The following is a 114024-nucleotide window of genomic DNA, read 5'->3' on the forward strand; positions in this document are numbered from 1 at the left end:
CCAACAAAAATAGTCAGTTTCATACAATATTTAATTGAACAACTAAGAAAGAACATATTGCTAACATATAGCTGCCACCCAAGCCAAGGACATATTCAAACACCATCATTTTTTTCCACACACAAATTAAGGTTCATGTAATGGCTTTAAACATTGATATTTTTTGCAAGCCTAAAACTCATTACTGTGCTGCAAATTGAACAGAACTAATATTCATTAATAGTTGGTAATATACCCTGAGCTAACTGTCAGTCTTACTGTTGATATGTAATTTTGAAGCTGCGTGTAAAATACAGTAAAATATGAGAAAAATGTATATTTCTGGATTAAAAGACATAGTAACTCGTGTGAATTGCAATTGATGGAACCAAATAATCATGCCATCGTGTTCAGGTTGTGAAAATGCCCAGGTACTCCAACAGTTTGGGTTTTGGCAAAATCGTACCAGCCCTAGCGCCGAGCCTAGTGTAGTACGTGTAAATGCAAATGGCTGCTATAAATGGCGGATCATGAAATATCGCATATCAAGAAGCCATCTCAATGATACAAATGTTTTTATAATAGACACCATAAGGTACTCTACTCTGAACATAACAAGAATACGTCTTCACGAAAAAAATAGTTCAAACAATCTGTTTGGGGCGAAAAATGCAAAGTACCCGGAAAGAGCCCTCAAAGTCCACATTTTAACTATTTTTTTCGTAAATATTCTTCTTGTCATTTTCAGAGTACCTTATAGTGTATATAAGAGCACTTGTATCAATTAAAATGTCATCTTAATGCTATATATTTGTGATCCGCCATTTAAAAGCAGCCATTTGCATTTACAACAATAGGCTCCTGCGCTATTCGGCTGGTACGATTTTGAGCAAAACAAACTGTTGGAGTACCTGGCATAGTCACTACTGAACACGATAGCATGTTTATTTTGTGCCATCAATGCAATTCACACGAGTTCTATGTCTTCTCCAGAAATATACATTTTTACGCTTAAGGCTATATAGCCTTACAGCGTATTGTCATTGCCTTCGATACCGGAAATACTGGAAATGCCTTTTCGACTACGACACCACCTAGCGTGAAAAAAGTACTACACCTCAGGTCCAAAAAATCCGCTTTCTAAAGCAAATATGCTGTCATGGTGTAATGTATTATCGATTGCATGAAAAAAATCTGTAGTATTTCCTTAAGTGTTATAGTTTCAAAAATGTGTCCAAAGCTAAAAATATCATTGTCTATTAATGGAAAATAGTGAGAATAATTTGCATGAATGATAGCGATCGATGACCTAAATTCTCGCCAATCATTTGCATATAGGATGAACTTCTAGTTTAGATAACACTAAATAAAGGAATTGACAGGATTTAAGTATGTATAAGTAGGTTGGTATGTAGTACTAAAATTTTGTCCTCGTGTACCCGAATTTGAAGTATCCCGATTCCGAACCTAGATACTCGACCTGTATTCCTACAGTATGTGAACGTATTCCTATGTGAACGTATCAACTATCGTGAGTTAGCTTAGTGGTACAATTTACCGATGTTGTTTGGGGCGATCTGCAGATGGAGCAAATTTCAATGTAATCATTAATGAAATGTGAGAGAGATTTATTCTCCAATACTGCAAATGGCATTGGTTATATCAATTTAATATCAATCGGTAACATCATACAATCGTAATGTAACAAGCTGACAGAGCCCAGAATGTCCGTGACAGATGTTGTTTATACCGCACATGCGCAACAGGAAGTACAAAAGAGTGACGTAGTCTTCATTCGGATAGCCTCTGGTGTTGTCATAATACAGCATACCGATAGTGAAAGTAAACATGTGCGCCATTCATGATCACTTCTCCGATCATGGGAAATAAGAATTTGCAACAATGTTGCTTGTGAACATGTCGTTAGCAGATGAAGTGTCATCCTTTGTGAGTAAAATAGAACAAAAGAGTGCTATTTTGTACTTCTTGTTACTGAATTTTACGTTTACACAGACATCTAACACTCAGTAATCAGTATGTTTCGTCAGTATTTTGACGGATGCCCGGCCGGGTAAGCCTACACATGGTTCCTACGTGTATTTTGACGGGTACCCGGTACTTCCCCAACACGACCCGTGTGGCAATAATCAAGGCCTACAACATTCCATTCGTATTTGGACACAGAAACAGCAAAAATCGTAAGTGTTCGTTTCGTTTTGCTTATACCTGTCTACAGTGGGAGTACGGTTAAAAACGGCCCCACTGCAATACGCGCCCCAAGTATAAACGCCGCCCCAGTCGAAATCGTGCGCTCACTTTTATGTAGGCAGATATAGAAGACAAAGCTTATGACGTGAACACAATTGAGATTAAATTAAAAGTAAATTTAAATGAATGAACATGTTTTTTATATTGTTGTTCCTATCTTATTAAAGATGGTTGGTTAGTTAATATATTGTAATAACCTACATATACAAGTAAAATGATGTTTCAAATGATATGATTTTTTTTATACGTTCACGATCACAAAATAACTAGCAGCGTTTGATAGATCTAATAATCAAGTAAGAAATCAATTTGAAATGTATTCTTCACAATACTTTTAGTATTGATTTCTCATCGATTCATGTATGGTTTGAGACGAAGATACATTGTTGAAAAAGGGAAAGTGCTAGCATTTCAAACTGGGAAATTACTTGTACTTGTTTAGTAGGAGTTTTTGATATTTTGACAAACGGAAAAATATTGAGAATAGCAGTTAAAGTAACTAAATATATTATTCAAATCTTTAATTATTGCAAATATTTTTTCAATTATGTTCAGTGTGTTGATTATATACATTTGTCTTCTAAATGTTCACTGTAAAATATGTGAGGTAAGTTTTTGCTTGTAACATTATCTTACAAAACAAAATTACATGTAGCTCACATATCAGTATCTAAGAAATATACAAGAAATAGATTATCTTTCTCATTAATTAAATAGAAAACGTCCAAATGATAGTATGTGAAACATTTTGTTTAAACTATTAGAAATCAATATGTCATGATGTGTCAAAAATTTAGTGAATTTGAAGCAAATGTTTTTGAGGGCCATAGTTTGAAAGATTTAAATAAGTTTTTTTTAAACAATTGATTATTATGATAACATGTATAACTAAAATCGATTTTAAGAGAAAGTAATATACATTGAGTTTTACATGAGGAGTTACCAATGAATGTTAGGCAAAATTGAATTGTATCCTTTTATATAAGACATGTATTGATTTACTAATTATTCATGATTTGATTTGTTTTCTTTAACAGTTTACCGTAATCAATGTGGGATATCATGCATACAATTTACAAATTTATACACTATAAATTAGCATATAATTAGGGGAAGTGACATACAGCTGGCTAATTCATTTGTGGTGACAACTGTCAATCATAACTTTTTTATGGGTTCAGATTCTATATTTGCTTTGGGTTTACAGTGACGATATACGCCACACTGACACACACAACTTTGATAAAAACATAACATGCCTTGATAAAATTCGAAATGGTATTGCAGTAGAGAAGAGAGCACAAAACTTGGTCTTAATCTTAATTACAGTATAATGTACTTTTCTTAGGGCTAATGAAATATAGTTTACAAAGATTATTTTATTCTTTTTATATTTTGATGCATATAAGTAATTGAGCATTAAGTAATTGAACCAACTTAAACATGTTGGAATATCGGACAAAAAAATGGTTTTCTAATATGAAATCTTCATACACTTTGCACTTTTAAGGAAATAAAATTTCACCCTCACTATCGTTATTGCAAAATGCAATATTCTCCTTTCTCTCCCTCCTTTCTATATATATTTACAGCCCTTACATTATGCAGATAACCGAGATGTATGCAATAATAAGATGTTTGTATGAAGTTAATTCGAAAGTATATTCCAGCAAAAGCCATCTGTATTAATGTTTTTTTTTTTTTTACCGAGGCTATGGAAAAATGTGATAAATTAAAGCTTTCGAATGAAATATGATTGTGTCCTATGACCCACAGTCCGTTCTTAGTCTCCGTGCCAATAAAAACTATATATTTCATTGACTATATTAAAAGACTAAATGTACATCGCGCTAGAACCGGACCAATTTCACGGCTATTTGCGTCCAATTTGATCATTCGTTGATCTAATAATAAAAATATCAGAAACAAAAGTATCCATAATTTACATTTATTCTGCCAAAGAAATGTTTTACAGAGGTGTAATAATTTACAATGTAGTGTTGTAAGAAAAATAGTTTCCAATTTGAAAAAAAATACGTTGTACAAAAGAAAGAACAAAACACAGCATAGTGAAAACCTATCAAAGAATAATAAACAATTTCACTGTAAACAAGCCTGTCATAGAATATCAAGGCATAAATTCTACATGTATAATGAAATGATTAGTTACAAATTAGTGCCGTCAAAGGATGTTATATTCTCATATGTACTGTCCCTTGTGCCGTGTTTCGTATTTTTATCTTTCATTATAATGTACATAGACAATTATAAATTTACTTATAAATAAACGATAACCAAAATCAACAGCTGAATATAAGCTGTTAATCGTTCCTTTTGTAAAACATTTTTTACGTGTATTTTGGTACCCGTTTTGACTGGGGCCGTTATTGCAGTACGGGCCCGTTTCTGACATGTAAATCAGTAATGGGCATTTCGTTTTAAAACTGGATCGTCTACGGATTAAATAAATTACACATGAAGTGAACTTACGTGTCTCTGTGTATTTCTGCTAACGTATGTGATATTGATGTTTTATTTTATTACAAGAACAAGAACATTACTTTATATATTTTGGAGCAGTTTCCTTTTCAGAATTCGAAGTTGACAAAAAAATTAAACTGCTAGCATTATTTTCTAATTTTATGACATACAATTTAATGCATTTAATTCAGTAGGTGTAACAGATTTAATTTGCCAAATTGTCCATATTGATACCGTGTAATGGAGTGTCACATCACAAAACATAACAGTATGTAGGATTTTGTATAGTGTGTAACATACATGACAATGAATTAGCATATTGATGTAATCAATTAATATATAGCTACTGTTGTAGAGGAAAAGATATCACCTTCTGACTGACTCTGCTACAACAGTAGCTAATCAATATAGAGATACAATTGTAGCGGGATTGGACTGGGTCGATCGGTGACCAGGTAGTCTCAGCTCGGTAGAGCACCATCGGTCAGTGTTCTTGATGGGTCCCGGATTTGAATCCCGGTCTGGCCGCTACATTTTCTCCTCTCCTGTTACAAAATTAGCGCGCCCACTAAATTAACCCATGTTGGTGGTATTTGAATAGATTCTCGTATGTCTTCGAGGGTGAAGACTTTGAGACATTGGAGGGAGGAGTGTAGCAGGATTGGGACTGGGTCAATCATCGGAGACCAGGTAGCTGCAGTCGGGTAGAGCACTCAGCTAGTGTTCATGAGGGTCCCGGGTTTGAATCCCGGTCTGGCCGCTACATTTTCTCCTCTCCTGTTAACACATCATGTATACACAATACATTTGTACATAATATACATGTGGTGTATATGAAGTTTAAGAGACAAGTGTAATCACTAATAAGGCTAGATTTTATTAAGACAATTTTATCTTGATTTAAAAACTGGAAATATGAGCTAAAGAATATTGAGTTAAAAATTTTAAAATAATAAAAAGATTAAAATGATGATTAATATTTTTATCTCAAATTAATTGTTAAACAAGACATCCACAACTGACTTCGAAACTTAACCAAATCTCTTAACAGGTTATGTTTAGAGGACTTCTAAACTTTTTTTATTGAAATTAATTGATTTATTTTGTTAATTCGCTCAAACAACAGGATCCCAATATTTGCTAGTCAATCACAAGCAGAACTACGAAAAATGGTTGAAGAATTGGGATTATCAAGAACGCAGTTGAAAATAATTACCTGGCATATATTAACTAGCTGCTAATGGCAGATATTTGCATGCTATAGAAACAACTTGTCGTCAGAATCTAGGGTTACAATTTCTGTCTACATTGGACCTGTAGTTGTTGCAAAACATCTTAATTGATGAAAATGACATAATTAGCGGACCTGAAGGTTTCATACGTAATTTAGCAATTGAAACATGATTTAAGGTATGTAAAAACCTATCAAATAAGTTTACGTTAAGTATGGACATAGTCTCACTACAGAGATAAATAAGAAAATAATGTTTTGTTATGTTCTGCTATGTTATTTTATACATGTATTTTTTGACCACAAACATTTAAAACACCAGTTCCATTCTACTGTTGATAGGGAGAAAGATTTGTTACGTTGCGACTATGTCCCCTTGAGATAATTCTCGATTTGGACAATATGATCAGGGAACAATTGCTCCAAATACAACAGTTTATAGGTCATTGAGGCGGAAAACAAAATAACTTAACATCAGCATGTTATCATCAGAATGTTTTATTAGTCAAATACTTAAGTTCAGTGTTACTGTAGGATTCTGGCAATCTACGTAAATAATGCTTGCAGATGAATTTGTTAACTGATCATTTAACCAGAAACTGCTTCAAAATTAGAAGTAATATTAAACTTTTTTTTTTTCTTGTTGTAAAACAAAACATTGATTATATGTATGTTAGCAGAAATACACAGACATGTTACCTAGTTCACTTCATGCGTCATTGTGTTTGTCAAATACAAAATCAGAAACATAAGTGGTATGTAGTTCATTTATACCGACCCAAAGACCAATTTATTTAATGTAGAAACAAAACGAAATGAACGCTTACAAATTTTACTGTTTCTGTCTCCAAATACGGAAGGGATGTTGAAGATTACTAGCGTAATGCACGTGGTTGCGTTGTTCAGGTGTTCTTCAGATAAAGTTACGTGAATGTGATCGACCGCATCGGGGGGATGCTAAAGAAATTGTCTCTGTCGCTTTCAAGCTGTTGAGTGAAAAGAATGGAAATTATCTCTCATAGATGATTTCGACCAGCAAGTACAGTATCAGATTTACATCTAGGTTCTAACGCAGGGAACTCCCTGAACAGTATCAGATTTTGCGTTATGACATCTTTGTTTACATCGGACCGCTTATACCATTGCTGAGTGTCACGTGACAAGTCGCTTATTTAGATGAAAAACGCTTACACTCGAAGGCAGAACACGATAAATAGTTACATTTTTCTTAAAAAACGATAAACAAAACTCGATATTTCAATGCATTAGTGGTTTGTAATACATGTCATATAACCTCTGTATACATTTGACAAATCAGCGGGTGGGGAACCAATAAAAAAAGATCTTACGTCATCGTGTTTAGAAACCGGGGTCCGTCTCAAAAACCATAATATCTTACCGATGATCAATCAAAATGTCTAAGTATGTTTTTTGATGCGTCATTTATCCAACAAATGCGCGTATGGCGCAGGGCGCGTGGCCTTCCCTATCACTGCACTTTGATTGGCTTTCCCAAATGATTTACGTGTGTTGTTTGTTTGATTAATTAACGTCCTATTAACAGCTATGGCCTCCTATGTATGCAGTGTGTTGCGTGAATGTCGTGTGCGAGGTGCGTGTTTTGGGAGACTGCAGTAAATTCATGTTGTGTCTTCTTGTATAGTGGAACTGTTGCCCTTTTTATAGTGCTATATCACTGAAGCATGCAACTGAAGACACCAAACAACACTCCCCACCCGGTCACATTATACTGACAACGGGCAAACCAGTCGTCCCACTCCCCTTATGCTGAACGCTAAGCAGGAGCGGAAACTACAACTTTTATAGACTTTGGTCTGTCTCGGCCAGGGGACAGAACCCAGAGCCTTCCTTACAGGGGCAAACGCTCATCTCAAGGCCAAAAGTGAGGGGCGGTGCCAATGGAGGCATTGGGAAAGATAAAGTAAGTTAGGAAGAATAGAAAAGATAAGATCCTAAATTTAGTCACCTTTTACGATCATGCAATAAGGGCAGCAGGTACAATTCTAACGCCCTACCTGCAGGGCCAACAAAAAATTGGTTACTTGTTGTTGAAGATTTCATGTGTGTAAGGGGTACCAGTGGGGAAATCATTGCAAACAAATTATCATTAGATAAAAACCCAGAGAAGTCTGAATGTTTTTTCTGGTTGTTGGACATTATTCTCAGAAATCACATAAGGCGTCGCTACACGTACTGAATAGAAACATTGCCGGGAGCACGTGGAGCATCTAGATATAGCCTAACTGGTACTGTACGCTAGATGGCCATGACCTACTTGTAAAAACTGTCGGTACATGGGAGATGCTGAAACAAAGTTAGGCTTTACTTAGGGGATATTTGTGGATCTGTATGCGCTAAAGTAAAGTACAGTTTTAACGAAAAGTTATGCTTGTATACTATGTATTTCACCAACTTGTCCAAGTACATGTAAATGTATATCAGTATAGTGTATATTTGACGGAAAACTTGTAAGCATAAGGAAAAGGCCCTCTTCACATTATGAACAACTTTATTGAAATAAATAAAAGGTTAAGTTTCATATCGCAGGTTGTATTATGTTCCTGGCGTCGTCATAATTACAATGGGTTAGTTGACCATTTCTGCGCCACAAGGCAAAACTTCAATTTATTATATTATAATTGTTATAAAAAGATTTTTAATTTTTTGTTTCGGAAAGGTAGCCTAGTGGCCCTTTCATGAATATCATGAAGTTGATAATCTTTTACATTGAATGTGAAAGCATTTGAATTATCATTATTCAAAAGCGAGAATAAGAACTATGGCAGCTACCCTAGGTAACTGCTGTATGGTAGCCTTCTTAGCTTTTTGGGTAGTTAACACTTGTTTTTTATGTCTACTCATCTGAATACCTGCAAATTAAATTTCTTCACTTGCCTTAAGCTCTCAGTACTTTCAGTACTTTGATTCTCTTATTTTACTGAAATTTACAAGCAGCTTCACAAATTACTTATCAACAGTAAGACTGACAGTTAGCCAGGGTATATACCAACAATTAATGAAATTAGTTCTGTTTAATAGCAGCACAGTAATGCGTTTTAGGCTTGCAAAATATCACTGGTTAAAGCCATTACATGAACCTTAAACAATGGAACATCCTACCGGTGGCTACAGTACAAAGCACTACACTAGAGGTCTTCAAGTCACATATCCTAAAAACAGAACTTGAAGACCTAACCCCCACTCCCTAAAATTACTATCATTTTTTTTATCTTATAACTGTCGACTAAGAAAATAAATAAAAAAAATAACACGCACCTTCACGATCACTGTAAATAACTTCACTCTTTTTTCCCCCACAAACACGCCCTTGCCAATCCGCACAATAATGTTGTATGAGGTTATATTGGTTGAAATGATTTTTTGCTGGTTGTTTTCTATAAGTTTGTTGGTTTTTGCTGAATACAGCAAATTAATTATATAAATTATTGACAATTAGTAAAGCTTATTAAGATATAGCTTTCTTGACTATTTCCTTACTTTCTTTTAAGTATTAAACATTTCTATGATTTGTCTTAAAAATCAAAATGTACCATGCAATGAAAGCATATTGTGTAATAGCATATTTTCAATACGGTAGCAGGAATACCTTAATGTTAGACCTTATTTTTTTTGACATCTTTGATACAATTATGAATGTTGAAAACACTGAAGAAAACAGCAAAACTCATATTTTAACATAAAAACCTTGGTTATAAAGTGTTATTTCACAAAAAAAATATAAAAGTCTAATAAGAAATTCTTTGAAAATATTCGCTCGCTCCAATTTTTTCCGATTTCAAAATAATTTTAAAATTCAAAAAATTTCGCTCGCTTGCTCCTATTTTAAAATTCCAAAATCCGAAGAACAAGAAATCAAATTGGAATGGCCTTACATGCACAGTTCGAATTCTGTAAACGTGTTCAACACGTAGCTATTTATACTCGTACCTTATGCACATTCTTGTATGTGAAGTAATGAAAGCGATTTTTCGCGGAAAATAATAGCAGAAACATATATGCATATATGATGTGAGTTTCTGATAATAATAAAAATAAAATAAAAAAATCACATGAAGTTTTGTGGTTTTGATAATTAATACATTTATTATTTCTGTAAAATGACTGAATTAAAAATAGTCTGTCATGTTCATACAAAGTATTTAATTAAGAACGTTTTTACCGATCAGAGCATCATGAACTGTGCTACATATTTTTATTTTTAGGAAATTTTAGGAAAAAAATAAACATTAAATCTGGATCGTCAAAGCGTTTTGCCGGCATTTGGTTCTGTTTTTAGTGGTTAGCGGATATGGATCCTGCTAACAATAGCAACAATTTCTAATACAAACAATTGTAAACGCAACAAACGATTAACGGTTGCTAACGCAACTGGTAACAATTTACTATAAAGCTTTGCTAACTCTAATGATTGTTAACGAAAATAACGCAAACACAAACGAAACACAACTTCGGGAATGTTAAAAAGTTCAGGTACTGTATTGCATTGGTAGCATCTTACTGTATACCTACTATATATATGGTGGGGATTCAAAATATTACAAATGGTGGGGCTGGTGATTTCCCTTATTAACAACTTCTCTGTATTTGAACATTGAATTATGATCGCTTTAGTACATCACATGATAATTACTAGGAATGCGATTGGATAACAGCCATTGTCTATTTTGCGACAGTACTCTGTCCTTCTTGACTACAGGAGACTATACCTGACTACGGGAACTATACCAAAGTATAGTCCCCAGGGAATGAACACGCGACCAAATATATGACGTCATAATGAATGTCATGTGACATACTAAATCTATTATGGCCCTTTCCCTCGGGAACAGTTCTCCTATAGTGTTGTCTGGCGAGGTATATATCCCCTCGTCTTCGACTCGGGGACTATACCTCGCCAGACAACACTATAGGAGAACAGTTCCCTTTGGAAAGGGCCAATAATAGTCAAATGTTATTGATTATATGTTGGGGATTCACTATTGCTATGTATAATTGTAAGAGCATATTGTGATGGTTACTAAAAAAGAACCAGGTGAGCGATACAGGTCCTATGAGATGCGAAAGTAATTATTAATCTTTTAAATTATCAATTGCTTTTTATTTTATTTAAGGAAAAGGTATCTTTGTCACAAGACCATTTCGAAAAGGAGATTTTTTGCTGGAATATCATGGAGAATTTATATCGTACAAGGAAGGGAAGATTAGGGAAGACAAATACCCAATGAAGTATGGCAGTTTCATATACTTCTTCAATTGGAATGGCAAGCGATTCTGGTAAGCATGCAGGTTTTCATGGATGTAACTTTTGATATATAAATATTATTAAGGCCACACCAAATAAATACATTTAGTAAAAATAAGTTGTTCATCTGGAAACAAATTGGGAGCAAGTGAGCAAATTTTTTTCAAATTTTAATAAAATATCCATTTTCAGATTTTTCAGAGGTGAAGGGATCCAATTGCATATCACAAGAGAAAATTTAACCGGGATCCCGCCAGGAAACCAAATCCCAGTGGGATTCCGGCTGGATTTGACAATATAGCCGGTGTAGCATGGTATTTTGAATCATGGTACATTGACCCGGGGTCAATATACCATTATGGTAAACCAAGATATCCCGCATGACCGGGATCCCGGCTGGGATTTCACATGACCGGAATCCCAGCCGGGATTTCACATGAACAGAATCCCGGCTGGTCACAGAAGAGTTACTCCCCTTTTTTGGAACTCTTTTGTGTTTGGGCAGTTCAAAATTAAGATGGAGCTACAGGTTGGGTAGTCAAAGTTTTGTGCATTTATTTGTAGATTTTAGGATATCAGCATTCTAGGTAAGTTTTATAATGTTACCAAAGTCATTTTATAAGCCTAAAAGAAAAGAAATTCATAGATTGCATTCACAATAATGTTTTTTATCCCCCGCCTTCCAGACGAAGTGATTAGTGCTTGGGTATATAGCAAAGTGGGTTCCGTCCGGTCCTTCCGTCCGTTTCCGCATCCGTCCGAGTCCGGACTGTCCGTCCGACCCGTACGAATGGTTTCCTGGCGCATATAACTCTAAAAACCAGAATAGATATTTCCCCACGAAACTTCAATTCTCACATTGGTCTTAAAAGTACTAGTATGCCTTTTGCTATTTTTTATAGTTTTCATTTTTTTTGCACTTTTTTATTGTCCGTAAAGACCATGGAAGACAATGCATGTAAATATCACATTTTACTGTTCGTGTACCAGGTGTACCGTTTCCGGAGCATAAATCTTAAACCAGAAGAGCATATTTTCCCCACGAAACATCTGCTTGCGATAACCACATTGGGTCTTATGGACTAGTAGTGCCCCCCCCCCTTTTGCTAATTTTAAGGTTTTCACATTTTTGTACTTTTTTTTCTTTAACCATGGAAACATTGGCTGAAAATGTCAGATTTTTGTGTAAGAAATCGTTTTCCGGAGCACAACTGCTAAAAACCAGCAGAGAATAAATCCAGCGAAACTTTCATAGACGACATTGTTCTTATGGTCTAAGGTATTGTGCCTTTTTTGGCGAATTTTTAGGTTTTCATTTTTTGCACTTTTTTTTACCTGAAACATGGAAACATTGCGAAAATAAATAACATATTTTTTGTAGAGGTACCAGGTTCCCGTTTTTCGGATGTCATTAACGAGAAACCGTATTGAGATATAATCGCAACGTAACACTGCATATTGGCACCTTAGGTCTTAATGTGTCAAGTTAAGCCCTATTTGATATTTTTAAAGGTTTTCCACACTTATGTGCTTTTTTTTTCTGTAACCATAGAAACAAACATTGAGCAGAAAATAATTATATTTTTTGTAAGCCTGTACATTTTCTCGAGCATTACTCTAAAACCAGCAGAGATATTTCCACGAAACTACATAGACAGCAATCTTTTTTATGGTCTAGTAGTAACCTTTTATGTCTATAATTAGTTTTTCATTTTTTTTCGCTTTTTTTAGATTTTTTTTTTTTTATTTTTTTTTTTTTTTTTTTTTTTATTTTTTTTTTGTTTTTTTTTTATTTTATTTTTTTTTTTTGTTTTTTTTTTGTTATATTCATTTGTTCTTTTCACTTTTTTTTTTTCTCACTTTTAAACCCACCATGGCAACATTACTATGAAAATAATCAAGGGTAAAATGGTAAGATGATTACTTTGCAAAAACTCCACCCATCCTTTGTGTATATAGTATCTAAATATAAAATGTCAAGGCTGTAATACCGATTCAACAATTGCAAAGGCCTGCGCCTCAGCCTTGAATTAATACTCACACTCCTGCGCAGTCTTACTTTATTTCAACTTCCTTTTTTCCTGGTTTTTTTTTCATACACATAAGTCTTCCCACAATCAAACCTTACTTTCAAGCTTTGAGTATCATCTACCATTGGGCTGTGGGATATTGCTGAAAGACTATGGTCCTAGTTGTTTTAAAGCAAATGACCATGAAACCTTGGAATGAATCTTTCCTGAGTGATGAAAGATGTGCAAATAGTGGCATGTATTGATGAAATAGCGTTAACAAGAAAGGCAAAGGTGGCTAATTAGTTAGTGTTTATTTAAGTTTTCAACTATGAATTCCAAGCAATATTTTGTTTAGTTGTTTAGCATTTATTAGTTTACACACTTGATAGCAAATAATAACAGTGAGCAAATTCAAAAATTCAATAATAGGAGTTGAAAGTTCTAAGGAGAAATGGGCTTGAAGTGAGAAAAGAATCGAATTGTTAATTGTCTATAGCAGTGTTAGACACATCTGAAGTTTTATTTGATGAAAACGAATTAAATTATATATTTTAAATAGAAATCGCATACAAATATGAAATTTTTTGTTCAGTTTGAAATGATTGTAAGTCCATGACCTAAAAGTGTCATATCAAATTGCAATCTGTGTTCATGATCATTTTCGAAGACTTTTGATCGCACTTGGGGAAGGGGCGGGATCCTTTGGATATGATCCGGGAAATGTCGGAATATTGACTTTGAGGATCATAAGGATCTATTACCATGTATTTGATACCGGGACCACTCGTGTAATAATATCCTCGTGATCCCGGTCAATCCTAGGCATCATTAACAGGTTCGAGATTTCATAATTTTCTCTATCTCTTCTAATGTAGTTTGTTGATACTGGCATTTTCTATTATCAAACTTTTTTTCATTTATTTATGTCATATGATTGACAGTACAAATCACTGTGTTATGTAAGGCTCCAAGGACATGGCACCAGTCCACATCTATGATTATTAAAAACAATGTTGTAATATACAGGGTTACCGAAGGATCCCAACACCATAAGTAACTTTTTTACTTATTTATAATATTGGATAAAAATAAAAGTCCATTAATTTAGGGCATGCCAATTTTTTTGTCTAATCCATGGAACAAAGTGCATAGTTTTTGAGTCATGTTCGGGTACTTATTATGAATACCATTGATCTAAATTCCAAGGCCCACAGTTGATAATAGGCTAAAAATTTTTAAACAAACTTCCTTGTCCAATTGTACCTAACTAAGAGGCCGAAAGAAAAATCTGATATTTGGCCTGTGTAACCATGCTTGGATGAACTACTTGAATTTGTTCAAACTATAACCCTTAACCTTCTTTAAGGGACACAGGGGTCGATACAAGTATAAAAACTCATTAATAGTTTATTGTTATGAAATTTTTGATAATCTGTAGTTTTACTAAAATAATACAGATATATTTAGACGTCTGTGATACATAAAGGTATTTGTGAAGTCATTGTGTTTGCGAGCGTATACATCATACATTGAAGATGACCATAACAAAGTGAATTTTGCACTTAAAAATAGATGATACCGATAGTACTTGGCCCAAGGGAAAGGTACCCTTGTTTATACATTGTGGTTTGCAAAGACTGTCTGTTGTTTTAATTTACAGTTGCATTTAATTTATCTTTTCACTGAGGAACTGGATACAATTTGCAATTTCAGGGCTGTAAGCGCATGAGTTACCATCATTAATACAAAATGCTTTCTGATTGGTAGCCCTAGATTCAGGCTGTACCGTACAATGCCAGTTTCAACTGGCTACCTTTTCAAAGTTTACTCGGGTGTTTAACACCAGTTTACGTAACAATCTTTTTGACTAATGAGGTTAAGCCCTGACATGGGCCAGGGACTACCAAGTTTTAAGTGAATGAAGATCTTTCAGATTGACAGAAAGATACCACAGGGGTCAAATACTTTACCTGTGAAAATTTTGTTGACAAATTCTGATAAATTGTAATCAACACCTGTTAGAATAGTCATAAAATGGACATATGCTAATTGTACAAGTTATGGACCAAGGGAATGCCCCAACATTAATTGTGGTCCGGTAATTCATCAATGTAAAAAACAATGCTTTGGTTCCCTGCTCTTAATTAATTGATTTCTTACGGGGAAGGTTTTCAAGTTGATGGTGGTACATGAGTATTAGTGCCAAAGACAGATAACGATTTTTGACATTTGGAAACTTCTTCTCCTTCATAAAAAACAGGTATTTCAAATCACATAAATCGCCAGTGGCTGAAGCATGTGAAGAGGAAGGATTCAATATTGTACAATGACTGGGTTTAAATGACCCCCCAATAAATACGACCCTGGGGCAGGGTCAAAAAGAAATTCAACTATAAGCTTTATATATCAACAACTTCTTTTCTTAAACCCAAGGATGCATCGTTTGTTATGCACTCATGTAATGCAATTATTTGGGCATGGTCAATCCATATAGGGCGGGGATTTCAAAATTGTACATAAAGTGAAATAGGGACATTGAGACCCACCGGAAATCTAGGGCAAGCTGATTGAAAAATGGGGGTCAAATTGCTATTTGAATATAAACAAACTCATCTAATCTGAAACTAATATCCCATGGAATAGCACTCATAATACAATTGGTCACTAAGCAAGGGATATCACTCATAATGCAATAGTAGCATCCTTAATAGGGTGGGGAATAAAATTTTTACTTAAATGATGGGGATAATCCCCCCGGAGGTGGGCCTGAGCAGGGCCCACAAAGAGATCAATATGGTGAATTTCAATAAACAACTTCTTTTCATGTAACTTAGCATTGACTAACAACTCTCATAGTCAATGATATTGATAGCATCATTGTAATCGTTCGGAATTTTAGATTTAAGCAAATCGTCGGGGTATTTTTGCTATTTCTCATTGTAATTTTTGTTTTATAATACCGGTAAGAAAAATGGTCTGTTAAAAAAAACCAGGTTAGCGATTTTCAGGAATTTGGCCATTTTGTTTAAAAAAGATGAAGGGAAATTATCAGTGTGAAATCCTGAAAATTATATACCAATCAAAATTCGATGAGGTGGGCCCTTAATCCCACTTTGTATGAGTCTACAATTACCCATATGAAAATGTCTGTTTGTTTACAATTGCAAAGTTTGACTTGTATTAGTTTTCCATGGAAAATTAATAACGATATATATGCTTAGTATAATTTGAAAATGTGAGTAAATCATTTACAGTTGTCAGTTAAATGTTTGTTTTTTCAAGTAAGATTTTGTAATTAATCACAAATCAAAATTACTTGACACAAATTAAGTTATCCTTGTAAAGGGCCAGATGATGATTGTTTACCATGGTCCAGTGCTCTTTACAATTGTGTTTGAAGAAATTGAAACGTGTTGGTTGCAAGGTTTTATCACATAAAAATGTTTAACAATAATTTTTGTATGGAAACGTCTAATAAATTCGGATTGGTGCTGATTTCATTGAAGGTGAAATCTGCAACGCTGACGATTTTTTACTTTAATTCATTGCACAGAGACATTTGAGGATGTGGGATTATCCATAAAAACAACTGATTTATTTGGTTTGAGCCCTATTCTTAAAACATTTAACAAATGGATTGAAAAAATCTTTTTAGTTTGAAGCCATATTTCCATAAGTATGATTTGCGTTGTTGAATTGTCATACAGGTCTTCGTAGGGTCAATTGTTTTCCACAATTAGTGTTGAGTATACACAGCAGAAGATGGCTAAGTAGTACTTATCGATGTAATATTGACCCAATTGGGATAATCTCGCAATGACAAACTAGATATCTGAGTAATGATTAACAAAAATTTTTGCCAACCCACTCAAATATTAAATTTTTAATGCAAAATTTAATTTTTCGAACCGGATACTGAACTTTCATCTAACTACATTTGATCATATCAAAATTTTGCCTTTTGTTTCAAATATATAGTAAGTAGAAACAAAATTATATGACCTTAGGATTTTTTAAAGAAATGTAAAGTGCTCATCTAAATGTTGTAGAATATATAGTTTACAGTCTTATCTATGATAATATTAATTGACAATGTATATGTTATTGATTATGTCATTTTAATTGATTTCATTAAAATTATTTGCAGGTCATTGATACAATCAGAGTGCATCGCTACAATGAGCGCTATGATCCAGAGGTGTGTTTGGTGTGCGTGAAGGAACTTTCTGTGCAAAAACTCTATGGCTATGGTTTTGAATCCTATGTGACCTATAATGTTTTTTGAATGTAATCAGATTCACATGTTATTTCCCTTACATGAAGGAAAATGCATGCACTTTGTGATGTCACAGTGAAGACAAAGGTACATGATTGAAAATCGAAATGCTCTTCACATCCTCGGATTACAATTTAAATATTATCTGTTATTTAACCTTTCCTGTTCATTTCATAGTGTTAATTTCAAGGTATTTTTTTACATTGAATAAAGCCGATTAAAAATCATAACAAATATCCTATCGAGAGAAGTAATACCAGATATTTCAATTGATTCAGTAAATTATGAATTTAAAGTTTAATATAGTAAAGTTTTGAATTAAAAGCTTTTTGAAATCTGTTTGCTCAAAGCTGACAAGTGTTTTGCTGCTGCCAAAATTATTTTAACTACTCAGTGCATGTGATCGAAATTGTCTGTTTGCACTTTACAAAAATTTGATGCGAACATTCACGCAAATATGTTTGATTTATTATCAACAAGGATCTGATAGCCGAGCTGGGCCATATTGGAGAACAGGAATGAGAGCCAAAGATCCAGACCTCTACATGGCAAAAGTTAAACCGAGATCTTCCTGGAGATTGATGATAGAGACAATTTTGGCAAGGCGTTTGAGGTAAAAATTATAATGATTCATTCTTTGTTTGTCCTATAATAGGTTACAAATGTCTAGTTACAACATTAAATACAATGGAAAGATTTTTAATATTTAAAATTTAATCCCACATTATTTTACTGATTTATATTAATCATCAATAGAAATGATATGCATGGAGATTACCAGGGATTTTTAAATTAATATCCATTGAAAAACATATTTATCATATTCTTAACTTTGTTGTGCTCTTATTTTTGATGTAACTATTTTCATAATATAATTATTTGAGTTTGAATTTCAAAAGAGCCACAATGTCCTGACTGAATAAACCAAATTCTGGAAGAACTCGCAATTACCACATCCAGAGTCTTATTGGTGAAAATAATGGACGCTTTCCACACATATTCCACCCCTATTGGACATTTTCTCTATGTGTTTGATCTGCGGGAGCTTCCCAGAAACAGCTTCAGATTTACCAGATTATTGATTCAGTTAAATTGAAACATATTTCACGATTTTTGAGTACCATATTTTTATGAATGCATTGAAAGATGTTTGATTACATACCAATGCATGATTCAATTTTATTGATAATCTGTGGAGTACTTATGCATCAAAAAATATTAATGTAGATGCCAAAATAAAAAAGTTAATTTTCTTTGCTTATTAATTTAGATTTTTGAATAAACTGAAAACAATTTGTCTGTTGGCAATATAGCCTAGCCTTTGTTTTATTTTAAATGTCCCTTTCAGTGGAAATAGAAACCTTCACATTATCAGGATGCCAAAGGTTGATGTATACAATGGTCATAGAACAGTAGGCACTGCTGTCCAAGAAAGTCACCATTTTGGCTGAGTTCAGTGCATTTATAAACACCAGATGTTTATCCTGAAGTAAGTTTTGCCTTGTGATAATATAAAACCTCATTGGTATTGGTCTCAGTTTTGTGATATTTTTCTTTTTTTTATTTGAAGTATTTATGATAATTTAGATTTTTCTTTTGATTTTAATTATCAATAGTTTGAAATGTGTTTTATTCTTTGAATTGTTTTTCTTAGTTTAATGATTTTGAATTTATTTTGGCTTTATCTTTGATTAGCATTTGTTCAGTTTTTCGTATTTGGAATTTAGGTTCAGTCCTTAATTAGATCGGTTTATTTCTATTATTTCTAATACGAAATAGCTAAGACTTCCGCACAGATGATAAATATATAAGGGGCGATTGGATTTTCTCGACGACAACCGCGCATAATATTAAAAATGACGACAAATCACCTCCTTGATTTATTGCAGAGCTAGCATTATGATGACTTTTATCATAAACTGTTTCCAAACAAATGTATGTTTCATTATTGTTCATGTAGGTTTTATTATTATAAATGTCATGTTTTAGTATTATTCAAGTATATTTCATTATTGTTCATGTATGTTTCATTATTGTCCATGTTATGTTTCAGTATTGTTCATGTATGTTTCATTATTGTTCATGTATGTTTCATTATTGTCCATGTTATGTTTCAGTATTGTTCATGTATATTTCATTATTGTTCAAGTTATGTTTCATTATTGTTCATGTATGTTTCATTATTATTCATGTATGTTTCATTATTGTCCATGTTATGTTTCATTATTGTTCATGTATGTTTCATTATTGTCCATGTTATGTTTCATTATTGTTCATGTATGTTTCATTATTATTCATGTATGTTTCATTTATGTTCATGTTATGTTTCAGTATTGTCCATGTTATGTTTCAGTATTGTTCATGTATGTTTCATTATTGTTCATGTATGTTTCATTATTGTTCATGTATGTTTCATTATTGTCCATGTTATGTTTCATTATTGTCCATGTTATGTTTCATTATTGTTCATGTATGTTTCATTATTGTCCATGTTATGTTTCAGTATTGTTCATGTATGTTTCATTATTGTCCATGTTATGTTTCAGTATTGTTCATGTATGTTTTCATTATTGTTCATGTATGTTTCATTATTGTCCATGTTATGTTTCAGTATTGTTCATGTATGTTTCATTATTGTTCATGTATGTTTCATTATTGTCCATGTTATGTTTCAGTATTGTTCATGTATGTTTCATTATTGTCCATGTTATGTTTCAGTCTTGTTCATGTATGTTTCATTATTGTTCATGTATGTTTCATTATTGTCCATGTTATGTTTCAGTATTGTTCAGGTATGTTTCATTATTGTTCCATGTATGTTTCATTATTGTCCATGTATGTTTCAGTATTGTTCATATATGTTTCATTATTGTTCATGTATGTTTCATTATTGTTAATGTATATTTCATTATTGTTCAAGTTATGTTTCATCATTATTCATGTATCTTTCATTCATGTTCATGTTATGTTTCATTATTGTCCATGTATGTTTCATTATTGTCCATGTATGTTTCATTATGTTCATATTACGTTTTATTATCATTCATATATGTTTCACAATATCTATTTATGTTAGTTGATACTACCTCTTTTTTTCTCAATATAATGATAATTCCTCATTGTTTTATTTCTTAGTCGTCAAGTACTCTGTTGATGTTACACTTTTGAATAGTTGATATTCCTTATTTTTAGGTTTTTGTTTAAATATTGTCTTAGTTTCTATTGTCTTCCGTTTAACATTTTAGTATATACAATTACAGCCTTTTATTAAGGTCACTGCTTTTAAGAAACGTCCCATGAATAGAATAAAATATTGACCAAGGGAGTGATTGTTTATTAGTATTATTAAATCCTAATTACCAAAATAAAAGAAAATGAATATATTATTTTCTTTATATCGACTATCTGTATATTGATTATTACAAAAAGAGCTTAACAAAATTTGCCCTAGTTCCAATCACATTCCTATTTTCATAAATACCAATAAATAAAGTAGGTTCCAGATTTATCAAATTCCTTCAGTTTAATTAAAAATTCTCAATAGACAAGCATTAATGAAGGTAAGGACAGTCTTATTAATAGTTCCGGTAACTCCGATAACGCTATTCTAAAGAGGAATATAATTTAAGGAATTTCTTAAAGATGCTCCACAGCCGACAGAGCATAAATCATACTCATCATTTGAACAATAATTGGTGTTTAATCATAAACATAAGGACATATATAGGGACACGGTCGAAACCTTGCGATCAGTTCGACGAATGAGGGATATTCGAGGAATCCGAGTTCGTGTTAGAGGGGTTATACTGTATATGCCTTATTAACACAAAAAAGAGTATCAGTTCATTTATTTTGCTTTCGGTGCATGCTCAATCAGTACTTAGATCCATATAGGGCATAATGCCACGGATTTTTTCAGGATGCAATTAGTTATATTTAATATTTTTATATTTAAGTAAAATTGGAAAATTTACGAATTTTTAAATGATGGTAATGGTGTAAAGTAAGTAACTTTTGTAATTGAAGGAAAATACTAATTTGTCTGCTCCTGCAATTCCAATTCTGACCAAATGAAATAAAAAACAAATCGATGACCAAATAATTTTTCGTACTCTCTATATTTAAAGGCCTAGGTATTGTCAATAAATCATACTACATAATGAGTTTCCAAAAGAACAATGCCTCAAACAATATGGATTTTGAATTGAGCTACATTTTGTATTAACATTTGATTCTGAAATGTACGTAAACTCGATGACCATTATAAAAATTACAACAGGAAAAAACCAGCCAATATATATTGTACAATTAAAAATTAATGATAGTATTGAAATCAAACAATACAATTATCGAAACTAACCTCTTTGGATTATAAGCAATCCACACCGACCATGGTGTAGGAAACGGGAAATAATACGATGACACATCGAAATAAACAGAGGTGTCGATAGAAATACGAAGATAAAACAAACCAACAGTTTAATAGTAGGTGTATGGACGGATGCTGAAAATCAGAGTTTTATCAATACACGGGCTAATAGCAATGAAATGATAGCTGACTACTGTTATGACGTCATGGTCGAAAACCACCGGGCCCTCATGTGTTCCGACGATGAACTACGTTTAACAAGTCATCGTTTGAAAATTACACATTATAATGCTCTCGGTCTGACAGTTCCCAAAAGACTTTGTTTTTGGAAAGTTACATCGTCAGCTAGATTATATAAACCCTGTCCCTGATCTCATTTTCATTAATCAATTAACTGACTATCGGTTTGGACAAAATGAAAGCAATTGCAATGAAATATTTTTGTGAAATAACAAGAAAAGATTTTGGACGCCGAGCCATGAGAGGTGTGATTTCAGAGCGTTGGTCGCCATATTATTCTCTACATCTTTTAGGCAATAAACAGCAAAAGTTTACCACAATTCTTTCTGTCGATGAAACGGTTTGAATTCGTGTGAAATTCTATCAAACAGCTATATAATGTCGGTGAACAATGAATGTATATTTTCAATATAATATGTGTAGCTTGTATTTTAACGCCCGGAATCCATTTCATTATGTAAAGATCGCGATTCAATCAAATATTCTACATTATTAATGATATAACCAATTATTTTAAGTCTATTATCATATTATAACCATTTTGACTGTCTGTATTGTCACCATTGTAGTTATATTATGATGATTTGTCCGACTAATAATATATACATATATGGCCATAAAGCATTGAATTAATGCCGAATCAATATTTTACATAGCTCACGAATCAGTGAACATTTTCATTGTATTCGTATTCGCTGTATTTCGACAATTTCTAATAGTAGTCTAAATAAACCATTGACGCATGTAAAATACATAAATTATTTGCTGAATGGAAATTTTGTATTTAACATATTTAGTGCATTATTTAATACTAACTGTACATATGGTTCATGAATCAGTGAACATTTTCATTGTTTTCGTATGAACACTTAATTTATGTCGACAATCTCTGATTGTAGTCTAAAGAAACCTTGGACAAATGTTCATATAAGTTACTTGCTGAATGGAAATTTTATATTTCACAGATTTAGTGTATTGTTTAATACTAACACTACTAGTTGTGACGGATGCGCGTGTCCTTGGCTCTGAGAGGTCAACATCATACATACCCCATGGCCTCAACTCCCCGTGCGGACCCAGTAACCGTGACGCTCCTCTGGTCACAGTAATTGAACCACTACAAAGGGACCATGTTCTTCATGAAGTGGAAGATGTACAACGAATAGCTAATCAGCTCATAGAAGAATATGTAAGTTTTAATTTGTTTTTCATTTGTTTGTTTCGATTGTTTATTTGCTATAGTAGTCTTTACTGCTATCTTTGTATTCTGTTTTGCCATTGCTGAATCAATTTGAAGTTTTTGCTTTTGTATGTGCTTTCTTACCATTTTGATAAATCAAAACATTTGTAAACCCATTTTACTATGTGATACTATATGAAGGTCATCAAGTATATGTTAAAACGGGCTACTCATTTAGAATCAAATTAAGAAAACATGTTTTGTTGTTAGAGAAAATATTTACGATAAAGAGATTAAAATCAGTATTTATGGAGTAATAAATTACAATAGTATGTGTCCTTGATACCTCATTTGCCATGTATATATAATAAGTGTCACTGATTGGTTATACAGGATATGACATTACTGCCCGACATTTACTCAGAAGAAGTGATAGGACTGCCAGGACCAGAGGAGATATCTGTATTTCAAAATGTAAGCAATCTGATGCCACAAATTCATGTCTAACTCCTGTGTTTTGTTTCTGTTTACAATCTGTTTTTATCGAATGGTAGTTTGAATTGTCATTATATTTTCATGTCAATGTACACTGTATTTTTTGTATGAAAACAGGTGATTTTTTGTGAGAAATGTATTCGATTGGTATAATTTACCATTCATTCAATGTTTACGTCATGATTTCCTTAGAAACAATTTTTATTTTTATATTCTGAAAATGCGGGATGCACGTGAATAAAACATACTATGTTTTACAGGTGACTGTTGACTACATTGTTGTCTCCCACCTACTCGTCTTTGTTGACATAGTTATCTCCGACAACGGAGCACCACGTGATACCGTGGACCGACACGCCCTCTGGCAGGAACTTCGTATACAAGTTCTGTCCCTTCTCTGCGACATGCGCAAAGCAATTGTTGATGTTCCTCAGGTCTGCAGTGACATCACCCCTCCCTGTGTCATCGAAGCCTCGTGCAATGGCCAACGCTCGAGATTTACACGTAACATAAGGAACCACGTGATCGTTAGTACCGTCCGGGACGTGTCAAGTCGCCTCCATCAGAAATATAGTTTGTTACCAGTCCATTAGGGGAAACCTTTATAGCTGCTACTGGCTGGATAGCAAAACATGTATACCCTATTTTCATAGGGCAGTTTTGTTATTGTAGTTATCGAAGTTTACTAAATCCGTATATTAGTTGGAGATGCTCAATTTATATTGAAATTTTTAATTTTACATTGTATTTTTGACGTGTTTTTACCTCAAGGCATATATTACATATTGCAGCAGTAATAGACTGCGTTCACGTTTATGAATCAAAATATCTATAAAATAATTATATCACAAATATATAACGATGTTGTTCAACTCATACTTTTAATATCGTTATTGCACCATAGATGTTTTTTAATATTGTTGATTGTGAATTGAAACATTAAATATTCCTTTTTATCACTTTCTTAGTTTTGCTTTCTTTGATCCTTTTGAATCAGAAAACCCCAGTCTATAATGATGATCTACCAGACCTGTTGTAAGGGACCATTGTGTTGTTGTCTGTCTGACTGAACAATTTTGTGCTCCAATACATAATTTTCATAAAGATCTACGTATAACAAATAAACAAAAGTGTTGTATGTGTCATATAGTAAAATATTGCTTGTCCGGATGTTTATTGTTCATACTTTCAAAATTGTATTTGAAATATATTTCCTTCGGTTATCATGTTAAGGATTCCTGTACAATCCTATTGTTCTTACACAGATATAATGCATTGACGCATCTGAGATATATAGAGGTTTCACAATGAGTGGTTGTTGAATATGGAATTTATTCCCCACTCATAAGTCATTTTTTGAAGTTACAAAAGACACTCGCTAAAGCTGGTTTCTTTTGTAACTTTTAAAACATAACTTACGAGTGAGGAATTCCGTATCGAACAACCACGAGTCTTGTGACCTGTTTCTACACGTATCACAACTATAACAGCTATTAGACTGTAGAAATAAGACGAGGATAAGTACGCTATCCAACAGCAGTTTTGACTTCAAGCGATGATCACCTAGCATGACGTCACTCGATTATTGATCACGATGATAAATGATGGCATGCCACTAAAATTTAAGTAGTTCGGTCAAAGTTCACCGTGTCACCCAATCAGAATGCCTACAGAGTCAATACCACGTGTGATATAACCAAATTGTTAACCAACAGCTGCATTGTTTATTTGTTACCATGAGGTTGAATAACACTAACTATTGTGGTAGAAACCCTGGTTAATAACTATAATTAGACGACATCTGCATTATCAAGATTATATCATATGCAATCACCACATAATGTCATGCAGTCCTTCGAAATGTGACGTCACGACCATCTGCGCGACGTAATGTTCCATTGAATCCCTCGTTTTACTATACCGTCGATTTCGTGGCGCATGAAGGTGCGACAAAACGGTATCTTTTTGCGGAACATAGTAAGCAATTTACAATATGCTTTATTGATTGATTTTGAACGGAATTCCCTTAAAAATTTGGTAATTTATTTCAGTGCTTGTCACGAATACCTGGGTTGATTTATCAAAGTCTCGCACCAAAATAAACCTACTCAAGGTAGATTTCTATTCAGAAAACGGGATAAATCATGTCAAGTGTGTATTGTAATATACGTCTTCAGAGCATCAGAATACAAAAACATAAACACTAGACCAATGATATACCAACTACAACAGTGTCAGAAAACCAAATAATAGGCGCCAAGTCAATAATATAACAACTTATACAGTGTCAGAAAACCAAATAATAGGCGCCAAGTCAATAATATAACAACTTATTCAGTGTCAGAAAACCAAATAATAGGCGTAAAGTCAAATATATACCAACTTACAAAGTGTCAGAAAACAAAAAAATCGGCGTAAAGTCAAATATATACCAACTTACAAAGTGTCAGAAAACAAAAAAATCGGCGCCAAGTCAATGATATCATAACTTTTACAATGTCAGAATTATAGGCGCCAAGTCAATAATATAACAACTTATACAGTGTCAGAAAACCAAATAATAGATGCCAAGTCAATGATATCTCGACTTATACAGTGTTAGAAAACCAAATAATAGGTGCCAAGTCAATGATATCTCGACTTATACAGTGCCAGAAAACCAAATAATAGGTGCCAAGTCAATGATATACCAACTTATACAGTGTCAGAAAACCAAATGATAGGTGCCAAGTCAATGATATCTCGACTTATACAGTGTCAGAAAACCAAATAATAGGTGCCAAGTCAATGATATCTCGATTTATACAGTGTTAGAAAACCAAATAATAGGCGTCAACTCAATGATAAACCAACTTATACTGTGTCAGAAAACCAAATAATAGGTGCCAAGTCAATGATATCTCGACTAATACAATGCCAGAAAACAAAATAATAGGCGTCAACTCAATGATAAACCAACTTATACAGTGTCAGAAGACCAAATAATAGGTGCCAAGTCAATGATATCTCGATTTATACAGTGCCAGAAAACCAAATAATAGGCGTCAACTCAATGATAAACCAACTTATACAGTGTCAGAAAACCAATGATAGGTGCCAAGTCAATGATATCTCGATTTATACAGTGTCAGAAAACCAAATGATAGGTGCCAAGTCAATGATATCTCGACTTATACAGTGCCAGAAAACCAAATAATAGGCGTCAACTCAATGATAAACCAACTTATACAGTGTCAGAAAACCAAATGATAGGTGCCAAGTCAATGATATCTCGACTTATACAGTGCCAGAAAACCAAATGATAGGTGCCAAGTCAATGATATCTCGATTTATACAGTGCCAGAAAACCAAATAATAGGCGTCAACTCAATGATAAACCAACTTATACAGTGTCAGAAAACCAAATAATAGGTGCCAAGTCAATGATATCTCGACTTATACAGTGCCAGAAAACCAAATAATAGGCGTCAACTCAATGATAAACCAACTTATACAGTGTCAGAAAACCAAATGATAGGTGCCAAGTCAATGATATCTCGATTTATACAGTGTCAGAAAACCAAATGATAGGTGCCAAGTCAATGATATCCTAACTTATACAGTGTCAGAAAACCAAATAATAGGCGCCAAGTCAATGATATCCCATCATATACAGTGTCAAAAACCAAATAATAGGCGCCAAGTCAATGATATCTCAATTTATACAGTGTCAGAAAACCAAAATATCAAAGTCAATGATATCCCGACTTATACAGTGTCAGAAAACCAAATAATAGGCGTCAACTCAATGATATACCAACTTATACAGTGTCAGAAAACCAAATGATAGGTGCCAAGTCAATGATATCTCGATTTATACAGTGTCAGAAAACCAAATAATAGGCGTCAACTCAATGATATACCAACTTATACAGTGTCAGAAAACCAAATGATAGGTGCCAAGTCAATGATATCTCGATTTATACAGTGTTAGAAAACCAAATAATAGGCGCCAAGTCAATGATATCTCAATTTATACAGTGTCAGAAAACCAAAATATCAAAGTCAATGATATCCCGACTTATACAGTGTCAGAAAACCAAAATATCAAAGTCAATGATATCTCAATTTATACAGTGTCAGAAAACCAAAATATCAAAGTCAATGATATCCCGTCTTATACAGTGTCAGAAAACCAAATAATAGGCGTCAACTCAATGATATACCAACTTATACAGTGTCAGAAAACCAAATGATAGGTGCCAAGTCAATGATATCTCGATTTATACAGTGTCAGAAAACCAAATGATAGGTGCCAAGTCAATGATATCCTAACTTATACAGTGTCAGAAAACCAAATGATAGGTGCCAAGTCAATGATATCTCGATTTATACAGTGTCAGAAAACCAAATAATAGGCGCCAAGTCAATGATATCCCAACTTATACAGTGTCAGAAAACCAAATAATAGGCGCCAAGTCAATGATATCCCGACTTATACAGTGTCAGAAAACCAAAATATCAAAGTCAATGATATCTCAATTTATACAGTGTCAGAAAACCAAAATATCAAAGTCAATGATATCCCGTCTTATACAGTGTCAGAAAACCAAATAATAGGCGTCAACTCAATGATATACCAACTTATACAGTGTCAGAAAACCAAATGATAGGTGCCAAGTCAATGATATCTCGATTTATACAGTGTCAGAAAACCAAATGATAGGTGCCAAGTCAATGATATCCTAACTTATACAGTGTCAGAAAACCAAATGATAGGTGCCAAGTCAATGATATCTCGATTTATACAGTGTCAGAAAACCAAATAATAGGCGTCAACTCAATGATATACCAACTTATACAGTGTCAGAAAACCAAATAATAGGACGCCAAGTTCCTTTGGTCAAAATCGAGCGAAAATATGAAAATACATTTTACTGGAGTGAAGAAAATCGCTTTTATGTTCACCGTAAAACCTGATATTTCATTGGGAAATGTGATAAAACATATTTTGACCATAAAACCTTGTTTCACTCTGAAAACATAAAACGAAATAATTTATACTGTGTCAGAAACCCAAATAGTGAGAATTAAACATAATATACTTTTCTTTTTTATGATTAATTTGACCTTGATCCATTGTTTTCATTGAACAATGTATGCAATAGGGAAAGAGAAACAATAGTACATTGTCTTTGGGAATGTACCATGGTAAAAACGTCTTTTGGGAGTTTGATCCTTTACTTGAAATTTAGTTTATTCTTTTCGTAATGAATAAGGCCACACCACTCTTTGGAGTTATCTCAACCACAGGCTAATGTGGCTGTTAATGAAATCTTACTAATCATCAAGCAGTATCTTTATGAAACAATATTTCTACAGAAAATTCTTCATATAAATGCACTTGTAAATGCTATAAAAAAACTATTACAATATCCAGAAATATATCGCATAAATATCACAATGATTTATATTTTATTTAAAATAAACTGTTAAATATGTATGCGTTAATGCTTTATTATAGACGACAATAAACATCAACTGTGCAATATTTAACAATTCCGTCTTTGCATATTACAGAGTTAGCTCCCTTGCGGGCAGGTATCGACTGTTACGTCATTATTTTGTGAGCGCAATTCACGCCGATTTATCAGAAACGTATGACGTTGCGCTCCCAAACACATGATGTCACAATCAATACCTTCCCGCAAGTGCAGATAACTCTGTAATATGCAAATTCGGGATAGAATCGAGGAACTAATAATCATATTGATTTGTTGTTCTTTAATTCCAATTCGAGATGGGGGATACCAAGTTTTAATCATTTCAGTGTATGACGAAAAAAAGTCTGATGTATATGTATAAAGTACTTCTGAAATTCAAAAATCGGATGGATAATGATTTGCATATATTATTACAACACGAGTTAAAATAAACGTTTTGATCCGAAACATTCTAGTTTTATAAATGTCTATGTCGTGAGGAATACACGACTCCAATTTTGTTGAGGTATTTGACGTAAAAAATATATGTAAAACAATGTATTTTGGAAAAAAAACATGTGTTGTATCCTAACGTATCTTGAACATTACCAAGAGAATGAATAGGAATTTTGCTTAATAAAAAATAGACCAAAATATCCTAATCTTGATTTTAATTTCCGGTAACGAAATCACACTCTGAATTCTGACCAGTGTTCGATGATATATAACGGTTCATTAAAACGACATCTAGTAAACAAGACAGTATTCGTTGACGGTGTTATCACGATATATGTTGTTTAAAACTAGTGTCCCGGTAAACCTGATACAATTTATATATGTAATTGATCAATTAGTGTATTTTAAAACAACTATGACATAACTTTATATCCTAAATATAACGTTGCCGTCGATTGTCGAAATGTTCGCTTTCCGCTTGCTACGACCTAGGCCGGGTACACCACAGGTAAAATATCACTTGACGCATTTTATATCTCCTATATCCGAAAAAGATTGTCATGGCCTATTGAATTGTTCGCATAATAAACGATAAATTCAGCAGCATTTACTCCTTCAAAATACATTAATTAGATATATATTTCGGTGTGAAATTAAGGTATCTTTTTAAGAAACACTAATCCATACTAATTCTTTCCCTACCAACGTTGACGTGGCACATTGTCTACAGTTTACATGGTATCGTTTATTATAAGGACATTTTAATGCATTTTTTTATCAAACACTTGTCTTTGATTACATTTATTTGATATCACAAATATAATTCAAAATATCTATTTGATATGACAAAACAAGGGAATAAACGGCACCATTTACTCCTTAAAATTACATTAATTAGATATATATTTTGGTGTCAAATTCAAGTATATTTATAAGAATCGCTATGAAGTTTATGAAATTGTGTACTTTAAAACAATATTTGTCTGACACCACCATATCACACAACTGATCGTAAATATAACGCTGCCGTCGATTGACTGATGATTGAAATTGCTATCAAGACCAAGAGTGATATTCGTAGCCAGTCTATGTTATCACTCGAAACAAAGCTCCCAAAACAGTACCCTATTTTTCCATTCCACGCCTTAATTAACTTTTCTGTATTTGAACTGTCCTCTCTCTTAACGGTATCACCACATTTTTTTATCAAACACTTGTCTTTCATTACATTTATTTGATATCACATGTATAATTCAAAGTATCTTTTTGATATGACAAAACAAGGGAATAAACGGCAGCATTTACTCCTTAAAATTACATTAATTAGATATATATTTCGGTGTCAAATTCAAGTATATTTATAAGAATCGCTATTTTTCAATGCGATTATTTTTTTTATGAAACACTTGTCTTTGAATACATTTATTTGATATCATATATATAATTCAAAATATCTATTTGACGTGACAAAACAAGGGATTATTATGGATTGTTTAAATAAAAAAAAAATAGACATAGTGTTGATTAGAACCCAGAACCCTTAGCGTATGGTGTCAACGCCCCAACCATCTAAGCTACACAGACAAACTACTCTGAATTGTTCTGACATTGATTCATAGGCATTTTAGCGTACATTGAATTATCCACGTTTTTCTCATTTTTCGGCACCAGTGCAATGTAGCAGAACCCCTTTTTGAGAACAGGATTTAAGTTGTGTTTTATTACACTGAATGAAATAATGCGCTGTATGAACAACATGGATTTTAGTTTTTGATTATAGTATAAAACTACTGAACCCTGTTAAACCTGGTACTATATAGTATCTTTATCGAGGAAGATAATTAATTAGCTTCCTCTTTTATTCAGGAGACTTAGAATTAGAGCTATATTTGAACCTGATGCATTTATCAATAAAATACTATTCATTCTATCTTTTTCAGTGTGTGACGAAAAAATGGTGATGTATTATAAAGGGGGAGTATCTCGGCCATTTACGGCCACCCAGTGATAAGCAAAAATTTTTGCATGAAGATAACTAAGAGTCGTCTGCATCTTGTATGCTATTCAGAACATTCGATTGATCTGGGTCCATTGTAATTTCAATAGGGGCCGCGGTAGCCGAGTGGTAAGATGTTCCGACATATTACCACAAGCCCTCCACCTCTGGGATGCGGATTCGAATTCCATGTGGAGCAGTTGCAAGGGACTGACCGCTGGTAGGTGGTTTTTCTCCGGGCACTGCGGCTTTCCTTCACCAGCAAACCTTGGCAGGCCTGACTGTTAATAGAACGTTAAACTAATAAAACCAAAAAGGTAATTTCAGAGGATAAAGATCAAAGGAAGAAAATGAAAATACATGTATGTCAACTAGACAAAGACTTACGTTTGGTATAATTCCTCATTGAATGCAATTTAACTAGATAATACAGTAGAAATGCAATCGAAAAAAAGTCAACAATGCTACGATTTAGTTAATTACAAGCTATGTAAAACACTAAACAATACAATTACCGAAACTAACCTCTTAGGATGATTAGCAATCGACACCTACCATGGTATAGGAAACGGGAAATAATACGCTAACACGTCGAAATAAACAAAGGTGTCGATAGAAATACCAAGATAAAACAAACCAACAGTTTAATGGTGGGTGTATGGACGGATGCTTAAACTCAGAGTTTTATCAATACACGGACTAATAGCAATGAAATGGTAGCTGACTACAGTTATGACGTCATGGTCGAAAACCACCGGGACCTCACGGTGTTCCGACCATAAACTACGTTTAACAAATTATCATTAGGAAATTTGGAAATTTGGTCTGACAGATCCCAAACGACTTTGTTTTTGGAAAGTTACATCGTAAGCTAGATTATATAAACCCTTTCCCTGATCTCATTTTCATTAAATCAATAAACTGACTATCGCTTTTGACGAAATCAAAGCAATCGCTATATTTTGGTGAAATAACAAGAAACTATTTTGGACGCCAAGCCATGAGAGGTACAATTTCTTCAAATAGGCAATACACAACAAAATTTTATCACAATTCTATCTGCCGATGAAACAATTAAATTTCGTGTGAATTTCTATTAAACAGCTTCATAATCTATATAATGTCTGGGGAACATTAAAGATATCTTTTCAATATACTATCTATAGCTTATATTTTAACGCCCGGAATCCAATTAAATATGAATGTTATAAAACTAGATAGAGTGTAGACTATAACAGAAGGGAAATGGAAAAATAAAAGAAAAAGAAAAGTGATCATCTTCGTTCTGTGAGATTGTGATTGAGTCAAATACTCATTATGTGCCAATCTTGTTAAATCTATTATCATATTACTAGTATAACCACAATGACTTACCGACTACCTGTATTGTCACCATTGTACTTGTATTATCCGGCTTCGACCGACAACAATATATATATGACCATAAAATATTTCAGTAATGCCGGGAAGATGTTTTACTTAGTTCATGAATCAGTGAACATTTTCATTGTTTTCGTATGAACACTTTATGTCGACTATCTCTGATTGTAGTCTAAAAAGAAACCTTGGACACATGTTCATATAAGTTATTTGCTGAATGGAAATTTTGTATTTCACATATTTAGTGCATTATTTAATACTAACTGTACATATGGTTCATGAATCAGTGAACATTTTCATTGTTTTCGTATGAACACTTAATTTATGTCGACAATCTCTGATTGTAGTCTAAAGAAACCTTGGACAAATGTTCATATAAGTTACTTGCTGAATGGAAATTTTATATTTCACAGATTTAGTGTATTGTTTAATACTAACACTACTAGTTGTGACGGATGCACGTGTCATTGGCTCTGAGAGGTCAACATCATACATACCCCATGGCCTCAACTCCCCGTGCGGACCCAGTAACCGTGACGCTCCTCTGGTCACAGTAATTGAACCACTACAAAGGGACCATGTTCTTCATGAAGTGGAAGATGTACAACGAATAGCTAATCAGCTCATAGAAGAATATGTAAGTTTTAATTTGTTTTTCACTTGTTTGTTTCGATTGTTTATTCGCTATATTAGACTTTACTGCTATCTGTGTGTTCTGTTTCGCCATTGATGAATCAATTATTATTATTTTGTGATACTTTTAATTCATTACTTCTGATATCTAAGTAAAATGATAATAACAGATGAAACTCTATTTCTATAGAACAGGAATCCATTTGTTATATTCCCGAACGCTAAGCTGTTCTACCGACCAGAATCTCTATTTATAGTACATTTGTAGATGTTTAATATTCCCCATACATTTCTACATGCCCATGGTCGTGTATATGTAGATCATAGACTTTGAAACGGGAAACCCTTTTAGTATCAAATAACAAACTTTTTTTTTGTTATTAGTGAACATATTTAAAATATAAAAGATTAAAATCAATAGTTATGGAGAACTAAAGTACAAGATTATGTGTCCTTGATGCTTTATATTCCATAGGAAATATGTATATATAATAAGTGATTGGTTATACAGGATATGACATTACTGCCCGACATTTACTCAGAAGAAGTGATAGGACTGCCAGGACCAGAGGAGATATCTGTATTTCAAGATGTAAGCAATCTGATGCCACAAATTCATGTCTAACTCCTGTGTTTTGTTTCTGTTTACAATCTGTTTTTATCGAATGGTAGTTTGAATTGTCATTATATTTTCATGTCAATGTACACTGTATTTTTCTGTATGAAAACAGGTGATTTTTTGTGAGAAATGTATTCGATTGGTATAATTTACCATTCATTCAATGTTTACGTCATGATTTCCTCAGAAACAATTTTTTATTTTTATATTGTGAATTGCGGGATGCACGTGAATAATATAATACTATGTTTTACAGGTGACTGTTGACTACATTGTTGTCTCCCACCTACTCGTCTTTGTTGACATAGTCATCTCCGACAACGGAGCACCACGTGATACCGTGGACCGACACGCCCTCTGGCAGGAACTTCGTATACAACTTCTGTCCCTTCTCTGCGACATGCGCAAAGCAATAGTTGATGTTCCCCAGATCTCCAGTGACATCACCCCTCCCTGTGTCATCGAAGCCTCGTGCAATGGCCAACGCTCGAGATTTACACGTAACATAAGGAACCACGTGATCGTCAGTACCGTCCGGGACGTGTCAAGTCGCCTCCATCAGAAATATAGTTTGTTTCCAGTCCATTAGGGGAAACCTTTATAGCTGCTACTGGCTGGATAGCAAAACATGTATACCCTATTTTCATAGGGCAGTTTTGTTATTGTAGTTATAATCTTATAGTGATATGTGATGAAATGATATGCTTTGGCCGCTGTAATAATTTTAAGTGCTTTTTAAAATTTTACAATTGTTTATTTTATCAAGTTTACTAAATCCGTATATTAGTTGGAGATGCTCAATTTATATTGTAATTTTTAATTTTACATTGTATTTTTGACGTGTTTTTACCTCAAGGCATATATTACATATTGCAGCAGTAATAGACTACGTTCACGTTTATGAATCAAAATATCTATAAAATAATTATATCACAAATATATAACGATGTTGTTCAACTCATACTTTTAATATCGTTATTGCACCATAGATGTTTTTTAATATTGTTGATTGTGAATTGAAACATTAAATATTCCTTTTTATCACTTTCTTAGTTTTGCTTTCTTTGATCCTTTTGAATCAGAAAACCCCAGTCTATAATGATGATCTACCAGACCTGTTGTAAGGGACCATTGTGTTGTTGTCTGTCTGACTGAACAATTTTGTGCTCCAATACATAATTTTCATAAAGATCTACGTATAACAAATAAACAAAAGTGTATGTGTCATATAGTAAAATATTGCTTGTCCGGATGTTTATTGTTCATACTTTCAAAATTGTATTTGAAATATATTTCCTTCGGTTATCATGTTAAGGATTCCTGTACAATCCTATTGTTCTTACACAGATATAATGCATTGACGCATCTGGGATATATAGAGGTTTCACAATGAGTGGTTGTTGAATATGGAATTTATTCCCCACTCATAAGTCATTTTTTGAAGTTACAAAAGACACTCGCTAAAGCTGGTTTCTTTTGTAACTTTTAAAACATAACTTACGAGTGAGGAATTCCATATCGAACAACCACGAGTCTTGTGACCTGTTTCTACACGTATCACAACTTTAACAGCTATTAGACGGTAGAAATAAGACGAGGATAAGTACGCTATCCAACAGCAGTTTTGACTTCAAGCGATGATCACCTAGCATGACGTCACTCGATTATTGATGACGATGATAAATGATGGCATGCCACTAAAATTTAAGTAGTTCGGTCAAAGTTCACCGTGTCACCCAATCAGAATGCCTACAGAGTCAATACCACGTGTGATATAACCAAATTGTTAACCAACAGCTGCATTGTTTATTTGTTACCATGAGGTTGAATAACACTAACTATTGTGGTAGAAACCCTGGTTAATAACTATAATTAGACGACATCTGCATTATCAAGATTATATCATATGCAATCACCACATAACGTCATGCAGTCCTTCGAAATGTGACGTCACGACCATCTGCGCGACGTAATGTTCCATTGAATCCCTCGTTTTACTATACCGTCGATTTCATGGCGCATGAAGGTGCGACAAAACGGTATCTTTTTGCCAGCGGAACATAGTAAGCAATTTACAATATGCTTTATTGATTGATTTTGAACGGAATTCCCTTAAAATTTTGTAATTTATTTCAGTGCTTGTCACGAATACCTGGGTTGATTTATCAAAGTCTCGCACCAAAATAAACCTACTCAAGGTAGATTTCTATTCAGAAAACGGGATAAATCATGTCAAGTGTGTATTGTAATATACGTCTTCAGAGCATCAGAATACAAAAACATAAACACTAGACCAATGATATACCAACTACAACAGTGTCAGAAAACCAAATAATAGGCGCCAAGTCAATAATATAACAACTTATACAGTGTCAGAAAACCAAATAATAGGCGCCAAGTCAATAATATAACAACTTATTCAGTGTCAGAAAACCAAATAATAGGCGTAAAGTCAAATATATACCAACTTACAAAGTGTCAGAAAACAAAAAAATCGGCGCCAAGTCAATGATATCATAACTTATACAGTGTCAGAATACCAAATGATAGGTGCCAAGTCAATGATAACTCGACTTATACAGTGTCAGAAAACCAAATAATAGGTGCCAAGTCAATGATATCTCGACTTATACAGTGTCAGAAAACCAAATAATAGGTGCCAAGTCAATGATATCTCGACTTATACAGTGCCAGAAAACCAAATAATAGGTGCCAAGTCAATGATATACCAACTTATACAGTGTCAGAAAACCAAATGATAGGTGCCAAGTCAATGATATCATAACTTTTACAATGTCAGAAATAATAGGCGCCAAGTCAATAATATAACAACTTATACAGTGTCAGAAAACCAAATAATAGGTGCCAAGTCAATGATATCTCGACTTATACAGTGTTAGAAAACCAAATAATAGGTGCCAAGTCAATGATATCTCGACTTATACAGTGTTAGAAAACCAAATAATAGGTGCCAAGTCAATGATATGTCGACTTATACAGTGCCAGAAAACCAAATAATAGGTGCCAAGTCAATGATATCCTAACTTATACAGTGTCAGAAAACCAAATAATAGGTGCCAAGTCAATGATATCTCGATTTATACAGTGCCAGAAAACCAAATAATAGGCGTTAACTAAATGATAAACCAACTTATACTGTGTCAGAAAACCAATGATAGGTGCCAAGTCAATGATATCTCGATTTATACAGTGTTAGAAAACCAAATAATAGGCGTCAACTCAATGATAAACCAACTTACAAAGTGTCAGAAAACCAAATGATAGGTGCCAAGTCAATGATATCTCGATTTATACAGTGTTAGAAAACCAAATAATAGGCGTCAACTCAATGATAAACCAACTTATACAGTGTCCGAAAACCAATGATAGGTGCCAAGTCAATGATATCTCGATTTATACAGTGTTAGAAAACCAAATAATAGGCGTCAACTCAATGATATACCAACTTATACAGTGTCAGAAAACCAAATGATAGGTGCCAAGTCAATGATATCTCGACTTATACAGTGCCAGAAAACCAAACAATAGGCGTCAACTCAATGATATACCAACTTATACAGTGCCAGAAAACCAAATAATAGGCGTCAACTCAATGATAAACCAACTTATACAGTGCCAGAAAACCAAATAATAGGCGTCAACTCAATGATAAACCAACTTATTCAGTGCCAGAAAACCAAATAATAGGCGTCAACTCAATGATATACCAACTTATACAGTGTCAGAAAACCAAATGATAGGTGCCAAGTCAATGATATCTCGACTTATACAGTGCCAGAAAACCAAACAATAGGCGTCAACTCAATGATAAACCAACTTATTCAGTGCCAGAAAACCAAATGATAGGCGACAACTCAATGATAAACCAACTTATACAGTGTCAGAAAACCAAATGATAGGTGCCAAGTCAATGATACAGTGGAACCTCCCAAAACCGAACCTTCTCAAAACCGATCACCTCTAGAAACCGAACATGGATGTCATGTACAGAATGAATTCCTCTTTATTAATAGTATATAAAACTTCCCAAAACCGATCCCTCCCAATTCCGAATACCGGACCGATTTTGAGATCGGAATAGTCAAATGTAACTAAAATACACTTCTGAAAACCGGCCTTACCTGACTCAGTGAGCGACGCCGATAGATTGCATTGAGGTCTGATCAACCGACCGTGAAATACACACGTACCTGTACCATAGTTGTTGCATGCCATGTCCTTGGGCATGTATACAGATGTGAAGGCTATAGGTACACTGTAATTATACCCGAGATGGTGGTGTAATTATTTAATCATGCCTATTGTTTAGATATCTAACGAAGGTCTACCATGTGCATGCGGTTTGTTTACTGTAGGAAAACAAGCAGAGCTAGTAATAAAGAGAAAGTTTCGTATTTAAATCACACTGTTTTTTTTTTATTTACTTATGTAGTTGTCGGATAACGTAAATTATCTGTATGAAGAAGCCGAAGCCATGTATTGTTTTAGAAAATGACTTTGTCATATAATGACTGGCATCAACTGATCATCGTGTAATATTAGACCATTAAATTTGATTCTTGACGTAACCGGAAGCGATCGGTCGTATGTAGGTTGCAGACGAGAACATCCCCAGGAACATTCACGCAACTAACTAACTAAACTACGTTTATAAGCGGTAACAAAGTCAAGTTTGCTGTAATCCATTCCTTTTAAACGTATGATTCTCTCTTTTGTGATAACATTCACATTAACAATCAATATCGGTCGGTTTTAACAAACACTAGGCATACGTGCGATGCACTAATGTAAAAAACGACTTCCGATCGATTAAATCCGGATCGTGATGATCGGTATTCGGTTCACTTCTCCAAACCGAACCCTCTCTAAACCGGCCGAAATTATATGCACCGACCATGATCGGTTTCGGAAGGTTCCACTGTATCTCGATTTATACAGTGTCAGAAAACCAAATGATAGGTGCCAAGTCGATGATATCCTAACTCATACAGTGTCAGAAAACCAAATAATAGGCGCCAAGTCAATGATATCGCATCATATACAGTGTCAAAAACTAAATAATAGGCGCCAAGTCAATGATATCTCAATTTATACAGTGTCAGAAAACCAAAATATCAAAGTCAATGATATCCTAACTCATACAGTGTCAGAAAACCAAATAATAGGCGCCAAGTCAATGATATCTCGATTTATACAGTGTCAGAAAACCAAATGATAGGTGCCAAGTCAATGATATCCTAACTCATACAGTGTCAGAAAACCAAATAATAGGCGCCAAGTCAATGATATCTCAATTTATACAGTGTCAGAAAACCAAAATATCAAAGTCAATGATATCCTAACTCATACAGTGTCAGAAAACCAAATAATAGGCGCCAAGTCAATGATATCTCAATTTATACAGTGTCAGAAAACCAAAATATCAAAGTCAATGATATCCCGACTTATACAGTGTCAGAAAACCAAAATATCAAAGTCAATGATATCCCGACTTATACAGTGTCAGAAAACCAAATAATAGACGCCAAGTTCCTTTGGTCAAAATCGAGCGAAAATATGAAAATACATTTTACTGGAGTGAAGAAAATCGCTTTTATGTTCACCGTAAAACCTGAATTTTCATTGGGAAATGTGATAAAACATATTTTGACCATAAAACCTTGTTTCACTCTGAAAACATAAAACGAACTAATTTATACTGTGTCAGAAACCCAAATAGTGAGAATTAAACATAATATACTTTTCTTTTTATGATTAATTTGACCTTGATCCATTGTTTTCATTGAACAATGTATGCAATAGGGAAAGAGAAACAATAGTACATTGTCTTTGGGAATGTACCATGGTAAAAACGTCTTTTGGGAGTTTGATTCTTTACTTGAAATTTAGTTTATTCTTTTCGTAATGAATAAGGCCACACCACTCTTTGGAGTTATCTCAACCACAGGCTAATGTGGCTGTTAATGAAATCTTACTAATCATCAAGCAGTATCTTTATGAAACAATATTTCTACAGAAAATTCTTCATATAAATGCACTTGTAAATGCTATAAAAAAACTATTACAATATCCAGAAATATATCGCATAAATATCACAATGATTTATATTTTATTTAAAATAAACTGTTAAATATGTATGCGTTAATGCTTTATTATAGACGACAATAAACATCAACTGTGCAATATTTAACAATTCCGTCTTTGCATATTACAGAGTTAGCTCCCTTGCGGGCAGGTATCGACTGTTACGTCATTATTTTGTGAGCGCAATTCACGCCGATTTATCAGAAACGTATGACGTTGCGCTCCCAAACACATGATGTCACAATCAATACCTTCCCGCAAGTGCAGATAACTCTGTAATATGCAAATTCGGGATAGAATCGAGGAACTAATAATCATATTGATTTGTTGTTCTTTAATTCAAATTCGAGATGGGGGTAAATACCAAGTTTTAATCATTTCAGTGTATGACGAAAAAAAGTCTGATGTATATGTATAAAGTACTTCTGAAATTCAAAAATCGGATGGATAATGATTTGCATATATTATTACAACACGAGTTAAAATAAACGTTTTGATCCGAAACATTCTAGTTTTATAAATGTCTATGTCGTGAGGAATACACGACTCCAATTTTGTTGAGGTATTTGACGTAAAAAATATATGTAAAACAATGTATTTTGGAAAAAAAACATGTGTTGTATCCTAACGTATCTTGAACATTACCAAGAGAATGAATAGGAATTTGCTTAATAAAAAATAGACCAAAATATCCTAATCTTGATTTTAATTTCCGGTAACGAAATCACAACTCTGAGTTCTGACCAGTGTTCGATGATATTTAACGGTTCATTAAAACGACATCTAGTAAACAAGACAGTATTCGTTGACGGTGTTATCACGATATATGTTGTTTAAAACTAGTGTCCCGGTAAACCTGATACAATTTATATATGTAATTGATCAATTAGTGTATTTTAAAACAACTATGACATAACTTTATATCCTAAATATAACGTTGCCGTCGATTGTCGAAATGTTCGCTTTCCGCTTGCTACGACCTAGGCCGGGTACACCACAGGTAAAATATCACTTGACGCATTTTATATCTCCTATATCCGAAAAAGATTGTCATGGCCTATTGAATTGTTCGCATAATAAACGATAAATTCAGCAGCATTTACTCCTTCAAAATACATTAATTAGATATATATTTCGGTGTGAAATTAAGGTATCTTTTTAAGAAACACTAATCCTTACTAATTCTTTCCCTACCAACGTTGACTTGGCAAATTGTCTACAGTTTACATGGTATCGTTTATTATAAGGACATTTTAATGCATTTTTTTATCAAACAATTGTCTTTGATTACAATTTATTTGATATCACAAATATAATTCAAAATATCTATTTGATATGACAAAACAAGGGAATAAACGGCAGCATTTACTCCTTAAAATTACATTAATTAGATATATATTTCGGTGTCAAATTCAAGTATATTTATAAGAATCGCTATGAAATTTATGAAATTGTGTACTTTAAAACAATATTTGTCTGACACCACCATATCACACAACTGATCGTAAATATAACGCTGCCGTCGATTGACTGATGATTGAAATTGCTATCAAGACCAAGAGTGATATTCGTAGCCAGTCTATGTTATCACTCGAAACAAAGCTCCCAAAACAGTACCCTATTTTTCCATTCCACGCCTTAATTAACTTTTCTGTATTTGAACTGACCTCTCTCTTAACGGTATCACCACATTTTTTTTATCAAACACTTGTCTTTGATTACATTTATTTGATATCACATGTATAATTCAAAGTATCTTTTTGATATGACAAAACAAGGGAATAAACGGCAGCATTTACTCCTTAAAATTACATTAATTAGATATATATTTCGGTGTCAAATTCAAGTATATTTATAAGAATCGCTATTTTTCAATGCGATTATTTTTTTATGAAACACTTGTCTTTGAATACATTTATTTGATATCATATATATAATTCAAAATATCTATTTGACGTGACAAAACAAGGGATTATTATGGATTGTTTAAATAAAAAAAAAAAGACATAGTGTTGATTAGAACCCAGAACCCTTAGCGTATGGTGTCAACGCCCCAACCATCTAAGCTACACAGACAAACTACTCTGAATTGTTCTGTCGTTGATTCATAGGCATTTTAGCGTACATTGAATTATCCACGTTTTTCTCATTTTTCGGCACCAGTGCAATGTAGCAGAACCCCTTTTTGAGAACAGGATTTAAGTAATGTTTTATTACACTGAATGAAATAATGCGCTGTATGAACAAAATGGATTTTAGTTTTTGATTATAGTATAAAACTACTGAACCCTGTTAAACCTGGTACTATATAGTATCTTTATCGAGGAAGATAATTAATTAGCTTCCTCTTTTATTCAGGAGACTTAGAATTAGAGCTATATTTGAACCTGATGCATTTATCAATAAAATACTATTCATTCTATCTTTTTCAGTGTGTGACGAAAAAATGGTGATGTATTATAAAGGGGGAGTATCTCGGCCATTTACGGCCACCTAGTGATAAGCAAAATATTTTGCATGAAGATAACTAAGAGTCGTCTGCATCTTGTATGCTATTCAGAACATTCGATTGATCTGGGTCCATTGTAATTTCAATAGGGGCCGCGGTAGCCGAGTGGTAAGATGTTCCGACATATTACCACAAGCCCTCCACCTCTGGGATGCGGATTCGAATTCCATGTGGAGCAGTTGCAAGGGACTGACCGCTGGTAGGTGGTTTTTCTCCGGGCACTGCGGCTTTCCTTCACCAGCAAACCTTGGCAGGCCTGACTGTTAATAGAACGTTAAACTAATAAAACCAAAAAGGTAATTTCAGAGGATAAAGATCAAAGGAAGAAAATCAAAATACATGTATGTCAACTAGACAAAGACTTACGTTTGGTATAATTCCTCATTGAATGCAATTTAACTAGATAATACAGTAGAAATGCAATCGAAAAAAAGTCAACAATGCTACGATTTAGTTAATTACAAGCTATGTAAAACACTAAACAATACAATTACCGAAACTAACCTCTTAGGATGATTAGCAATCGACACCTACCATGGTATAGGAAACGGGAAATAATACGCTAACACGTCGAAATAAACAAAGGTGTCGATAGAAATACCAAGATAAAACAAACCAACAGTTTAATGGTGGGTGTATGGACGGATGCTTAAACTCAGAGTTTTATCAATACACGGACTAATAGCAATGAAATGGTAGCTGACTACAGTTATGACGTCATGGTCGAAAACCACCGGGACCTCACGGTGTTCCGACCATAAACTACGTTTAACAAATTATCATTAGGAAATTTGGAAATTTGGTCTGACAGATCCCAAACGACTTTGTTTTTGGAAAGTTACATCGTAAGCTAGATTATATAAACCCTTTCCCTGATCTCATTTTCATTAAATCAATAAACTGACTATCGCTTTTGACGAAATCAAAGCAATCGCTATATTTTGGTGAAATAACAAGAAACTATTTTGGACGCCAAGCCATGAGAGGTACGATTTCTTCAAATAGGCAATACACAACAAAATTTTATCACAATTCTATCTGCCGATGAAACAATTAAATTTCGTGTGAATTTCTATTAAACAGCTTCATAATCTATATAATGTCTGGGGAACATTAAAGATATCTTTTCAATATACTATCTATAGCTTATATTTTAACGCCCGGAATCCAATTAAATATGAATGTTATAAAACTAGATAGAGTGTAGACTATAACAGAAGGGAAATGGAAAAATAAAAGAAAAAGAAAAGTGATCATCTTCGTTCTGTGAGATTGTGATTGAGTCAAATACTCATTATGTGCCAATCTTGTTAAATCTATTATCATATTACTAGTATAACCACAATGACTTACCGACTACCTGTATTGTCACCATTGTACTTGTATTATCCGGCTTCGACCGACAACAATATATATATGACCATAAAATATTTCAGTAATGCCGGGAAGATGTTTTACTTAGTTCATGAATCAGTGAACATTTTCATTGTTTTCGTATGAACACTTTATGTCGACTATCTCTGATTGTAGTCTAAAGAAACCTTGGACACATGTTCATATAAGTTATTTGCTGAATGGAAATTTTGTATTTCACATATTTAGTGCATTATTTAATACTAACTGTACATATGGTTCATGAATCAGTGAACATTTTCATTGTTTTCGTATGAACACTTAATCTATGTCGACAATCTCTGATTGTAGTCTAAAGAAACCTTGGACAAATGTTCATATAAGTTACTTGCTGAATGGAAATTTTATATTTCACAGATTTAGTGTATTGTTTAGTACTAACACTACTAGTTGTGACGGATGCACGTGTCATTGGCTCTGAGAGGTCAACATCATACATACCCCATGGCATCAACTCCCCGTGCGGACCCAGTAACCGTGACGCTCCTCTGGTCACAGTAATTGAACCACTACAAAGGGACCATGTTCTTCATGAAGTGGAAGATGTACAACGAATAGCTAATCAGCTCATAGAAGAATATGTAAGTTTTCATTTGTTTTTCACTTGTTTGTTTCGATTGTTTATTCGCTATATTAGACTTTACTGCTATCTGTGTGTTCTGTTTCGCCATTGATGAATCAATTATTATTATTTTGTGATACTTTTAATTCATTACTTCTGATATCTAAGTAAAATGATAATAACAGATGAAACTCTATTTCTATAGAACAGGAATCCATTTGTTATATTCCCGAACGCTGAGCTGTTCTACCGACCAGAATCTCTATTATCTATAGTACATTTGTAGATGTTTAATATCCCCCATACATTTCTACATGCCCATGGTCGTGTATATGTAGATCATAGACATTGAAACGGGAAACCCTTTTAGTATCAAATAACAAACTTTTTTTGTTATTAGTGAACATATTTAAAATATAAAAGATTAAAATCAATAGTTATGGAGAACTAAAGTACAAGATTATGTGTCCTTGATGCTTTATTTTCCATAGGAAATATGTATATATAATAAGTGATTGGTTATACAGGATATGACATTACTGCCCGACATTTACTCAGAAGAAGTGATAGGACTGCCAGGACCAGAGGAGATATCTGTATTTCAAAATGTAAGCAATCTGATGCCACAAATTCATGTCTAACTCCTGTGTTTTGTTTCTGTTTACAATCTGTTTTTATCGAATGGTAGTTTGAATTGTCATTATATTTTCATGTCAATGTACACTGTTTTTTTCTGTATGAAAACAGGTGATTTTTTGTGAGAAATGTATTCGATTGGTATAATTTACCATTCATTCAATGTTTACGTCATGATTTCCTCAGAAACAATTTTTTATTTTTATATTCTGAAAATGCGGGATGCACGTGAATAAAACATACTATGTTTTACAGGTGACTGTTGACTACATTGTTGTCTCCCACCTACTCGTCTTTGTTGACATAGTTATCTCCGACAACGGAGCACCACGTGATACCGTGGACCGACACGCCCTCTGGCAGGAACTTCGTATACAAGTTCTGTCCCTTCTCTGCGACATGCGCAAAGCAATTGTTGATGTTCCTCAGGTCTGCAGTGACATCACCCCTCCCTGTGTCATCGAAGCCTCGTGCAATGGCCAACGCTCGAGATTTACACGTAACATGAGGAACCACGTGATCGTCAGTACCGTCCGGGACGTGTCAAGTCGCCTCCGTCAGAAATATAGTTTGTTACCAGTCCATTAGTGGGTGACCTTTGTAGCTGCTACTGGATGGATAGGGAAAATATGAATTCCCAATTTTCATAGGAGAGTTTTGTGATTGTATTTAAAATCATACAGTGATATGTGATGAAATGAGATGCTTTGGCCGCTGTAATAATTTTACGTGCTTTTTTTAATTTAATAATTGTTTATTTTTTTAAGTTTACTAAATTCGTATATATGTTGGAGATGCTCAATTTATATTTTCATTAATATTTTACATGGTATTTTAGTATTTCTTACCTCAAGGCATATATATGACAAATTGCAGTATTAGACTGCTTCCACTTCTATGAATCAAAATATCTATATGATAATTATATCAAAAATATATAATAATATGTTTTCAACTCATACTTTACATATCGTTGTTGCATCATGCATATGCTTTTTTAATATTGTTGATTATGAATTTAAACATTACATATTCTTTTTATCACTTTCTTGGTATTTTTGTATCCTTTTGAATCAGAATAACTTTTAGAAAAAATAATTTCAGTTTTTATTATATAGTGATATTGATAAATTTAAGAATAGAATTAATGTGACAGCTGTACGTTTTTATTTATTATTTTATAATTTGTTTAATATTTATCAAGGTTCACAAAATATATGTTTATTTTTTAAGATACTCAATTTAAATTGCTATTAGTTTAATTCACCTGTTTTTGTTAAGTATATTTTTTTGTCTGCGAATTTATAAAGAATAATATATACAATATACAGAATGTATGTATATACACAATGTAATACTTTTAACTATTTTTTATTGGCGTGCGATTTATCTTCGCGGTTTTTGAAAAAAAAATAAACATGCAAAAGTTTATCTCAGCTTATCAACAGCTACCTCATTCATATTGGAAGTTATATTATTTCAATTGACTAATCCGCGAGAGTTTATTTCCGCGAATATATTTCCAATCGTGATATTTAGTAAACGCAAAATAAAAATGGTTTATAATATACGAATACATCACCTTGCAGTCTATAAAGGAATTGAATGAATTTCTAAGAAATAAAAATGGTTTATAGTATATGACTATATCACTTGTACTCTATATAAAAATTACAATGGTTTATAATTTATGAAAATATCGCCTTGTATTCTATATAGAAATAAAATGGTTTGTATTATATGACTATATCACTTGTACTCTATATAAAAATTACAATGGTTTATAATTTATGAAAATATCGCCTTGTATTCTATATAGAAATAAAATGGTTTGTATTATATGAATATATCACCTTGTAGTCTTTATAGATGTTTTGAATTAACTATTGTTAACTGTTGGCGGCGAATTTAGTTATTGCAATAAATTTATTATAAATTATAAAATGTTTGTATTAAATGTTTGTATTAACTCTGTTAGTATTGGGAGTACGTTTTGCATATACACATATAGCTTCTTTTATGTAATGATATTTTTATATGAACATTATAATGCCATCATAATACTGTCACCATCATCAGACCAATTCCCAGACGGGCTCGAACCCACGACCTTGGAGTTACTGGTCCGCTGCACGGTCGACTGAGTTAGAAGGGACTATATCACAATGTAAAATTAAAAGCTGGTCAACAGACTTTATTCGTTTTTAAGGTCAGGCCTTCGTGTATTTTCAGCGTTATTAAAAGATTTTTTATGCCAATCTACTGCAATAAAAATGAATAAAACATTGTTCAATTGCAAAGAAAATACATCTTTAAAATATTTCTTGCCCAAAGAAAGGGACGCTCAGCCAAGGATATCGCCTATTAACAAGAATAAGAAAATAAAGCAAGTGTTGCTAGGTGAACAATGCATCCAATTATACGGTAATAGAAAAAGAAACTATGGCTACTATATTACCTGAAAACGAAATGAAGGACTATTAGTCAATGATAAAGTCAAATAAATAGAAATGTGCTTTTATTTTATAACATGTATCCACACAATGCAATCTAGATATGAATCAATCAAACAATAAATACAATTTTTATAAGTATTTACAATCTTAAAAGTTCGTATACAAACAATATTATAAAAATTTCCCAGCCAACATCGGCGTATGGGACACTGGTAAAGTTACATAACTGTGTATGGTGTGAGAAAACACGAGGATGCACTCTATGAAGTGATTTACAGGACCGTAAATAATAAAATAAATTATAATTCATGTTATACAAGATATTTAAACTGTTAATTAGTGTGCAGAATTCAATTAACATTATTTGACTAGAATTCAAGCTTAAAGATGATACACCGCAGACGAAAGGTATTTTTTCTCTAAAGAGCAAATTAATTAGTATTTTTCTTCAATCACAAAAGTTACTTACTTAACCCCATTACCACCATTGAAAAGTTTGAGCTTCTTATTTCATGTCAAAAATATTAAAATGATTTATTGCTTTCCGAAAAAAAACTGTGGTACTATGTCCGATGCGGAATGAAGTACGGATTGCGCATGTACCAAAAGCAATATTAATAATTTTAGATGTATTTTTGTGTTAATTAGACATGCATGCGATTAAACATAAATTATTATTCAAAGAATAAACATCATATATGCTCTATCGGCGATGGGACATTTTTAATTCTAGTAACCAGAACAATTATATTCAAGCACCAGTTTAAAGGTTTGTTGGATTAATCTGTGTATTTTCTCTCTTCATTTATTTTTTCTATTTTGGTTAAATATATATATTCATTCAATGAAGGTAAGTTAATCAAAGATTTGCTATGCAGCAGTTTATTCAATGAGGTAAATTCATAAAAAAACATAATAATTAAAAAATACAATATGTTAAGAACATGGTATCATCTTCAAGTCAATAAATAAACAATAATGTCAGTACTAAAGAGGTAGCTTAGTTTCACAGTAAGAAATTTATCAATAAGTTTGATATTACAGTTACAAGTAATGTAATGACCCGACAGAAAACAAATAAATAAAGACAAAATATATACAAATGATACAGGCACACAATAAATATTCCTCATGATATAATGCGAAAGCGTTATAAAAAGAGACTTTACATATAAATTTGAATTTTAAAAAGTTATTTCAAATATTAACAGGCATCTTAAAAAATAGTAACAGTTTTGATACTAAGGGATATTTACATTACCACTGCACGGTACCTTTATGTTGCTACTAAGCCCAATGTATGATATTTCCCAGTATTAACATTGGCATTTAGGCTCTGGCGTAATAATACTACAATAAGAGTTCAAAATGTCAAGAAATGACTGGGTTGAAATACTTGAAATGGATTGGAGTGTTTTGATTATCGCTGTATATCCCGTTTTATCGATGAGACTATTTCATCTACTGTTATTGTTTAGTCCGTTGTCCGTGGCAACACACCGGAAGTTACAAAAACTCAAGTCTTTCCCGCCAAATTATTGGCTGTTCCATCAAATTATATTCTTCACTATACAAACGTATAACTTTTATATTCATACTTTATTTTTCACCTTTTTCTTTTTATAACGGGAATGCCTATAAAAATGTAAATACATGTTTAAGCATTGGTTGTCATATTTTCAAAAGCATTGGCGTGTAACATGCATTGGGTGTTCTAGCATATCTCTCATGGTGCGCACCATGGGCTATGGTAGAACACCCAATGCATGTTACACACCAATGCATGTCGAAAATATGACAACCAATGCTTCAAATGCATAACGTATTTATATTCGTTTGTCACAATTACTATATAAACTAACCAAGTCGATGTAAAGTCTATAGAGATATTAACTAAATTCAAAACGTGACTATTAAGACGCTACTAATGTTGACGTGGACACGTCACAATCAAAATCACTGTTCTATATTCGTTGACAATCGTATTTTCCACAACTTCGAGCAGATATCCTCGAAATCAGTAAATAATGTAAATCGCGCATTATGCATTGATTGTCTTTATAACTCTGACATCTATATAGATCATAAATTTCATAAAAAATATTTTAATGCCTGAATAAATGCAATAAAATGAACAGTTAGTGTAAATGAGTTAAAACATTAAAATTAATCAATGCGTTTATGATACTCAGTACAAAAAGTTTAAAAACAACTCATTTTTTCGAACATACATGTATATAATGGGTACCAATAATTAACAATATATAAAACTGTCATAGAAAAGTTCCCGTTCCCGGTATCTTGTCATAAATTTTGTCAAGTGTGCATTGCCAAGATGATTATTTGTCTCACTGCTAAATGTCTCAGGGTCTATTGGACAGGTAACTGACTATATTTCTGATGGAGGCGACTTGACACGTCCCGGACGGTACTGACTATCACGTGGTTCCTCATGTTACGTGTAAATCTCGAGCGTTGACCATTGCACGAAGCTTCGACGACACAGGGAGGGGTGATGTCACTGGCAATCTGAGGAACATCAACTATTGCCTTGCGCATGTCACAGAGAAGGGAGAGTACTTGTAAACGAAGCTCCTGCCAGAGGGCGTGTCGGTGCACGGTATCACGTGGTGCTCCGTTGTCGGAGATGACTATGTCAACAAAGACGAGTAGATGGGAGACAACAATGTAGTCAACGGTCACCTGTAAAACATAGTATGTATCAAATATCGCGCATTGCTGAACGAGACTTTTCAATTGTAAATTTCTACAAGTTTTAAAGATATTTCTGAGTAAATCATAGAGTAAAAGATGAATGAGTGACTACAGCCACATGTAAATATTCTCTTCTCGTGTATCGTGAATTTCTAAATGAGACTTTCCAATTATCAATCAAAGACATTTCTGAATAAATCATGTCGTAAAAAGTGACACAATCTGATAGGTGTATATTGTTATATCAATAAACCAAATCATTTAATTTTACATGGAAATCAACACCGTGAAATCTTAGTCCATAATCAAACTCAATGAAAAGGACACATCGACAGCATTACATATCAGTCACAGTAAACCAAATTATTTTGCAGACGATTTATTTTCGCGTCATTCTTTGTCGGTCAGAAAATAAATCCTCAGGAAAATATATATGTGTATTAACTACAAATGTAACGGAGCGTTTTACGTGAAAATCTCACAATTAAATCGTTTTAAAAATGCTTGAAAACGTGAAATCAATGTATTTACTCTAATCCACAATTCTACAAGTATTGTGAGGTTTTGAGCTACATGTAGGCTTTCATTATTCCTTCCAAAATCGAAATTTGGCTTCTACTCAAATTAAGTGTAAAGTAATGTAATCATCAGATAATTATTGTCAATATCTAACGTTATTAAACACAATAACTAATATGACCGATTTGAAATCATTTCTCACATCTTGATTTACAGCTATTTCCTCTGGTCCCGGCAGTCCGATGACTTCCTCTAAGTATATCTCGGCTGATAGCGTCGTTCCCTGTGAAAAGAAGTGTCATGTAATGAATATATTAAACTGATGATGGAAGATTTCATTCGTCATCTTTTTATATTTCTTCTTTTATGTTCATATTTGGACAGTGACCTAACAGATTACAACGAAGACTGGCGAAATAGTTTTCGTAGTTATTTGGGGCATATTTGGATATTGGCGCTGAGTAAATACAAAGGATTATACAACCAACCGATTTCACTAAATTATCGTGTGCTCGTAATATGCTTTGTTAATTGAAACTCGAAGAACAGTCTAACAAAGTGACAGTTCATGTGTAATAGATTTTGACGAGCGAGGATATTATCACTAAGGCACCAAGGCTTACACCTAACTAAATTGACTCTAGGTAATAGGGCTTTATATTAACATGTCATGTTAAAGTGAATAGTCGGACAAAGAAAACCAGTCTAATTGCGTTTTTGGCACTTCGAAACGACGGCCAAGTTCTGCTTACGTTTTCAACTTTTGACCACTGAGATAATGGAAATCCCCCTGTACATTTAGCATAGTTCTAAAAATAAATTCGCCTAACTTTTAGAAAGCGAGACTGCTCGGAAATGTAACCACGGACATAGCCAGCCGGGAGGACGTTTTAGGATTATTACAATATAGATTCATTTCTTAATATGCAGGGCAATTTTTACCATTTCATAAGAAATTATACTGGATATATTCACACCATTTTAACCGACTTTAACCTTCCTTTGCCCAACTATTATAACATCATAGCATTTACAATTATATCGATGGCCTAAGATGAAATTTCAACACTAGACGAGTACAAAATTTCCTTGGTAAAATGTTTGATACAACGTGATGGTCAATTCGCTGTTTTGCCGCCTGGTGTAGTCATTGTCAACTACTGCGCAGTGGTTAGGAGGACGCCGAGAAAAAAAAGCGACCTACGTTACTGAAAACAACATTTCCTTCTTAATTGTTATGGAAGTGATGATGTATAGCGTTAACAGTAAGCCAGTAACTTCCTTATCTCAACAAAGGTATCAAACACGTTATACAGTTACATTTTAAAAGTTGTTTCAGTCACCTTCAACGGAAAAGTGTCATATTTTCCATACAATGTATCAAAATCGATTAATCAAATACTGTCCAAATCAAGGGAAGTAATTTATCATCGTTTGTGAGATGAGCAGTAATGGATGGTTATTTTCAAGGGGATGATATTGTCACGAATTCCCACGGTTGCGAAACGTTTTACCTACATATATATACTCTTGAAGCACAATCGCGAAATTTTAATTCGCGAATATTTACTGCTTTAGTTTTAAATCCCGAAAATTTTGAACCGCAGAAACGATAGGCTGTACGATATTCAGTTTCTATGATGGTAATGGATTTTAACAACAATGATCATTACACACTTAACGCTTTTCCGCTTTTGTTACGTGGCCATATTAAAGGCCCGGTCCCACTGAAGAGCGGATTAATTACGGATGAATTTAGTTTACAAATTTTGGCCGTTCGTTGTCATCCGCAACAAATTAACTTCAATTTAATAGTACGTGAGATATAAGGAAGTTTTTCGGATAATTTACAAAAAATACCTCCGCTAAACGCTGTGTGTTTTGATTGATAAACATGCACCGTGACAAAGTGAAATCATGAACATAATAACAGGATTCATTGGTATTTGATCAACATGTTATACTCTTGGATTCAATGTAGTACACAGGAGGCAAACTGTTGAATTTTTGAGAAAGAAACAATTTCAAATTGATTGATTTTGATTTCTACAACAACAACACCAAAACTAATATGATAAACATATTGTACTCGTCACACAAAAGTGCGTTATGTGATTTCTATGGAAGTCATTCGCCAACTTATATTCGATCTTATTAAGTATTGTTTTTTTCTCAAAACGAGTGTTAAGTGATTTTTATGGAAGTCATTCGCCTACTTATATTCGATCTTATTAAGTATTGTTTTTTTCTCAAAACGAGTGTTAAGTGATTTTTATGGAAGTCATTCGCCTACTTATATTCGATCTTATTAAGTATTGTTTTTTCTCAAAACGAGTGTTATGTGATTTTTATGGAAGTCATTCGCCTACTTATATTCGATCTTATTAAGTATTGTTTTTTTCTCAAAACGAGTGTTATGTGATTTTTATGGAAGTCATTCGCCTACTTATATTCGATCTTATTAAGTATTGTTTTTTTCTCAAAACGAGTGTTAAGTGATTTTTATGGAAGTCATTCGCCTACTTATATTCGATCTTATTAAGTATTGTTTTTTCTCAAAACGAGTGTTATGTGATTTTTATGGAAGTCATTCGCCTACTTATATTCGATCTTATTAAGTATTGTTTTTTTCTCAAAACGAGTGTTAAGTGATTTTTATGGAAGTCATTCGCCTACTTATATTCGATCTTATTACGTATTGTTTTTTTCTCAAAACGAGTGTTAAGTGATTTTTATGGAAGTCATTCGCCTACTTATATTCGATCTTATTACGTATTTTTTTTTCTCAAAACGAGTGTTAAGTGATTTCTATGGAAGTCATTCGCCTACTTATATTCGATCTTATTACGTATTGTTTTTTTCTCAAAACGAGTGTTAAGTGATTTCTATGGAAGTCATTCGCCTACATATATTGGATCTTATTACGTATTGTTTTTTTCTCAAAACGAGTGTTAAGTGATTTTTATGGAAGTCATTCGCCAACTTATATTCGATCTTATTACGTATTGTTTTTTTTTCTCAAAACGAGTGTTAAGTGATTTTTATGGAAGTCATTCGCCAACTTATATTCGATCTTATTACGTATTGGTTTTTTTTCTCAAAACGAGTGTTAAGTGATTTCTATGGAAGTCATTCGCCTACTTATATTGGATCTTATTACGTATTGTTTTTTTCTCAAAACGAGTGTTAAGTGATTTTTATGGAAGTCATTCGCCTACTTATATTCGATCTTATTAAGTATTGTTTTTTTTTTCTCAAAACGAGTGTTAAGTGATTTTTATGGAAGTCATTCGCCAACTTATATTCGATCTTATTACGTATTGGTTTTTTTTCTCAAAACGAGTGTTAAGTGATTTCTATGGAAGTCATTCGCCTACATATATTGGATCTTATTACGTATTGTTTTTTTTCTCAAAACGAGTGTTAAGTGATTTTTATGGAAGTCATTCGCCTACATATATTGGATCTTATTACGTATTGTTTTTTTTCTCAAAACGAGTGTTAAGTGATTTCTATGGAAGTCATTCGCCTACATATATTGGATCTTATTACGTATTGTTTTTTTTCTCAAAACGAGTGTTAAGTGATTTTTATGGAAGTCATTCGCAAACATTTGTTGGATCTTACGTATAGTTCTTGTAGCTGGTTTGTGGTGCGTTGTACATCCTCCACAGCGTTCAGGATATGGTCCCTTTGTAATGGTTCAATGATCGTGGCCAGAGGAGCGTCACGGTTACTGGGTCCGCACGGGGAGTTGAGACCATGGGGTATGTCTGATGTTGACCTTTCAGAGCGAATGGTACGTGCGTCCGTCACCACGAGGAGTGCTAGTAATAACCAGTACACGCAATCTGTGGTAAAACAAACACGATTAAGATTGTACACACTATATGACAAGATTAATAGTTTAAGATGAATAAATAAATATGTAAAAAGTAAATCCATGTGGTAGACAAAAAAGAAGGATTTTTATATCCCGAAGCTGTGATATATTTTGAAACATTTGTTTCCGCTGATCTGCTTATCAAGCTTTTAAATATAAGCATATACTTTTGCTGAAAATTTATTTTATTAAGCTTCTTGAATTACTGGTCTTCTTAGCTTCCTATCTAATTTATAGGCATATGAAAAGGCAACTCTAATATTCATCCTAGATACTTCAGGGGTTATTTTCACTGTACTTATATTCACGCCAAGATTATGTCATAAAAATTCTGAACCCTCACAGAGGGCAACGTCTAATTAAAAAACCCATAGAGTGTACCGCAATTCGATTTTCTGTAGTACATCAAAGGACAAAACTACCGTCTTCTTTTGTCTTCTTTTTTCAAATGTCGTCAAGTTTTGAACTTTTTCATAAGGATGAAATAGTGTACAAAACGTACTCTAAATTGATTTCGGAATCACATCCTACCTCTAAACAATATTTTCCATATGTGTTTCGTCCTTAAACATTCTCCCGAGGATTCATTTGACATTTCTTCTTTTGTTTGATAAAGATACTCAGTGAAATGAAACAATATAAGCAGTTATATATCCAGAAGTATGTAAATGCAGAAAGTTTCCAGTATATTTATAGTTTTCCTAAATTTAGTTGATAATAAATATGGATTTTATCGATGTGATTCCATTGGAATTTTTCATATAGAACCGTATGAATAGTTCTGCCCCTTTGTTTGTACGCTTTGTGTTGCATGAGCAGTATATCTGACGTGTTTCAAACAATGGCCTAACATTGGTAGTGGACTTTCCAGTTCAGTACACCAGTGTGTTCGATGACACACCAATACGGTACGCATTTCGTCGGTTGATAAACTTACTTCTAGGAAGTAAATGATTGTTGTTCTTCTGATACATTTGCTCAAATTTCTCAATATTTTGTATTGTGGTTTTTCCCAAGCCTCCTATTTTTATTACATATGCAATTTATAAGAACATCGTATAACTTCACAGATAAAAAATACGCGATTTTAACTGCATTAAAATCAAAGTTTGTAAATTGTTATTTTTTTACAATCATGCAGTTAGGATTTATCTATGAATCAACCATTTCTCAATATTCGCGGATTCGCGATCAATATTATTTTTATTTAAAGAATACGAATATAACCGGCTACCAGGTATCTTCGATTGACACTACCAGGTATCTTTGATTGACACTACCGGGTATCTTTGATTGACACTACCAGGTATCTTTGATTGACAATACCAGGTATCTTCGATTGACACTACCAGGTATCTTCGATAGACACTACCAGGTATCTTTGATTGACACTACCAGGTATCTTCGATTGACACTACCAGGTATCTTCGATTGACACTACCAGGTATCTTTGATTGACACTACCGGGTATCTTTGATTGACACTACCAGGTATCTTTGATTGACAATACCAGGTATCTTCGATTGACACTACCAGGTATCTTCGATTGACACTACCAGGTATCTTTGATTGACACTACCAGGTATCTTTGATTGACACTACCAGGTATCTTCGATTGTCACTACCAGGTATCTTCGATAGACAATACCAGGTATCTTTGATTGACACTACCAGGTATCTTAGATTGACACTACCAGGTAGCTTTGATTGACACTACTAGGTACTTAGATTGACACTACCAGGTATCTTTGATTGACACTACCAGGTACTTAGATTGACACTACCAGGTATCTTTGATTGACACTACCAGGTATCTTTGATTGACACTACCAGCTATCTTTGATTGACAATACCAGGTACTTAGATTGACACTACCAGGTATCTTTGATTGACACTATCAGGTATCTTTGATTGCACAGGTATCTTTGATTGACACTACCAGTTATCTTTGATTGACACTACCAGGTACTTAGATTGACACTACCAGGTATCTTTGATTGACACTACCAGGTACTTAGATTGACACTACCAGGTATCTTTGATTGACACTACCAGGTATCTTGAGATCATGAAACAAAGGTCCGTATCTTTGATTGACACTACCAGGTACTTAGATTGACACTACCAGGTACTTAGATTGACACTACCAGGTATCTTTGATTGACACTACCAGGTACTTAGATTGACACTACCAGGTATCTTTGATTGACACTATCAGGTATCTTTGATTGACACTACCAGGTACTTAGATTGACACTACCAGGTATCTTTGATTGACACTACCAGGTATCTTGAGATCATGAAACAAAGGTCCGTATCTTTGATTGACACTACCAGGTATCTTTGATTGACACTACCAGGTACTTAGATTGACACTACCAGGTATCTTGAGATCATGAAACAAAGGTCCGTATCTTTGATTGACACTGCCAGGTACTTAGATTGACACTACCAGGTACTTAGATTGACACTACCAGGTATCTTTGATTGACACTACCAGGTATCTTTGATTGACACTACCAGGTATCTTTGATTGACACTACCAGGTATCTTTGATTGACACTACCAGGTATCTTTGATTGACACTACCAGGTATCTTTGATTGACACTATCAGGTATCTTGAGATCATGAAGCAAAGGTCCATTTTACTGTGGTATACATATAGACATATCATGTAAGTAGTATACACAATACTTGTACATGTATATACAGTATAGATAGTGTGTTAGAAAAGACCCCCCCCCAAAAAAAAAAAAAAGTCGAAAAAAAAACATATATATAATAATAAATATTTATTCGTCCCGTACATGTGTTCTAAATGATTCTTCAAGTACAATGAACACATAGTACAAATCCGAATGTTTCTTGTTTGGAGTATCGATGATTTCAATATGAAGTCACGTTCGATTTCCATTTAAATAATCCAGGTTTTAGTATCCTTAACCAGTTTCCTTTGTGTTTGCATGACACGTCTCCTCTCCATAAGTGGGTTGTAAAGGTGTCGAATTTTATCCAGTTTTAGAATTGCAACTCTTCTTTAAAGGTATGTTTCGTTCCCAACCATGCATTGTATTCCAAGAACACTTTTACCCTTTGGAATGTATTATTTCCTCATTATAAATATCACTGAAAATATGGTATTTCGATGTTAAAATCTTCATTTTATATCCACAGGAATAAAATTCACAGAAACTTTTTGGAATCGTTGTATGTAACTATTGATTGATTATCATTATAACTGCATGTTAAATTCATTCTGATTCGATGACCATGTAACTGTGATATGGCAAATGGAATGCATTTGTACGTATCTACACTTTACCTGTATGTGGTCATTAGACAATAGAATAAACATGATTTACCTGTGTAACCAATCAAGTTCTATTCAACTATCCAACTGTTGGATAGTTAAATTGCTGCAATACTTGATGGGGTTCAAAAGGGGATTGGAATTTTTGAAGTTGAATAAACCACTCGTTGGTGTAGAATAGGTAAGAGAAAAAACCTATCTCGGGCCATCATCCTCAGCAGGTCTGTTTTGTCTGGCCTATTCTACACCAACGATATACATATCACATCTGGTGAGTAATACGGTTCCTCTTATTATTTCTTGACATTTAGTGCAGTTAAGATAATCTGAATTTTTATCAAGAAATGTTAAAAGATAAATTATGTAACGGTACAAAAATGAAGCACAATGACCCTCTATTTTTATAGCGGTTTTTTTTTGGAAACGAGAACCATTGTTAGTTTGAGCTGCAAAAATGAAGAAAAAATATTTGTCAGAACTTTTTCTTTAAAACGTGGAAACTATTGCTTTAGTCTGTCTTGTGTGTGGTCAAAACAGTGAAATTCCGGTAAAATATCAATTTACGTCAAATAACTGTCTCTGATTCACAATAGCTCAAACTAAAACACTTCATCAATTTATTTCTATTCCATTTGCAACTTTGGAATAAACTCCAAAATTTCCAAAAATCTATATTAGAAAAAAAGCCAGTGATGGAAAATTTTTAACATTATCCGCAGAGAAGATTATTTTGTCAGATATAGAGTTTTGTGACCCAATTTGATCACAAAATTTATTCCAATCAACAATAGATTGACAAATGGGAATTACAAATTTTGTTTGCAAGATTAGCAACAAAATTTCTTTCACACCCCGATGACATTCAAATATACTGACTCCAATGCTTAAATAAAAATATATATCCATATACTCTATTAGATGCAGTCGTACCTGTATTAGATGCAGTTTTACCTCTGTGACAACAATACAAATTTCTATTACAAATAATCTGCCTTATGAAACTTTCATTTTTTAAAGCAAATTGTGCGCCAGATCAAGTATACAAAAAGCAAAATTATGCTCCGATATTCAAAAGTCATACGATAGCTTATTACATATTTCGAGATGAATTTGCGTTTTAAATTATGCAAATTATACTCCCAGATCTAGAATACCAAAACTAATTATGTGATAGAAATGTGTTCCGATATCAAAAGCCATACGATAGGGTATTATATAGGCCGAGATGTGCTTTTTAAAAAATATTATAAAATTGATTATCTATGCTTCAGAAATGGAGTAAAAATATATCAATTATATTGTTATACCATACGTATGAGATGTATTGTATGTGCCTAACAAGATATTGTTTTATTAATTTTTATCAATTTGATAGGTAAACGTTATTTTGTCAGTGATATTCTTAATGACAATTTTTTGTGCTAACAATACATTTGAATTTCGGTAATATTCAAATCTACAGAAGTTTATTAAGCTCACATAATAAACTATTTTTCAGCAGATCGAACATGTTTGAATTGGCGACCGCCATATAAGACCGCCATTTAATTGGTGGCAGCCACATAGTTATCTGGCGGTCGCCACTTTATTTATCTGGCGGCCGCCAAATATTCAAACAACAGTCGCCATACACACATACATGTATCTGCTAGAAATTTAAGTGGCGGCCGTCTAATGAAACATTTTCGTTATCCTGAAAACCAATTTCCTATGTGAGAATGAGTTTATAAAAGTAATATTTGCTATCTAAAGGCAGCACAATCGTAAATCTACAGAGGTTGAAATAAACAAAAAAGCGACTAGCATACAAATTGTGACAAAAGGCAAAAATTGAAATATTATATGATAATGTAGCATGAGTTAAAAATGGGGGAAAATATGAATCAAAGGGACCAGTATGTTATTTCATTATGATAATTGTTCATTTGATTTCATACTAAATCAGATTTTCTGATTAGCAGATTCATTTTCTTCATACTTCCATGAAGAAACAAAATCAGATAATAGCGCAAAAATCTGACGTTATCATGACGTCAAAGAGACATCGACGTTGCGTATTGATTAGAAAAAAATAATCCATTTGACAATCAACGATATCGTATGTTTAAACGTATCTTATTCAGTAAACTTAGTCTGAAAAAAAAATCATAAGCATTGATGTCACTATTTTAAAATTTTATCGAGGCATGAAATTAATTTTGTTTGCAAACTACGCGGATTTATACAATTTGCAAACAAAATTTATTTCATACCCTGATGCTTAAATGAAAACATTGTTTCGTTTGAATTTCTATTCTGTTATTCTTATGTAGTTAAATGCATTTAAATATCTAAAAATGAATGGAAAGCCTAATGAGAAATATCGCTCATCAAATCCATTTAAATAATTTTCAATGGACATTTCAGCTTTACCTCGAGTAACAAATTGTTTTGGCATCTATCATTTGTAGTAGTAATCAAACCGAAAGATGCATTTTTATAACTCAAAATATTCACACAAAATATGTAAATTAGATACATGCAAGTTTTTTTTTTATATATTTAGGTCATATGTAGTCAAGTAGCATTAAAGACATACCTCGATGTGTATTATTGCCCATCTGTTGATCGCTTCTCATATGGTCAAACTTATATTCAGACTTGTGGTTTTTTTAATAACCTAGTCTAATTCTTCTCTAATTTGACCAGAAACTATTGTTAATAACATATATAAAAGTTTTTTCATGCTTTTTATTAGATAATGTAGACATTGTAGGTGGTTCTTAATTACTTTTTGTCTACAATAACGACAATGTGGGTTGATGTAAATTTCCAGTTCTGGGAATACGTACTTAATGGAAATTGGTCCATGGGATATTCTATGTACAAAAGGTGTGTGCATTATCATATCCAAAGCCGTGATAAAAAGCATCTTATAATCATCATTATTATTGTATGATTTATTTGTGCTTTAATTTTCTAATTACATCAGAATTTAGTCAGATCACATCAGGTCAATAATACTAAAAATTGATTACTTCTATTTATAGATTATGAAAACAAATTCTAGATTTATTAATATATATAGTAGTATTGAGAATTTTAAAAGTGTTTATTCATCAGAATTTCTTTAATTACATTTAATCGATAATTAATAACTTTCATTCATATAGTCACGTTTATGACACCTAAGTACTTCTGGTCTCGCTTATTATGAGTGTTCAAGTACTGACTTCCGTTGATGTTGTTATGAACCATAGTTTCACGGTCAACACAGGAAATAACCCTTAACCTCCGCTAAAATTCTTCCGTTGAAATTCTGTTTTTCATTTTCATCGCAGTGATAGGTTTTTGCAGGATGTTTTAAAATGTGATCTTCATGACTTTTGTTTTTTGGATGTTTTGCTATATTGACATTTCTGTAAATTAGACTGTTAGTCTTCTACTGAAAGCTATCATGGGTTATATAGAGGTTACACAACGAGTGGTTGTTGGATATGGAATTTATTCCACACGAGTGAGTTATTTTCCGAAAGTTACAAAAGTATGAAAGGCCGTTTATATCAGAAACGAGATAAGTTAACGCGTTAACATTTAACGCATTAAATGTTATTAACGCGTTAACATTTAACGCGTTAAAATTGACAACTAATCAGAAACGTCGTTATGTTGGCACATAGGCAACTGTGCTTTTCGCCTTTCTCATATGGTCGAAAACCCACAGCCGCTTGTGAACAGCACAGGGATCTAAGAATTAGTTACAGATTATATACATGGACCTACCAGAGTTGAGTGCCCTAAGACCATTTTAGACGTTTTAGAGGTCTAGATAAAAAAACAGTAAAAATCATAGTATATACTCTACATAGTACTAGTACTCTGGTAGATCCATGATAATATAATCTGTAACTAATTTTCGATCAGATCCCTGTGGTGAACACTACAACTATATCGATGGTCCATGGGTTCCCGACGATGCGTCATTCTGGCACTATTTTCTACGTTCACCCGAAAAAACTACTTCTTTGAGGAGAGAAGAAATTGGCTACACTAAAGTCATTTTATCAATTTGGGCAATATGTTCTCAGTTTCGGTGGTTAGAATATTGTGGTTTAGAGATTTTTGGTTTCGCTTTTCGTCTCCGTACGATTTATTGGGCTCATAATTCTTTCTCTACTGATAAAACCAAAATTGAATTCTTCAAAAACAGGAATAAAATATGGAAATGAGATAGAGATTGATGATGTTGAAAAAAACTTAAATTATTTCGGAATGCCGTGAAACGGTTTTTTACAAGTATCAATAAACTAAGAACTAGAAACATTATTGTAGCTCAAATTGGTTCAAGGAAAGGTTTGCGTACCAAATCTTAATTATTTGTCTATGACAAATTCGTTTTAGTATATTGTTTGTTTTAACATATATTTTATGTGTTATCGGGACTCTGTTGTTTTGAAAGAGATATTGGTTAAATATTCATAATAGTCATTATCTATATAAATACATCACTTCGACGATTATAACGGCAATATTTTTCAAAATCAATGTTTTCATTTTGAGAAAGTCCGTGCCTTCAAAAGATCTTAATGGTCGACTTTGAAATGCTGTACGAAAACAAAACGAAAACAAACCAAGCAAAACGTTGGGAGGAAAACACTATAAAACTTCACAGTTTTCGTCTCATGACAAATTTAATGTAAATAAATTTATACAATTCAGATAATGAATATTACAGTATTGGAAAGCCTCAACTGTATTTTATGCTAAACGTACATTTAAAATTATTTACATGACATTCCATAGATAAATACACACATGGCCATACGTCGATCTAGACCTTCATTATCATTTAAACTTAAACGTGTCAGGTTGAAATATATTCTGTAATGTTACATCTATAGTGAGAGGGCGTCATATCAGATGAAATACAAGTTAAAAAAGCCTATATTGCACGATGATTAATATCTTATATGTAAAGTACCGTAATGAATGCAATTTTAGAATCATAAAAGTAAAAATCATAGTATTTTAGAAGTACTCTGGTGTGTGGTGTCAACTATATCGATGGTCCATGGGTTCCCGACGATGCGTCATTCTGGCACTATTTTCTACGTTCACCCGAAAAAACTACTTCTTTGAGGAGAGAAGAAATTGGCTACACTAAAGTCATTTTATCAATTTGGGCAATATGTTCTCAGTTTCGGTGGTTAGAATATTGTGGTTTAGAGATTTTTGGTTTCGCTTTTCGTCTCCGTACGATTTATTGGGCTCATAATTCTTTCTCTCTTAAAACCGAATTCTTCAAAAACAGGAATAAAATATGGAAATGAGATAGAGATTGATGATGTTGAAAAAAACTTAAATTATTTCGGAATGCCGTGAAACGTTTTTTTTTTACAAGTATCAATAAACTAAGAACTAGAAACATTATTGTAGCTCAAATTGGTTCAAGGAAAGGTTTGCGTACCAAATCTTAATTATTTGTCTATGACAAATTCGTTTTAGTATATTGTTTGTTTTAACATATATTTTATGTGTTATCGGGACTCTGTTGTTTTGAAAGAGATATTGGTTAAATATTCATAATAGTCATTATCTATATAAATACATCACTTCGACGATTATAACGGCAATATTTTTCAAAATCAATGTTTTCATTTTGAGAAAGTCCGTGCCTTCAAAAGATCTTAATGGTCGACTTTGAAATGCTGTACGAAAACAAAACGAAAAAACAAACCAAGCAAAACGTTGGGAGGAAAACACTATAAAACATCACAGTTTTTGTCTCATGACAAATTTGATGTAAATAAATTTATACAATTCAGATAATGAATATTACAGTATTGGAAAGCCTCAACTGTATTTTATGCTAAACGTACATTTAAAATAATTTACATGACATTCCATAGATAAATACACACATGGCCATACGTCGATCTAGACCTTCATTATCATTTAAACTTAAACGTGTCAGGTTGAAATATATTCTGTAATGTTACATCTATAGTGAGAGGGCGTCATATCAGATGAAATACAAGTTAAAAAAGCCTATATTGCACGATGATTAATATCTTATATGTAAAGTACCGTAATGAATGCAATTTTAGAATCAGTTTTAGGAAGTGTGTGGTGTCAATCTTCGCAATATACTAAATACTTAATATTGTTGTACATGTTTATTATTTGCCCATCGTTGACAATGGATTTCACTAGTCATAAATTCATTGTTTTTTGGAAAAAAAAATAACATGACTGTCATATATACTCATCAGTCCATCCTCCAAATACAAAAAAATGTATGACAACATCCATTTTCATTGAGTTGGTCCCCTGTGATCTGGCGAACTCATGAAACGACGTCTTTGATTGGTTAGCTTAGTTTTTCAACTTTAATGCGTTAAAAATATAATTGCAACATTTAACGCGTTAAACTTAAAAAAATGTTTAACGCGTTAAACTTCAAAAAAATGTTTAACGCGTTAACATTGAACGCGTTAAAATTTTATCGCATTTAACGCGTTAAACTCACTTTTAACGCGTTAAAAGTTACTTTAAACGCGTTAAAAGTTACTTTAAACTCGTTAACATTTAACTCGTTAACATTTAACGCGTTAACAGTAAGTTTAACGCGTTAAATGTTATAAACTTTTAACGCGTTAAAACTAAGTTTAACGCGTTAAAAGTGAGTTTAAAAGTATGTTTATCTCGTTCTAACATGAACGGCCTTTCATACAAAACTTAAAAAAAACCTAACGAGTGTGGAATAAATTTCGTATCCAATAACCACGAGTCGTGTGACTTGTTTCTTCCACAATTATATCCGTTTTAGCCGATAGAAATACGACGAGCATGAGGTAACATGTGTTTGCCAAGACATGCAAATAAGATGTAGTGATATTTCATAAGCAAAAAGGCGCTATTTTATATTCAAAAGTCATATTTTAAATAAAGAATCCATTCATATAAAAGTCTTCGAATTGGTAACAACTTTATAATGAAATATTTCTCATATAACGTATTATTAAAGTTATTTTTTCAAGGTTACATGTACTTAAAATATAACACTCTTTGTCGGACTATAAAAACATGCGCACGACAGAGCCGTGCCGTTTACTTCCTACCATATAATCATCAAGCCACTGTAATGAAGTTCAAGTCCGTTTCAGACTAATTTACTCTGCCAAACTCAACAGTATTAAAATCCTTTTCCGTCAAAACGAGTTACGCAGATTAACATACTTCACATATAAACGTCACGTTTTGACACACGCAACGAACTCGACGCATATTGTACGCTTTCCAACAGCAGTTTTGACGTCAGGTGGCGATCACAACATATATTGTAGCTTGACGTCACTTGATTATTAATGACGTTGACAAATGACGTCGTTGCACTGAGAAATGAGTAGTTCGGTCAAAGTTCACCGTGTTACCCAATCAGAATGGGTACAGACCACGTATGTTAATCAACAGCTGCATCGTTTATGTGATACAGCGCGTATGGTAGTAGAACAAAGAATATATACTTTTTTGTGTATCGTTGCTTTTGTGATAATTTCATTGTAAGTGTGCTGATCATCCATTTATAATATGTAATCATCTTTGATATGAATTGCTGTGTTGAGATCAACAACTATGTAATGTAATTGAAAGAATGAATTGCTGTTACATGTTAACAACTACATCTAGTACATCATCTATTTAAGCAATAAACTGTTACCAGATTGGACATACAGTTGATATGAAGCCCATCCGGAAGGAAGATAAATAGAATGGCGCCCGTTAGGGCGCCATGAATATTTATCTTTCGGACGGATGGGCTTCATATCAACTGTATGTCCAATCTGGTAACAGTTTATTACTTATATTTCCATTACGATTATTAAAATCCAACACTATACATGTATATCATTTGAATTTTCCCGCTTGCGCTAGTGTTGACGTCACCAAGTTTAATAAACGGAACAGCCATATCATCAGCTTCTGAATATAGTTCAACACAAAACGGTTTGAAACAAGCGAACAAATGAAAATTATGCGATGATATTTTTAAATACATGCTTTTTTGTAAACATAATAATACTATTAGATTTCATAGACCACACAACTTTAAAATCACTTTTTAAATTATTTGACCGTTATGTATAGGCGTAAGTATATATTGTATACACTATCCGTGACGCGGCGGAAACGTTAAATATTCATACGCTTGACCAGATTGGAGTTCATAGCGCGATATCGCCCATCTGGTTTAACATAGATCAAACGGGAAACTGAAAGTAGAATGGAAATATACATTAATTAATGGCTGTGTTTTATATCTTACTATGTATCTTGTCTAATAGCTATAACAGTGATTAATATTTTATGTACACGTACTTCTGGTGATATTATTTGATGTCCTTTTACTAATCAATGTTTACTAACAGAGGGCCCTGTGGAAGGTAAGCTTTAATAAACAGGTTTTATATCCTCAGAAAATAAAGTTTATAATATTATCATTATTAATATTTATATTACTCATTTTTCAAGTCAATCCAGTTTCATGGCAACAACGTTAACCTTATTCGATATTCTAAAAACCAGTATATGAGTATTTCACCACAACCGTCTTTAGCCTGAAATTTACCACCCGATAATCATTCGTTCGACTGATAATATTGAATAATAATTAGAATAGTCTTTATTTCCTCCAAAATAATGATTACAATATTATTTTATAATAATGTTTAAATTAAATTAAGACATGATAAGCAAAATTTAAATTATGAGAAAAATATTTTACAAAACAATTTGCAGTTGTTATTAAACATGTAGTTGTAATAACATTTTTTTTTATGTTAAATTCAATAGTTTTAATGATATTCAAGTACTCGCTGAATAGATAACTTAAAGATATACAAATATATTTTTTTTATTATATTAAGTAATTATACTTAAAAATAAAAATTATAACTAAAATATACAATCACAATCTAATAGATTAGTTATTGTAGAGGGAGAACATATTTTAAATATTTATAACACAGACAATTCTATAAAAATATTTTAGTATTACCTGTATTTTACATCGTTTTTCGATGCAATAAATTAAAAGTAGCGTTAGTATAAATAAGAAGGAAATATGATTTGGAAACTAGTTTAAAACGTACATTAATCCATATCCTTATTAAAATATTTAGTACATAGCTGATTCAGTCGTAAAGAAAGTTTTCTAATTTTGCAGCTTTAGTTGTCATGGTAACATTCCGAAATGTTCATAAATTAAGCCAATCGGAAAATGTTGTCATTATTGGATTATAAGTTAATAGCTTTGTCTAAGAAACAATAGTAAGAGCCATCGCCTAACTTCTGACATCGAGTTGAGTGCTCAGGACAATGCGTTTCGCCCCTGTGAGAAAGGTTTTTTTATTCAAGTTTAAAAAAAAAATGTCACATACATCTGCATACAGTTTAAATAATTGTATAATATAATACATAATATCTTCATTATCACACATATATAGTCATACTGTAAACATGTATAATTTTATATACATTGTATGTATCAATCAGTGTGTTATGGGCATTTTACAAATCTTTGTGCGTTAAAACTGTAAGTATGTTATTTAAAATTGACCAATTTACAAAGTTCTTGTTTAAATAAACAAATATTTGATAAAGATCCACTTATTTTTTATTTTCTCTTGCTTTTTTATGAGAATATGTATATATTCCCATGTTCTCTATTTTACTATAATGGTCAATATATTTTTGCCATCAGGAATAGTCGGGATTGTGTTTTTTAATTTACAAATGTATATGTAAAATTTCATAAGCCACAATAAAAAAAAAAATTTCATAATGATGTTCTATATCTGTCACACGAAATATAAAGAATCTTGGGTCTCTTTCCAAAATCACACCATGTTTGTGTTCTAAATTTTCTATAAGTAAAGACCAAAAGGTTCTAAATAAATTACAAGTAGATGTAAGATAGTTTCTCCTCCATCTGTACAAAAGGTACATCTCTCTAGATGTAAGATAGTTTCTCCTCCATCTGTACAAAAGGTACATCTCTCTAGATGTAAGATAGTTTCTCCTCCATCTGTACAAAAGGTACATCTCTCTAGATGTAAGATAGTTTCTCCTCCATCTGTACTAAAGGTACATCTCTCTAGATATAAGATAGTTTCTCTTCCATCTGTACAAAAGGTACATCTCTCTAGATGTAAGATAGTTTCTTCCATCTGTACAAAGGTACATCTCTCTAGATGTAAAAGTTTCTCCTCCATCTGTAAAGGCACATCTCTCTAGATGTAAGATAGTTTCTCCTCCATCTGTACAAAAGGCACATCTCTCTAGATGTAAGATAGTTTCTCTCCATCTGTACAAAAGGTACATCTCTCTAGATGTAAGATAGTTCTTCTCATCTGTACAAAAGGTACATCTCTCTAGATGTAAGATAGTTTCTCCTCCATCTGTACAAAAGGTACATCTCTCTAGATGTAAGATAGTTTCTCTTCCATCTGTACAAAAGGTACATCTCTCTAGATATAAGATAGTTTCTCTTCCATCTGTACAAAAGGTACTCCTTAGATGTAAGATAGTTTCTCTTCCATCTGTACAAAAGGTACATCTCTCTAGATATAAGATAGTTTCTCTTCCATCTGTACAAAAGGTACATCTCTCTAGATGTAAGATAGTTTCTCCTCCATCTGTACAAAAGGTACATCTCTCTAGATGTAAGATAGTTTCTCCTCCATCTGTACAAAAGGTACATCTCTCTAGATGTAAGATAGTTTCTCTTCCATCTGCACAAAAGGTACATCTCTCAGTTTCTGCTAGATTGCATTTAATCAATTTAGAATTGGTATATAATATTGTATGTATAACCTGGAACTGAAAGTTGACTAGTTTGGTATCATCAGTTATCTCCCTTAGTATGATATTTAAAGATTCTCAGGACTCTTCACTAATGTCAGTATTAATTGCTTCTTCCCATTTTCTTTGACTATCAACGGGTTTTTGTGATATACTTTTAATGAAAGTATTATAGAAAAATTGAGTGACTTTATTGCTAGTGTTAAGATAATTAATGAATTTATACTGGATAGTAGATATATCTACATTGCCAATTCATTATTTAGTATTCCTTTCCAGTTTCTTGAAATGGCATTGATGACTCCATAATATCCTATAAAATTGACATTTATATTGATATTTATTACTTGTGACAAAAATTTTCAATGGACATAAATCGACCATTTTCCAGTAAGTTGGAAATAAAAAAACCCATCTTATTTGCACCATCTCTCATAAATGAAACTCTAATTGTCTCTTTTTATGAAATTATTGAGAAAAATAGACTGAGATATTATTTCTTCTGGGGTTGTGGGCGATATATTTTCTTGTAGGGAGGCCCAAGTTATAATAACCTCTTTCCAAAAAGTATTGCATTTTTCTGATAACTTTATTAACCCTCTTTTGTAAGTTTTAATTTTCTATCTCCTCCAACACACACTAATTTGTCTAAAAGTAAAGTCTTCCATGCTGAATGATTAAAGGGATCAACAATTTTCTTTATCCAAGACATCTTAAGAGCATGACAGAAAGTCAAAACATGTGGAAGGCTTAATCCTACATGTATGTGATCATTGTAAATAACATTCCTCTTTATTTTATCTGGCTTTCCATCCCATAAGAAATTGAAAAAGGTTTTTTGCAATTCATTAATGATATGTGAGGGAGGGTCGGGAAGGACCGTCAATGTTTGAATGAAAATAGGTAAAGCCAAACTTCTTATAATGGTTACTTTTCCAATTAAGCATTGAAGTCACTATATTTTTATTTCATCGGGGATTGAATGAAATTTTGTTTGCAAACTGTTTGAAATCCGCGTAGCGGATTCTCACAAACGTATCGCTGTCTTTGTTGGTTGCAAAGGCGGAATTGTCTTACATTCTTTGTTATATATCATTGTCAACTTTGACTTTTCAGCGTTCTGATTTAGTTTTTATCGATAATATTTGTGTGAAACGGGAAGAAATCAGTGAGAAAACTCAATCAGTGTTATCATCTTTTATGACATGTTCTCAAAAAGATAAGTTTACGCAATCGAACTTTTATTTGATCTGAAAGTCATCCGGGTTCATAATATAGTCTACTGTATCAAAAATATTTACAGAGGTGGTACACAGTCTATACAGTAGCTGACATTGCTTTAATTGTCAATTTGCATTTTACTGCCCTGCAGGTAAGGCATAAGAACTGTAAATTCAATATCTTACCTTTTCTCATCTTTCTAACTAACTTTCCTCTTCTTAACGTCTCCCTTGACACCGCCTCATTTTTGGTCTTCTGTTGAGCGATTGCCTCTATACAAGAAGACACAACACGAATATACCACAGACTCCAAAATAACGCACCTCGAACGCATTACATGTAGTTTCTACTTATTATCATGCACAAAACCAAGACATTGTAATGTTGTAAAAATACTTCACACTACATACATGGGAGGCCGTCCGTTCATGACTCCGACAAACCAACACTAAGCATATTATAGAGACCGTAGAACCAAAGAATTTCGCATAGACGGCAATGTTAACGTTTGCTAGTGTCAAGGTTAAATGGAGTTTTCCAGTCTGGTCACCTGTCACTGATTTTGAAGAAGGTAATCTCACATACATGTGAATAAAAACATCTTGTTTAATTTAATTAATGTGGAGTGCCATCCTTTGTTGAATTCCGCACAAAAAAATTGACAAAAAAATTTCATTAAATTCAAATATTGATTACCCCCCCCCCCCCCCCTTGTTAGAAATATATTTTACATCTAAATGCATTGCCCAACCCACACATTTTAAACTTTTTAACCATTCAAATGGTCAGAAAACCATTTACGATGCCTTGTAAACATTATTTACAAGTCAGAATTTATGCCTTATGCATGTTAAGATAAATGAATACCTGCAGTAATCTCTTTATAATTTCTTATTACTTTATAAAAATGTTAAATAAAATTGCAGACCACATCTTGGCTTCATAGTGTGACCGCATATGTACTGTCAAAATCATTTTCAGTTCTTATTCATACTTGTAAATGTTTTTTTTTCAAAAGGTTGATGGTGAATAAAATACCCAAAAGCTCTTGATTCGTGAGTATGAAAATTACGGCACATATATAAAGCTTTAAAGACCAACTACCTTTCCGAAACGAAGAATTCAATTAGCGTTTGCTTCTTAATTGTTTTCATTTTCATAATATGAATTAACAAAATAGTAGCACATCTAAAATTAAAACAAAATCAAATGTTTTTCTTATATTGGTGATCCAATGTAGACACAGGATTAATTGTCTACATGTAGATGGCGATCCAATAATTTGGACCCACCAGAGTGTCATGCATAGACCATTTCAGACGTTTTATGAGTTTAAATACAAAAATCGGTAAAATCGTAATCTACATTGTGATATATATTGAGAAGGATGGATAGATCCCGAGACAAACAAAACGTAGTCCACCTATATGAAGTTTTAGCGGTTAAAATCATATTTCTAGTAAGTCTTCACAAAAACGGTTACTACAAGAGCAATAATCTTATTTTCAAAATCCTACACAACTATACAAAATGCTGTCACTAAGACGAAAGCAGCCAAAAAAATTATGCATATATTATAAGCCGGCTTTGATCTTCATCGTATAAATGTTTGCACATTATATAAAGAAGGTTGCACATCATGTGAAGAAGTGTGTACAGAATTTAAAGAAATTTGTACCGAATATAAAGTTTAATTTTAGCTACATAATATAAAGGAAAATGCATCGAATATCTCGATATAACGACGGGGCATAATGGTAAATGTATCGAATATAACACAGGATGTTGTTATCCCGCCCTGGTAGAATAAATAATAGCCCAGACCGTAGCCCGAGGTCATTATTTTAAATCATACCAGGGCGGTATAACACCATATGAACTGAAACTGAAATTCTCATTTTTTATACTAGATATTATTTTCTTTGGCAAGTATCAAACCATTCTCTAATGTGCATGTTACGTACAAGAAAAAACATTGACCATAGGACACCACCCTGAAGAACTCAATGTTTGCGTAATGTAACTTGAGTTGCTGTTATTGACTTTGCACTCGGACCATATTAACACAAGTCAATTACACTTGAATGTATCATAATTAGCCAAGCCTCTCTTAACCACAAATTGATCGCTATGAGAAAGATTATTATATAATCATGATATTCATTTCGTAAAATGAACACATGTTTTGTGTAAATTAGGGAATTTCTAGACCTAGAAATATTAATTGCGTATTTTTCTTTTGCAAGAGCTCCATTATATTAAATGTCCCCTGGAAGTATCTATGCTCCATCATTTGTATATACTATTGTATGAATTACTGTAGTCAAGTTACATAATCAAACTTTCCAGGGTTAAATCTTACTGTATTACAATTAACAAATTTTATAAAAAAGAATATTTACATTATGTACGTTGTGATGCATGCTGATGATCAAAATACATGAAATAATTACCAGAAAGATGGGGGCACAACACCTTATCTGTAACCTCATATATAACGCTTTGGACTAAATGAAAGTTTTAATGATTTTTTTCTAATCGTTTTACATCAAATTCTTTATTAGATCTTAAATTAAGGTTATTGTTTGATGTACTACACACATAACCTATTACAGTAATTAGTAAATAATAGATAATATTTCGTCTTATCATCCGTGTTCTCTTCAATTCTTCAAATTGAATAATAAGTTTTAACCGATTAATAACACAATATTTTGTAAATGAGATTTTACAATATTAAGTTGATAAACATGTACATTTGTCCTCTCTGTTACTGTTCATTGTACAAAAATTGTTGTTCTGTGTTTTGACAATATCCTTTGTTTTGTTAATATTCAAGTAATTTAATATTATAATTTCCGTTGATATACATTTCAAAAGAATTAACAATGGGGAAAAATATAATTTTCAAACAATTGTATACATCGAATATCTTACAAACACACCAAATATTCACAAGCACTAACTTCAGTTTTCTATATTCAAAGATAGTGGCTATTTCATATGATTTGCGCATGTGTAACAGGAAGGCGACAAGTCGACAACTCGACAACACGACAACACGACAAGTCGACAACTCGACAACACGACAAGTCGACATTTTACCGCGACAACACGAGATTCTGTACGCGCTAATTAGCGTGTTTGAAATGTCGACTTGTGTGTTGTCGACTTGTCGTCTTGTCGTCTTGTCGATTTGTCGCGGTTCGAAAACGCGACAAGTCGACATTTTATCTGTTAAATCTCGGGTTGTCGCAGTTTGAGACCGCGACAACTCAACAAGGCGACAACACGACAAGGCGACAACACAACAACACGAGATGGCCGTAATCAGCCACCATAACAAGGCGAAAACACAACAACACGAGATGGCCGTAATCAGCCACCATAGTATGGAGACCACCATCATGATCATCCGTGTAGTATGCACCAGCCATGCTTTACAGCTCTATATTTATAAACACGTGTACTGTCAATTGATATGTAAACAAAACATAAATGAAAAATAATGATATCTATTTGCGAAATGTTAGGGGAAAAAATCAACAACAAAAAATCAAACGCTCTTCAGAATATTTTTTACAGATAAACATTGTATCTTCAATTTTAGCGTACACCTTATCATAAGAATGCTTAAAACTTTGTAAAAGATTTGCCTATTTACAAATGTATCAATTCACACATTTATTACACCACCAGTAGCCCGATAATCTGGCTCTGACACCAGACTTAGACATTATGACAGATAGATGTCTAGTTTAGGGCCAGAGCGCAGTCCTATATCAAAACGTGGAATAAGCCGACACCGTTTGGTGTCAGGGCCAGAGTATCTCGGGCTACACAACCAGATAAATAACTTACCCGCAACCTGCATTAACGAAATAATGCTTGACCTTTAAATGACCAGCCTTTTCGATCCTAAGACGCTTCACCCCAGAACGCAGGCCATCCTCGAGTTGACTGACCGACACGATGACCCTCAGATTATAAAGGTCGCGTCTAGTTTCTACATCTCACCCATCATCCTTTGTTATTTCTCCGTGTATATAAAAAAAGTCATCACCGTCAATTCATCATTGAACCATCTTCTGAGTCAAAGAAATAACCTTCCAGAAATGTCTACAGCAGAATATCATGTATTTTTCGATTCACTTCTAAATACATGCACACTCAAACCTGCTTTGACAACCTATGTATAAAGTAAACTTGTCTACAAAAGATTAGGATTAGCCAGGTATCTTTCAATTATTTAATGATACTTAGCCTAGTATATATGATGATATGCTGCAAGTAAAGTTTTTTTGAAAATGTAGTTACCATGGGAACCATCCAGAATATACATAAGTTAAGCCCATGTAATTTTCAAGCTAATGTTACGATTAAAAAAACCAAAAACAAATGGCCTGAAATCTTCATCATCATTTTCATTGAAACTACTTGCCTAAACATGGAAAATGGGACATTCTTTGCTTAATATATTCAACGGTTTTCATTCATAAATCATTTATGTAGATCGTATACTTTATATCTTAGCCATATCTTTCGGATTTTAACGAAAACAAATACTTGAAATAATTGATTTTACAAGAAAGTAACACATTGCTCTTTGTCCTCTCATTTCATCATGTTAAAATGTGTTCACAATATTACCCTGCATTTAAAATCCGCCCAGAGCATGTTTTGCCTTTGTGTGTAAACAAGTCATAAAATTAAAATTGTTTTGGGTAATTTGGGTTGCAGTTAGCAACGGGGCACATCTTCCAGTTTGTTTTATATTCCAGTGATGTGGAAATTAGTGTGAAGTAATAATATGTTACGCTGAATAGAATGGTAACACTTTCGAAGATATTAGTTGCCATGTTTATAAATTGGAGGTCTCTGATTGGCTGAAATATAGATTGGGTCATATTTATGTAAAATTTGTATATGGGAGTAATGAGGTGTACTGAATAACATAGATATCACTTTCAAAAAGAAATTGGTTGCCATGGTAACAAAATGGAGGCCCCTGATTGATTGAAATTTAAATATCGTCAGATTTAAATAAAAATTGATATACAACGGGCGTCTCTGATTGATAGAAATTAAGATATTTTAGATATAAGTGAAAATTGATACAAATGGGTTATGCGGTATGCAAAGATAGTTACTGTTTCGAAATACTTTGTTGCCATGGTAACGAAATTAAGCACCCTGATTGGTCAAAATTGAAATAGTCTTTGATGTTGCAATTCTGTTTTCCTCTTAAAGCATTATTAAAATTCAATTTCAACTAGTTTTTATCTGCAATAGAGTGAAAGATACTCATATTTTGTATCTTTTGAGTTTAAAGTGAACAGTCGGGCAAGGATGGCTAAAGTCGGTAAAATGGTGTGAATGTATCCAGTATAATTTCTTATGAAATGGAAAAATAAAATCTCTCGTCAAAATCTGTCTGCGTACGAAGAAATTAATTTAAAGTATAGAAATTCTAAAACGTCCTCCCGGCTCATTATGTCCGTGTACATTCACAGCTCGGTTACATGGTCAGAACTGGGAAACTAAGCAGAACTTGACCGTCGTATTAATATGTGAGAACTTTTGGAAGGCCAATGAACGCATTTAGACTGGTTTTCTTTGCCCGACTATTCACTTTAAAGGTAGGTATCGCCCAACCAAATAAATATTTTTTTGTAAAATCCGATAAACGGAAGAAAAGATGAAAAAACGTATCAAAAATACCTCAATTTAATTTCTTTATACGTTTGAGATTGAACAAATGTGTCTTGAATACAAATTTGAAGGAAATCCTTGATTTATTACGGTGTCCGTCAAACAAAATAGTATGCAAATGTAGCTGCGATGGATTGTGTCGTCGTAGTTTCGCGCATGCGCATTGTTACACACTAAAAGTAAACAGAATTGCTGAACGAAAGTGTGTGAGATAAAAAAAAATTGTATCTGAATCGGCAACAAAGTGGAGGAAATTATAATGGAATCGGTAGCACCCTAGGATATTTATAGGGAATTAAATTCAGAGATGGCATGTAGCGATAGAAGAAACAGAAGCCAAATCTCAAGCAGAACTTGCCCGGATCTGTTGGGACTCGTGTAACGGCGTTGCACGTGGTGAGTTAAATTTCAACACATATGCCAGCGCACATACAGCCGCACACTAACCACATGTATGTTTGGTGTATTAAGCTAGCGAGCGTATGTACCATCTGACTTTTTGTTGCACGCTTCCGTTTGTTGCTGCGGCCTCGTTTTGGAAAAAAATACGTCATGTTCTATGTAAAGCTTGACTTCGCTCTATTTTAAGAGGAGTATTTTCCTGGTCAAGCTAGGCAACTGACCACCCATATTGTTCGCTGTATGCATTGAAAATGATCTGAAGATTATATCTATGTACAGGATAAATTTCAATTTCGTAGTCTTTATATTTCATTGGGCGAAACCTACCTTTAAGTTGCTAATAAAAATACAATGCTTTCCAATTATTACTTGATTTCTGATATTGAAAAAGAAAATCCCCCCAAGAGTTGTTCAGTTGGTTTTGTTCTGTTAGGAAAAATACAATAACATAAATGCAACAATCGATACAGACAATAAAACGTTTAGAATCACATGTATTATAAGCACTTTTAGTAAGACTCTGGTTATTGTATTCATTCTCTGTCCAATTGCATACGTATATTATATATTCTGTGCAATATTGTTAACAGGATGGTTACATACATGTAAGTTTCATAACTAGGTTGTCTTAAGTACAACTTATAATATTTCTGAAGGCTGAAGCACATGGTAAAGTGGATGTGCAATATACTTATTTACATTGTAGTTACGGGCAATTTTGGTTTTTAATGAAATATTGCCATTTCTGTTTTTTTGTTGTGTTTTTTTTCTTTGTAGGGAGGGGGGCATTTTTAACTCCACGTGTGGGCAGTTACAAGGTACTGACCGTATGTCGGTTGTTTTTTTCTGAGTACTCCGGCTGTCGTCCACTTTAGAAATTTGCCACATCCTCTTATTGTTTATATCAAGGGAGATAACCCCCGTGCAAAACATGGCACACAGCCTTAAATACCAACCAAGCAGGTGGCAAAGCTGTTAGGATTGATAAGTTAATATTAGCATAAACAAAATTTGTATCAAGGAAAATAACCCTTTTTTTTCAATACATGACATATAACCTTAAATACCAACCCTGATTACAAAGCGGTGTTAGAATTGATGAGCCGAGATAATCAGATTGGCATTGTTCCGAGTATCATATAGCCAACCACGCCTGTGCATTACAGAGTACACCTGTACAGATTTTACCTATAATGTATATATCGACTGTGATATAGATTTATAGACGCCGGTCTTTGTTACATGTAATGTATCCAATCCGAAATGTGTTCATTAAAAAGTGGAAAAGTTAAAAACCATCACGAAAGTCATATATTCGCATTAGCATTGTTTCCACGAAAAACACTATTGACGACAACCAAGCTTCTGTTCAAATATCGGGCAAACAAATTAGTATATCCGATTTTCCTCTGATCCTGATACCAAAATTCGACACCTAAATAAATAGATCCTACATACCGTATCTATCAAAATGTCTGATATTGGGACTAGAAAAAATAAATTCCTTCTATTCTGCTACCTACATGTACATATCGTTTATGTATTACAATCACGGGATAGGCCAATAGTATTATTGATTTTTCGAGATTGATTATTTGAGGTCCATTTAGTAGTTCACATACATGTACGTAAGATTATTGCAGGTAATGTTCACCTTAGGGGTTAGACAGTACCACACCCAATACACACTATACACAGGTAGCGTGCACTCACCTGCTCCCTCCGTGTACACATGTGTGTGTGTGTGTAATTATGTGTACCTAGCATTGTGTACACGTGTTCATTTAAAGGGCCATATAGACACATACAACAAAGATCGATATCTTCCCGGGTGTGCTCGGCTTTTCTTTACAACAGTCACATCATGTTCGGACAGGCTACCGTTGTAGCCTATGTTTTAGTCGATTTATCTTATACACAGGCACCAAGGTAAACAATTTCATAGTTAGGACGGTAGTTCTAGAGCAGAAATACCACTCGAAGACATCTTTAGACTCTGCAGACACTCATCCAAATCTAAGACATCGAGGTATTTCGGGACTTTATAATGTAAATGGGATTAACATGGATTACGTCTTAGCGTTTTGCTTCGCTGTGCGATTTCATTGAAAATTCACAAGTGGATATCAATAGTCGACTTTATATCGCTGTTGAAGGTAACATTTAAATAAACGAGTGTGTGTAATTTAAATACACAAACAACACGGAGTCGTCTGTACATTGTATACGGCGGTCAATATATATACGTATACCTGTGTAAGTGACTTTCTCTACGTCGTGGGAACACAACTCCAATCCTAATAGTATCGGATAATGTGCTAACGCCCGGATACAACCCAAACATGGATTTCTCGAAGTTCCGGGAGTCCGGAGACCTCTCCGACATAACGGTTTTAACCGCCGGTACGGAATTCCGACTACACAGGTTTCCGCTGTTTGCCAAATCCGAGTACTTTGTCAAGGTCAGCCGTGCCTCCCCCACCGACAGCAACAGGGTTGAACTTCTGGACTTCCCCGGGGGTGCGGACATTTTCAGTATTGTAGCAGACTTTTGCTACAATATGAAAATTGACATGACCAAAAACAACATTGTACAAATACGCTGTGCCGCAGAATATCTCCAGATGTCAGGGGCAGGTAATCTTATTGAAATAAGCGATAAATTTTTACAAGACACCATCACTTCTGGTAAATTGAGCCGCTCAACCGGCGCAATCACCTCTCTTCTGTTATATTGTGTGACCATAGGGCCGCTAGCAGAAGTGTCCGGCATAGTTGAAGCATGTTCGGACGCAATGGTAGAATCATGGCTCAAACCACCAACAAAATTTACAGACCCAAGCAACTTTAAGAAGCAGGGAGGCACTATCGATAAACGTGATGATAAGACAATGAAAGGATTATGTAACCTTCCCTTAGAATGGTTTGTGAAGCTGCTTACATCTGCCAGAGACAATGGCGTCCGGCCCACTCTTCTGGCCGATATGGCGACCCGGTACATCAGCCTCGTCTTGGATAAGGACGAAAGTGAAAAGAGTACACAGGATGCAGGTTCGAAACCGGGGAAGGAAAATGCTGAAAAGGCAAATAAATCAGACTTAGTAAAACACACAAAGAAAGTGGACATCGGTCACGTGTTAGATGCTGTTATAATGGAACTTCCGGAAGAAGCGTTTTCTGATGACGTAATGACCATTGATTGGATAACAAGGGCTTTCAAAATGGCCACCCTGCGTGGCTGTCGGTGCAGACGACCTTTAGTGAAAGCGGCGGGAGAAATAATGAACAAACTTGCACCGGATGACCTATGTATTATATCGCCTTCTCTGTTGCGTGACATCGTCCAAGAGTCATGCAATGACGAGGGAGAGGCCGAAAGGGCCTGTAGGATAATTGACACGTATATGGCTGAAATGGTGAGGAAGGGGGTGCTTACGGGAGAGACTTTCCGACTTCTGGCGTCAGCGGCTCCAGACGAGGCTCGCAAAAGTCATGACCAGCTTTATGGTATACTGGAGTATGTCATTACAGCAGGTCAGTATATGTCTTTATCATAGAAATGGTCAGAGTGGTCACAGTGTACACGGGTTTATAGTACTACACACAGGACATACTTAGGATTTCATGGTACTCCACAGTTAACAGGGGGCTAAGCAAGCACTTCAATATAAAAATGTTATCTTCCCCTCCATTAGATTTGACCAAGTCGTTTATTGTTGGAACTCCGTATTAGTCCCATTACCATCAACTTACTGGATATAAGTATAGTATCAAATTGACTCTTTTCATTTTTTACGTCCTTTCGATTTTCTGAAACTCACTAGTTACCAACGCAGGCACACAAGGAAATAAGCACAAAATTCTCATATATTGCTAAAACTTTTGATATGTTCAAATTGGTATTTTAAGTTCATCGATTTCCAAAAATAAGTCATTTAATTTCATTTGATCAAATTTCCTCTCAAAAGTTGTTTTTTGCAGATTTGATATATTTGAACATGATAAGAAGTATTACTTTCCAGTCTACATATGTCTTTTGATGCTCAGAAAATGTATGCGTTTGTCTTTCACTCTTGGCACCTAGAACATACCAGCACCCCATTTATTTCCAATAACTCAAAAACCGTTTAAAAATGAAGGTACATGGTATGTCCCTTTAATGAAAATCTACTTCACAAATAATGTCAATACTAAACTGTGTATTTGTCACGACTATTATGGCAATACTGATAGTACGGAATACCAATCCTACTTAACTAGCTAGAGCTTATTGAGTTTGGCTGGCAACATGTACTGTCAGTGTGTGAATCATTATTGACAAAAGATCAATGCATTGTTCGTAGATAATTTGGTCCTAGATGTTGTGTAGGCATCGGAATAGCTATACGGAACGAAGTTAAGAGGGGTGTTTACTGGAATAGAGTTGTCCGTCCGTCTGTCTGTTTGTCTGTAGACACAACTTGGTTGTCTGTCTGTCTGTCTGTCTTTGTCCGGTGAACTCATCTTAAACTACATGTACTTGACATATTTTGATGAAAATTGTTGCACAGAACCCTGACATAAAGGGGAGATTGGGGGGGGGGGGGGGTGAGTAAACTATATAGGGCTCTGCATAGCCCATAGCATAGAACAGATAGAAGTCTGGTTTAGGCTAAACCAAACATCTATCTGTCATAATGTCTAAGTCTGGTGTCAGGGCCAGAGTATCTCGGGCTAGGTTCTACAATGTCCCCTATTAATGGAGTTAGTACTAAAGTTGTACAGCGTTAAGCCCAACTCACCCAATCGACATATCATCATCTCTAATTCCGAACCGGTCGTGCATTTTCGCGCTCCCTATTACAATTGTGTAAATTTTAAAGGCATACATGCTTTAAGTGAGATTCTGGAAATTAAAAATGTCCTCTGGGTGATTAAGATAGGGTCCGGTACACGTAGACAGGGATTTTCTCCATGTCAAAGTTGTCACGCACGGATACTGCAAGGTCCAAGAATTTTATTTCATTTCTGATGTTACAATGGAGAACAATGTATTGTATAGAACCAATATAGAAAATGAGCATGGTAAACTGACAATACATTTTCAGTCAAGTTTGTACAACCACGGGTTAATACTCAGCTTGTCGCGATTGTATTTAAAACATATCCCCTATATTTACAGAGCATCGATTATATCTCAGTGATATAGATAACGTGGTGTAATATGTTACATTATTGTATATATGTCGCTACAAAACGAGTATCAACCCGCGTTTCCCCTGATCCTCTACCCAGACTAAACACTTCTGGCATATCTCCGAGTAGACATTTGTCAAACTCATACGCACACGCCATAAAAGTTACGCTCAATAAATAATTTTGCGACTTAATTACAGTGCTCAGAGGGCTGCCGACCGGCATCCTCGATACTCCAGAGGTTACTATCACTGACGTTATATCATTTCTGGACAATCTCATATTAAAACTAATGGCAACAGAAGACAGGTAATGTGTAATGTAAATTAAAGTAATAACAATACACTGTGGTTGACTCATAGGTATTTAGCACGCTGATAAGTCAAAGACCCAATATACACTAATATATAGAGAAAGGTAAGCAACTCCTCCGTGACGCAAAATTGGGTAATTTAGTTCAAAGTGTTTCAAAAAATATCCAGACTCGATATTTCAACGGCTTTGGTCTTAATTGAAAGTTAAGATGTTACACTTCACGACGAAAACAAGAAATCCTACTGAACTTGTCTACTTTTTTCACAAACAGCCTCGAAACTTGAAAAATTGACGAATTTCCGTTAGTCGGACACCATCGAGAACATTTTTGCAAACGAAAATGTCTATTCGCTACACTGAAAACATGACAGCCTACAATAACAGGCTTTGACATAAACAAACAACAGGTGAAAACAAATGTATTTACTTGTTTGACGGTTCGTTTAAATCCCCCTCTCGTGGTCCTTATGTCGTATTTCAGTGTTAATAGTTATCCGGGTCAGGTTGACTGCCATTTTGCCACTATCTTGAAAGTTATGTATAGCCTAATCTTATTGGCTAAGCTAAAACCAACCGACCAATGAGATTAGGCTATACATAACTTTCAAGATAGTGGCAAAATGGCAGGATGATATGAACATTGAGAAGTCGAAAGTTAAGAAAAGTGGTTTAGAACTTCTGTCGTCTTTATCGGAGGGGTAGATTTTAGATTTTAAAATAATAGTATATTACGAGTTGAAACTAACACCTTGAGGAGCATACTGGTTATAAAATAGCTCTCTCCCTCCCCCACCTCTCTCTTTCTCGTTCTTCCCTCACTCTCTCCCTCTCTCTCTATCTCAAATACAACTTTATATATTATGTATATATTCTCTTGTAAATGCCATCTTGTCTGTAATTTGAATGTTTTATTATTTTTGGGAACGGGGTTTATATAAGTTGTATAACTTGTGCCCAATCCCATTGCACATTTTGCAATAAAATATGTTTAAATCAAATCATAAAACAACAAATGGATGTCTTTATAACTCCACCCGACTTCTATTTATACAACTTATTGTTTATTACCGACCGCCCTCTGTCTATACAAATCATGGCTAGTGCGATTCCACGCTCTTTAGCTCACATCTGACAAGGCGTCCAAGATATGTCATAAAATATGCAAACGATGCATATTGGTTAATGAGCGCGGTTACCCAAGTACATTATTGTACATACATTATACAGTTCACTGTGTAATATATCAACTAGAGGCATCAAGTACATAGCTGGACTACATGGCCAGTGTCTTCAAATATTTAAACAAGCTGTAAACTGGCGAGGGTTAAGAAAGACGAAAGTGGCGAGCCTTTGGCAATCCACTTTTTCATTCTGACCCGAGCCAAAAATACATCTTATATCTTAAGACACTGGCCATATATATACTTTTTATCCTGCAACATTCATTCAAAACGCTGAACGACATCAACATTGTCACAAATATGTCCGTCTTTCAAACAATGTTTCGCCTGAAATGTGAAGGTCATCGAATCGGCGCACGTGCTGAAATTAGAACATACATCTGTTTTTCCGTCAGTGCCGCACATGTGATAGGTGTGTTCTGATAATAGTTGTACAACAAACATTGGTACTATCCATTGAAATAACTAGATATGGTTTAAGCACTATGTACATATCTTTAGTATTTTTCAAAAGTTGTCTAGTTAATTAGACAATGTTTGTTGGTTCTATAGGAATACTAAATCTTATTTGTAACGAGCATTTTCATTGGCTTAAAAAATATGTTATCGGCCCACAACGTATAAAAGGTGTGGACATATTTATTTCCCGTCTGGAATATAGCATTTTATTGACCTTCTGTTGCCAATTAGCTAGAGATTTCCCTCCTCCATTGTTTTAAGATAAGAAAAGGTTCAGCTATAGCATAACCTGAATTTGGTATTAAATTGTTCGGTCCTGGGGATTCATTTGTGTTAAAGGTTTCATAATGTATTGATAGCTTCTGTGATAGACTCAAGCATATCTGTTTATAGTATCTTTTCCTTTCTCTAACGCACCCGGTTACGACAGGCATCCATCACTGCTGGAGAAATACATGTTTGCCGTTTTCTCACTGGCCGACGTGGTATTGTTAGGTACAAATGTACTCGTTAATTACAGCTTTTGGTTTAGTTTTGGTTTTATAAAAAATGATTCTAAAACCGTTTTGGATCAGTCATGATTGTATATGCTAACTCAACTTTCTTGTTGGCTGCCAGAGTGATTATAGTGCTGTATAGACTTTTCAGACTATTGGTACTGAAAGCAGTCGAAAATCATCTAAGTAGTAAATTTTGTCTATTTCATATTTCCAGAGGTATGTTGGTTATGTTAATCCTACGATTCATGACTTGCTTCCGTTTTTCTTCTATTGGATTGCTCTCTATATAAGTGGGACTGATAAGAGCTGTCCTCTGCGAGTCTGTCCGGACCAGACCATTTCATTTCTAGATTTTCTGTTGGCCATGGGTCGTGCCTAGGTGTAGAAACTGTGGTACGCTGAGAGCTGCTGGTGGGGCGATTCCCCATGAAAGACACCCATACATCTCCGCATATAAAGAATGTGGAGTTGGTCTAGGGATCTCTTGTTTGGTGCTCATTCCTACGTTGTAGATCGGGTACCAGGTCTTGCAGCCAACTTTTCTGTCCTTTCTTGTCCTTAAAGTCGAGAAAAGTCTTTAGAAACAACCCCATTTGAAGGCTGGTGATGCTTTTGGGTTAAATTCTCTGTTGTAGATCGGGTAACTGGTCTTGCAGGCAAATTTTCTTTCATTTCGTGTCCTTAAAATCCTATGAAGTCTTTCAAACCAACCACATTTTGAAGGCTGGTGCTTATGGGTTAAATTCTCTGATTTAATCTAACATTTTCTCCCTCGACTGAAAATGAACGAACCTTATTTCCTATCAAGCTGCAGCTGGGCCAACCAGGGTATGAACATGGTACTGAAATATCTTTTACAAAAAGTATAAGTTTTTACCAAGTTAAAACAAGTCTTTGAGTATATGTATCGAACTTGTGTAAACGTTTTTGTTGTTTTGTTTCCAGAAAGAGACAAGATGACCGAAGACCAGAGACAGGAGTTGATAAGTAGAGTGAACTTTACACTTGTAAGTGAGGAAATACTACACCAAGCCCTAGCCTCGGACTTTATCCCGCCGGCGCATATAGCAAAGGGTGCATTGGCGTTGTGCGCTCGACTAAAGAAAGATCTAGAAGTGATGACAACCACGGTCTCGAAACAGGACGAGGAGCTCCGAAGGTACAACTATAGCTATAAGCGAGGAAAAGTTACGACAACACCAGCGCCAAGATCAGCCTATAGCTCGGCTCCTCCATTTCAAAGAGGGGGTCTCTCCGACACAGGTCAGTGAATAGATAGAGTAGGCTTGAAAACTTAGTTAAGTGTACAAAGAACCGAATAGAAACGTTTGAATGCAATAATATTCGTTCCCTTAACATGTATATATGTATCATTGGTATGGGAAGCAAATACGGCGTCGATAGCTCCGCTTCGATTATAAACTATGATTGGAAAATCACTCATTTCCAATCACTGTTGATACTCGAAGCGGAGCTATCGACGCCATATTTATTTCGATTACGAAATTACACCTTTGCATACCAAAACACGTTCGACCCCATGAAATGACACCATCCTTCAATTTGAATCGTTTATTTAACGATTTTTTATGTAATATACTTCTGTCGTTTTACGATGCGCTTCTTATTTACATATAACTGAATAAAGATGCATTATAATTAATCACATTGTGAATATTTAAGTATCCACAACTTTGTACATTTTCAGACTTTATACCTGACACATTTATCAGATCCCTTTACAGACTGCCAACAATTTATTCGCATGTTTTAAAATTGTCTCCTAGATTTCGAGCCTACGAAGGACAACAGCGACCCATTGAAGGTACTGGACAACATGTTGAACAGTACGGACAGACAGACAGACGAAGTTCTGACGTCAGCAAGAAATAAACTGGCCACAGGTGTTGGCACAGGGATTCCATACAATTCCTTTCGTCCAGTACAGTCGGGTGAGCACGATATCAGTTTCGAGGAGGAATTAGAATTCAAATATGATCGTGCATTCCGGGCAATGGACAATTCTAGAAGCAAGCCTCGTTCTGGCGGGTATGGATACAGATCATCCTTCCGGTACTAATCCGAGCCTCATTTTAGCGAAAATTTGAAAGAGTTATGTGTTATGTTATAGTTTTGTTTTATTTATGGAAATTTATGTCAATTGACCTTCTTTTTATTGCACTGTTATTGTAACATCATAGATGGAGGTTTTACCATCTTTGTGTGTCCCACGAAACTATGGCTTCGCAGAATTGCTTGGAAACTGATGTGACTTGACAACATGTTCACTGAGAGTCATGTTATCTTTACGCAAGACACACATGTGTAGTGTTTGATCTTTAACAAATAGCATTTTGATATAAGGACGAAATTTCACTTATTTTCCCGGTACCTTTCACCCACTGTATGGTATAATCTCGAATGTGGATGTCAGTTGGTGGTTTTTACGTGTCGCCTAGAAACCTGTGTCATTTTGATAAACTGTGTGATTCTAGTTGGAATTTATTAACATGTTTTATAACGTACACCACGCAGGGAAAACTAGCTTTTGGGTTAATTTGGCAAAGGTCGCTATCACTGCTTATGGTCATTTTGATAATCCAACAGTTTTCTAAGGCAGTGACGGACGAAACATTTCTAAATAATAACAACAAGACCCAGTTGTTCAAACGGCGATCAGGCTTATCACAGGTTCACAACATTTTTCTGATAAATCTTACCTAATGACGTTACTATTTCGCTTAGAATTTTACCTGCTCCCCAATAGCATGATAGTAAAAGGCGACTTAATTTTGAATCTTCTTCCTTACGTCTCCTTTGACACCGCCTCACATTTGCTCTGAGATTGAGAGTTCGCCCCAGTGAGGTAGGCTCTGGTTTCTGTCCCCTACCGAGACACATCATAGTCTATAAAAGTGGTAGTTTCTGCTCCTTGTAAGCGCTCAGCATACAGGGAATAGGACGACTGGTTCGCCTGTTGTCAGTATAATGTGACCGGGTAGGGTGTGTTGCTTGGTGTCTTCGGCGCCATGCTTCAGCGATAAAGCACTACAAAAAGGGCAACAGTTCCACTATACAAGAAGACACAACATGAATATACCACAGTCTCCCAAAACACATACCTCGCACTTTACACACACAGGACACAACACACATGAGAAACCGTCCTGACATGATCCTGGCTGTTAATAGGATGTAATAAACCAAACCTAACAAATACTATTCTGCTGTCCTCTTTCTATGGGCTAGTTAGAGGAAGAAAGGTATTGACAATTTCTGTAGCAAATTAACAGTGATTTTACATACTAAAGTATATATATCCAAGTTATTAAATTGACAACATTTGAACAACTTTTCCCAAATGTTGCAGTGATCTAATGCGTTGTGACTATTAACCATTGGGACCAAACAACTGTCTATCCCAGTAGGGAAATTATTTGTTAAATTACTTCTACATGGGATGATTATTTATCGAGTTCCGGCATTCTGTATTTGTATGTATTACAGAATTAACTCCCTTGCGAGTAGGTATTGTTTGCGACGTCATTTGTTTGTGAGAGAAACGTGATACTTTTCGCTCACAAAATAATGACGACACAATCGATACCTCTACCTGTAAACCAACCTTCTTTCGCGTGCAATTTACTTTCACAAATATCGCGATCAGAGTAAATTCACAAAAAAATTAATTACCCCAATTATAATTATATGTAGAAAAGAAGTTCCATCCAATTTTTAAATACGTGAATGTTTATCTTCGCGAACTTTTTTCAAAATAAAAATCGCAAAATTTAGAAGCCGCGAAAGAAAGATGGTTTACAGTATGCAAAGACGAAATATATTAGGAAGACAAATAATAATGATAATTAAAAGACACATTTATTTATATTTTCGCGAGTATATTTTTATATATTAATTATTATGTAATCATATAATATATATATATATATATATCTTAATAACTAGTCATTACGTGAGCATTGCTGCGTGTTATGGACAATACTGTCAAACTACTCAGCTATTTCATTTAAAATCAAAGTAGGTAAAAATACATACTAAAACCATTTTATTAACATCAGGGTACATAATACCCACCTTTCTTCCTGCATTACGGAATTCACGACTTTGGTTAGAAGGACAGGGTGGAATATTCAAGTGGTTTTACACAGAATGTTTAAAGATGCTCCACTGCCGACAGAGCGTACGCTGTAGTCATCATTTGAATAATAACTGTCCAGTTAACACAAAAAAACTTACAAAATGATTTATTTTGCCCTTTGTCTATGCGCAATCAGTACTTCATTCCATATAGGACATAGTGTCATGGAATTTTTTCGGAAGCGCAAATAATGATTTTGAATATCTTAAAATAAGAAGCTCAAACTTGTCAACTATTGTGATGGTGTAAAGTAACTTTTATAACTGAAGGATATTACTTATTTCTTAAAATCCTGGTTTTTATAGAGGAAAAAGTACCATTTGTCAGCGGTAGAGTATCTTTAAAGTAAAATAAGAATCTGGAACTGTTCAATGATCGAAATCGTGTAACTTAAGTAACTTTTGTAACTGAAGAAAAATGCTAATTTCTTTAATTCCTATTTTTGATGGCGAAAAAAATTCAGTTCGTCAGCGGTGAAGCATCTTTAAGCAATCATTGTTTATTTATTTTGACGAACGTATGTTCCTGTTTGCATAAACTAACGACGAGTTTCAAAATAGATTGTATATTGGGCACTATCTCGATCTGTATGTTGTAAAGCTACACGTCATTCGCCTTGTCCTATCTGAGAGTAATGTTTTTTGGGGTAAAATGTATCATGAAAAACATATTGTGATATGTTAAACATGTTTTGCCTCTGTGCTGTTACTGTGATAATACTGTTATTTATTATTGATTTAAATTAATGTTATAGCCAATTAAATCATTCGTTAATCACTGAAAATTGTGTTCATTAATTTTTTAGATTATTGTCAATCATATGAAGGCAAAACACGGACTTCAAGAGATGTTCTGATCCACAAGGATTATTCATATATAACGACTACAATAAACAATGAACGATATGACAGTAATTTCTTTTTTTTTTACATTTACCGACCATGGATATATCAAGTAACAATTGCATACATCAAATTACAATATGACAATTTTAGATGTCAAATTATTTCGCTTATCTGTTGTAGAATCAACACTCGTACAAATGCAAATTGTTTCATAAAGAATTTTTACAAGCTTTCAAATTGGGAACATTAACAAGTCTTTTTTGTCACTAACTGCTCACGATTAAGGGATGGCATCCGTATCTTCACAACCGAAAAAAGGTATTCGATCTGTGTGATAATTTGCAGCAATTACAGCCGGTAAATCTATATTTGATTTCAAAAGTTGAACCCTATTGATTTGGTCAAGCCATAGCCAATTAAATCAACCGTTACTTATTGAAAATTGTGCTGACAAGAGTCTGAGAATTTAATTTGATTATGAAAACTTAAATTTCATGTTGTGATGGAGAAAGGTCAAGGTCAACTTCGATACACCAGGGTTTTTTTATCAATGACGTTATATCAAATTAAAGGAGATGTTATCACTAAAAACATGAAGAAGATAGGCTAACGATGATTCATCTAAACTATTTTGTAACCGCTCTAAAAGAAAGTTGGGTCAGACGGATACATTATATAAGATGAAGTACATGTACATTTATGTAGCAAATTTTGATAGGATTGTAAGATCTATATTCTACAAACAAAATTAGCTGATACTGGAATATAGCACTTTTAAAATAATAATCAAAAATTGCCAAAATATATTTTGGACAGGGGTTCTAGATATTTGGCCTAATACTCTAATAGTTACAAAACAAATATTTTAGAAAACCCTATATGGTTTACTACTAAAATAAAATTAGATCCGATAAAGTTGTTTTCAATAAGTTAAGGATTTTTTTTTTATATTTATAGCATTTTGAAAACGGACAAATTCAGATACAGGTTTGAAGAATTTTGCGAAAAGTACAACATTCGGACCAAGTATTTTGGAATATCAGAGTATGAAAAACGCCATTAACCATATGCCATAAGAAACAGTCAACAAACTTTGATTATGAGTAGATGTAGTTGATATACAAATAAATTTTAAATCAATTTCAAATTGTTAAAAAGTGCTCAAAATATGTATACTGTTTTAATTAAAAAGAAAGTAAGTAAGACCTACTGTTCAAAATAATTGAAATCAACATGTTGATAGTTATCCAGATAAATTGAAAAATATATAAAAACACCGTTATATTACTACTTCAAGCTCCAAGCTTAAAAAATGGATGCAATATAGAATAAATAACAAGATATTTATTTATTTTTTATTAAGAATTGGTTCATCAAACAACAATCTATGGACATCTTATGTTAATTATTGTATGACATCTAGCGAGAGAAAAAAAAAAGAATTATTTACATGAAAACTTCATGCTGTTACAGATTTCATTATACCAGAAGTACCAGCTCCAGTAAGTATCAGAACAACAGTTACAACGATATAACACACAACACATACTCTAGAAGGTACAGATAAGGATGATCTTAGATGAGTGGATATGTGATACGAGATTTATCAAAACGAATTCATTAATTTGATATGCCACGAGCCGTTCGGCGACGTCATATGTAGATTACGACGTCAAAATTACCTGTGACGCCATATTCGTTTTATTACACGTGTGTCTCACGATATATATAACATTGCTGTATGACATGGCTGGACAGGCCAGTTATGTGATAAATTTTATTTCAAAAACAGTATCATCTCTACAATTGACTTACAACAATACAAGTTTTTATTTCATATAAATGTACAAAAATCTGATATTACAATCCCGCTTTAAAAGGACAAAAAGACATACTATTACTGTTTTATACTTTAAAGGACACGTAAAGCTGTTAAAAATAATAAAATAATTTTAAATTTTTATATCGTTTCTGTTAGATGTCCATGTGTTTAAAATTACAGAGGATAAAAAAAACTTTTTTTTTATTGTGTAGAGTAAAACACATTTTAACGATACATCAGATTACAGTGTCGAGTTAAACACCACAAAGGGATTTGGCAAGGTGCCGCGGTATCCCACTGTATGTCATCAGTATATCAATCAACCACTTAGTGATATTTTGTTCTAATGTCACATGTTAATATATACATAAAACCATCAAGCGTATAAAATACAAAAGCATAAAACTGATATTAATATCCAACCTTTTAGGTTTATGAGACACTATTAAGCATAAAGCAAATTCTAAAAAGTACATCTTATCAAGATAAAAGAATGACTCTTTATAAAATAGTCGTAACGGATTGGTGGGAGAAGTATGAAAGAGGCGAGATCGACGATCCCGGCCGATTAGACGATTCCCACAATCCCTAATTTTGAAATCAAAATACGAAAGTAGGTTATATTATAAAATATTTGAAGCACTATAAACATATTGATAATATTACATGACTACATCAGTTTAAAATATGAAGTTACAGTTATATATCGCATTTTAAATGAGTGTTCATTTCATATGATATTTCATGAAACGTATTATATTTTTCTGAGCTTTGAAGAGTGAAACTTACAATTTCAATAAAATCTCATATACAATGAACACCAATTTCAGATACTTTTTATCACATAACTATAACAACTCGAAGAATTTCGAAGAATTCATTTTGTCCTGCCGTCCGTGAAATCCTGACGTCCTGTCATTTCTCATGGCGTCATATATTATGTCACAATGAATTTCAGCCAATGAAATTCGTTCCAGGTCACATTACACAAGTAACATATGCAAAATTATTTCACGAGTAAAATCACTGGGTTTCAGGCGGATCATGTGATAAAATGTTATACCTTCGTGGATATTATTTCATAACTTATACATACAAATGCAAATTACACTGCATAACATTAAAACAATGTCTTGGCTGAGAAATACTGAATGTCATGTCATTGATTAATATAATGGCATCACTATCTCATTGTTAAAATCTATCAAAGTTACCCTTTGAAAGAAACTGATTCATTTGCAAGTCACAATATGTGTGACATACAATAAGAAAATATACTTGAACAAAAAGATATACTCTATCATTAAAGGTAATCGGAGGCCTGCTATATCGACCAGAGCCTATCAGACACACATCCACAACGAGCACTTCGTATACGGTAAGCTCCAGGCATGTATGCTTTCATATAATGTTCTGGTCTCAGGTCCTTATTAAACTAATATGTTCTTCATTTGTTACCGTTAGAATTCTCACGGTAGTTCACCAAACCACTCATTTTTTGCCCAATATTAAATTTAATTTCACTCATGACATGTTGCTCGGGCTTATCCCTAGATTTCAAAATAAAACGAGTAGAACATACTGATCACCCAGTCTCTGTGCTCTTGCATTCCATGATTTTCGTCGACGCTTTGGGGCTCGGGGGCTATTTTTAGAAACAGTTACTTCTATATTTGAAATAAAGATAATATTGTATCTATGTTGTTACCCACGGAGCGCGTGAAAAACAAGTTCCGTCGTAAAAAAAGGTGGAGTTTCCGGTTTTTTCAAATACTTGGCAGCCGGCGGGACGCAGACAGTCAACAAGATAAGGGACAAGCGAGGTAACTCTTGTTGGGTTGGTTTTAGTTCGGGGAGTTTTGTATATTAGATGGAAAATAATTGTGTTAGTTAGTAAATGAAGTAATTTTTTTATAATTTTAATATTACGGAATAAAATATTAGAGAAAATAACTGTGGAAAATATAGATTGATTTATAAAGTTATCTTGTATAACCAAGATATTTGCGAAAATGCAAATACTTGGCAAATAACTGTTGCTTATTGATTTACATATGCCCCTATATAGTCAACGGGAGGGGAGTTGCATTCAAATTAGTGTAAACGCAACGACGTATGAATACAAACCCAGAGCAGGATCGGACTACTTCAAGTTCACGCTTCGGTAAGATTTTGCGTCACATGGTGATCTAAATAAATTCTGATTACTTAATTTACATGTTACCTTTCACTGATGACAGATTTACTTTGAATTGATAATAAACTAAAAAACGATTTCTGTCAAGACTGATCCTTAGGCGGCACAGACAATATCATGCTCGTCAGTACTCGGTTAACAGTAACCTACTGTACGAAGTGTAAACAACGTTTCCTCGTTGCCGGATTTCAAAATAACAATAAAAGGTTGTTATTAGATCCAATTAAATATGCATTTACCACCAAAACAGAATATATGTTCAAGCATTGTAACGGTAATAAACAACAAAAAGAATCGCTGGTCGGGGCTACAACCGGGGGTTTTCCTCAGGAATGTTCGAGGAATTCCATGGATAGTTATATCAGTCACACACCACGCAAACACTTGTCTATCATCCGTACAATAAAATAAAAAGCGGGAAGAATTTAGTCTATATCGCGTTCGTATACCGATACATACATGACACTTATTCAGCAGCCCAACGGTCATGCCATCAATAGGCAATATCAAATATGGCGGCTCGCTCCACTTCGGCCGCATCACTACCCTGACAACGATATATACCGGAAGTGGTTCGTCTCAGTTATCTTAATTTTTATTCGAACTGGACATTATTGATGTATGATCCAATTGAAAAAAAAAGAAAAAAAAAACATTTTAAAAGTAATTGAAAAGTGTCATTGTTATATTTCAAATCAAACTACAGCTATAACATTCAACAATCGGAGCTATACCGACGGCCATCCTGACTACCATAGCTACCCAGCTTAGCAACAATGTTCTGAATATAGCGCTAACGCGCTTCTTTGAATATGTCTGTATCTCATTGCGTTCATACCACCTTTAACGCAATCGTCTACATGTAACGCGTTATTGAATATGTCTGTATCCCACTGCGTTCATACCACCTTTATCGCAATCAAAACACTGTTCAATATCTATATGTAGAATGATTAATTTTTGTAGGGTAGGGCTGCTGAGTGTCCTATCTTCTTGTAATTATATATGTATATGGTCATTGTCCTATCTATAAGATTATAGTATGTATCTTTGAAAAATATGCTTTGTATGAACGTACATGTAGACTGAGTATATGTTATACGTGTGGACTATTTCTATTAATAAATGTTACAACCAGAATTTCATATTGGAGTTAGCATTGTTTCTGGTACCAGTTAGGTATTAACGTGTATCAGCACGAAAAACATTACAATATGTCACCAAAGACGCACCGACAATTGATATGTGTTTTATAACACACATTGGTATTCGAATCGCTCTGTTTGTACTTCATTTATTTCTTTTCTCTGAAATTGACCCGAATTGACTGAACAATTAATGTTGTTAACGGGCTGTACAAGGTTTTATGTTTCATGTCGTAAATGGGAATGTACTTTTTGAAACACCAGAAGAAGCGTTTGTCGTAAGAAATGATTAAAAGCTGGACCAAAATTCTAAAAACCATCGAATACGGATTTCTTTAAAATCTAAATTATGCAGAAAGTCATAAAGATAAACAATTATAAATCAGATGTAATATCACAAAAATATATAAACACATGTAGCTTACATATGACCCATCTTATTATGGCACGTACACAATAAAATGGGGGTTGGAGTTATGGGTAACAAACGTCAGGCTTGCAAAATTAGGACAATCATTAACCCCCTCCTTTTATATAATATTTGAAGAATACATTGGGTATATCATATGCAAATAGTATGAAATTGAAATAGGGTTTCATTTATGTTTTGCTTTTTTTCATTAGTTTTCATGAATAGAAACGATCCTTAAATAAAGAAAATTAGCATTCGTTTTATCGTTAGAAGTTCAAGACAAAAATCAATAGGATTTAGACTGCATTCATCCTTATATTGTAGAAAACATGATTTTGTCATTAATGAAGCTTTTTATGTTATCCATTATAGTATCTTTCAAAGTGTCTACAGGTTACTGTCACATATTCACGTAAAAATGTAACCATGAAATCCTGTCAGCCCCACTAGCTTAGATTAATTTGTACACGTACTATTATTAATACCCCAAAATGTCATCTATAAAAGTATCTACGAGTTACTATTACCGAATCTGTATACCTCGAGTGAAGTAGATCCATATGGAGAAGTAACCACGAACTCCTGTTTGGTTGGATGGACCACTATACACCACGGATTGGTGATACTGGACAATTTGGGCAGTAAAACCCTCCCACGTGACCCGTCAGGTGATATAAGGTAAACGTTTCCGGAACTGTGACCACACACATACACATTGTGGTCACGGTCCAGTCCAATACCTCTGGGATCAATCAGACCAGGATCCCTGTACCTGTAGACTTCTCTGTCACTGTCTAGTCGTCTACACACCACGTCATGGTCATCTCTGTAGTATACAGTGGAGTTAGATGTAGATACAGCGATATAAGTACTATCTCCACCCTTGTTTATAGACTTTGTGACATTCCCATCGATAGACATGACCTTCACACTATCAGGAATACCGGCCAGAAGTTTATCCCCGAATACAGCTATACCCCAGGTATCAGGTGGAGCAATGATCCTGCTGATAATTTTGTTCATGGACAGCTGACCATTCTGTAGTGTACATCTTAGTATGGAGGTCCGGTTTACAGCCACAAACATCTCATCAGCTGTACGTCCACGTGCTATGTCTGTAGGGTGACCGTCAATTTTGTATTCCCTCTGGTAGGTATAATTGTCATCAAAGAGTAGGAGTCTGTTGTCGTGGAAATCTGTGATAAGTAATTCATTGTTATCAGTAAAGATACCTCCCGTCAACCAAGGTATCCTCATCCCTCCAAGTGTGCTGCCCTTAACCGTATGTACACAGGATACCGATCCGGTCCATACATCCACTGCTGTCGTATCTGTGGCCAAAGAAAATGATATTTTGAGCTGATGCATATGCATATGTACCTATCCTATCACCCTATCAACATACACATTTCTGTTTTCTAGGAGACTTTTTGTATATGATGGTTATCAATGTCTAGCTTAATGTTTTAGGATATCATTATCTTCAGATAAAATAGCAGTTGACATTATTTATGATTATATATATGTACATTGTTTATATTTATATATTGATTTGAATGTACTGTTAATGTATAAGGAGAATATGTTTATAGGCATGTTGCTCAATTCCGATTGTCTATAACATCTGACAATGAAATATTCCGGAATGAAATTTTTTTTTGATGATGTTTATCGCTATCACTTTCATAGATGAAAAGTACAAACAATGAAACGCCATGTCGGTCATCTTGTATTTTTTATCAAAAATAAGATTCATGCCGCTGTATAAGATGTGACATTCGTGCCATATGGTACCTATATCGTACCAGCTGCGGCAGACTAAAATCGTACACAAACATTATTTTAGGAATGTTCTATTGGATGTCTAAATAACGATAATTCATTGTAATATCAGCTCAAAAATACCATATATATCACGTTTCAACGCTTAAACCTATCAGGTTGTGGCAGACTATGATAGTCAGCACATTTGCTCATAGGAGAAATCAAAGCACTGAAAGAACTTGAAGCCGGGCATCCAAACATAGTAATGATACACATTTTTATTGTTACTATGTGATATTACAAGTTGTTATCCTTTCTTATAGTTAAAACAGGGAAATGCAAGGACATTTGAACAGATTTGTTTTCAATTTTAGAAACCAAAGTCAATGGGCAATTTCCTTTTGTTTTCCTACGATATTATCGCAAACATACCGGTAGATTTTAATAGAGGGATTGTGGGTGATTGCAAGCCTTCAGAGCACCATTTGAAAAATCATCTACTTCATAAATCATATCCTGATAAGGCAATACTGTACCAAGTAAATTTATTCTGATAAGTTTCTTCTCATACGACCACATGTTTTCATTTATCATTTAATATGAGTTCAAAATGGATGCTGGAAATGTAAAGGGAATTCTTTTCATACGATCCTTCAAGTCGTGGTATATATTTTGCATTTATTTAAATGACAGAAATTGTGACGTGACGTCATCAGTCGACACTTTCCACCTTTGCCGATGGAGGTTGCAAGGAAGAGGTGGTAAGTATTATATATAGGTAAATACTGGCCCGAAATCCGCACTTTTGTACTACTGTATCCAAATTTTAAAACTATATGAGTTATATTTTCGTCAGTAATCTATCAAAAATTAAAACCTTTACATTGCATTATAATCAAATTTTGCTTGTAACGAGCATTTTCATTAGCTTAAAAATTTACTTTATCTGCCCATAAACGGAAAAATAGCGTTTGTAACGGAGCTTCTGGTTTCAAAGACAAAAGAGTTCCTTAATGAATTTTGAATATTGAAGAGACTACCTTTAGTAAATTTAATTATAAGGATTAATTCTAATAGGTTTTTTTGGTTATGGAGATATATTGTATAACACAAAAATCTACGTGTATTCTTATCATAAACCGCTTCGAGTACACTCAGATATTTGGGTTTAGGTTTATTTAGAGTACACTCAGATTTTTGTGTTATATCTCCATAACATAAAAAATCCATTCAAATTAATCCTAAAGTAAGTCTCAAAATGTTGGTAACGTTTGGTAGTGAATTACGGATTGAAAATATTAAAATATTTGAAATATGATTACGCTGAAGCCAAATATTCTTGATAAAGAGTTATGAATTTTGTTTTTGTAATATTTACATGTCTGTATACGCGGTTTTGTACGGTGATATCGTTACACTGGATTAGAAGGATAAGGTTATATGCCTCAGTGTATAAGATGTGTATGATAAAATTTATATCGATATGTAGGATAAAACTGAACAGACAAACACATAGTCTATTCACTGATACGATAACGTAGCTTATAAGGCTCAAATTAAAATCAGTTAAACCGTATTTGTTGTCCTTAATATTAGAAATCTTAATTATATAATTAATACAATACCTTTGAATATGTCTACGTCCTTTGACATCGATGTTTGTTGTGCTGTGCTGTAAGATGATCCAAACATCGCATATTTTGGTCTGGTTTTCATGGTTTTCCGCTCGCTATTCATATAATCCGACATAGTATCGGTGGTTTTCCGCTTGCTTGCCATGGAATCCGACATAGTTTCCATAGTTTTCTGTTTGACTATCATGGATTCCTGTTTGGCTTCCAAGGATTCCTGTTTGACTTCCGTTGAATCTTGTTTGGCGTCCATGGATTCCTGTTCGGCTTCCATAGATTCCTGTTTGACTACCATTAATTCTTGTTTGGCGTCCAGGGATCCCTGTTTGGCTACCATTTTTTCTGTTTTCTGTTTGACTATCATGGATTCCTGTTTGGCTTCCAAGGATTCCTGTTTGACTTCCATTGAATCTTGTTTGGCGTCCAGGGATCCCTGTTTGGCTACCATAGATTTCTGAGGGATTTCTATAGTTTCACGGTTATCACTTGAAATGTCCTGTCTGGCTTCCATAGATTCCTGTCTGCTTTCTATCAATACTTGTCCATCTGTAAGCAAAATAGGAACATATTTAACCAACATGGTTGCATGATAAAGTACAGACAATGATCATGTAAGGTACGATACAAGCCTTTTTACTGATTCAGGTTCAGTAAAGGTATAAATAGCCAATTATGATTCAACCCAAATCGCCCATAGAAAAAAAGAAATGCTCAATGCCAACATGGCCACCATAACTATAGTTCTATATTGATATATATATATAGTATTGAAACTCGTTCACTTAAAATTTGTTTGTGGTGTTAAATCAAAGTTATGTGAGGATGATTAATCGTTTGGATGTCGTTAGCTGTCAAATTTATTCATTTAACTTAAACAATCTCCATTGTTTGTTTTCTGAAAAGCCGTCAGATCTGGCTGAATTTTAAGTTTACTCTAATTAATACCAGGCTGGCGTTTTATGCACGTTTCATTATACATAATGTTGTCATGAACCACATCTACTTCCGTTAAAACTCAGCTTTTGTGGTTTAAGATTAAATAATCTTACTTAAGGCGCTAAATGATAACATTTCAGTGCCTAATATTATCAGAAAAGCATTCCAATAATGAAAACAGATCATTTTAATAGAAATAATAGTTTGCACCCTTTAATTTATCACTATATAAACCATATAAGGATATATGATTTTTCTTGAAAAAACTACTCCACAGTAATTTGTCTTTTAGATGAAAACTTTACCGATCAAGGATTGTTTTGAAATTTTATGTGCTAAAAAGTTACTTAATATTTTTGGTGTACAAGAACTGGGAGTGGGTGTACCATTTTGGTGAACATTTGACATTGCAAAAAATTGACCTCAAAATTTGGTTATTTTTTTGTTTCAAGAACCTGTAATAAAATTATTTCAAATTTTTAAGCTACATATGTTCAGTCAAAATATGCGGAAATGTATACTTTTGAGAACATATACAGCGATACCGCTTATTATTTAGCAAAACTTGTAACGGTAAACAGTTTGGACCCCTTCGATCTCCTGCACAGCTCGGCGACGATCAGTTTGCAAAACGTTTTTTATTGGCTAACCAATCAGAAACCAGTATCAGTGCGAATGAAACACTTTGATTGACTAGTTATTTGTGAAGTAGAGGGGGCAACTGTTCGTCGCTATTTTTTTTCAATTTGATAGTTTTTACCAAAGATACACATAATTGTCCGTTACCAGAACAAAAATGATTTGCTGATTTGTTTCTCTCTTCTGTCTGCCTACATGTAACCTAAATTTTAATCCAGTTGAAAATGTGTTTTTGCAAACTGAAACATGTAATCAAACAGGAACAATACACATGTATATTGACATTTGCTTTGGCAATCTTAATGTAAGATTTTCTGAAGCTTTGAATAAAATATCTTTGAGAGACATGCAACATTACTATTGATACATTTTTGTATTTTAGATATATGAATTTTTAATGTGGTAAAAACTGCTAGAGAATGTTAACATTTCAACATGTTTTGAATATTCTGAGGGTTTTGGTTTGGTTTTATTAGTTTAACGTCCTATTAACAGCCAGGGTCATGTAAGGACGTACCAGGTTTATTGGTTGAGGAAAGCCGGAGTACCCGGAGAAAAACCACCGGCCAGTGGTCAGTACCTGACAACTGCCCCACATGGGGTTCGAACCCGCATCCCAGAGGTGGAGGGCTTGTGGTTATATGTCGAGACATCTTAACCACTCGGCCATCGCGGCCCCTAGAATATTCTGAGAGTTCCACATTTACAAATTTTCAGATCACAGTGTTACAGTGCTGTATAAGAGTTTTATCTTCTAGTGAAACATATATCTTAAATTCTGATTATGTTTGAGAGAATACAAGAAATCTTACCATCATTGATTATAAGTAATAGTCCAGGTTTGCTGTCCCCTGTTCCGTGTTTGTTCTCGGCGCGGCATATATACAGACCTTGATCACTGTGATCTGTGTTGTTTATTACCAGGGACGGTGACTCTACTGACCCTCCATAGTACTTCTTGTTGTCAATGTTAATTTCATATTCTGTTTCCTGCTCTTTATTGATTCGAAACCATTTGACTGATATAATCGGTAAGGAAGACAAGGCTGTACACTTTAATATGGTAATTCCACCAACTGCCTCCATGTAACAACCTTTTTCAAGACTAACTATTGGTATATCAGAAGAGTCAGGATCTAAAAAGATAATATATATATATATATTTATTCGTAATGTTCAAAATACTTAATAAGATGATCGTGGTCTCGATTTGTCAAGATATCCATTTGTCTTCTTTTGAAGCGATACAATTTTGAATTAAATCTATTCAGCATCATGTATTTGGCGATATCGATTTTGCTTTTAATTAAGATCAGATTAAACAGGTAGACTAGGGGCTAAATATAATCACTGATATATTATCAACAGAGAGCGATGTGCGTTAATAAGATTGGCAAACTGAATGGGTTCCATAGATAACACAACATTGTGAACATTTGGGAAGGTACTATTAAAACTACCTACTCAAATTTAGCTTTTGTTTTTATAAAATCTACTATTAAAACTACCTACTCAAATTTAGCTATTGTATTATACTATATGATTTGATTGATCCGAAGACAAACTGTTGCCCGAAGCCAAAGGCCGAGGGCATCAGTTTGTTTGAGGGTCCAACAAAGCATCTGTTGCCCGAAAATCAAGTCGATAACTGCTGTTTTGTTATACCCATTGATTCAAAACAATGCACTGACGTCACGAATTGTAGATGTGACGTCACTCCGGTCCAACAGCACATTTAAACAGTCGATTTTAACAGTTCTTTGGACCGCTCGACAGAACATTTCATTTCTTGGCATTTTTATCAATAGAGATTATAAAGAAACTATTTTATAGGGGTAAAACAAAATGTGTACTATTAAAACTACTTACTCAAATTTAGCTATTGTTATATAACCAAAGATTAGGTTCTAATTTAACACTAGATCACTAGATAGAAAAGTAGATGGTGTCCTTCAGCTCAATCTCCCACCAGGGTAGCCAATTTGAAGCATGATACTTTTTGCAATGTTGATATTTTAATCTACATTGAACTTTCATTTTCAAATTCATGTCATTGTTACCTGGGTAATTACCTGTCAGAAAACATTTTACTTAAGAAATTTATAACTAACCAGCTAACCATCTCAATCTATACAATTACGGGCCATGTGAAGGTCTATTTTTCATTAAGTTGTTTTACTCTAATACACGAGCTCACGGTTGTTTTACCACCCTATTTTACGCTTATAGATGTTCAAAAGCTTTTTCAAAGATGCGTTAATGCAGATTTTACTATTCTGAGATTAATGATGTTCTGTCCTGTTATCAAACTGTGAGGCAAAAAAAGAAGATTTTGCGATGTTTAAAACAAGGTAAATGATAGTAATAGTTTTAAAAAAAAACTATTCCACTCACTCTCTGAAGATACATTGAAAATTTCCGTAGAATCTTCACGTATTGATAAAGGATTTCCTTGTCCATCAGTCAGACAAATAGAGCCATCCGCTAGACCAGAACGGAACCGTTCCGCAAGCCATAACGCAGACATTTCCCATGGATTCGAGGCTCCAACAATGTCAAATGACACTATGATACAATCTGAAATATCACATATTATTTCATCAACCTTTCCTATTTAAAAGACTAAAATGCATATTATAGAGAAAATATCATTATATAATGATGATATAATATTATATCCATTGTAAATATAAGGTGCCTATTTCATATATATTCATTATAGTGTGTCTTTTGATATGATGTGGCCGTACCGCATTGCTGATCAATTTACATTATATAAAAAAGATAAATAAGAAAAACATTCTCAAAAATTCTTTTGCATAGTAGTAATTCTTGTTTATAGTAATAAAGATACATACGTTTGATTATTTTAATGCGTATAATTCTTCCATCTGGAACGTTTAGTGCTTTTGAAATAAGACGTCGAAGTTTGTTCTGAATGTTCGAATCAGGTGTTACATCATCGTCAATAATAAATTTTACACTGATATCCCTGACGCCCTCTTCAAGGTGTAAGCCTAATTCTATAAACATAAAATAAAGGACAAAGGATATATAACTTTGACTTATAAAATACATCGTAATTTTAAATCTTGATATAAGCAATAAAAATGCCTTAAAATGGTCAGAATACCAGAATTGGTAATCAACTAAGCCATTGATCTCTGTAGACCTCACTTTATAAGCTTAATAACATACGGTATTTTCAATCTTAAAAGTATCATGTAATTCATCGACGTAGTCTTTTTCTCGATCTGTTCTTTTTTGTAATTTTTACAATTTTTTTTTTCTTACATTTTCATTCTAAATCTGGGTCAATGACTGGTCAATTCCTTTTTTTTCATACAACTGTGAAGAAAAAATCCGAAAAAAAGTAAAAGTATTTTTTTTAACTCAAGAATCCATCCAAAAGTTCTATTCATGACGCGATGTATACAGCTAATTACAACACGATATGTAATTATGTTTTTCTTTGTTATATTTTCTTAACAAGGAAACCAAATTACACACACTTTGGATTTTTCCAAAAGCCTCCACATATTTCTGCGCTTCAGATTTTGCAGCACGTGATATTTCTTCCATGTTCTGGAGCAACTTTTTAGGATCACGGTCAGTGGTATCTGCAGAAACAAAAAAATGGAGGATGTTTAAATCGAGGTAATCACTTGGTTGTCTTTGAATCAAAACGATCACGAATGCAACATTGATTACATGAATATTGTATGAGAACCTGAATCGAACATGTAAGGGATTGCGCATCCAAGTTGCAAGAAAAATGAACTAACTACGGTGAATATCATTGTTTAAACTTGATTAAGTCATGAAATTGCCGTAGAGAATATCGTGTTGGAGATTTTCGATACTAAAACTCGACGAAACTTTACAGTTTCATCTTTATCCCCATCCATAAGTTTATGTGATTTTTGCTTCTTTGGTCTTTTAAATAAATAGATTACGGAAAATGAAGAAAAACTAAGAATAATAAAACAAATCATGATGATATATTGTCCGTCTCTGAGGTCAGTGAAATATCTTATTTAGCTTGATAAGATAGTGAAAATGATTAGGGTAATCGGAGAAAGACGTTGAGCGAAGAAGTTCGACCATGAACTATCCAGACTAAAGTTACTATGCTATGAATCTACAATGTAACAAAGTTATTTTACTTACCCTGGTTGACAATAAGTCCATTTTCCCCAAAGATTGAACTGTTCACATTATTAAGGAATGTGAAATTAACATTAACATTTGAAGTCTTTGCAATTTCCACAGCCTGGTTGAAAACTGTCGGCATAACTGCAACTAAAGGCAAAGGTTATGAAAACATTCCATCATTTGATTGGCTGTTACATGAATCGTTTGACGTTAAAAATATTTTATCGGAACAGAAATCGAAAATAAATAGTCCGTCGAAATGTAAATATCAAATGTTTTTTATTGTAAATTGTTTACTTGTGTGTAAACTGCATTTATGTACAGATATTTTAACATGACGGAAGGTCCAACAATATATTGCTCGCAGTAAAGGGGAGTAAATTGAAAAAGAAATAAATGAAAGAATGGTTCAAGTGCTTAAAGCCAAAGTGAATAAGAAGATTATTTAAGCTAAAAATGTTGTGAATTGCTGAGAATATTACATGGAAACGAGTTCGAGCTATGACAACAACTATGATTTGTGTATGACCTACCAAAACCACATAAACTGACTTCTCTTCGTCTCCATAAGGTGAGTGGGGCCCCGAAGGGGTACTGTTACAGTTATATTCTGTAAGTGTTTTGAATTGGTACCATAGTAAAATAGAGATTAGAAACCAGGAAAAGTGTTAATAAATTGGGGAACATATAACAGATTTAATCTTGGATTACAACAGAAGCATACATAGAGTCGTATTATACGCATTTCCCTAAAAGATGATCGCGTTCTTTAGTCTTATGTACGATATACATACTGTTACAGCGTCAGGAGTGTGATATCTTTTCCGATATATATTTGTGTATGTATGTATATGCAGTGATATATATCCTTTTACTGTATGCTATGGATATTAACTGTATCAAAGAAGCCACTTTAAAACTTACTTCATCAGTGCCTGTGTGTGTAAGATTGTATTGTTTTAGACTTTATACAGTCACTTAGTCACGTACTCGTTATCCTATCTGCTGACCTTAATTACATGTATATAAAATTCACACCAATGCATCGCAAGTGGTGTAAGTAAGGAATAGTAATTGAATTTTTACAATATGTATTATATATTACGTCCAATATACTTAGGCTACATAAATTCTGGCATTAGTACTATTAGTACCATTATTCTTCACATGAAAATGCCTAGACCCCTGTAATTCAAGAAATGACTCAGTACTATCTAGTGAGGTTTGATTTTGATAAACTTGTGTGATTGGTATAAATTTGTGTTTGTTTGACAGAAAACAATTGGAACTAGTTTGTTTTACATGTAGGCTTACACAGTCACTAGAAGATTATGTATATACATGTATACAGTATTTAATCTCTGTACATACTATATAACTGAAATTTACTCCATATTTTCTTTATAGAATGTATGGGACCTCCAACCAAATGACAAAGGTGCAAGATGTGATGGCAGCTCGCCCAAAAATAAAAGGGAAAAACAACTACATGTATCTCTGGGATCAAAACTGACAGTAAAAAATAAGTCTGTTTGTATTGTACCCATTATGAACCAGAAAGAAATGATTTTCAAGAAGGAAGGACAGCTTCAGACTTGTTGTACAAACCTAGCATAATTATTTACTATTATCAACAGGAAATTCTAAAATAATTTATTTCTTCTTCACACAAATAAAAAAGGATTAATAATGATTATTGTATGTTTACATACCTAGTACATGTATGTATAACTTTTGAATAATTTATGAACAATAAACCAATTAAAATAATGTAATTTGTCTGAGTTGTTTAAATATGTAGTGTTCATTTTAGAAATGTTCAAATACAGAAAATAAATAGGAAACAAGACTGGGGCTAGATCAAAAGTTATTTGGATCAAAAGTCAGTGTCAAATCTCAAGATTTTGGCTCTATAGATATACAGATATCCCTATGTGTAATAAATAAATATTGTTGTGTAATACACATATTGCACATATATAAGAACATCCATATATCTGTAGAGACAATAGCCTGTGGTGCCTGTTGTTAAACTGCATTATTCATTATTGACTATTTTCAAGTTGCAAAGTTTTGGTTGAATTAGAAAGGAATAGACTGACAATAACTTCTAATTAGTCGAGGTCAATCAAGGTCTACATGTACAAGCTCTTAGCAACTCCACTTAGTGTTTGGAACAAGATTACACTAAAGGAATTAGGATTGCTTGAATATATAAAAATAAACTAACAAAATACATCTAATAAAGTTAGATTTTCCACCAGGTTAGACTACATGTATATACATACTAAAAATAAATTTTTACTGCAATTTCTCTGATGACATGAGAATCACATGCTATGGTCAGCTTATTTACTACTGGATGCTATTTTGAACTCCAGTCATTTTTTATTGACTTAAAATTCAATGCATAATATGTGTACATGTACACTATACAATGTACATGTATGTGCTATTTGTGTATGAATATGATTGTATAAGAAACACCCAGGTCTTTCATTATATACATGTTTCTGATTCATTTGATTCAGAGGCAAATTCTGAACATCATATAATATGGTAGATATATGGTTCATTGGCAAGCTATATGTACATGTACATGTACATTGTATATCACAAATTTAACCAAGAGAGCTGTCTTCATTATCTACACAGAAAATATATACATAATTGCATGTTAGACATTTAGAACTTTAAACACACATTAAACCGCCTTATTTCAACTTCAATCCCTTTCTTTCTTTTTTATTTTTTTTTATTTTCTGTAATCCTTGAAATCATATAACGAAATGTTTATAGTTTCACCAGAAATTTATCATCATGTTTTTAACGAACATGGAGCTTTTCCAACATAACTATCAGAAACATACATACATGTATAAAGTTTTATACTCGTTTATGGCGGTACATGGTGATTTTTTTATCACTAATTGATATGTAAACATATACATGTATGACTTTGAACAAAAATGCATATTATGTCAAGTTTTCTCTCCGTGCTTATTTTACTTGCTTTATTATTATACTTCATTTGGACCTTTTTAAAACAAATGGTTATCCAAGGCAAGTCAAATATCGTCTGAGATATTTATTTTAAAAAGTATCACCAGAGATTTACATGTAGATAACCATTTTTGTCTCTATCTAGTACGATGTCTATTTTATTATTTATCAATACCATTATTTATATATCTGGTACATTTTTGTACAATTTATTATCTAGTCTAGTACGATGTATGGTATCGCACGTATTTTATACGAAGTTTAAATGCCGTTCCCACAAAAAACCCTCCGGTGGCCCCCGGAAATTAGGCAAAGCATAGTCAACCGATCGTCGTATTGTAAACGCTCAAAATGACCGAATGGAAGTATTGTGTACACGACGATAATGTATATATATTGTTCTGATGGACTCTTTCATAACTTCATTACACAACAAAACATTCACTTGTTAATGATAAGTAACAAGTTCTTCCGTAGAAGTTCCTGCTAACATGAACGACACACTTTTGACTGCCATTTCGTTTGGTCTGGAAAGTCACGTGATCGTCTACGCATTGAAAATGAATATTCAAACACTCTGGATATCGAACATTTCATCCTTCATTTCTTTTGAACTCGGGACTTTTTTGGTGTGTAATTAGGGGAAAGTTGATAACTTTTTATAATATATGTACCTTAATTTTCTTTTGTTGATTTACGGACCCTGAAAGATACGGATTATGCGGCTTTAACATTAATTGAGCTTGACCTCACCTGGTCCCCCCCTTTTTCTCGCCCTTTTTTTTCTCTAATTTGTAATATGATGTACATGTTTTATGATTCTTTTATATTAGAAAGATACTAATATAAGATTATCTATCGTGATTTTTTTACATGTTCAAGATCTAGGCGTATTTCTGTTTAGAGCTTTGGTCAATTCTCAATATTGATAAAGATGCTGATATGTAATAGTACTATTTAACAATTAAAGGATTGTTAGATTGCATTTATTGGAGATATAAATAGGGCGCTATTCTATTTATCTGCCACCTAGATTGCATTTATATCTCAAATATCATATGTTTTTACATTTTTTTGCGCTATACATGAATAAGTGATTTAAACAACGGGAAAATTGCTTTAATAAAACTACCGCTAAATATTTACATTTACAGTAACGTAATTTAAAATGACCAATGACAATGCATTCTAGAATGCGTTTATGCTTGGATGAGACTATTGTCACGAAGGAAAATGTTGAGCTATCGTTAAGATAATTGTGATGTGCATACCATTGTCTTGAACATTATCTTTGACTGTAACTTCAATATCTCCAGTTTCGCCTTCCCCAACATCGTTTGTAGCCCGACAGATATATGTACCAGCATCATCCCCACCTACTGATGCTATAACAAGAGAAGGACAAGCAACAGAACCACCAAAATATTTTTTGTTGTCAATTCGGATGTCGCAGAACGCGTCATCAGTCTCTTTCCGCTTTTTCCAGGACACCTTTTCGACTTTCCCGGTTATTTGGCATTGCATCAAAGCTGTATTACCGCTGACAAAACAGTACTCAGTCTCTGATGTTACCTTAGGCTTGTTGAAACGAGCCCTAGCAACTGAAAAGAAAATTATCGAGTAATATTATTTTTGTTGCTGCTTTTATAATATATTTCTAATACAACAACCAAGGACACAGTCTGTAAATAACTGATAAGTTAAATCCATAGTATTAGTCGTAATCAAATATTAATTTTCTCCAGTTTTACATGTTTCCATGATAATGTTGAAACAGAAAGAGTAACGTTTTTATACACTGGGTTATTTGACTAACGAGTGATGTATACCTTGTATACAGGGAAGAAATACCATTTTGTTCAAACTACGGTTTGATAAATAGAGGTTCCTCAATAAGTGACTGTTGTTTATCATGTTTATCAAACTCGAGTTAGTTAATTTTCAAATTTTCGAAAGACACGAGCTTTTGTGAAGTTGAAAGCCAATCGGAATCAAGAGATCTTGGCATTGACCAATAAGAGGCGCCGTAGGTGTTAACACACTGGAGTGTGTAAACATAAATGATAACCAACTGCTATGAAATTTATCACATGGTTTTCCATTGTGAAACAAGCAATGGGATGTAATAGGATAAACAAGTGAGTGTTGTTTATCATGTTTATCAAACTCGAGTTGATTTTCAAATTTTGAAAAGTCACGAAGTTTAAATTTAGTGAGTGCCTTCTCTAAAAAAAAGTTAAAATTAACTAACGAGAGTTCAGATAAACATGATAAAGAACAGTCACGCGTTGGGGAACTTATTTATCCCATAACTTTAACTCTATATTTATACCGTGGTGACCATTTTCTCGTTGGTGACCATTTTCTCGTCTTCCATCAGGGAAACTTACCACGATACAATATGTAGTGATATCTTTTCGCCATAAAATATAGGGCCTTAATAGAGAGCCAATATTCTATTGCTTAATACTTTGAATAAGCAGCTACCTGATAAACAGTATATACAATGCTATTTAAAGATGCTCCACTGCTGACAAATGGCATATTTTTCGCTATCAAAAACAGGCGCAGACGAATTAGTTTTTTTTTCTTCAGTTAGAAAAGTTACTTACTTTACACCATTACCACCATTGAAAACTTTGAGCATTTAATTTTACTTCAAGACAAAAACATTGAAAGTTATTAACTGCATCCCGAAAAAAATCTGTGGCATTATGTCCTATATGGAATGAAGTATTGATTGCGCATTCACCAAAAGTGATATTTTATATGACAATATATCTTTTCTTAAGTATACTTCAACATAATTAAGTTGACAAAAGCTCCAGGTATTACTATTGAGTCCCAGATTGTTGTGCTGCTTGTAAATTTTGACAAAAAATGCAACAAAAGTTTTTCGTAAATCCACAGGGTTCGGTACATATTTCTATCACTAAATAGCCGTGCCATTATGTTTACTAGTGTCTATAGCATGTACGAGGAGCGCTTGTTTGACCTGATTCGACTTTGAAAAATGCATACACGTCGAATCGTTTCTGACATTGCCAAGCAAATAGAGTTTGTAGATTATATCATGCAAATATTCAACACATCGATACAACCTTTAGAATTATATCACCTATTACTTTCTCTCACACATTTAAATAGCATTGACTAACATTAAAAACAGACCAATCGGTTTAATATTAAATGGATAGAATTTTGACCCGGTCACTGATTAGATGTGTAATTATGAATTTCAAAATTCTGACTAAGAGATCCGCTATCTCCTTATTTGTTTATATTATGTGTGGAAATCATTGTTTCCTTGTAAGAACAAACTATGAAAACGAGGTAATAGAAATCTCTAATAAAGATTACAAGCTATTCCGACAAAATAGACGTAATTTTAAAGGTAGGTTTCGCCCAACCAAATAAATATTTTTTTTTGTGAAATGCGATAAAAGGAAGAAAAGATGAAAAAACATATTAAAATACCTGAATTTAATTTCTTTATGCGTTTGAGATTGAACAAATGTGTCTTGAATACAAAATTGAAGGAAATCCTTGATTTTATTACGGTGTCCGTCAGACAAAATAGTATGCAAATGAAGCTGCGATGGATTGTGTTGTCGAAGTTTCGCGCATGCGCATTGTCACGCACTAAAAGTAAACAAAATGGGTGAACGAAAGTGTGTGAGATAAAGAAAAATATATCTGAATCGGCAACAAAGTGGAGGAAATTATAATGGATTCGGTAGCACCCTAGGATATCTATAGGGAATTAAATTCAGAGATGGCATGTACAATAGAAGAAACAGAAGCCACATCTCAAGTGGAACTTGCCCGATCTGTTGGGACTCGTGTAACGGCATTGCACGTGGTGAGTTAAATTTCAACACATATGCCAGCGCACAAACAGCCGCAGACTAACTACATGTATATTTGGTGTACAAAGCTAGCGAGCGTATGTAAGTAACATGAAGTGTTTTAGATTATGTGATATGTATAAACAGTCCATCGGACTTCGATTTGTTGTTGTTGTTTTTTAACTAAACATGCCGTGTCAAGACTGTCACTACTATCTGACATTTTGTTGCACGCTTCCGTTTGTTGATGCGGCCTCGTTTTGGAAAAAAAATACGTCATGTTCTATGTAAATCTTGATTTAACTCTATTTTTAGAGGTGTATTTTCCTGGTCAAGCTAGGCAACTGACCACCCATATTGTTAGCTGTATGCATTGAAAATGATCTGAAGATTATATCTATGTACAGGATAAATTTCAATTTCGTAGTCTTTATATTTCATTGGGCGAAACCTACCTTTAAGGGTTTAAAAATAGTCAGAAAATCCAAAAACGGAGAGATTAAGAATATATATCGAAAGTATTGTGAATTTATAAAACAGCATGATGCATTTCTACCAACTCTTGTTGAAACTCTAATCCAAATAAAATCGTACATTAGCACAAAACGCCAATGTGAAAGGAATATACGATATAACCTTCTGTATACGCACCAAGTCCGTGACAAGTAGAATCGTCATCCTCTCCTTCTATGGTTTTGTTTACAGCTCTGCTGCTGCAGGCTGCTCCCTCCTCACTAATTGGCATACTTATCTGGGAAACAGGTCGGCTGCTTGTTTTTGTTGTTAAACCCGTCATCAGTCTTTATTTGTTTCCCAAACACTCCTCCATCCTATCTATTCAAGTCGATATTGGAAATACATGTGGTATTACTGTTTACCAAAAGCTTTAACACTTTCTGAGAAATAGTATAACATTTTTACGGACGGACAGAAAGAAGGCTCACTGACGACATGCGATTTGAATTTCGATAAAATCTTTGGGCATAAATTCATCTTTTTTCTACCTACTTATTTCAATAAAGAAATAAAAATGGGTTTTGTAGTTATGTGAATTGCATTTTGCTTGTCAGGCGATTAAGCCTCCCCCTTTTCCTTGTAAAGAATGGGTTCATCGTCAACATAGTAGATAAAATAAATCGCTTTATCAAGTAATTATGAATCATTTTAGTCTAAATAACTTTCCTTTTATACTACATTACTGTGAGGAAATGTGTATCTGATACCTCAAGCTCCTCTAAGAACAGTAAAAAAAGTGATTAAACCAGTAATAGTTTAGTCTTGTTATTTTATTACGTTTTTCAGTAGAAAGTCGATCTTTGGAGAATTTCTGTGTTGTTGTACGATGATATAGATAGATATGACATCGCGCGCTGTTTAATTTTGTAATGAAGGTATTGACTTCAAACCCTTATTAAGAAACAGACATAAAGTTATCGTCTTTTTACCTTTATGGCATTTATCAAAATATTTCCGAAATAAAATGCAGCTTTTTATTATTCGTATATCGTCATCGTATCACAAAAAGGATTTCAGTTCAGAGCAGATATATTTTGTCCATAAAACGTAATACAAACTAACTAAAACTAATTCCTAATCATGCTGTTCTATTTGTTGTTATATTCAGGGGAGGTCACTGGTATATGTTTTTCATATCACTATTATTTCCTGGATTAGTCATCAGAAAACTCGACAAAATTATTTTTGTGTGATATGTATTCACGCTTAAAAATATTGTTGTTATGCAAAGAGCAGCAAATATATCATAGGTTCCAAGTACTAGACTATTTGAAATAATTTATTTATGTATGAGTTCAGAATTATACAAAATAATTAAACTTTTGACTAAATAAGTCATAGAAAATATTGTCACGGTAAATTTGCTATGGCAAAATATAACTTCATGTGCATGTACGTCGTATATCTGATTTAATTTTTGTCGTGTTACTTTCGTTTTATATAGGATTATCATGAGAATATTAACCAAACACTAAAAGATATAATATAACCTGTATAATCTAAATGTATATACGTATCTGGGTCTATATGTCTGTATTACCCATACCTGGGCCTATATGTAAGTATGTAGTTGTTGATTGTTATCATTAAAATACATTACGACCAATAAACTATATCAAAATAGATTATTTATCATTTTAACAGAACTTTGTCAAGTTACTTTCGGTTTGTGTAGGGATACCATTAACAAGTCGCCAACAATGTTTATGTGACAATGCAAATACAAATAAAACCTCTAAAGACGTATTATATACTTATATAGTACGATATCACGTCAGTGTTACGTATTACCTGGTTTTCCTAGATCTGCTGTCCTGATTTGAATAAATTTACAACATTGCTGTGCTGGAGATCTCTGTTGTGAGTTTTTCCTGGTAAACCCAGACAACTATATATAGAAAAAACGAACGACAACTCGTGTTTAATCACACCTAAGTGTATAAATCAAAGTACTGTATTCATGAAAATTTCAAAACTGTACGATATTTAGTTTAATTAAGTTAAGCCATAGATGCATTCACATCTGTTCCAAAGAAAGTGTTAATGCGTGTCAATTATGTCAATAATTTCACCAAATTTATTAATTTGACTGCCATGTTGTATATTGTTCTTTTTTAACTTTATCTATAGGTTTCAACATTGATTTTATTCCCCAGCAAAAAAAAAAGGATGCCAGGGTTGGGACTTTTGAATCTACACCTTTGAATCTATATCTTTGAAATGAATTTTAATACCTTTTCCGCCATTTGTCATTCACCAGTAAACTCATAAAAGTGGCTTCTTGTGTAATTTTCACTATCTTTGCTATCTATATATACAGATGTATAATTTTAATTCAATATTCTATAATACTTTTTGTTTTTTTTAATACTTTAATTCCATCACAAGGTTATCCTTTATTTATTTATTCTACAGATGTATATATATATGTACATTATAAAGATCAATTGTAATTGAACCAAAATACAAAGGTCCAATGAAATGTACCGGTCACTTTCTACCTAGCAATTTCAGTTTATGCTATCAAAATACATATGTAAATATACAACCAAAAGGACTAATATACCATTTTTATCAGGTGTAACATGAGAACCTATACTTTAATTTAAGAATACAATAGCTAACTAACATTCGTTTGAAGTTCAATTACAAAATGACCAAATACTTTTTATGGG

At 33.6% G+C, this 114024-nt stretch overlaps 6 protein-coding genes and 1 long non-coding RNA gene across 7 annotated transcripts; 5 read left to right on the forward strand and 2 right to left on the reverse strand.

The window, feature by feature from the left end:
- The first annotated feature begins 1809 nt into the window (after window positions 1-1809).
- LOC138335159 (uncharacterized) lies at window positions 1810-11826 on the forward strand. Its single transcript, XR_011210246.1, has 3 exons — window positions 1810-1926; window positions 11113-11275; window positions 11436-11826. It is a non-coding gene; the product is annotated as an uncharacterized lncRNA (long non-coding RNA).
- Window positions 11827-23083: 11257 nt separating this feature from the next.
- Window positions 23084-24617, forward strand: LOC138334513 (uncharacterized). Its single transcript, XM_069283173.1, has 3 exons — window positions 23084-23329; window positions 23714-23794; window positions 24076-24617. Exons 1-3 carry the CDS (start codon window positions 23084-23086, stop codon window positions 24406-24408), a joined length of 660 nt encoding a protein of 219 aa, XP_069139274.1. The 3' UTR covers window positions 24409-24617.
- An 8112-nt stretch (window positions 24618-32729) lies between these two features.
- On the forward strand, window positions 32730-34950 carry LOC138334515 (uncharacterized). The gene is made up of 4 exons (XM_069283174.1): window positions 32730-32736; window positions 33523-33746; window positions 34254-34334; window positions 34618-34950. The coding sequence occupies exons 1-4, from the start codon at window positions 32730-32732 to the stop codon at window positions 34948-34950; spliced, it is 645 nt and encodes a 214-aa protein (XP_069139275.1).
- Window positions 34951-43954: 9004 nt separating this feature from the next.
- Window positions 43955-46240, forward strand: LOC138334516 (uncharacterized). The gene is made up of 4 exons (XM_069283175.1): window positions 43955-43961; window positions 44746-44969; window positions 45478-45558; window positions 45842-46240. Exons 1-4 carry the CDS (start codon window positions 43955-43957, stop codon window positions 46172-46174), a joined length of 645 nt encoding a protein of 214 aa, XP_069139276.1. The 3' UTR covers window positions 46175-46240.
- Window positions 46241-50296: 4056 nt separating this feature from the next.
- On the reverse strand, window positions 50297-56133 carry LOC138334517 (uncharacterized). The gene is made up of 4 exons (XM_069283176.1): window positions 56097-56133; window positions 54868-55127; window positions 51479-51559; window positions 50297-50745 (listed from the first exon to the last, which is right to left on the reverse strand). Exons 1-4 carry the CDS (start codon window positions 56131-56133, stop codon window positions 50413-50415), a joined length of 711 nt encoding a protein of 236 aa, XP_069139277.1. The 3' UTR covers window positions 50297-50412.
- Window positions 56134-78424: 22291 nt separating this feature from the next.
- LOC138335162 (uncharacterized) lies at window positions 78425-89220 on the forward strand. Its single transcript, XM_069284119.1, has 3 exons — window positions 78425-80181; window positions 85223-85540; window positions 86065-89220. The coding sequence occupies exons 1-3, from the start codon at window positions 78990-78992 to the stop codon at window positions 86355-86357; spliced, it is 1803 nt and encodes a 600-aa protein (XP_069140220.1). The 5' UTR covers window positions 78425-78989; the 3' UTR covers window positions 86358-89220.
- Window positions 89221-91067: 1847 nt separating this feature from the next.
- LOC138335160 (uncharacterized) lies at window positions 91068-113267 on the reverse strand. The gene is made up of 10 exons (XM_069284118.1): window positions 113141-113267; window positions 111485-111667; window positions 108257-108586; window positions 103998-104129; window positions 103340-103447; window positions 102686-102850; window positions 102222-102404; window positions 100640-100963; window positions 98247-98798; window positions 91068-96188 (listed from the first exon to the last, which is right to left on the reverse strand). The coding sequence occupies exons 2-10, from the start codon at window positions 111627-111629 to the stop codon at window positions 95368-95370; spliced, it is 2760 nt and encodes a 919-aa protein (XP_069140219.1). The 5' UTR covers window positions 111630-111667; window positions 113141-113267; the 3' UTR covers window positions 91068-95367.
- Window positions 113268-114024: the final 757 nt, after the last annotated feature.

This window comes from Argopecten irradians, chromosome 11 (assembly GCF_041381155.1).
Source record: "Argopecten irradians isolate NY chromosome 11, Ai_NY, whole genome shotgun sequence".
Taxonomy (NCBI): domain Eukaryota; kingdom Metazoa; phylum Mollusca; class Bivalvia; order Pectinida; family Pectinidae; genus Argopecten; species Argopecten irradians.

Coding starts and splice junctions, on each gene's coding strand:
- LOC138334517 (XM_069283176.1), bottom strand. CDS start 56,133: ATGTATCAGAAGAACAACAATCATTTACTTCCTAGAA. Junction 51,560..54,867: donor GTTTGCGAATGACTTCCATA/AAAATCACTTAA, acceptor TTCTTTTCACAG/GGAACGACGCTATCAGCCGA. Junction 50,746..51,478: donor AAATAGCTGTAAATCAAGAT/GTGAGAAATGAT, acceptor TATGTTTTACAG/GTGACCGTTGACTACATTGT.
- LOC138335160 (XM_069284118.1), bottom strand. CDS start 111,629: ATGACGGGTTTAACAACAAAAACAAGCAGCCGACCTGTTTCCCAGATA. Junction 102,405..102,685: donor ACGCATTAAAATAATCAAAC/GTATGTATCTTT, acceptor GTGATATTTCAG/ATTGTATCATAGTGTCATTT. Junction 100,964..102,221: donor TTTCAATGTATCTTCAGAGA/GTGAGTGGAATA, acceptor TTATCTTTTTAG/ATCCTGACTCTTCTGATATA.
- LOC138334515 (XM_069283174.1), top strand. Junction 33,747..34,253: donor ATCAGCTCATAGAAGAATAT/GTAAGTTTTAAT, acceptor TTGGTTATACAG/GATATGACATTACTGCCCGA. Junction 34,335..34,617: donor AGATATCTGTATTTCAAGAT/GTAAGCAATCTG, acceptor TATGTTTTACAG/GTGACTGTTGACTACATTGT.
- LOC138334516 (XM_069283175.1), top strand. Junction 44,970..45,477: donor ATCAGCTCATAGAAGAATAT/GTAAGTTTTCAT, acceptor TTGGTTATACAG/GATATGACATTACTGCCCGA. Junction 45,559..45,841: donor AGATATCTGTATTTCAAAAT/GTAAGCAATCTG, acceptor TATGTTTTACAG/GTGACTGTTGACTACATTGT.
- LOC138335162 (XM_069284119.1), top strand. CDS start 78,990: ATGGATTTCTCGAAGTTCCGGGAGTCCGGAGACCTCTCCGACATAACG. Junction 80,182..85,222: donor GGAGTATGTCATTACAGCAG/GTCAGTATATGT, acceptor TTTTGTTTCCAG/AAAGAGACAAGATGACCGAA. Junction 85,541..86,064: donor AGGGGGTCTCTCCGACACAG/GTCAGTGAATAG, acceptor ATTGTCTCCTAG/ATTTCGAGCCTACGAAGGAC.
- LOC138334513 (XM_069283173.1), top strand. CDS start 23,084: ATGGAAATTTTATATTTCACAGATTTAGTGTATTGTTTAATACTAACA. Junction 23,330..23,713: donor ATCAGCTCATAGAAGAATAT/GTAAGTTTTAAT, acceptor TTGGTTATACAG/GATATGACATTACTGCCCGA. Junction 23,795..24,075: donor AGATATCTGTATTTCAAAAT/GTAAGCAATCTG, acceptor TATGTTTTACAG/GTGACTGTTGACTACATTGT.